This window comes from Oreochromis aureus, linkage group 22 (assembly GCF_013358895.1).
Source record: "Oreochromis aureus strain Israel breed Guangdong linkage group 22, ZZ_aureus, whole genome shotgun sequence".
Taxonomy (NCBI): domain Eukaryota; kingdom Metazoa; phylum Chordata; class Actinopteri; order Cichliformes; family Cichlidae; genus Oreochromis; species Oreochromis aureus.
Window position 1 is genome coordinate 14,972,923 of NC_052962.1, and position 119,946 is coordinate 15,092,868.

Consider the following 119,946-nt stretch of genomic DNA (forward strand, 5'->3'; position numbering starts at 1 on the left):
CTGCCAAGTCATTTACATTAAGCTTCTGCACACAACCACACAAAAAATATATTTCCTGAACTACTCTACATCCAACATCCACATGACAGGCCTACAGGGTGCATAGATACGCGCGCGTAATGTGTTGAGCGCTCGCCTAATGGCCTGCCGAGTTTATTGTTGGCCCTTGTGGTGCCTCCGCTTTCCATTCTTTATCCTTTTAAAAGAGCACTACCCCAGACAGGAGTAGGCAGATGCTTCAGACAATGCATAATAACGAGAAATCCCTCCCTAATACATCTTATAAAGTACAGAGTTGACTGCATGTTGTCAATGTTTCTCTCATCTCGAGCCAGATCAAAGCTATTGGCACCATCTGAAAAAAATAGAGCCTTATTATTTACGTTTTCTTGCAGATCCAGCCAGTACTCCCACAAGTAAGGGAATGTACACCCCCACACCACAATATATCCATCTTTGGCAGAAAAGAAAAATAGATGTACATCGTTTAAACCACATGCCCGCAGAGGAAAGCTAATGTACACAGCAACCTCTGGTGGCTGTTTGGAGAATTGACCTCAAGTCAACAGAATTTGTCATGGGTTCATGTAATAGCACTAGTAGCTATAAAATAAGAATGTGTAGGCCTCGAGGTTTCCAGCAGCTAATGGCTGACAGATTTCTCCAAAAGGAAATCCCTATCTGACAATCTCATTCTCTAAGTGCTTTCAGCAGACTCGTGAGTTTGGTACTCTTGCTGTTCTGCTACACAATAAAACAAAAAAAGATGAGGAATTAAGACGACATTGCTAATGTTCTTCTGGTATCCAGACCAGATATTTTTTTCCCCCTCCTTTCAAATGTGGAACCAGGGATGGATTGTGTGTGTGTGTGCATGTGCTACATCTCATGAATGGCCGCCTGTGTTTTAAGTTATTGATGAGGTGTGCGGCAGGTCTGACTGAGAGGTTCTGTTCATTACTTGTAAGGGAGCTATTCACAGGTGTGACAGCCCCAACTGGTGACTTTTCTGCACCCATGCAAATTGCTTCTATGGGCCCTGAACAAACATAAGAGAGAAATTAAGGTCGGTTATTGTTTGCCTTTGGAGAACAGCTCCAAAGAAATAACTTCCACAGTACACTGAAACATTTAGTGTGTTTGTGTAAGAAAGAGCTTGGTTTAAAGTGTTCAAGGTCCCCAAGCAGGCATGTTAGAAGGTTTCAAATCTCATAAATGGATGAGAAAAGCGTCACATCAAATGTCACTTTTACTGAACATCATCATAAATTAACATGCCAAATAATTGGCAGCAATAAAGTGTGATTTCATTAAAAAACAAAAAAACAAAGAAGAGAATAGACCAAAAAAAACAAACAAACAAACAAACAAAAACTTGGCATAAGACTTACTCGCCTCGTGCCGAACAAAAATAAACAAAACACTCTATTCATGAGAAAAAGATGTCAACAAGAGTCTTTAAACATGGGTTAGTAACAAATAAAGTCGATTCAGATCTTTTTAGTGAATCATCCATCAGCCTCTTATGTTCACATCGACTCATAGAGATGTTATGTTGCCAGAAAAGTAACCATCCTGTTAAAGTTGAGCACGCAGTCTGATGGTGTGAATCATGTTCGTCTTTTAAAGTGTGAAAGTGTTCTGTGTTTAAATCAGTCCTCCCTCTTTGGGATTCAGGTGATCTCTGCGTTTCCATCACTCGTCTCCCGCAGGCAGGTTTTCTTCAATCCTCTTAATGAACTTCATGCGGATTTCTGTCACACTGTCCCCTCTCAGAGTGTCCTGGGCAAATTTCACATCCACCGCCATCTGGACCTAAATCACATTCATAAAGAGTTTGTTTTAAAAACAAAAAGGAAGACAGACTTTTATCCTCAGTTGTTCATTTTCCACTATTAAAGTTGTGGTCAGAAGTTGCATACGCTCATCGTGGCCATGAATGTTCATCAGGGTTTATGTCCACAGCAAGTTTTACATTGTTATGGATTGACAAGGTGCTGACCAGGAAAGAAGCACCTGCTCCAAAATCAAGCAGCCTTCTGAAGAAAAGTTTAATGTGAGATAAGACAAAGTTTGAGGTTTGTGGCCACAATGACAAGAGACGTGTTAGGAGGAGTAAAGGTGAGGCTTTCAAATCTAAGAGCACGGTGCCAACTGTCAAGTATGGTGTTGGCAGCAAAAATAGCTCTTGGGCTTTTCCCCCCAGGAAGCATGATGCACGAGTGAAGGAGGACGCCTAACTCCAAATTCTTCAACTTCACCTAGAATCAAAAGCTGGACTGTTGAAGCTTGGACACAGTTGGGTGTTCAAAAAGACAATGATCCCAAACACACAACAAAACTGGTTTTGGAATGGATAAAGTTGGCTAACATTAACAGTCTGAAATGGCCTTCCCAAAACTCCGACCTCAACCCTATTGGAAATTTGTGGACTACACCTTAAAGCCAGGTCTGTGCCAGAAAACCAACCAATTTAAATAAACTCTACCAATTTTCCCAATAAGAGTGGTCAAATATCCAGCCAGAATTATGTCAGAATCTTGGTGATGGATAAAAAAAGCATCTTGCAAGTTGCTAAGAGACATTTAACCAAATATTGGTGGATGTATATGTTTGAGCCTATGTGGATTAGAGGAAATCCAAAATAGAATTGGCAGTATACGTCATTACAGGGAGTGCAGAATTATTAGGCAAATGAGTATTTTGTCCACATCATCCTCTTCATGCATGTTGTCTTACTCCAAGCTGTATAGGCTCGAAAGCCTACTACCAATTAAGGATATTAGGTGATGTGCATCTCTGTAATGAGAAGGGGTGTGGTCTAATGACATCAACACCCTATACCTATGTGCATAATTATTAGGCAACTTCCTTTCCTTTGGCAAAATGGGTCAAAAGAAGGACTTGACAGGCTCAGAAAAGTCCAAAATAGTGAGATATCTTGCAGAGGGATGCAGCAGTCTTAAAATTGCAAAGCTTCTGAAGCGTGATCATCGAACAATCAAGCGTTTCATTCAAAATAGTCAACAGGGTCGCAAGAAGCGTGTGGAAAAACCAAGGCGCAAAATAACTGCCCATGAACTGAGAAAAGTCAAGCGTGCAGCTGCCAAGATGCCACTTGCCACCAGTTTGGCCATATTTCAGAGCTGCAACATCACTGGAGTGCCCAAAAGCACAAGGTGTGCAATACTCAGAGACATGGCCAAGGTAAGAAAGGCTGAAAGGCGACCACCACCACTGAACAAGACACACAAGCTGAAACGTCAAGACTGGGCCAAGAAATATCTCAAGACTGATTTTTCTAAGGTTTTATGGACTGATGAAATGAGAGTGAGTCTTGATGGGCCAGATGGATGGGCCCGTGGCTGGATTGGTAAAGGGCAGAGAGCTCCAGTCCGACTCAGACGCCAGCAAGGTGGAGGTGGAGTACTGGTTTGGGCTGGTATCATCAAAGATGAGCTTGTGGGGCCTTTTCGGGTTGAGGATGGAGTCAAGCTCAACTCCCAGTCCTACTGCCAGTTTCTGGAAGACACCTTCTTCAAGCAGTGGTACAGGAAGTCTGCATCCTTCAAGAAAAACATGATTTTCATGCAGGACAATGCTCCATCACACGCGTCCAAGTACTCCACAGCGTGGCTGGCAAGAAAGGGTATAAAAGAAGAAAAACTAAATACATGGCCTCCTTGTTCACCTGATCTGAACCCCATTGAGAACCTGTGGTCCATCATCAAATGTGAGATTTACAAGGAGGAAAACAGTCCACCTCTCTGAACAGTGTCTGGGAGGCTGTGGTTGCTGCTGCACGCAATGTTGATGGTGAACAGATCAAAACACTGACAGAATCCATGGATGGCAGGCTTTTGAGTGTCCTTGCAAAGAAAGGTGGCTATATTGGTCGCTGATTTGTTTTTGTTTTGTTTCTGAATGTCAGAAATGTATATTTGTGAATGTGGAGATGTTCTATTGGTTTCACTGGTAAAAATAAATAATTGAAATGGGTATATATTTGTTTTTTGTTAAGTTGCCTAATAATTATGCACAGTAATAGTCACCTGCACACACAGATATCCCCCTAAAATAGCTAAAACTAAAAACTACTTCCAAAAACATTCAGCTTTGATATTAATGAGTTTTTTGGGTTCATTGAGAACATGGTTGTTGTTCAATAATAAAATTATTCCTCAAAAATACAACTTGCCTAATAATTCTGCACTCCCTGTAAAGATGTATGCCATCATTTCACGGCATAAACTAACTGTAACTGTGCACTGGAACCATATCACCATTGTTTCTTTATATTTTTCCATATATCCTATTCACGCTATAAACGTGGCACCTTATAACTTCTGAGGTTTATCTTACCATCTCCAGGGCTCCTCTGAGGACGCCGCACAGAAGGTTGGAGTAGATGAGTGTGCTGTGGTTATCTGGCAACTCCACAAAGTCTACCAGTGGATTATTCTCGAGAATAAGGGAAAACTCATCTCCTGCAGGGCTCCAGTTGGTCACGCTTGGGGTGATTCCTAGGTACATTTTAAAAGCAACCTAATGGAGACCCCCATGTTAACAACAGAGAGGAGAAAAAAGGAAAAAAAACACATCATTTATAAATATTTTCTGATAAAGTCATCAGTTTTTTTTGCCTTTTGTTCTTCTTTATCACTTTTTCATAGAGGGAACGACAGGCTTTCTCATTTTCTGACAAATAAAATTTCAATGGAGCAGACAAAATCCCAGTTGCACCGCTCCAAATAATTCCAACATTGGCCTGGGCAGATTTGCACTCATATGTAAAATGTTTGCTGTCCTTATTCCAGTTTTTTAACATCACTAGCCACAGAATAATAATGAAAATATGATCCACAGCTGTAGAAAATCTGTTGTGGCCACATAACAGACCTCTTCTGCGTCTATTTAACTGAAGAATTGCTGAGGTGATTTCAGAGTTTAGCTAGAGGTCACGAGATATCCTGAAGCAGTCATTCACTGCACCTTCCAAACCGCTGTCCCATAGTGGTCCTCCATTTACAGACCTGACCTCTCTCTTCATGACCACGAGCCAGGTCCCTGAGCTGGAGTGTTGTTACATCTGTGGAATGACTCCCTTTGCACGCAGATGTAACACCTCGAAAGCAACTGAAGGGCTCAATGTGCAGCCCGAGAGCCGCCTTCCTGGACTGTCTGTCTGTGTCCTTTTGTCATAAGGAAGTCATATGGAAAAACTGACAGCCAGGTGACTTAGTATAAAACCAGACTCAGTTATGCAGCCCTGTTGCCAAAGCTGAACAGAGACCCATTTTGTTAACTTCCAGCTATTTTAACAACTATGCATGATTCACATTTGAAAATAATTCTTATTTTTCTTATAATGGGCCTTGGTAAAGCACCTCACTACATCTACTACATGAAAAATAAATAAATAAATAAATAAACTGTTCCTTTTTAAGGCCTGTAATCTAATTGGCTGCCCCTCACTACCAGAAAGTTTGAATAGCAGGTGGGCGTGGTTTCTGTGCTCACAGCCAGTATTTAGAGCCTTTGGCTCATAGGGATTACTTGTAACTTGTTACTTTGGCCATGACAAATGTGAGCATCTATGATTGCAACAGCAAATATGTTAGAGAAAATAAGGAAAAGCTTAGCAGGTTCTCTTTCAAAATAAAAGTCCAAAGATGGCAAACCAGAGATGTATCACTCAATTTGCATCACATTTCACACCGGATCATCTCCACACACTCACAGGAATGTGATGTTAGCATAAAGTTAGAAATATGCTTCATTCTGTATTTTAAGCTTTTCTTGTCCACTTAGTCATATCGGTTTTACTTACCCCTTACCCTTATCCTGACACTCTTTCACCCATCCTGTGTTAGGGTGTTTTATTAGAAATGTTCCCTCTAATCTGTCCCTCCCTCTCCTATTTCCCTCTGTCTGTCTTGGGAGAAGTCCATGGTCATGCTCTGATTGGCCTGGAACCTTACAGTTACCTTAGCAATGACATCGGCTGTTTCTCGGAAATCCTGACACCTGCCAATGCTTGAGCGTGCCAGGAAGTCTTCGATCAGACGCACACCAATGTTATAACCCCTGTGGAAGTCAGAACATCAGAGAGAGAGAGAAGTGGGTAAGAGACAAAGTCATGTTTTCTTTTTATATTAAAGGAAAAGTAGTTGGGGGGAAATGACAGGCTAACCTGCAGCAAACTGTAAAGCCATGGCAGACAGCTTCAAATCCTTCAAAATATTTTTGGTTCATATACTTGCCAAATAATGACATTTCTGATTAAAGAGTCCAGACAACTTATCCTAACAGCAGAGTCTGAAGCCAATGGATGCATCCCAATCCTAACATGGTCTGTCTCTAACCAGCTGGATGGCATCTGGCAGATTGGGCAGTGCAGATTCACTGCCTTCTAAGGCCAGGTAAGACGAGCCTCGTCCTGACAGCTCAGGGTTACCGCACAGCCAGAGAAAAAAAGTACATCCAGTCCAAAGGTCTGTCAGCATGACAGGACAATTTAAATTTCTTAAGTTAGAAACCGATCATTTTGTCTTAATCTTATTCTGGGGGAGTACTGTCTCCCGCTTGGCATTCCTAAGATTCTTCTGTCTTAATATTAAATATTTGCTCCTTCAAAAGACCCCATCCAAAGAACTTACAAGAGGAGAAGCAGCAGTGTAAGAAATGAAATCCGATAAGACTGCGTCTCTGCTACATTTTGTGTCAAGTTATATTATGAACTGAAAATAGGAAAACGCTTAAAGAGTATAATGAAGCTGTCAGCTATAAAGAGTCACCCAAGAGGCTTCAAAAATCCCAAAGGATACATGATTGAGAGCATCCACTGAAAACCACAGGCTCAACATGTGTGAGACAGAAGCACTGAACTTTGTAACAGATAAATACGCATGTACAGAATACTCAGCAATACCTTGTCATCAGCATTGTACTTCCTGTGATACGTTCATGGCTGTTTCCATTCATAAAATTATGTATGATGTTATAAATTGTGTGTTTATTACATCATGGCTTTGTGACGCACACCTGCACATCATACCAGTTATGTAGTAAGTTTCAGCGGCTTGGAATTATCTACCAGAAAAGCCAGGTTTATGTTTCTTAATGTATCAAATAAACAGTCTGAATAATAGCACATATGTAATGGTACATACATGAACTTATTAACTATAAATTAAACAAAGGGTGCCTTTGTTTTAACCTCAGATCATCAGTTTGAGATGATCTGAGGTTTGGGACATGATACTTCATCCTGCTGGAAACAACCATCAGAAGATGGATACACTACACTTTATTACATCACCAGCTTGATGCAGGACTGATCCATGCCTTCATGTTATATAATAGCTTATCAAGCTATGACGAGCTTAAAAGTCAGTTTTCTGTGTCACAAAAGTGGCTCTCTTTTTACCTAGCTAAACCACCGTGGTAAGACCTGACCAGGTTATGTTCCAATTGTCAGTTTAAAATAAGCTGGATGCACCATGTTTGCACATGTTTTCTAATTTGGTGCCAAATCTCTTTTACATTGCTGGAATACAGCTACCAGAACAAAACACATTGATTTCACTTTCCTCTGCTGACAAAGTAAAATGATTTCCACATCTGCTTTGTTAGGCTACAGAACAGTAACCTTTAATGTTTAAATGGATCTAGTTCAAAGATTCAAAGCTCAAATGTGCCGCAGTCACCTTTAAAATAAATAGCAGCACAGGGAACGGTTTATTTACCGCTTTGTGAAATAAATCCCAAGATTAATGTTCTTCAGTAGCAATAATCGCTTATCTTTGTGACAATGCTGCATTTTACTGGTATATTTTTATATTTGATATAGATTTTTTTATCATTGATCATTATCTGAGAATCTGTCTCTTATTGGAGTAGGTGATTTTCATTTTGTGTGAAAGAAGAGTCACATGACCTGCAAAAACACTATTTCTATGTAATCATTCACATAGCAGAGCAGAAACCCAGCTTAACAGAAAGTTGGTAAAAAGCACTGTGGTGGCCATTTTCGGTGACTGGGGCTTTCGACTGTGTCAAGCCAGCTAACACTAGAAAAAGTGCTGCGGTTTTGAACTTCATTGGTGGTCTGGTGTGATCTTCTGCTGCTGTATCAGAGTGTTTGACACATTGTGTATTCACAGATGCTCTTGTACGTACCTTGGTAGGAACAAGTGCTTATTTGAGTTACTGTTATTTCCCTAACAGCTCGAGACAGGATAACCCAAATGAACTGAGGTGTTATGTGATTGGCTGATTAGGAATTTGTGTTGAAGGGGAGCAAATAGGTGTACCTCATAATGTGCCTAGTTACTATTTAAGTGATGGAAAAGTTTACCTCCTGTGTTTCTAATTAAGTAATGCTTTTTTTGTTTCACACAGCAAGTGCATTTAACAGTATTTTCACAATTTTCAAACAACAGCTGAGTGTGAGCCCCAAAAGAGGATTTGGCCAGCTTAATTCACAGTTTATTATTCAAATGGTCACAAATTTAAGCACAAATGTCTGTCTGTTGTGCTTAGAGAAATGCCTTTATTGTATGAGGAGCAAACGGTTCGTTCAAAGACAGGAAAAATCCTTGAAAGAGTACTCACATCTTATCCAGCTGTTTATTGACCTCCTCATCATTCTCATAGTCTTTACAAAGCTGAGTGACCAGGGCCCCATAAGTCAGTGTGAACAACTCCGAGTTCTAAAAAACAAACAAACAAAAAACACATAAACCACACAGATCACATGTTATGTTTGCCCCACACAAATCTGGACGAATGACAACTTTCTTACCAGCAAGCAAACTACATATATATATATAACATTTTAATTTAAATAATAATTTGGGGATAGGATATTTTTGAGCATCTAGAAGTTAAACAGACCATCCCATGGGCAGCTCCTAGAGCTGAAATAACGTTTGATGCCATCTTAGGATTGAATAACGTTTCATTAATATGCGGCACATTTTTCTATTACTGATCTTTCAGTTTTCACACCAAACTTTAAAAGCTATATAGATCTAATGTTATTATCATAAAATAACTGTTAAGATTAGAGCCACAGCTGACACGAATGACCTGTCACGGCACAGGAGCTACGATACCTGCTTGGAAAATAGTGTTTTAGCGTCGTTTTTTAGAAAGGTGTTTTACAGTTTTAGTCAGCTCACTGGTTAAATTGCAAATTTATATACGTTCAACTGAAAATTCATTTAAGAAATAGCTTCTAAATGTGTTTTTTGTGTTTTGTTGTCATTTGTTAAAAAAAAAAAAAACTACTTAGCTTGTAGCTCCACTTCCTGTCAAAGCCAAAGCCGGCATTATTCAACAGTGAAATACATGTAAAACAGGTACAAATGTATTTCTTGTACCTAGCCACATGTGCCAGATAAATATGCATAATTTGCCCGAGTAGCTCAGCTCAGAGACATGAGTGAGTTGTTAATTTAGCCTTACAGCCGCGGTTAGCATCCTGCTAGCTAAGCTTGCTATGTTGCCATTAATCCTGTGGGAGTCGCCTACCATCTTCTTGCTGTCTGTTGCCCGGTTGGCTTGTCTGGACATTGTGGCGGGTGTTACGGGCTTACACAGGTGGTGCACTCGATATTAATCCTTTATTTATTTGATTCAGGCTAAGCAGTTATTTCCGTAATCGCCTGTTTAAGTCGCTCTCGCTGTATCAAGCGTCATGAGATAGAAACATGAACTTCCGGTCTTACTTAAAAGTAAAAGCTTTATTGCGGAAAATTCGCGAGTAATCCATTGAAATTAAAGAAAACGGTGCAATGAGAAATAAAAAGCCTTTAGAATTACACCCTGTTGTTGCCGATATCCAGACAAATGTAGCCTCGTATGTATAACACCAGATAATACACTTTATTTTGAAAGGAAAAGCATTTTTTCCTACAGTTTTTAGGGGTGTGTTTGACGCAGTTTTTGTTCAGCTGCTTATCTTACCGCCCTCTTGCGTCTTGGAGGGGAACAGAGGACCGCAATTTCTTGGTCTCAACAAATTCTTCCCATAATTGACCACACGATGGCGATACGGGCAATATATTGATATATTGTGAGTTTTAAAAGCCTGCTTTATAAAATTGTAAGATTCCTTGACAAATAATTTAAACCTATAGTCGTTAAAAAGTTTTTTTTCTCAATAAGTGTAGTGATTACTCTTGCTCATAACATAACCTTTTGCACTCTACAGATATTGTCCGTGTGTTACAGAGAGAGAGAAAGTGAGGTAGAAGGAGAGAAGACAGAGGGAGAGAGAAAGACGGAGGGAGGGGGTTCACACTCAGAGAGGGAATATAGTAGTGATAGGTAACAGATGTGCTTCAAAGTCAGCATCACATTTTGAATCTCAGACATCACATGGCATCCTCTTCGTCCTGATTGGGGATATTTTCACCTCGAATTAGCCGCATGCTGGTTGGTTGAAAGGCAATCATCCCATCGTCGTGAAGCAAACTCTGCGCTCCACAGCGAGGAGGAGGAAGAAGAGGGACGGCGGAGCAGATCGCCCGTGCTCACACTTTCCTTTTTTGTGAAGGGCTCGTTTGGCAATAGCCGGCACAGACCACAGGAACTGTTGTGTTGGTGGTGGTGGTGGAGGAGGATGATGACGGGCAAATCTGTGAAAGACGTTGACAGATACCAGGCTGTCCTCAACTCTTTACTGGCGCTGGAGGAGAACAAATACTGCGCTGACTGTGAATCGAAAGGTAGGTGATTTCCATTAGGGTCATGTTTCCCCGGGTTTTGTGCCCGAGGCGCGCGGCCGGCGCATGAATCGACCCTCTTTGATCGTTTACTACGCTGGGAAAAAAAAATGCTGCACTGCATTCATCATCCCTCGACCAATTGCATTGTACTATGGTGCAAAGACGTGGAGCCACATCCTCACACGGCTGGAGCATGGCATGCAGTTACATCATGCCAAGCTACCTCTCAAGTAATAGGATCTAAAAAGGGTTTAAAGGGTGAGAACTGCGTGGCGGGATGAAGTGAGAAAATGCGCTCATTAGTGAAAATGACTCCAGCTATCGCCGCTCAGGCTGTCTGACAGCCGGTGTGGAAAGAGCAGGGAAGCAGGCACAGAGATGGAGTTGAAGACACCTGTGCTGACTTTGAGTCACCCTGAACACACTGTTCCTGCAGGCTGGGAGCAGGCAGTGAAACCCAACTCTTAACAAAGAGGCACTGCAATGTTCTTACAACACTGAGCTGCAATTCTCAGTGATTACCTATATAGCAAGGAGACTTATTGAGTTGCTTGATTGTAGTGGAGCCAGGCTGTCTTTTTATACACTGAATCACCATAATCAGACTGTCAGGTGTTCTATGTGTTCATTTGTGTGTAGCCTCAAGGAGGCCTTGAACCTTTATTTTTGCCATAGGGTGGGTAAACACTGGTGTTTTGGTCGCAAATACACCCAGTCAGAGTCTTGAGTCAACAAACAGACTATTCAAAGGTTGCTCTTTATTTGGTTTTCGGATGAGCCATCAACAAGTTGATGAGACCTTGGGGCTGTTTCCTTATGTTAGTTAAAGAGCTCTTGCGTGTTTTTCAGGAAAATGAATGTTTTTGTTTACATGCAGGTTGTGTGGGCCTGGTGGGTGGATTTCTGTAGAGCATACAGCCGGTGTTGGGCTTATCGAGATGAACATCACTCACTGTAAATGTTTGAAAGGAAGCGCTGTGTGTACGCAAATCACTGTCACGCAGGAGGACACCCTTGGTAAATACAAACTTTGAGAATGATATGTGTAGACAGACTCCAGTTTCAAATGGGAGTATTCACTATATATACGAAAGTTACTGACCACTAGGTAAACATTAAAGGCAACCATCAGAAGATGGGCACACTGGGGTCATAAAGGGATGGACATGGTCAGGAACAGCACTCTAGTAGGCTGTGGTGTTTAAACGATGCTTAGTTGCTATGAAAATATTCCCCATGCAGGATGGATCCATGCTTTCATGTTGTTTGTAGCAAACTCTGACCCTAACATCCAAATATTGCAGCAGAGATCTAGACTCATCAGACTGGGCAACGTTTTTACATCTTCTGTTGTCCGTGTGTGGTGAGCTTGTGTGAATTGTAGCCTCAGTGTCCTGTTCTCAGCTGACAGGATTTACACCCGATGTGGTCTTCTGGGGTTTGAAGTGCATCTGCTTCAAGGTGTGTTGTGCTTTCAGAGATGCTCTTCTGTATACCTCAGTTGTAACGAGTGGTTCTTTGTGTTTCTGTCAACATTAAATCTGTCTGGCCATTCTCCTCTAACCTTCAGCATCAACAAGGTATTTTCACCCAGAGAATTTTCGGTATCAGGATGTCCTTAATATGGTCAATCTTCTGTTTACAAGGGGCAACCAATCAGAATTGGCTTGTCTCAGACATAGGAAGATCTAAGGGAAGATAAATAAGGATTATTCTGAACTCTGATTCATGCAAAGCTACTTTAGCAGAGTCTAAGACTAGAAACACAGTCTTGGTAGTGAGCATATTAGTATCCTTTTATTATAACAATACCGAATTCTATGCAAAGTTTTGCCTTAATAACAAAAATCTAACATCCATAGGCTAAACTGTATAGTCAGCTAGGTCTATACAAGTTCAAAGTGTAATTAAAGCTTTAGAAAAAATAATTTCCAGCTGTCAAGTAAGTACAGCACATCATCTCTCCTGGGAGAATGTTCATATCTAATTTGTGAAAGACATTTTTTTTTTTTTCCTTTTAAAACACATTTGTACATTGCTTTAGTAAGATGACATGTGACCACAAGGTCTTAGCTGTATTTAAACTGATTAAGTCACCAGATCTATGAATACAACAACGCAGGGTTTTGTTAATGTTCCTATTGCCTTTGGCTCTTTTAAACAAGATATTTAGAAGTGATGCTGTTCGCCTTCAGGCAAACACACTCGTGACTGCTCAGTGGACAGTTTGAAAACAGCACAGTGTGATCGGGCTCCTGCAGCTTATTTACATACTGTTTGAAGGCTCGGATGCAGACTTCAGAAGCACAGAGAATAAATGATATCTTAGAAGATTATATTTGCATTTGTGATGCTAATTTTACGACCTTTTACGCCCAAATCAGGCACATGTGGAGAGAGAAAGGGTATTTAAGTTAGCTACGCAAGTTTGATTACTACTACTTTTCTCCTTTTTCTTGCATATTAAAACCATGGTCACAAAGGCTCTCTTGGTGTGAACTCTTTAGATTTTCAATTTAAGAGCTTGACATCCCTGCCAACCACACCTACACACACAAAAAACATGTTTTCTGTCAAGATTTCACACATTACAAAATCTTTGTACAATTTGCTAAAAGGGTGTCCACACAGGAAGGCTCTTGTAGCAATGTGACAAGCAGTGACTGTGGGATGGCAGTAAAAATTTAAATTGTGGCCACAACAGGAAAAATAACCACTGGCAAGTAAGGGAATTAACCACCAATGGGTTTAAAGAAAATGATTGACATGTGACTGTGTGATTCATGAGTACACCCTGGACAGGTTGCCAGATCTTATTATTTTTGATTTTTAAAATATATTGTTTTGTTCCAAAATACATTTTTTTTTTACAGTAAATATGAATAAAGTATTAAAGAACAGCAAATATTATTTTGTTATAAAAAGCTTTTATTTTGAAAGCTTACACAGTTCTCTCTCCTGCTGTTTTTTTTTTTTTTTTTTTCGTGAAACCGTTCAAATGATTAGGCTGACTCTGTGATCTGAGCTGATGCTCAGAGAGTGTTTTTTACCTCTTTGCTGAGTAGTGCATTTCTCAAAACTGTAAGTACACATTCCAGACTACACATTCAAGTCGTGCACAGACACACAAGTGCACACCTCAAGCACATTAGTGCCCTCCCCTGCCCTCTCTCTCTTATCAGGGTTTTTTCTTTTTTGGCCATATGGCTCGTGATGAGGTTTGGTCTAATCTTGTTTGCACCTGATTGCCGTTGCACGTTCATCACCTACCTCTCTCCCTCCCTCCCTCTCTCAGGATGATCAGAGAGGAAGTGGTGTGGTATATGGAGCCAAGAACGTGTTTATTCCAGCAAATGCAAACACACAACAGCAGCACTCTCAGACAATACCTCGTCTATTATATACTGTGCCGCTGGAGCAATATCTCTGTTTCTCCGACTGTAGCTTACTGCCTGTGCGCCGCAAACTTCCTTTCTCTGTCTGTGTCTCTGGGCTGCATGACTTTGTGTGCTATTTGTTTATTTCTACTACTTCCTCATAAAGTGACACCCCTCCAGTAAATCCTTAATACTGCCAGGAAATAATAAAGAGACAGGGGAAGAGGCAGAGGGTTAGGCAGGGTGCATAATGTAGTCAACACTTCAACCTCTGGCTTCAGTCTCAAGGGGCTGTGTGCATGTATGTGTGTGTGTGTGTGCATGTATGTGTGTGTGTGTGCGTGTGTGCGCGTGTGTGTGTATGAATGAGCATAAAAGCATGTCTCCCTTATTGTCTCCATTGTACTTGTGTTTACTCATGCTGGGCCCTGGTTGCTGTGGCGATATCACCTGACGATGCCAGGCTGTCTACCTCCACCATGAGCTCTCAGTCTCCTCCTCCCCTCGGACCCTTTTTAATCTCATCCAATGAGAAGTCAGCAGAGATTTCCATTCAGAGAAGAAGGTTATTGGACGTGTGTGTGTGTGTGTTTGTTTGCGCGTGTGTCCTTGGCTGGCACAAAGTACAGAGCCTCAGTACCAGAGAGAGGGTGGCACCGTGCTACATTACTGTGCGCACAACTCTCACAACCCTCTAATACACAGCGATGGCCAGATTAAGCTGCAAAGGGCTTCGGCACAAATAAGCTGCTGGGTCCCTTTTTAACAACCCTGATCCTGCCTTTACACCTGCAAATCGCATCACTGCGCAGGAGGACGCACGTGTCTACCCGTTTAAGAGTCTCGTGCTAGTGACAGCGTGACAGGATGTAAACATTAACGGAGTCCTTCCTCAGCTGAGCCTTTAATGTTGTCAGCTGCATGCTTCCTTACCAAGAAAAGAACTCATACCAGAAACTGCTCACCGCAGTGTTTTGGAGTAAATGGGTCACGATTTCTGACGTTACTGAGTTAGTGAGCAGTTTTTTAACCATGTATTTCTATTATAATGAAAAGAAGGCACAGCTAACATCACCAAAACCAGTTAACTTTATTAACTATTATTTATTAACTTTAATTAAAACCCATACATTTGCTTTTGGTGTGAACTATCCCTTTAAGAATGCTGAATATGTAAGCACCAGCTTAAATATTTAAAGGGGGATTATTATTGTTGTAATACTTGTTTCCAGCTTCATTTTGTTTGTCAATTCTACTAGAGTAGCTTTGCATGATTCACAGTCCAAAACGATCCTTATTTATCTTCAGGGCTTTGCAGCCTTTCTGCTCCTGCTCAGCTCCTTTTGCGTTAATGCCACCCCGCCTTTTAAGCTACTTCCCTCTAATTCGATGGCCCCTCACAAACAGAAGGTTTAAACAACAGGCGAGTGGAGCTGCTGTATTCACAGTCCTCACTGTGTGCCAGTGTGAAATTGCAAGAACCCCCCCCCCCCAAACTCTTTGACATCATACAGCACCAAAAGTAGAGGTGAGGTCACCCTCTCTTTAAGCTAACCTTCCTCTGATTGTTGGGTGAGGCTTTTGACCTTTATTTAGAGACAAGAGTGGAAAAAAACTGCAATGAATGGGTCATTTACATTCATTTCACTTTTGTTATATAGCACCAAATCACAACCACATTCTCCATTTGCTTTATACTATGAGATAAAGTCCCTACAATAATACAGGAAAAAAACAATAAGATGACCCCACCGCCACCTCCATCAGCAAGCAATAGTGGGAAGGAAAACCTCTCTTTTTAGCAGGAAGAAACCTCCGGCACAACCAGGCTCAGGGAGCGGCAGCCATCTGCCATGACTGGCTGGGGGTGAGGGGATGGAGACACGGGACAAAAGACACGCTGTGGAGGAGAGCCAGAGATTAATGATTAAATGCAAAGTGGTGTATAAACACAGAAAGAGTGAAAAGAAAATCAGTCTGAGGCTGAGCTTTTGGCTCTTAGAGAGTTCTTGTACATTGAAACTTTGGCCATTTTTAACATGAGCACTGACCACTGTAACAATCTATAGGATAAAACATAAACTTATTGCCCTTCCGTAAGACTATCCTAGACACGACTTTTCTCGTGGCCCTTGAGTTGCCCGTTTGAACTGATTGGTGATTCAGCCTTATACAACCATGTAGGAAAAACACACAAAAGTATAATAAGGTCACACGTCAGTCTGCTGGGGTTTTTATCTGTGAATTGGCCGCACAGGAAGCAGACAAAATGTCAGGAGCAGCTTAAAGAGAGCAGTTATTAAAAACCTATAGCTGTAAGCTCTTTAAAGGTAAGTTATGTCACATGAATTGTGCTGTTACTGTTTCACCAGGTGATAAATTGGTTCTAAGGATGCGTTTTTGGTTCTATAGATAGGGCAATCCCCTACACCAAGATAACCACTAACAGCTAAGCAAATAACACAGATGACTACTCAGCACAATAATCTTATAACATTTCAGGGGATAAAAACAATATGTGGGCAATAAGATTAAAAAAAGACATAAAAGCAGGACTGAAAATATGGACTGCCTTACTCATCTTTTTATATGTAACACTGTTTGACCTCAATTACTCACCTGCAGGATCACAGTCATGATGTTTGCATGGTAACACAGATGGTGGGTGTGCCTTTTGTAAATTATCAATAGGTTCCATCTGCTTTGCTCAGATTGGGTCACTGGGTGGCTGCAGGGTATCTGGATTGGTTTAGATTCTAAGGGGCTAGAGAGTAAGGGACAAAGGCGTGTATGCATGAGCGTGTGTTTTGTGTGGCGGCGGAGTATGGGCAGAAATCTGTGCCATCAGAAACTGAATTTGAATAAGTTAAATTTGAATTTGAATTACTCGGATTGAATCTGAATTGTAACTTGAATGAAAGCTTTTGAAAACTGAATTTGAATTAGTCTAATTTGAAATTGAATTTATGGTTTGAAAATGAATTGATTTGCTTTGAAACTGCATTTTATCCTTTAAAAATTCAGCTCTCGAATAATTTCAGATTCACTCTCACCATTCAGTTTCAGTTCTACAATTCAATTTCAGTTCCAAAATTCAGTTTTTGGGACTTACATCCGGTTCGGTTCAAGCGCAGATTAATAGAACTACAGACTGATAGCGTTACTGACGGGAATCTATAGCGTCTTGAGCTGAATTAAGACTTCAGAAGTCATTCGTCATGTCGAATGACCAGCGGATAAACTCTCAGGTTGGTAATAAATGTATTACATGTATAAGAACAAGCGTCATGTTAACAATTGATAGCCGTACAGTAACCTTTATGCTTATTGTAGCTGCTAGCTAAAAACGCTAATTTAGCGTAGTTTGCCCTAAATTCAGCTTTAACAAACAAATATGATCGACTGTTTCTAGTAGAATTCCAAAGTTGTCATCTTGTACCCCTGTCAGAGCCCTGTATGCTTGCAGAGACCCCTACAGTAGGGAAACATGCAAAACAGTGTCCAAACCTTTGTATTTGAGCTTTATTTATGTCTTACACAGCATCCCAACTCTTTAGCTAACTTAATAACTTTAGCTAAAGTGAATAGTTAGTCTAATTCATTAGTGCAGCATTACTGGATCACCTCTGTTTGAAGTGATATAATATGATATACAACTATCACTGTGTTTAACTACCATAATAATTCTTAGGGTACTGAGTGCATGCTTAATTAGTTTTTTTTTTTTAAACATACTGCTCCATTGCTATGTTTGACAGGCTGAAGTTGTCAGGTGACCTCCTAAATCGACCATCTTTTACAGGTGTTTTGTGCCAGAAATGGAGTGTCCACTGAAGACTGAAGATACTGAATCTCTACGCCGTGCCATTGATCCCTCCTGTGCCTTCATCTAGACAAGAGACATTAACTTAACCACTCTCACATGCTCTGTACCTACATCACCTTCCCTGACAGTCGTAGCTTGGCTCATCTGAGGGTGAAATTATAAGAATGTGTTATTTTGCAAAGTGCTCTCTAGGGTTCCTAAATAAAATATGGCATTGAGGTCATTTCTTTTGAATTAATCCCTTCTTCTGAAATATAAGAACCTCTCCTGGTTTAAATGGCACTTTCTGTTCCTTACTTCCTGTTCCACTCCCAACCCCAAATAGATGCTGACAAGCTGACACAGTAACATGGAAGAGGGAAAGAAGCTGGAAAGGACTACTACAAATAAACCCAATGCCTAACAATGAAAAATGTAAAATAAGAACAATAATAATAATAATAAAGATAAAAGATGAAGTAACAAGTTTTTTGTTTTTTTGTTTATTCCAAATGATCATCCAGATGTCTGTGACATGTGATGACAAACACCATAATGGAAGGCCTTAGTCATCACATGCTTAAACTCATCATATATTTTTGCATATGCTGAACAGGCAGTCAGACATGCTGTAACTGTGGGGTAGAAAACTGCATGAACACCATACGGCAGGGGTCTCAAACTCCAGTCCTCGAGGGCGCATGGAAAAGTTGCATGACACCGGCCTTCGAGGACTGGAGTTTGAGACCCCTGTCATATTCCATATGACAGGTGTGGTTGAACTTCATGAAGACTCTGAAGTTTCTCTTCTCTTCTGGCAGGACAGGAATGTCGCCTTGTCCTGTGAACCACCGTAAGGATGTACTTAGAGTAGAACTGGACTGTCACCGGCCTCAGGCTCTTCACCTTTTCAAAGACAAAGCAGTCATTTAGATAAAATATTAGATATTGTTTACCTGTAAATGCACAAAGAGAATTTAGAAATGTAATTATTGTCAAGAGTGAACAAGCACTGATAGTGTAATTTACATCTGTGGCCAAACGTTTAGAGAATGAGAAGTGTTGTTTATTTACAAAGTTTGCTGTTTCAGTGATAGTTGTATATCATATTATATCACTTCAAACAGAGGTGATCCAGTAAGTCTTATTCATTAGTGCAGCGTAACTATTCACTTTAGCTAAAGTTATTAAGTTCGCTAAAGAGTTGGGATGCTGTGTAAGACATAAATAAAGCTAAAATACAAAGGTTTGGACAGCGTTTTGCATGTTTCCTTACTGTAGGGGTCTCTGCAAGCATACAGGGCTCTGACAGGGTACAAGATGACAACTTTGGAATTCTACTAGAAACAGACGATCATATTTGTTTGTCAAAGCTGAATCCAGGGCAAACTAGGCTAAATTAGCGTTTTTAGCTAGCAGCTACAATAAGCATAAAGGTTGTACGGCTATCATTTGTTAACATGACGCTTGTTCTTATACATGTAATACATTTATTACCAACCTGAGAGTTTATCCGCTGGTCATTCGACATGACGAATGACTTCTGAAGTCTTAATTCAGCTCAAGACGCTGTAGATTCCGTCAGTAACGCTATCAGTCTGTAGTTCTATTAATCTGCGCTTGAACCGGAACCGGATGTAAGTCCCAAAAAACTGAATTTTGGAACTGAAATTGAATGGTGAGAAGTGAATGTGAAATTATTCGAGAGCTGAATTTTTAAAGGATAAAATGCAGTTTCAAACCATAAATTCAATTTCAAATTAGACTAATTCAAATTCAGTTTTCAAAAGCTTTCATTCAAGTTACAATTCAGATTCAATCCGAGTAATTCAAATTCAAATTTAACTTATTCAAATTCAGTTTCTGATGGCACAGATTTCTGCCCATAGCGGAGCAGGGCGTGGGATCCGCTGATGACTGAGATGCTCCGTGGGATTAACTGGGTTCATGCAGAGAGCACCATTTATCCTTGTGGGATGTAGGCTAATGGGCCATATGTACCTGCTCATGAACAAGTCTGTATGTGTGTGAGAGTTGGTGGACCAGTGTATTTAACAATAATAATAATAATAAACTTTATTTATAAAGCACACTTAAAAACCAAGGGTATGCCAAGGTGCTTAACAAGTAACATAGAGAATAGAAGGAAGATAATAGAAATAGGACCAAAGCAAGTACTAGGTATGCAAGCAGGTAGCTGTCACTGATACATAGGAAGGCAACAGGTACAGAGCAAACAAGAAATTAAATGAGCATAAAAGTGCATAATATAAAATCATAAAAGAAATATTAACTAGAGGGAAAGGCAAGATTGAATAAGTGGGTTTTTAGTCGTGATTTGAACAGTGCAATGGAATCAGATGCGCGGATGTCAAGAGGAAGGGTATTCCACAGTACTGGGGCAGCCAGAGCAAATGCGCGGTCACCCCGGGGCTTCAGCCGAGATCTAGGTTGCGTCAGAAGTAGTTGAGTGGCAGATCTAAGTGTTCTAGCAGGAGTATGTGGTTTGAGAAGTTCACTGAGATAACTTGGCGCTAATTTATTAATAGTTTTGAATGTGAGGAGTAATATTTTAAATTGAATACGGTACCTTATGGGCAGCCAATGCAAGCTAGCTAGAACAGGAGTAATAGGGCAAAATTTCCTGGTACCAGTCAAGAGGCAGGCTGCTGCATTTTGGACTGTTTGCAGTCTAAGAAGAAGAGAAGAGGGAAGACCATAGTACAAGGAGTTACAATAATCCAACCTGGAGGTCACAAAAGCGTGAATAAGCTTCTCCAGGTCCTCATGCGGAACATAATGCCTAGCCTTAGAGATAAGGCGCAGTTGGTAGAAGCTAGATCTCACTACAGCAGACACTTGTTTATCGAGTTTGAGCGAGCTATCCAGCAGTACACCCAGGTTACTGACATAGTCACAGGAAGAGCTAGCAAAGGAACCCAGGGCAGCACCGAGTTGGGTACGAGGGATTTTACTGTTGAACACCACAATCTCAGTCTTCTTATCATTTAAAACAAGAGAATTGCTCAGGAACCATTCTTTGACGTCCCGCATGCATTCTTGAAAGTAGTGTAGGGACACAGCAAGGTCGTCAGTAAGTTCAAAATAGATCTGTATGTCATCGGCGTAACAGTGGAAGGCGATATTGTATTTTTCAAAGATTGCGCCTAGAGGGAGCAAATACAATGAGAAGAGAATAGGGCCTAAAACTGATCCTTGAGGCACACCACAACAGACCGGAGCGGAGGAAGAGGAGAAGGTGCCCAAGTTAACTGAAAAGGATCTATCAGCGAGATATGATTTAAACCAGTCGAGGGCAGTGCCTCTAATACCCACAGTGTGCTCAAGTCTTAATAATAAAATGTTATGGTCCACCTTATCAAAGGCCGAAGAGCGGTCCAGTAAAACTAGGACCATAGAGCGTCCAGTATCAGTGACTACAAGAATATCATTAAGGTGCAATGTGTGCACCTGTGTGTTTGTAATTGTAAGGATTCAGACAGGGTTTTTAATAGAGATGTGTTTAAGATGAGAAGTTAATGACTAAGTCGCCAGAAATGGTATGTAAAAGCATTCAAATACGTGTGTAAATGACAGCGAAGTTCATTACAGATCTCTGTGCGCACTCTCTGCTCGTCATACCCCCCGTTACACCCCAGCAGGACGTCGGACAGCTAAAGTCCACCATTTGATGACTATAAAAATCCCCTCCTGCTTGTCTCTGTTTTTGGCTCTCGCTGTGGCTCTGCCTTCTCTACCCCTAATGTGCTTCAGCCTGCGTGTTTCACAACCATGACCACAGCCATTTTTTAATTTAATTATTTATTTAGTTTTGCCAGGGTGATTCATCAGTTGTCTCTGCTTTTGGATGCTTTTCCGTGTAAAAACTGAGAAAGGGACTTATTAGTCAGACCTGGAGAATTTAATTAGACCTTTAAATGGTGTTGGCATTCCCTCTTTTGATCACATCAAGAAAAGAGGACATGTATTCACCGCTGCTACTGAACGGTGGAGCAGTCTACACTCACTGTGATGCCAGCCACAAAGAAAAAGTGGTTCGTAGGGATCGTTGGATCAATCTTTTCTTCCCTTTTTAGACGTCTCCTCCACCTACTCTCTTCCTACTATATCTGTTCAAAGCACCTGGAGGTGTGCAGTGCTGCCGGACAGACGCACTGTATATGGGTTCTTACTCAAGCAAAGCATTGATTGGAACCATAGAAAGCTGCTTCTCTGTGGTGTGCAGGTGCAATTTGCCTTAAATGTAGCCTTCATCTGTGTGCTCTTTCTGCTCCCCCGGCTCACTGGATCAGCGCACTCCTGTGCACACCTGAGGACCATGACTCCAAACATTCATAATACCCAGCTGGAAGCAGATTAAACCTTCGCATGAGGGGAGAAAAATAAAAGGCAGTGTATGTAAAGAAGACTCTGAAGCCATGCTAGCAGCTCAGTTGAACTGTAACAGTGCTAAGCGCTAATGTCAAGATGCTAACAGTGACAGTGCTGATTTTTACTGGGTATGTTTATCGGTTTAGCATCTAAAGCAGGGGTGGGCAATCTCAGTCCACGAGGGCCGGTGTCCCTGCAGGTTTTAGATGTGTCCTCGAACCAACACAGCTGATTTAAATGGCTAAATTAGCTCCTCAACACGTCCTGAAGTTCTCCAGAGGCCTGGTAACGAACTAATCATGTGATTCAGGTGTGTTGACCCAAGGTGAGATCTAAAACCTGCAGGGACACCGGCCCTCGTGGACTGAGATTGCCCACCCCTGATCTAAAGGCTGATTTGGACTTTTGTGGTGAATCTTTGTAGACCCTATGACCTACATAATTGGCCAGCGCCGTTACTAGTATTCATGCTTGTGCATGGTGCATTATGTGTTATTAATTATCTTGCGTCCCGGTGTTTTGAATGCTGTACCAGCCATGTCCACTCCAGTAGTTTGTTACGGCGTTTGTTACATCTTAGGGTTTCAGAGGGGAGTGCGGTTTTGAGTTGTGTTACAGTGTAACACAGAAGTAAGCGAGGACAGGTGTTTCCTAATTGACAATAAATAGAAATTACAGCTGAATTTTAGCGTAATTCCATTAATCAAGAAAGAAAAGGTGTGAGGTTGTTAACTGTTAATTACTAGTGGACATGCATGCTCCAGTCACATAGGTGGCTGGCCACCCCCCTTATGCAGGGGTTGGGAATTAATTTTCCCAAGGGGCGACATGAGAAACTGGGACTGTTGTAAAGGGCCACACCAATAAACTTCTTCCTTTGGCTGCTCCCTTTAGTGGTCACCAACTTTTAAAGAGAAATATTACTATTGAGCAGAGTTGAGTTCAGTTGAACTCAATCAACAGTGTGGCCCTCCAGAACAGTCCCAGCTTCTCATAAGATCCCCTGGGAAAAATGTCCACCTCTGCTCTAAGATGTCCTGTAATTTATACATCTCTGCACTGCGTTCTTCTCTTGCAATGAAGCATCTCATAAAAACATTGATATTTATTTGGGGAGCAGTTTACAGCACAAATCTTTCTTATTTAAACTCCAGAAATATTACAAATAGTAATATTTGTAATATAGACAAATAGTTGTACTTGCTGTTCTCTTTGCACTATCATCACACACCGACATAGACTAACAAAATGCCAAAAATAAAATGTTCAGCCTTACAGCATGTCATCTTTGTGGAAAATTCAGGCAAGCAACTTTCACACGTTGAAGCTCGAGAGTTTTGAGGTCATCTTCTTGGTGGGGCCCTCCACAACAGTCCCAGTTTCTCATGTTGCCCCTTGGGAAAACGAAATGCCCACCTCTGCACTAATGTATATACCACCGTCATGTGAATGACATTGATGTTATCCTTTGCTCCAGCTGTTTCAGTTGCTTCCCTCAAAGTGGGTTCTGTTTACTAAGGACCCACCAACTTTGAGTTGCTTGAACAGAATATTGTCATTTTACACATTATGACTTCTTGATCAAACCTGACTAATTTATCAGTGTTTACATTGCATATGTCTTGATGAATGCTCAATCATCCAGATAAGGAACTCCCCAAAAGTTGATTCTGTTCATCTGGACGTAGCGTTTTCAGTGGGAGAAACGTTTCGTCACTCATCCAAGTGACTTCTTCAGTCTCAGCCGACTGCAGGTTGCCCCAATCTTATAAACAGTACATTTGCATAATGACTGAAACTAGCACCACCAGAACAATGGGCTGGAAGGTCAAAGTTTCATCAAGCTTCATCAAAGCTCATTGATCAAAGACCATGAGTGACCGTAGTTCAGGGGGTTGGGAAGCTCATCTTTTTGCCGGTTTGATCCCCAGCTCTGGGTACGTCCACACTAGCCCGGATAGATTTGAAAACGGCGTTTTCATCTGAAAACGCTCCGGGTCCACACTAGCGTTTTCAGTCGTTTTCACAGAGTTGTGCGTCCACATTGAAATGGATGAAAACGCTTACGTTCCAGTCCTGCGCATGCGCAAAAGCGAGTGAGAATTAAAGAATTTGAAGAAAAGCTATCTGGAGCATGTACAAACTGATATTCATCTTTTTTAGGGCTGTCAAAATTGAGAGCAATCAAAACAACCGCTGTATAATGCACTCCGCTATCTTTGTTTATTTGGTCACATGACTGTATCACATGACTAAAATACATCATCGTTTTAGAAAGTCTGCGTTTTCGTGTGTCCACAATGCGACGGGACAGCTGCATTTTGAAATGTATGCGTTTTCGAGAGCGTTTTCAAAATGCTGCATTTTTCCTTGAGGAAAGTGCCGTCTCAGTGTGGACGGGGGGCCAAAACGGAGAGAAAAAGATGCGTTTTCAAACGAAAACGCATTAGTGTGGACATAGCCTCTGTCTGTCTTGGTCGTTGTGTCCTTGGGCAAGACACTTCACCTACCGCCTACTGGTGTTTGCCAGAGGGGCCAATGGCGCGATATGGCAGCCTTGCTTCTGTCAGTCTGCCCCAGGGCCGGTGTGGCTACAACTGTAGCTTGCCTCCACCAGTGTGTGAATGTGAGAGTGAATGAATAGTGGAATTGTAAAGCACTTTGAGGGTCTCGAAAAGCGCTATATAAATGCAATCCATTGTTATTATTATTATTATGAGTACCATTCACATAGAGTTGGGGAATGGCTGCAATCACAGCATTGTAAGATGTACCCTTGGGCCCCCTCCGCGATTCAGAGATCGTCCCTTTTCACATAAATGACCTCCTTGACTCCCAAAAGAGCTCAAACCAGCGTTCCTCCCTGTGCAGGATGTGTACATCCTCATCATTGAAAGAGTGTCCACTGGCCTGTAGGTGTTTATAAGATTGGGGAAACCTGCATTCAGCTGAGACTGAAGAAGTCACTTGGATGAGTGATGAAACGTTTCTGAATACGTTACGTCCAGATGAACAGAATCAACTTTTGGGGATTTACATTGCATAGTTTGTCTACCAGACGGCACTCTACAGCTTCCCTGCTGGCAACATAACAACCAAACAACCATCCAAGGAGAGTCAAACAAACGAGGCCAAATGAGTAAATAAAGAGTTACACATAACAGATGTTAGGGAAATCTATGTTTCATGTGTCTAAATGGACAAAATACAAACTTATAGTGGTTGGGCTATGCCTGTTGAGGCAAAGTTAAGCTATTGTAACCCATGCCATAATTTCGAAGACATTTCAGCTAAAAGCACAAACATCAGCCTCATAGTGATGATTGAGAAGAGGTCAGGTCACCTATGATTCATCTTCTGAACATCAGGAGCACCTAAACTATGTTTCATGACAGCTGATCCAATTGTTATGACTCGCCTATATTTTGAAGAGACATCAGTCAAAACTGTACGTTGCTAAAAAAAAAAAAAAAAAGAGAGAAACTTTCCAGTATGCAAAGAATGGAAAAAGCATTCCCACAAATCCCAGAAAACATGAGGGCAGAAAATAAACAGAAAGGAAGAAACTGAACTGTTGTGAAAGAGATATAAGCAGACAAAGGAGAACATGAGGGAGGCAGCCATAGTGAGAAAGATAGGGAATGGCGGCCAGAGCACAGAGAGAGCATTAGAATAAGAGATGAGAAGGACAAACTAATTCCAGTGTTCAGGGACTTCAACACTATTGACAGCGTCTCTGTCTTTCTCTGTGTCTGTGCCGGCGTGTACAGTGGCTAAGCAGGCTTTGCAGAGTAATTCTACTATTATTAGCCAGCATGACAGCTAATGCTGCAGCTAGACAGTGAGGAAGAACAGTGCACATGGTGACCCTCTGTTTTTTGCATTTGTGATTCGCATTTTAAAAAGATGGAGGAAACTGAAAACTAACTCTTAATAGTCCAAACAGAATTCTAGTAGGATTCAAGAAGGAGCCTATTCATTGCAGTGTTTTTCTCAGAGGAAAAGAGGAAGGCGCTGCATGTTTTTCCCTTCTCAAACTCGACTTCCCCTTTCATTTGCATAGAATGGCCTTTTCTTAAGCTCTGCACAGTGACTTTATCTGCCGGATAAGGAAAAATCCAAATCGAAAAGCTGCTCTTCCCCCTAGTGGCGTGAAGGCCACAGTGCATGGACTTGTGGCAGCAGGGTTGCAAGGACTCACAGCAGAGATGGTTTGGAGAAGTGGAGGCAGAGAGTCGCAGGAAGGGATGGAGGCAAGGAAAGAGGAGGAGGGAGATATGGTAAAGATGTAAGAGCAGCACAAAAATTCTCTTTGAAGCTGAGTGCAGTCCCCAAAGAGGATGGTTGCATATCTTGAGCAAAAATAAATAAATAAATAAATAGCTCATCTATGGTGTTTTTATTTATTTTATGTTCTGAATATAGAAGGAAGATTTGCAAGCATGCTTTTAAGCTAAAACATATGCAGCATAAGCAATAAACAGGTCTCCACAAAATCTGAGTGGATCCATACGTTTGGCTCAGATCACAGTGCTCCCACACACACAGGCTCTTGACCAAATGAGTAATCATCCCTGCAGGTATCCAGGCCCTGAGTGTGTGTGATTGCTTGTGTGTGTGGTGCGTGTTTGTGGGACTTTGTACTCCTCTCGCCTCTCAGTTATGTAGGCTAACTCTCGTATTGGATCCTATTATGTGTTAGGCCACCGCATGACTTACACAGGATTAGATTTGTTCCCTGCTGAGTTCAGACTCATAATTGAGGTTTCAGACTCGTCTCTTTATAATTGGTCTAAAATTAATCGTTTTTTTCCCTCATGTTTCTTTAGTCTACTCACTTAGCCCTCTTTCTTGTTTAACCTAAATCTCTTTTATACCTTTAGCTTGACTTATCACCACCTCCTTGCATCGCTCCTCTGCGAAGACTCTCTCCTCTCCTCTAAATTTCATATCCCCCCCTCTGTCGCTCTTCCAGGTCCACGATGGGCATCCTGGAATTTGGGCATCTTCATCTGTATCCGCTGTGCTGGTATCCATCGAAACCTTGGGGTTCACATCTCCAAGGTCAAGTCTGTCAACCTGGATCAGTGGACGCAGGAGCAAGTCCAGGTCGGCGGTCTTCACTATGTCAATTTTATAACCCCTAAAAAACCCCAAAAGCTTATAAATATTGGGTTAAATATTTTGAACTGTCCCTGATTATTAAACGCTATAAATGTTTGCTTTCTTATTTGTTTTTTGATTGTCTGTTTGTTTTTCAAGTTTCTCTAATTAGCTTAACTGACACTAGCCTGGCTGAAATTTCCTTATATGGTCATTTCAGACTAGAAGGTGGCTTACAAGCATGTGTTCTGTTTGTGGAAGCCAAGTGAGGGGCATCCAATCAGAAGAAAGTTGGCTATTAAGGAGTGGCGCATTAAAGAGACAGCTTATTTCGGATAGAGGATGAACTAAGGGGATGCATTATGACCCAGTAAAACATATGTAATTGGGGGGGGGTTTAAACTGTGGATATAATCCAAATCACAATCAACCAATTAGCTTAGCATAAGATTGAGAAAATGCAGTATGCCTACCGTCCATCAAACCACTACTGTTCATTTTTAAACCGGTTACTTAAAAATTGAAATAAATAAGATTATTGTGTTAATCAGTGAGTTTGTTTTAAATGGTCGGACATGTTTGGCTGACTCTCTGTTTTGAGTCTTTATGCTAAAGTAACACAAATGAACCATGTGTTGGTTGTATCTTTAGATTTTTATGTTAAATTTTAAAATAGGTGGTATTGTTCATTGCATAAGACTGTTAACAAGAAAATGCCTGTTTTCCCAAAATTCTAAGCTGTTGCTTCTTTTGTGAAAATCTTTCAGAAAGTAAAACCTTTAAATAAAATAGATTTCCATGCAATATAGAGATGGATAGAAAATAAACAACATAATTTTTAGTAATAGTAATAATTTATTTAATTTGACTATATGTATATATGCTTATTTTATCTGGTAGTTGGTATTTTCACATTCAGTATAACTGACAATTTTCCACCTCCGAGTAGCCTCTTTCTCTTTAGTATGCAGCTCATCTCGTCTGGTCTGATAGACTAGACAGTCAGCGTGATGGGATTTCTTTGGTCAGCACTTTTTCTTTAGTTCGCCACAGCTCTAACTGTAAGAATCCTGTTTTTTCATATAACCACACTTTAACAAGGACACCTTGGATATTGCATTTGAACATTACTAGATTTCTTTGCAACGTGTCAGTTATTTCGTTCTCTCTTGGTGTCCCCAGTGTGTTCAAGAGATGGGAAATGCCAAGGCCAAACGGCTCTACGAGGCTTTTTTACCCGAGTGCTTCCAGCGTCCCGAGACAGACCAGGCTGCCGAGATCTTCATTAGGGACAAATACGAAAAGAAGAAATACATAGATAAAGTTATTGACATCCAGATGCTCAGGGTGAGTCCACACAAACGGATCCAAGTGTTTGTTCTTGTGTCTCCAGCAGAATCTGCAGAACAGGTTTGGAGAGTGAATTTCTCTTTCTTTCCTATCTGCTACCCTCGACCAACCTTAAGTGTCGTCAAACAAAACCACTTCTTTTCTCTGTGCAGAAAGAAAAGAGTTGTGACAACATCCCAAAGGAGCCAGTTGTATTTGAGAAGATGAAATTGGTAGGTGCACCATTCCATGTTCATATCATAGACCAGAGATTCCATTCTGGCCTTTGTTATCTTGTTTTTTTTTTATTATGTTGTTAAGTTTCTAAATTAATAAAAAAAATTTCAAGAGGCAACCAAAGTCTAATGCAGTAGTAGTCAATGGACACAACCACACTCCCTGACTTCAAGCCCGAACAACATTTAAAAAAGGGTCCAAAGCTAACCCCCAACCAGCTGCCAGAGATGGCTGCCCCTCCCTGAGCCTGGTTCTACCAGAGGTTTCTTCCTGTTAAAAGGGAGTTTTTCCTTCACACATGGCACCGATAGGAGGTTGTCTGATTGTTGGGGTTTTCTCTGTATTTTTGTAAACTCTGTACCTTACAAAACAAAGCAACTTGAGTCATCTGTTGTGATTTGATGCTATATAAATAAAATTGAATTGAACTGATATAAACATTTTAGCATCTGGACAGATGATGCATATTGTAGAACTTAACTTTGTCTCACTAGACAATATCATAGAATTTTTCAAATGAAACATTCTTGTTTTAAAAATTCTATGATATTGTCTAATGAGATGAAGTTAAGTGAAACATTGAAAATGAAACATTCTTGTTGAACTTAATTATAAACCTTGGTCATCCTTGTATTTGAAAAGGTGTCAACAAAAGGCAGAGAAAAGCTGGTAACCTTTCTTGTGGTGACTTGAATGGAACAGTCTTTTTATATCACTAGTGAGTAGGGATGGGTATTGATAAGATTTTCACGATTCCGATTCCATTTTCGATTCTGTTTAACGATTCGATTCTTTATCGATTCTCTTATCGATTCTTATTTTTTAAAAAGGAGAACACTAAGGTTGATTAGCTTAGAACTGTTTTATATCTTCTCTTTGAACAAGATAGAAATTTAGGAATAACATGGCCTTACAAACCCAACAGTGAGATCTTAAGAGATCCACAGCCTACGGCTCTTCAATGGGGTGTCACAGGGTCCCCAGGAAAAAAAATTGTAAATGTAAAATAATAAAATAAATATTCTTCTGTAGCAATAACAAAGTATAACATAAATTATTCTGTAGCAATTACACAAGAATATCCAGTAATGTCACTGCCTACAATTAAACACATTCAATTACCGAAAATCGGGGGCATCTGCTGTGGCAAATGGGTGCAAGCATTTGACCACAAACTTAGTCACTGCTCGGTGACATTCGTCTATCCTGGCCTGAAAGGAGACGCTAACGGTACACTGCAGCGAGAACTGCCAGCCAGACTCTGTCTCTCCCATCATGGTCACCTAAATGCAGCGCACAGTAATGGCAGGTTTTGTAATAAGGCAGATCGCGCTAACATAATATGCACTGTTAGTTGATTAATTACCTGCCGCATTAACGGGAGAGGACGTGCAAACGTTACCGCTGCTGCTGGGTTGAGATTCACGAGTCCGGAGCGGAATTAAAAACACGACATTCATTTAAGGTTATCGCGTGTTTTGTGAGCAAATGCTTTTGCATATTTGTAGTGTTTCCTCCTTTAAATGAAATATCTACTTTGCAAGTATTGCAAGTTGCCCTGTTGTCATCCGTTCTGTAAAGTATAACCAAACTTTTGAGTGTTTGAGCCGCTTAGGCGCCGTGTTTCCTGCCAGGTAAATGATGCTCCGCAATGTGGTGACGTCATTCGGGGCGACTGGAATCGATAAGGGAATCGTCTGCAAAAATTGCAAACAATTCCAAGGAATTGAAACAGTGGGAACCGGTTCTCAACAAGAACCGGGTTTCGATACCCATCCCTACTAGTGAGTGTGAAGAGTAAAAGAATCAGCAGACAGACTCATTCGCCGGTGCAGAATTGTTGCATTAATTATACTGATTTTCTCTGTTGTGACAGAAAAAAGACGTCAGCCCAAAGACAGATTCCCAGTCTGTCACAGACCTGCTCGGACTAGGTATTCTGCCTTATGCACCTGCACGCATGCGCTTACACTAACACCAAAAAATTAGCACACCAGGAAACTGCTGTCTTAATATAGAACTGCTTTTATGTTGCAAGTCTGCACCTAAAAAGCAAATAAACACGTCAGGCATCTATTTTAGGACGGAAAGCTGAATCTTAATTAGATGAACTGTTTTGAACGTGGATACCTGAAACGGTTGTTATCATCACTACCTCTATTAGATGCCCCAGCTCCAAGCCCTGCGGTGTCTAATGGTAGAGGATGTGTTCCAGACAGTAATGAGAGCCCAGTGATGTCTAACGCAGCCCTTGCACACTCTGCCCTGGATCTCTTCAGCTCCCTCGCAGCCCCCTCCCCTGCTTCCTCTACAAAAAGCACGGTAGTAGACAACACACTGTACATGCTATAAGCTGCTGTGTTTTTATTTGCGTATATTCAGACAGACTTTTATTATTTGCCTTGTGTCTGTCCAGTCTGTTTCCAGCACCATGCCTCAGAGCAGAGTGACTGCCTCAGTGCCTGAGAATCTGAGCTTGTTCTTAGGCCCAGCACCCAAAGCAGAGGAGGGCACAGTCAAGAAACTATCCAAGGACTCCATTCTTTCCCTGTACGCCTCCACTCCCTCGGTACATGCCAGCAGTATGGCCGCACATGGTGAGAGTTCAAAAGATTTCTGTCAGATCTGGTCTAGATCTGGATATTGACAGGGTGATAGTCTGCTCATTGTTATTGGTGTCTGTGATTTGTCTCAGCAGGCTTGTACATGAACCAAATGGGATATCCAACACACCCGTACGGTCCATACCATTCTTTAGCCCAGGCAGGGGGAATGGGAGGCACTATGATGACATCACAGATGGCCATGATGGGGCAGCAGCAGAGCGGGGTGATGGCGGTGCCACAAAACAGTATGATTGGAATTCAGCAGAACTGCATGATAGGGCAGCAGAATGGCTTAATGGGTGCTCAGGGTGTCACAGCTCAGCCTAGCAGCGTTGTGCCGTCGCCCTACATGACAGGAATGATGGGACAGCAGCAAACTGGAATGATGGTACAGCAGCAGAACAGCATTATAGGACAGCAACAAAGTGGGATGATAGGACAGCAGCAGCAAGTTGGGGGTTTGCCCGCATTACCCCAGCAGCAGGCTTACGGAGTCCAGCAAGCCCAGCAGCTACAGTGGAACATCAGCCAGGTGTGTGTTTGTTTTTTGGGGTTTTGAAAGTTGTAAGAGGAGTGGATGTGTTGCTAAAGTTCATTTTGTGCCCTTCAGATGACTCAGCACATGGCCGGCGTGAATCTTTACAACACCAGCGGTATGATGGGATACAGCGGTCAACAAATGGGAGGTTCAGCAGCTCCAAGTTCGGCACACATGACAGCGCACGTGTGGAAATGAGCTTGTCTATCTGAGATTCGATGGAGTGCCAACGACCCACAAAAGGAGAAGGGAAACGCCGTGGATCAGACTCTCCATTAAACATTTTCTGATGCAAGGGAGGAGGAGGAGGAGAAGAAGAAGAAGAAGGTTTGAGAAACCACTACTACCTCTCTCTCTCCTCTCTGGCCGCGCTTCCTCTTGCCGTCTCATGCATAGCCATGTTCTGCAGATTTCCATGTTTGCCTTCAGGACCTTTTCATATGATGACTAAGACAAGGGGGTTCTGAGGCCACTGGTTAGGACTCCAGAGCTTTCTTTCTGCCTAGCCTTTATGAGAGAGCGCTCGTGTGCAGAAACATTATGAGGGTATCAAGCAGCTGCAGAATTGCACTGTTTCATATTTAATCAGATGGCACTGGGGTTGGCATTGGGGTTAGCCTAGCTTTAAAAGCTCAAATAGACCGAGATATATAATCTGGTAACCTAAATAGGTGGCTCATACTTTAAATTCATTAGCCTTACATTACCAGTATTTACCCAACTGATGGAGCGACATTTAGTGATGATATATACAGTGGCCCTGAGAGGTCAAACACACTGCAGCCTAATAAAACACCAGCAAAAATGAAAAATGGTGCAAAAGCACACAAAACATAATGGAAGGTCAATAAAACCCAATGGAAATAGAAAGAAAAACACTGGAGAAGCTAACAGAAAAAAATCTCACAAAACACAACAGAAATGTTTTTGGCTAAAATGTGACGGCTAACAGCTAACAGTAAACGGCTAACAGCAACCATGTACCTACAGTGTCCATTGTATTTTAATCAACTTCTGTGGTGCTTTTGCAAAATTTTTCTGTTTTGCTGGTGTTTCCTACAGTTGCAGTGCATGTGACCTCTCAGGGCCACCGTAGACATAGCTACATTTTAACAGCAGCCATATTTGCAAAGTGTAGCAACTACAACTTTATTCAGCCAATTTCAAGGTAGCGATTTAGAGCTTTTCAAAAGTATATTTTCACATAAGTGAGATGAGCTGCTGCTAATTCACTTAATAATCATTAACAAATATAAAAGCTAGGCTAGCCTAATAGTCCCTTCATGCTGCATGCAGAAGACAAATACACATAACCATTTTTAGCAACATATATCTAGAAATTTCTACTCATTTAACAATATTTAATTCAAGCAACAAAACCTACCTACACAGCCCGTAATATTGATGTCTTCATCTCAATTTCTAGAGGGCTTCTTTTAGAATCTTTAATCTTGACTTTAAAGTGTCAAAAGTCCAAAACCATATTTTGGGAGACCAAAGATCAACACTAGCTTTACTGTAAGTGGACAGTATTCCTGTATGCTTATTCCTGTTCAACCACTTAACTAGTGATTAATAGAAAAAAAAAACAGCAATTCAGCAGTCCGGCATCACTGTCTTCACTGTGCTGTTCTTTCACCAAGGGTAGGACACTTAAAAAAAAGAAAAAGAAGAAAGAAATCATTTTGCATGCAGTGTCATCAGCGCCCGCACACCTCCAGTTAAGAATCTACCTGGTGCATTAGTGGCCTCAAATAACGTTGAATGTCTGTAAATAGGAGGTGAACAGAGAAGTGGGAGTAGAGACGGAAAACTTCAAGGTGAAGGTCAGCCGGGTCTCAGATGCTTCCACTGAATTGCATGAAAAGAATGTGTATCTAGCTCTGATTGTATGTACTGTACTGTATGTTTGTTAAGATTTGCGAATGTGTCTCTCTGAATGTTTCTCCCTCTGACTCGGTCTTTGACAAAGACTGACAAAAAAACTATAAAAAAAATAGGTAAAACATATGTTCTGAATGTGATCTCGGTTGACTCGTTTGATCGCGCGCAATTGTTCTTCGGTGTGTTTTTGTTTTTTATATATTCCTTGTCTAGAAACGTACACCTTGTGTCTCTGGAATGTCTGTTCTCAATGGCATCCTGTGGGTTTCCAGTTTTGCTGTAACGGCCTCACCTTTGCGTTGGGGGCAAACAGTGAGCTGTTTTTTGTTTTGTTTTTGTTTTTTGAGAGGGGATGGGAGTATTTAACAATCTGGCCAAACCACATCGTGAAGCATAAAGCGATTGTACAACCGCAATCTGTCACATCTGTTTAAGCTGATGCTTGTACGCTTCTCCCACACAAACCATCTCTGTGCCCCGATTTCTCTTAAAAGTGTTGCTAAATCTGCCTTTTCTGATAAATGCTTATGGAAATGCTGTGTTTCTCTTATTTTAATTTTATTTGACACTTGTGTTAAGCTGGTAAGATGCTGCTTTTAATGTGAGTGGCAGCAATATAGGAGGTGCCTATGTGCAGCATATAAGGTCTTATTTCACAACAGTGTGACAGCAGCAGTCACCTTCTCCACTGAGAGCAACATTTATATAAGAGAGAGCACATCCAGCACAGCAACAGCAAATCTGTCAGTCAACAAAAGTTTCTGGAAAGGCAGTGCAAGTCCACCTCTGTGGACGCTCAGGCCTCACCTGAGCTTTTCCATTTGTGATCAGGCTACTTTTTTTTTGGTCCGATATTTTTTTCAATGAAACAAAAACGAATAATGGAATGTAACTTTGTACGTACTTGTCGATCAAGATACTGTATATTTTAATTCTTTATCAGAATATCGCTGTATATTATGTTTCTTAAACAACATGTTCTGTATATTAGTTTTTCTTTTCCACATGCTTTGCCCCACTTTACACAATTTCAATAAAATTTAACAATGTATATGTGACATATGATAATTGTCCCTGTGAAAACATGCAAATAAATATTGTTTTGGTTAAATTTTATGTTGTTTTGTTTGTTGTGTTCATTGCTGGGCTTTGTCTCTAGTCCCTTTTCTTTATTTCTTACACTATTAAACCACACAAGTGCCTGTTCACACGATTCTTCTGCATGAATTGTTTGGATTCTGCAGAAAATTGCCGATTCTGCTTGATTGCTGTCAACAAAAAAGGAGTGGCTGCATAGATGTTTAATACTACTGTGGAAGTTTGTTAGTAATTTTTTTCTGGCCTCATGTACAGGTCATGAAGCTCAAGGTAGTTTGAGTATAGACAGATTAATGTTGCTCTGCATGTGCATGACTTAAACAGTAGTAAGTGGTTTCCTTGTAAGCTCTCAAAATCAACTAAAAGTGCAACTGTGTAATACTATAAAGCTTGTTTCTACTGCCCACTAGTGGCCATACATGTTGGCTGACTCATATGCTTTGTTGTGTGGCCTACTTCTTTGTCCATTTTAATCTAACTGAGATCATAATTTATAACATGAGCATCTTGCTGTATTAAAAATATGTGAAAGTAGCAACTGAGGCCATATATTCAGGAGAAAAGTGTTTGCTGAGGCCATTAATGGTGTTTTTTTCCTCATAGACTTTTATACATTTGACTTCTTTTTCCATAGGGAGGAGAGGCCCTCTGGTGGCCATTGAAAGAATGCAGCTCTTCTTTTACATGACTTGAACAAAGATTCATCAAAGATACACAAAGAATGCACGACTTGCATTAGAAAAGTGAAGACACGGAGAATGAATGTCTGTGATTCAAATAAACTTTATTGACTTTGCGTCCAGATGTCAAAGGGCATGCAAATACAGGCTTCTGAATCCCATTGTTTTTTTTCCTTTTCTCCTCAGTTTGGTTCTATTTTCTTACAAAACTACGTGCACCCTAAGTAATCAATTTTGCAGCGTACAAACCACAAAAATACCAGTTTTACATTATCAAATACTGCACATAGAAAACATTTACAAAGCACAGGTATAAAATTACAGCTCCCTTTGTTTTGTTTTTTCCTTCATCTTTGCCATAAACCACATCCTTTCATCAGCCAGGCAGCTACGCTATCCTTTGTTTTGCTTCTTGGTGGAACGTTTAAGGCCAGTTCAGAAAAGACAAACCCTCATTTACCAAAACCAGCTATTCCAATTGAACTGGGATGATGAATCCGTAATTTGCAGGGAAAAAGAGGCATTGAGTCTACTACATGTGCTTTGGGAATGTGATTGTGGTCCATTTAAATATTAGTTAAACCATTAGTTTGGGTTGTGTTCTGTGCTTTCCTAGGCTTGATAAGATGAGGTTTGCCTTGATAGCGGGGAGGGGAGCTACTATGGCCTTAATACAATCTGACAGACGGCGAAAAAGGACAGGTTACAAAGCAAAACTTGTGCTGTGATCGCTGACATAGACGTGGATGAAGACAAACGAACTGATTCTGTCAGGTCAACAGCAATGTCTGTTTTTGTTCTCATGGACAGCTGTAACGCTGGCAAATCAAACACCTGGAATGCATGCGTCTGGAATGCAACGTCGAAGAGAAAATTAAACTTGTTGATCACGAGCTCTACTGTCAAACAGCAGTAAATCACAATGCACTGCATGCTTTGTTAAATTTATCCCAGCGCTTAAAAATGTGGTTACACTTTTATCTTATTTATGGTAGCTCAACTGATACCAGCGTTGTGCAAAAAGCCAAAAAGTGATTTCTGATGTTTCTATGAGTTTCTTTGATGTCTAATATCTTTACTCATATTGGTAAACAGACTGTAGATGTATGAAGGGGTCATATATAAATAAAGAAATAACTGGTTTTTCATTCCCTTTTGGTCCCTTACAGTATGTTTCTAGAACTATGATGTTATATTTGACGCCCTCTTGACCAGATCTCTCTTGAAAAAGACATTTTTAATGTCAATGAGCCTTTTTACCTGAATAAGTAAGGGAAATATAACAGTCACTTTGCCAAAAACCCTGATTCAAGCTTCTACTTTGTGATGGGGAACTTCTTTCTGGCTCAAAATGACTTGATATCATTCATGAGAAATAAATCTGATATATTTTTCACACAAATTAGGCCAATCACTTTTTGGGCGAATACCGGAAATCACTTTTTGGCGCCACATGCTCAGCTCTGGGGTCACGAGAGAGAGAGAGAGAGAGAGAGTGAAGCCGTGGGTGAAGGCGCCCACGACAGCAAATGCTACAGCCAATGTTTATTGCCAGAAGAAAAACATCAGAAAATGTAAGGCTAGGCTCATGCTACTGTAAGATAACAGTGTTTTTACTCATAAAAGTTCTTTTGCATCTCTCTGGATGCTGTTCTGGGTCTGATCGCCCCCATCGCTGTCACTTGTTGGTCTCATCGTGATCAAACCATCATTAAAGGTTGAATACAAGGTCAGAAATGCAAAGATCAGAGTAACCATGCGGCAAATATTTCCTAGATCAAAATACAAATATAATAATTCCATCAGCTTGATAGACAAAGGGTTGGGGGCGGGGGGAGGGCAATCCCTTCTGCTCGAAACCCATCGTGGCGATTGAAATAAATAAAAGAACCGCATCTCGCCAGACGGAATTCATGCTTGTTTACAAACACAGAGCTGTTCCTTTAAAACACAAATCATAAGACATACAGTATTACAGTACAGTAAAAGGAGGGGCCGCCTGATTGGGTGCAGGCGGGGTCCCCGGAAAGTCTCCAATAGAGACGGTATAGCAAACAAGATGACGAAAAAGAGTTACACTCCTCCTCGGTGTAAGGGTTTAGAAATACATTCATAAAACTATACATATACACATAGAGAACTTCGGTACAATATCTCAAGCAAAATACATTTGTTCAAAACTTTCAGCTGTGTGCTACAAGAGTGAAGCAACGTCTCCTACGCAAAGTAAGGCCATTGTAAACTGAACAAGCCCTCGTTTTTGCAAAAAAAGCTAAAAGGCGGGTTTTGCCCACGCTGTCCTTCTCTGAATAATACCTCTGTCCTTAGAAAAATAAAATACACTTTCGATATAGTGCACAAACTGTGACTCAGGTGTACTGAAGATGTGTTATTAAGATGCGTTGCACACAATACATTTTTTGGGTTAAAAAGATGCTTTTTTATAGCAAGTTTTTGGGGTTTTACATTCTGAGCATTGGCAGCCTCTCCATTCAAATGTCACCTGAGCTGTGTCGACTTCATGCATCTGCACACCTTCACATTGACAAAAAGAAAACAGTCTACGCGTCCCTCAGCTCCACAAAAGCACGAAGACTGACAACCTGCTTGATCTCCATCCCGCCATCCCTGCTGCTAATGAGGCTTCGACCCCTCTTTTTTGTCAATTCTCTTAAAACTAGCAAAGTTAATAGACTGTGTCCAAATAAATCAAATGACCTTGTGTGAGACGATGCACAATGATCAGGTGACACTACAGTTTATATATAATAATTTTTTGTTCTTTAAATCTAAGGTAAAGAGAAAGTTCAAAGTTAATGTTGGCGTTCGTATGTGAAAACTCTGATCCACTCACACCTTGCTGCCCTGTCGCTCATTATGCATCACACTAACACACTAAATGCACATCTCTAAAAGACATACACCCGCACTACACTTTAAACAAAGGCAATACTTAAAACTTATCCTCTAGGTTGCAAGAATCAAAGGATTTGGGCAAATTTTGGCTAATCCTGCCTGCAATAAATACATTTCTTATAAGATATATAATACATTTCTTTGCATCTACTTTCAATCATTAATATGGGTAATGCTTTGGGGATGATTGATATATAGCGAAGGGACACTCATACACACACGCAGTCTCATAAAAGCTCCAAAACGTCTGGAAAAGCATTAACAGTATTTTGATAGTTTACCAAGGAGTGGAACAATCAGCAGGGAAGTTACACAGATCTATAAATTTCATTATCTTGTTTTTTCAGGATTCTTCTTCCTTTTTTTCCCCATATTTGTATAACATGCCAGCTGTCCACAAGAAAAAAAATCAATACATAAAATTACTTCATACGCGGGACCATACAAGTACAGATCCAGCAAGGAATAGCTCCGAACCATAAAACAAATGACAACACCTCTTTAACAAAGAAAACATTTTGTATACATATGATAGGAGGATTAAAAATAAACATCATAAATCATCCTCCCAAAAATTCAAGAATGCCAGAGATCCCTTTAGTTTATCCAAAGTTCAGAAAGCATTGAAACGTGAATCGTGTTGTTCTGAGGTGCTGCGAGACGAAAAAAAACTCGCATTTTCCCTTTTTTTTTTTTTGCAGAAAGATGAGGAGGGAGGAATAAATGAGACTGAAAAAAAAAACACGTGGTGGTGATAAAAGCAAATTCAGAGCTCATAAACACGCAGAAGCTTTTAAGAGAGGAACTCGAGACTGTGTCTTTGCACCGCTTCAAAATATGATCTCTGTTAGTGCCTTTGCCCGTGTTCATGTATCAGAAATATATACAAGGGTTGATGTTGATCAGATAAAAAAAACAAACCCTCCCCCCCAGACATCTGCACCTTAAATAAACCAGTAAGAAAGCAGTAGCTTAATTTGGCGTGCTAGTTCCTCTGCTGCCAGTGAAGACTCCATCATCATCACACCTTTAACTGTTTTGTTGATTTTTTCTGCAAACACCCTTATAGTTAGTGCAAAGCGGACTCAGAGGAAATGTAAATGGGAAAAGGTGGCTGAACAAGGTTAAAAGCCTTCAAGAAGTCTAAATCCGGCAGCAGAAGTCACCTGGATCAGCTGTTCTAGTGCACTCAACTTACATTTCCATGCTGCAATTCAAAACAATTGCGCAGCGCAGTGTGACTAAATAAAAACGCGAACGGAAAAACAAAAATGAAGCAGTCAACCGCTGCGAGCTCAGCGTGAATATTTTACAGTAAAGTGCTATTTAAAGAAAACGCAAACACGCCGCCTGACGGGAAATATAAAACGAGAGTGCTGAAGATGGGTCACTGCCACATTTGCACCTGAAACAAGTAAAACCACCATATGGCAGGTATGCTAGTAAGTGTAATGCTGACATAATAGTCGGCTATCGCAAAGAAATTCAATTCACGTTGACACGTTTACAAGAGGTTTAGTTAGCGTCAAAGGGAAAGTTAGGAGGGTTAAAGGTTTCACAAGCTGTGCGCATGTTCATGTTTCCGGTGTTGTCCCAAAAAGTCATTCCCGATGTTCCTGTGTATTTTTTATGTATAATCTCTTTGCTTATATTGGTAAACAGACTGCAGAGTCTATTGGATTTCTGAAGAGCTTATATACAAAATGAAGAAACTACCTGTTTTGAAAGCTTCTTATTATGATTGTGTATTATTTGCACCTACATTATAATCAATCCAGTCTCTTTTGGCCTTTCTACAACATTTATGTTATATTTGTTCCAATTTCTGTTGCCCTCTTGGCTGGATTTCTATTACAATAAGACATTTTTAATGTAAATTACACTTTTTAGCTGGATAACTAAAGGTTTATAAGAGTCACTTTGCCAAAAACTGAATGTAGCTTGTGACAGGAATGTTGTTTGTGGCTCAAAAGGACTTGATATCATTCATGAGAAACAGGTTTGACATATGTTTCACAGATTATAGGCCAGCAGGCCATTTACAACAGTTTATTTTTTGGCACAACACCGGCTACATCTGATCGGAAAAGGAGAGGTGCAGAGGCACGCCGGCCATCTCCCCACATCCCTCATCAAGTAGGACGGCAACAAAAATGGGGAAATCAACTGGAAGCTGGAACAAGTCCAGGTGCTGGTAGAAGCCCTTTCCCCAGAATACGCGAGGACAGGCTACAAAGCGGTCACATTTCTCCGAACGCCTAAGGTGAAGGCGGGGATCATAAATGCGTTTGTCCGCTAATGTGTGGCTGGCTGGCTTATTTTGTTCTCGTCTTCTGCAGATAGCGATGACAGCCAACCCCTTCGCTCCGCCATCACCACAGCCCCATCCTTCTCCCCAACTCAGTGCGGTGTGCTCCCTTCTCGGCACAAAATAAAGCAGCACTACACTGCTGTCACATTGGTCAAAGCAAGCTAAATGAAAAAGATTTAAGCACTTTAAAATGTCTCGCAAGCAAACATGCAGAATGCAGCCGACACATATATATAAACACAAGTAAGTTTTTAACTATATATCTATTTTGATATATATATATCTATATATATCTATATATAAACTCTGCCCTGTGAAAATTGTAGAATAGCAGTGTTGCTACCTCACATAATAGCCATTATGTGAATATCCGAGCCTGTTATCCAGGTATGTGTATGTGTTTGGCCTCCCGTCCCCAGCTTGTGTGTGTGCGTGCGTGCGTGTGTGTGTGTGTGTAAAGTGTATCGTCATTTTTTTATTTTATTTTTTTTGCATTACATCTAAGTCATTGACTCTGCTACATATCCATATTTTATATTGTATACTAGTTCACCTACTACTTATAATAGTAATAATAACAACAATAACAATTGCTTTGGTTTAAAAAATAAAGTTTTTTTTTCTTAGTTTGGCATAGAGAGTTTAGAAACTGGCATCAGGATGTGCCCTGGGATGAGCTGTGCCACGGAAAATCTTGGACTGCAGAACACGGCACCCGGTGAATCCTGGTTTTCGTGGTATGAGATGTTGGAAACAGGTGAGTGGAAAAATGCTACATGTTCAGGTAAATTACGCCTTCTCCCGTTTTGGATCTGCTAATCGTTTTGCCAGCAAACACTGAGCGGTGGGTGAGAGTGTGAACGGACAGTCGAGAGGATATTCCAGTAAAGACTATGGCAGCATGTTGAGAGTGCATGTGTGTCAATGTGGCTGGGATCAGGTATTTGTGTGTATGTCAAGTGTGTCTTCCTGCACGGATGCATCTCTTTGTGTATGTATGCCTACCTGGCTTTGCACTTACATAGTCGTCGTGTATATACAGTACGTGCGCCTGTGTCTGCGTGACTCTGCCTTGCGCGCGCGCGTGTGTGTGTGTATTCTGGGTGTCTAGGTGCATGAAGGGCTGGTGGCGCTCTCCAGGGAGGACTGAGAGAGGCGTCTGGTGAGGGGTCCGATGCTGGGGTCTGCCAGGGAGGAGGTAGGGAACAGCTTATACCAGCCGCTGACTGTGGCAGACAGGTCCAAGTCCTCCAGGAGGATTTGGGCCATTCCCATGAAGCACTTGTGGTCCATACGCCCGTAATCCCCCCACACTATTACCTGGAGGAGAAATGACAGTAAAAAAATTTTTACTGATTTCCACTGCTGTGGAGACTTCTCAGCTATTGGCAGACTCCAAATCTATTTGTCATACAACAAATTTACTATCTCAATAATTATAAGTCCTATGAAGTTTTTAATTGGTGCATAAGAACTTTCAGTGTCACCCAGTTTAAACCTGTGAGACCAGCAAAGACAGCGTAAAATCAATTATTTGGGGTGTTTGGGATCAAAAGAAAAACGCGCGAGACGTTTCATTTTTGGGTGATGAAGCTTAGAATGTTTGGCGGAAAATTGTAAAGGCTAGAAAAAGAGAATTACTTACCTGTAGGACTTTGCCCTGAGGACTCTCATCGAACAACAAAGCCTGCTGGTAGGTGGGGTCCAGAGTCTTCTTCACTACTTTGGTTTTCTTCTTAGCCAAGCACACGCCGTTCTCCAGAAGATACACCTTCACGTAGGTCGCTGCAGATGAAAAAAGAAAAAGTGAGCCTGATGCATGTGCTGCTAAGCCCACAGAATTGTAGCTTTCATCAAGAAGTAAGTACCTGGTATGTTCTTGGAGCCTGGTTTGGGGGTCAACCCTCTGGCCTGGTTGACCTCCACCTCTAGCTGCCCTCCTCTGTCTACCATGCCTACATGTACATCCCCTATAGATCAAAACAAACCAAAACTCAATAAAACACCATAATTTAAAAAAAAACACAGATCTCTGTGGTACTCAGCTAACAATCAAACGAGAGCCTGAACTGCAGCTGCAACAGACAATGTCCAGCAGCAGAGGGCCACATAGAGCTACAACACCATCTTCACCACCAGGTATAAAGGAGCGCGCCGCTCTGGTTAGTTATTTTTCAAAACCAGTGACCTTTGCATGAAAGATTTATAACTCACGCAGGAATAACTTCATTCCTGCTGAGCGAATACACGATTACTGTGCAGTATTTCACGATGCTGCTGTGCATTTAAGTGGATGCATGCTGCAAAAAGTTTTAAACAGAAACCGGAGTTTCTGATTGATAATGTATTAACTGAATGATCTGACTGTGCCGGTGTGCGATATACTGTCCCGCTTACATGCCTCACATTTCAATCAAACGCTATCAAGCAGAAACAATGCATGACCTCCACTAGTTTTGTATGATAAAAACAGATGAGAATGGAGTGGACTGCACTGGACTAGATGGTGATGCTGGCCGACTTCACGCTTACCCATTGGGGGAGTAGCTAATGTTTGCCGGCCTACGATCTGAGCGGGGCCTAGTCCGTCCAGGAAGTCACTGAACTGGCTCTCAGGCCCCATGCGTGTGGTAGGGAAGACAAACCTGCGAGAGAAGAAACAGACTCACGCTGGATGAACAGGTATTGTGTATATGGACAAGTGAACGGATAAACTGTCGGACGGGACACGCACGTTCCATCGGAGCTGTTTGAGTTAGTGCTGCCGTCGGTTGAGTCCTTGCTGCCCTGCCGTGTCACTCGGTTTCTCATCTCAACAGCGATTCCGGTCTCCGTGCTCCGCCGGATGGTGCTGCGGAGCTTCTTTGTCCCGCCATCTGAAAGCAGAACACAGAGGTCATGTTCCCATCTTTAAGTACCTTTATTTCAACAGGCTAATCCACTAAGTGTAATAATCTGAGGATTATTAGAGCTGCCTGTTAAGGGCGCCAGGGGTTGACGGTGAAATTATGTAATCTTTATGAGAATTTAAAATACTTCATAAAGCCAAGCAAAGTTTACACACATATACACCCAGTTGCACAAATTGCCTAAAAATGCCTTATGTTTCTCTTTAGTTATTTGTGAGTGTGTTTCTGTGTACAATGTTTGCTTTTTCAAAGCTACCCACCACAAATAACCAAGAATTTAGGTTTGCCTTGAAAGCTCAGATCCCTGCACTCTTTGTTATGAAGCGAGGCCACTCTAGCGAGAAGGCAATATCCACTGGGGTGTCCCTGCGCTACTGAAAAACAGCTCCACATCACAGGTATAACTACAGTCCATTTTAAACGCACAAAGCCCATTTTGCAATGGCTGTTGCAACTAGGGAGCAATAAGCCTTTAGGGGGAAGTCCTGAGCCTCGGCTTGTAAGGCAGAAACACAAATTGGCAGCATGGGGAAGAGTAGTGGGTGGCGGGGCAAGGGGAGAGGTGAGAGGCTGAGCTCAGAAAGATGAGGAGATGAGAGGAGGGGAGGGTTATTAAGGCTTTGCAAGTCCTGCTGACGTTAGGAGAATGAGAGCAAGCCAGAGAGTGCTAACCCCAGAAGAAGCTTTCAGGACATCATCCCCTGTAATGACACACTGTATCTCCGTGTGACTCGGCATGCTGAAAAAGCAGCAGCAGGACACAGATGAAGTGATTTGGGTTCAGGATGTGAAGTGTAAGGTTGTGCAGCTCTTTCCTTCGCTTTTATCACTCCACACCTCGGCCTCGATGTCATTTTTGTAGCATTATCCATAGAGTTTTAGGTCAGTTTTATCAAAGAGTTGGCATTTCCGCTAATTTTTCAAGCAAACACTCCAAAGATTCTCTGGTTTCTGCTTCAAAATGCAGAGCTCTTTCCTTTTATTTTTGTTTGGCCCTAATATTTGCATCTGTGAATCTGTCATTACTGTGTAATAAATTGTGCTTTTTACAAACTACAGTAAAAGAGATCGATGTCCACATCTGTAAATTCACACCTTTACACGGGAATGCAGCTTGCACACTCACACCTCTGTGCAACATGTGCACAAAGTGTCTGCACGTGAACAGCCCGGGCCACACGAAGACAGTTTAGTCACACGGGAGGATGAGAAAGCAGCTGTGAGCTGTCATGTCAGCAAAGCTCACTTTAGAAAAACCTCCATAATGGATCTGACTAATTTCTGGGTCAACCCTATGAAAGGAGATTTTCTGGCCAAAAATATTTTTCAAAAACTTTCCAGTGGGGATTAAAAGCTTTCCTCTTCTTTGAGCATGTTAATTATGAGGCAAATGGCTGCTTATCAAAGCAATAACAAAGAGAAGTAATACATCACAGAGCGCCTTTACGACTGCAGCCGTGGTTGCTGTAGAAACACGTGCATCTGCCCTGTATAGGAGCCTGGATATATAGCACAACAGCGCGGTGAAGGCAGCACCGCAGACTTAACAAGTGGTTTCTTATCGCTGCCAGTTAAGCGAACACCCAGCCGTCCCACTTCATTAGCCCGAGCATCTCCAGTCTCATTAAGCATCCTTACCATGCCAGGCTCATTACCATGACAACCACAGACTCCCTGCATCACCACCATCACTGTGGAGCTAAACAGACAGCAAAACAGAGGCCCTTGATGATAGTTTTGGGGGTTAACATGATGATAATGACAGAGGAGAACAGATCTATGTATCTCTCTATCGATCTATTGATCTATCCATCTGCTAGACCTTGTCTTGCTTTCACCTGAACAAATCTTAAAATGCTACAGGTTACTGAATGGAGCTCTTGTTCAAATGAAATCCAGCTGAAAATAAATCGTGGTGCATCCCATGTTAACAGAAACACTGTCGATGTCTGCAACAGGAGGAGAGAGGGCGAGTGCTGAGGATAGATAGGTGAAAAGGAAGATGAGAATGATAGGGTCCCATGGGCATTGAAGATGAGGAGAGGGGTGCTGCCTTCTGCTACCTTCTATTTATAATCCTGCAGTAAAGAATATTTCCAACAGCCTGTGTGTGTGTGTGTGTGTGTGTGTGTGTGTGTGTGTGTGTGTGTGTGTGTGTGTGTGTGTGTGTGTGTGTGCACGAGAGAAAGACACAGAGAGTGTTGTAGCATGACACCCAGACAAACTCCATGCACTCCTGCTGCCATGACAACCCCCGCCCTCAGATCTGGACCTCAAACAATGCCACCTGAGACAACTAGCGCCATAGCGACAGGCTCATCCGCTATTGCCTTTTATTTTATTTCATTTTTTTAAATAAGAATCATAATTTGTACAGGAAATGTTTGACTGTAACTTCTGCACTAACTTCCTCTCCAAAACTTTGTCCTCGCTCACAACCAAACCGCACAAGTCCGCTGAAGAGTGTGTTTAAATTTTAACACAATCTGGCCGCAAGTGCGACGACGCCTCTGTTACGATGATGAGTAGTTTCATGCACACAAGTGGGAGAACTCCAGTGTTAAACTATCGAGAAGCTATTCATTTAACTCCATTTCCACACTTGTTACTCGTTTGTCTACCGGCCCCTCCCCTCTCGTGAAAACAGCCCCCTCCGCAGTATGAGGCAGTGATCTCTTCCTTCCTATTTAATCCCCTCCTCCTCCTCCTCGTCTGCTCTTTCCCTCCATTCGTTTCCATGGCAATGCCTTCTGCATTGCACCAAGAGCCCCGGCCGGCATGTTCGCTCATAAGCCTTTCCCCCTTACTCTGTGTCTTTCTGTGCTCATATTGTCCCCTCCACAAGTCCCACTCTTTGAATTGAACCTCCACTTCTTTTCCACTGTCATATTCTCCTCTTATTGCTCCTCTTTCTCTCCAGCTTTCTGTCTGCTAGTTATCTTATGAACCCCTTGCTAACCAATTCCTTTTCTTCTTTTCTTATTGTATCTGCCTCATCTTATTTCCTGCTTCATAATCATTTTGGGTGTATTTTCTCCCAACCTGCTGGTGAATTCAGTCTGTTATACTGTTAACATCAAAACACACAAAGCACACATCCTGGAAGAAGTAATTAGAGGTTGTCTGACATATATGCCATTTGAGCAGCTAAAACAACAAGCTGTTGTGCTTTATTGTGCTACAGTAGAGGGTTTTCAGTTTCTGTGTTACAAAAACAGTTAAAGTGTCTCCTGTTCGCTTCACTATGATGAGTAATACCCCGCCCCTGTAAACAACCTCATGAATCTCGCGGAAATGCGAAGCACGGGAATAAAAAACACTCTAAACTTTTTTTCTTGGCTGCTTATGCACATGTTATGTATCATGGTAGAGGAAAACAAATATAAGGGTGGAACACAAAAGTGTTAGGGTGGAAAGAACTAATAGGTTCAACACTGAACATTATTAGGAAGGTGAGATTGCTTAAAAATGCCAACAATGCAGAAAAGAGCCACACACTGTGACTGCATGCACACGCACACATGACATATAGCTTCTTTGTGTGTGTGTGTGTGTGTGTGTGTGCTCAGTAGATCATTAAAACTGCTCTGACATTTGGAGAGCACACTGATGAAGCCATTCTCATTATATGCTGTAATATAGAATGCTGTTTTTAGACTCCCGGGCTACGCCGACATGCCTATTGGATGCACCGGTGACGGCAACGATCCACCATGCATAGCAACAGTAACCAAGCATGGGTGTTGGAGATGAAGGATATGTTGTGGTATATTTACTGCCAGACCCCAGCTAAATTTGGACTAAGGGAACATTCAAAGTGGAAGCTTAAGTAAGACCAAGAGGTTATAGTGTACATATGAATCAGAGATTCAGAGCCATATTTACAGTTTACACAATTCATGTGTCATATGACACATTTGGAGCTATTCCTGCAGCAGGTGTTATGGAGTTTATTCAAAATGAGTCAAGGCAGCTAACAAACAGCCAATAAAAAACTTTTATTGGCTGTTTAGATTAAGTTTAAATGTTTTATTGAACATCCCCCAATGTAACCCTCTAGGTTTTAGAAATCATCAACAATCATTAGCGACGTCCTTTGCTTAGGTCCAAACACCTTAGGAAGCTAAAATCCTGAAAATGAAAACTCCTAATTATCCTGGCATTTTTGCACTATTTGTGACCACAGACTGTATATAAAAGATGGACCACTCAAAAAAATCACCCATTGGTTTTTTGACTACTGCTTTAAAATCTCGAGACTGGTGTTTTGGTCATTGCTGTCGTGGTTTAATAATGTCAGAAGTGACGAGATCTGAATAAAACTGAAAACATTATCTGGTAATGCTGGTTATCAATGTGCGTCATATGAACCCAGATACCCGCTAATTACTCACAGCATAGAAAAAACACAATACTAGAATTTCAAGTAACAGAAAAAGATGGATGATTAATACAATAAGTTCACAGTAAAACATGTTATTAGTAACATCATTTTTTAAAATAACCCAAAGCAATTTAATTAGTTAAGGTGCAACTTGGTAGACAGCTAGCACCAATTATATTAGCCTCAGTGACACTATTAGCATGCTTGTAATAATGCATTAAGTCCTTACACAACACAAACTTCACAGCAGCCATTTTGATATGAAATAGTAGGTAAACACAGGTTTTTAGCATATAATTAATTTGTTCTTGTTACGAAGGCAAAGGTTTAATGATTGTGACGAAAGTATCATTGGATGTATCTATTATTTTATGTCAAATTGGCTTAAAAAAGCAATCTAGCTAAACCGGTATAATTCAGCCCCTGATGAATACATGGTGAAATTGGCTTAAAAGGCCCACACTGTCAAAAACAAATAAAAATAGGACAAACAAGCGTGGCAATCTTTAGAGAATGATTTCTGATGCTTTTAGGACCAATTTCAAACGGCTGTTGGAGGTTCAGCAGTTTTTACTCCAGTTAGGAAAAAAAAATAAATCTAATAGCAGTTGGTTGACTGGCCAGTTTCACTCTGTGAAATGTAACCAAACCACATCCACACAGATGTAACATTTTTTTAGTGCAGGGCATAGTTGTCTTTTGATAAATGTCTCAAATGTGCATTTGTAGTTTTTGCCAAGAAGTCTATAGGATAAATACAACTCTCATTTCAATACTAAAGACTGGATTGATTCAGAGATGAAGAGATATACAGATATTTGCAAAGCCAGTTATTTCTTTATTTATATAGAACCCCTTCATATATCCTCTTCACTACAGCCCATTTACCAATATCAGTAGCGATATTAGACATAGAAAAACTAAACGAAACATCAGAAATCACTTTTTGGCAATCCGTTGTGTCAGTTGAGCTACCACAAATAAGATAAAAGTGTAACCACATTTTCAAGCACTGGGAGCAACTTAAGAAATCATGCAGTGCATTGGGGTTTACTGCCAGTAGGATGACAGTAGAGCTTGTGACCAACAAATTTAATTTTCACTTCGATGTTGCATTTCTTTTAGAAAGACGCATGCATTCCACGTGTTTGTTTTGCCAGCATTACAGCTGTCCATGAGAACAAAAACAGTCGTTTGTCTTCATCCACGTCTATGTCAGCAATCACAGCACAGGTTTTGCTTTGTAACCTTTCTGTCCTTTTTCGCCGTCTGTCAGATTGTATTAAGGCCGTAGTATATCCTCTCCCCGCTATCAAGGCAAAGCTTATCAAGCCTAGGAAAGCACAGAACACAACCCACAACCCCAATGGTTTAACTTGGAGCCTCTAAATGAAGATAGCTGTGATAACATTTAAATAGACCACAATCACTACAGTCAAGTTAACTCAAACATGTCAACAGCAGAAATTTACCGTGCAAAAAAATAGTTATCAAGTTGGCTCGGCTGGCTTTTTTGTTTTATTGATTCCAATCAGCCCTCCACAGAGACCCCGGGCATCTGTCTATAGTCACAAAAAAATAAAAGTGCACCTCTTTCAGTTCTAAGGCTTTAAATATTAGTAAGTACACCCCATGATTCAGTAGCTTGTAGAACCAAATTTAGTCATGACTTTATTAATGTTTCATATCATCATGGAGGAAATCTGGGCAGCTCATGGGGCCAAAGAATTGCTTTAGTTCATTTTGCAGGCATTTGTTTATGCACAGTTGTTATCAGTTTGATGTTTGGACTCTGAGTGGACCAGCGCAACATTTTTATTTTCTTCTTTAGAAATTCTGTTGCAGATTCTTTGCTGTGCTTGGGATCATTGTCCTGTTTTAAAACCCAGAGTTGGTAACTTTTAGCTGTAAGGTAGACGTCCACACCTATTTTGTCCTGTGGCTGCAAAATAAGGCCAAATCATCACCCTCCACCACCGAGTGCGATTTGCACCAAATGTAACACTGTGGATTATGACCTCCACTTTGGTATCCTCTGAGATCTGCACAGTCTGAGATAGACTTGTGTTCTTTTTTGTTCTTTATTTTTTATTTTTGATCATTGAATATATATTGACATTGGACTACATTTGCTGAGATGGCCACTCCTGGAAATCTTAGTCACAAATATTTTCCACATGTGAATAACCTCTTACTGTAGAAAGCTGAACCTCAAATTGTTTGAAAATGGCCTTATAACCTTCCCCAGATTGATCAGTGTCTTCCCAAAGATCATTGCTGATCTTCCATCTTGGCATTGTGTTAACACACCTGGTTGTTTACTGATCTTCCTGATTCCTATGGAAGCAGGAAGGGTGTACTTAATTTTTTACACAATATTTTGCATTTTGGTTTGATTTTTGCTAAATGATCAAATGTTGTAATCATGTGTTGTTTGAATTTACCTCATTTTAAAACCAGCCAAGGATATGATTTTTATTTATTTTAATTTTTACTGTACAGTGAAAGCAGGACTTGATCAGCCACAATCATGGTTTGTTTCCCCATCTGTATGCTAAGCTAAGCTAACTGCAAGTATTTCTCACTTTGAACCATTTGTTTAAGGGCATATCAGCTTTTTGACAAACAACAGCCATAGAATGAATATAATGTAGGGGCAACAGTTTAGAAAGTAGCATAAAAACTATTTACAGTACAAGTAATTAGGTTAATGATCCTGACTTCTCAAAATTAGTTTATTATGTTGTATTAATGTGCAATCATAAGCTTTGTTTCCTTGTTTTTTCCCCATTTGCTGTGCTGCATCTGTATTTTTGTCCTTCCAAAAGAATCCTTTTCTCTATAATTTAACCATTAACCAGCATGTAAAAACAAATAAATGTGGTCGAGAGTTAAGTGTAGCCTAGTCTTACCCGTCTTTAATGATAATGCATGGGAATTAAACAAATCGAATTTCCCCATTGTGTGCACGTGTGTGCACTGTCGCTGTGTGTGAACTGCAATTCAACATTTCAGGCAAAGACCTAAGTTAGAGAGTGGTCAATGTGAAGTAAGTGATTAGCGCTTCTCAGCACCAGGTTACATAGGAAATTATTTCATGAAATCAAAAAAAACCCTTCATGTATGGCAGGATGTCTGTCAGCGAGTTAATATGCCGCACAGGCTCTTTTCTAACGGCAATTAATTACGATGAGGAAAAGAGTAATTTAATTTAGATGTAATTTCCTCTTGATTACTTGACTCTGTGGCTGATGACCAAAGGATTAGGGATGGCAGAGCATTTTATTTTTTTAGAGAAAAAGCACATAAGAAAAAAATAAGACAATATGGGCAAAATATGGCGAAAAAACAAACAAAATCACAAGACCTTCTGCTGCTTGTTAAACTATCACTAACACACTGAGCAAAACATGTAAAGAGCAAAACAAAACTGATCTCAAACCTGCTTTTACATAAATGCTTTGTAAAATTCTACTACTGGGATGGGATATTTTAATTTCCTTCTGATTTAATTTAGCTGTTTTCCAGGTTCCAGCCAGTGTATCTTCAATAAAAGCAGGATTATGAGAGCAATAACTTTGCATGAAGAAAATTTCATTTAGGTCAAGAAAATTCCCCAAACAACCTGATCAGAAGGGGAGCTCTATATCTAGCTTACAGATACTTTGTGCTCCGGTTTAACAGGAGATAACATTTCAGGGTAGAAATTAAATCGCTTGTTGAGCACTTCCTGCAGTGCAGCAGCAGCAGCCTCTCTGTGCCATGAAACAGAATTAGAAATCAATCTGCCTGTATGTTCCCATTGCCTGAGAAGGAAGCAGAACTGTGTGCAGCTCCTATGCACCAAAAGCTCTTCTCCCCATCCAGCTTCTCTCACAAAACACCACACGGCAGGCAGCAGTAGGCTTGCCTATGCTCTGTGTAAGCGCAGTGTTTACTTTGCTTTTTAATTTTACCTTAGACATAGATATGTTACATATAAACACGTTGACTCATGCCTCGCTTAGTGACATCAGCAGTTTGGGGACATTTATTGAGAAAAGACCACTCTGGCTGTCATGCTGTCAAGTACAAGTACGTGACTTTGATCAAGTATAGAAGTCTAACATTTTGCAAAATGTGTTTATTAAATGCACAGAACAGCAGACAAACAAGATAAAATACTGCACCACTGCCCCCCACGATCATCTCTATTCAGCTATTCATCTTACCACACATGCTGGACACAGCGCGTGTGAAACAGCTAGGATCGCTACAGCTCCCTTATTAATATGTTAGATAACCATTGACATCTTAGATAGGTACACTGACTAACAGCTGACAGAAAGGCAAAAGTAGGTCAAGTATCAATGTACCAAGGTATGCAGAAGAGCATCTCTGAGTGGACAACACGTTGAACCTTAAAGCAGATAGGCTACAAACGCAGAAGACCACACCAGGAGCTCCTCCTGTCAGCTAAGAAGAGGAAAGTTAGGCTGCAGTTCATACAGGCTCACTAGAACTGGACAAGAAAAGTGTCATACTTTTCCCAGTTTCATTACCACTCACTGGCTAGTTGTCAGTGTTCGAACAAATATACAAACCAATTTCATCTAGCGACAATCACCCATCTCTGGCAATCACCTGCAAACTGGTCAGGGAATAAACATTTTTCCCTTGCGACCTGTGGCTAGCGGGCGCTTGCTGACCTGTCTTTAAGCCTGTGTGAGTGAGGCATTTGGGGTTGTCAAAAGATTTATAGCCACTTGGACAGTGGGCAAGGCTTTTTGCAAAGTCTAAGTCTATTACGGTAACATAGGACACCAAAATATTGGCAAGTATGCTGCTGTAAACAGTTGCATCTTAAAGACGGTATATCAAATGTCAACGTTGAATCAGATTGCAGGCAGTGTGCTTTGAATCCACATGTGGTTTAGATGCAGTGTTTTATATGCAGAAGCTACACTTCCACAATTGCAAAGCCACAAAGAAAGAAAGAGTGAAATAGTTCACCAATCTGTCTCGCTAAGAACAGAGCATTGATGGGTTGGTGGGCGAGATTGAGAAAACGTGATAGATGCTGCGTGAAAGTGAGAGCCAAAGAGATTGAGATTAATCGCGGAGAGATAAAGGGGAGGGAAAATTACGATGTCGGCGAGCTGGGGGAAACAAAAGGAGGACAACGAGGGAGTGGAGACATGAGAGGCAGAAAGAGGACAGAAAGTGATCGTCGGTCAGTTTAGCTGTGGGTTTGGCGGCCTCCAGAAGGACCAGTAGGGAGGAGAAAGCTTTTAGAGACAGGAGTAAGGTTTCAGTTTCTACAGTATGTGTCGCTTTCAAAGCAAAAAGCGGTGGTGAGAGCCAGCGCTCGAAATTACAACAAAAAGAGCAGTTTCACCTGAAATAGCAGCTTGAAAGATGCAAGGACTTTTTCTTTGATTAGTCATAATGGATAAGAATAGCAATCAAGTGAGTCATCCACAGAAATAGCTTTCATTATCAAAAGGGCAGCGCGTGTGTTACTACAGTTCGGATGCTGCAGAGACTCAGCAACTTTCATTGTTATTATTCTAACAATTCATAGTCTTTGCTCTTGCTCTTTTTGTCCAGCTTTTCTGAGCTAAAGTGACATTTAAGAATCTCCCTTTGGAGGTGAGTTTTCCCTCGAAGGATCTAAATCACTGTAAGCTTTCCAAGATGCGCCTGCCAAAATTCCTAATGTGTGTTTCCTAGCTTTGACTCAGAAACTGAGCTGGAAGTAGGGCATGAGTCAGTCACCACAAAAATACCCTCAGAACTGAAACGCAAGGTCTCTTTAATCTACTGTAGTATAGTGTAGAGGACACGCTTTAACTTGTGGCCTTTAAGTGTGTTGTTGCTGGGCTTATTTCTCCTGTCAAAGCACCCAAAACAAAACATTTACAAGATTGTAAAGAGAGAGATCATTTCCTTTCAAAACATTTTCAGTTAAGAGTGAAGAGAGAACGAAAAAAATGAGAGAAAAAGACTGTTAACTAGATGGAAACGGCTCATCCGAAAAATGTATCCTTTGCTATCTTCCCTCTGCATCACATCATCCTGTCTAGCCTGAGCTTTTTCAGACTGGTGGAGCACAACCTTCATATTATCAGTATTTAGCAAACTAGGAGAACAGCTACTGGCCGCCTGACATTGTCCTGCAGATATACCGCTATCAGCTTATATAACGTCTTACCTTCTTTTTTTCTTTCTGAGAACCTGATGCTTGTAGCAATTTTAGAAAAGTTGTCACCAAATCTCTGGCTCCACTGTTTAAAATGCTCTGTCGGCCACACATGTAGCATCACAGCTTAGCAGATGTTGGTGCAGAGTCAAGCAGTCTTTTTGCAATAAATTGCTAAATATGGGTCAAACACTGGCTGAGTTTTCATCCACAGCTGGTTGCATCTTATTGTAGCTAACAGAGTCTACAGTCATATCTAAAAGAACGTTTGCATTGGACTCTGTGCAGTCATGTAAAAAACTAAGCACACCCTGATTCAGTGGCTTTAGAAGCAATAACTTGAAGTAATCTGTTTCTGCATCACTTTATCAGCCTCTCGCATCTTTCCCTCATGCCTTTACAGCGTTGCTTCAGTTCATTGAGGTTTATGGGCATTCGATCATCCACAGCTCTCTTAAATTCCCACAACAGCATTTCAATCAGGTTGAGATCTGAGCTTTTACTGACTGGGACCACTGCAACACTTCGATTCCTTTCGTTTTCAGATTTGATGCTGTGATTGAGATCATTGCCCTGCTGCATCACAAAATTTCAGCCGAGCTGTCAAACAGATGGCCTCACATTTGTATATTTCAGTATAGCGAGGAGTTTGTGGTCAAGCGCCCAAGTCCTGTGAAGGGTTGTCGAAAAAATTGGTACTCGGATACTAATCAATAATACAAAATTGCTACTAAATTAAATATTCATTTACAACAGTATCAATACCAACAGTGCCATCCTCGCCTCCTGCTGCTGACACACAACCTCACACAGCCTCTCTCCTCACTAGCAGCTGAAGTAGTTGACGTTTTTCTCACACCTTTTGAGAAATTTCAAGAGGTATAGCTCACATTTCAACAGCGTTGAACAGTTATCATAAATGTTAACCTGTCCAGTGCACCTCAGCCATTGAACTATTAGCAGTTACCCGAAAGCGACATTAGCTATCATCAAGTTAGCGGCTAGCAGCTATAGCTAAATAATGTGATAACATTAATGTGGAAGGTAGGCAGTTATCAGTCCCACCCAAATATAACAAGAATACAACTGTAAACATTTTCCTGGTATTGGTACTGAGTTTAAAATACTAGTCTTGTGACAACTAAAGCTTTGTCGCTTAAGTACAATTTGCCCTGCACTGAGAAACAAAAGGCTAATTTAACATAATTTAAGTATTTGCTCTATTTTTTTTCTCCTTTGGTATACAACAACAAAGTAAAATTCACAGCCTGGAGGAAGCACCTGTGTTATTTTCCTGAAAAACAAATATAAAAATGAGTCAGAAGCACTTAACATTACTGGCAATGGTGCAAGTCCCTCTGCATATTTTTCACAGCTTGGAGCTAGAGTTACAGACGGCCGACTCAAAAATATTTGTCTGACGACAGCATACTCAGAAATGTGGTTGCTATTGGTCACAGAGCGTAGCTGGAATCATTTTAATAAGCAAAGGAACAAGTATTCTCGTCACGTGTCAAACATATTTCCTTTTCTGTCTCTGTTTCTTTTCCGTGTCTCTGGCGTCCTTCCAGCAGGAGCTACAGCGCCATAGAAATAAACACACAGGAGTCAGATTTTAAAAAGGAGGTCAAGGAAACAAAAGCATGGATGCTGAGCTAAATAGAGCAGGAAAGAGTAAGGTGTTTTAGACATATATGAGCTGGGGTGTGTGTCGGCGGGGGCTTTCAGTGGGACACACAAACATGCATATCTATGCCTGGTTTCCTTTAATCTAACTCTCCTGGTGCACTGCATCACATCATTGGTGCTTGTTTCTCTGAAAACCACGTCCCTCTGTGCAGACAGACAGTGCACTGGGAGCGCTCTGCTGGCTCTGTTTTCGTAGTCATGGATAAACCTGCTCACAAGATAAGACCATGTTCAGCGGAAACCGTTTCTGTGTGTGTGTGTGTGTGCCTTCTCCTCACCGGTACTAATAATAGCAGGTAATAAATAGAACACAGACAGAACCAAAATGCCATCCCCAACACTGTTACAAAACCCAGAATAATGAGACAGTGGGAGTCGGGGCTTTGAATGGAATAACATGAGGAACACTGAGCTGCATTACGGAAGAAAAAAATACACCAAGTCGGTAGGAACGCGCGAAAATAGCCAAGATAGGGAGCTATACATGGCCGCAAATGTTACACAACAACAGTACACAAAGTGTACTGTACTTTATACAACATGCAGCCACTCACAGTGTATGTAACCTTATTTTCTATACTACTAGATAAACTGTTAATGTACATAAAGTGTCTTTACTCTGACCTGATGCTTTTATTCATGCAGTTCTCTTTAAAGAGACAGTTGCTGAAACATTCCCACTGAATGACAATTATCCATTTTGCTGCAAAATAGAGACCTGACCCCTAAAGTCTTTTTTTTCTTGGAAACACCTAAGGGCACAATTAAATTTCAGGCATTAAGACGACGAACTGGCAGAGGTCTCAGCTGTTGTCTGACAGTGCTGACAAGTCCTAGAAAACGTCCTTGCCCTACTTCAAATATGTAAAATCAGTTTATGTATGAATAATATACTTGGGTAGGTGGGTCAATTCCCAAAAGCAGAATACTAATTGAATAAATTAATAATCTTTTTGCATTCTTCACTCTGCACAGTTTGTTCTCATTTTCCACCTTGTTACGATGGAGATTTGAGCATGTGTCAGAGATCCTGAGTGCTTTGCCACTGGGAAATTTACCCCGAAGCAGGTTTAACCAAACGGACTGATCTCAAATGATTGGCCTGATAAAAGACACAACGCCAGCTCTCCAACTTAAGGGGTTGTGTGTGGCAACACTGATACTTAATCAGCAGTTCTGCCTGGAAATTTACAAATAGCTGATTAGGAAAGCAATTTTATCTCTGTTACACATATTGCATTGTTACAACCTTAATGACAACTCCTACAGAAACTTGATTCAATGTAATTAAGCCTACCTTGACAAAAGGTCAAGAACCCCACTAAGAGCCTCAGATGATGCTGAGGTTGTTATTTGGAAATCAGATAAAATAAATGTGCTTGAGCGCATCTATAGGGGGAAAAAAAACGCTTGCATTAGACCTTACCTTAAGTGATTCTGCAAATCGCCGTAAATTGACTGCATCCAATTCACAAAATAAGAACGTACCTGGTAGGAACTGTGACACAATAATACCATAAGTGCAGTGGGTTTTATCAGTAAGATGCTGACATATTCCTTCAATGTCTTTACATTTTGGTGTCTCTACCAGTTACCTTGCTGCTAAGTCACATTCTTCATCATCGTCCTTCACCGTGTTCGCGTTTCGCACGCAAACTGTATCGTTTGCAGCAGCAGAACCATCCCTTTTTTTCTACTCGATAACAAGAAGGCTGCTTGTGATCTAATATTAAAAGTTATGAAAAAATAGAGCACAACACATTCAGAACACTGAAGTTACTGTATATGCATTTAATAGATTTTGTGGAGTGCTGTGAGAGTCTGTGTTTCTCCTCAAGGTTCCCTTCCTCCACAACATCCAATCAAATCAATCAATAAGTCATTTAATGAAATAATCTATGTTGAGTTTTGGTTCTGTTTTCCCTTCCCATTCATTCATCCAGTCAAAGACCAAATCTGCATCAATATTGTGTGTTACTGGTTATTAGCTGGTCATCTTATCCCCACATACCTACCCCCCTCTAGCCAATCGATGCCGGTGTCATTCTAAACATGGAGCACCGAGAGCTGACCGGAGTGGGTCATTAATGACTGCCACAAAGAAAAGAAAGGACCCTAATCGAACGCGACCAAGCGAGAAGGAATGTAGTGTGTGGGTCACATGTCTAATTATCTGCATCTGATATGTTCTTCTAGCTGGTGTAAACTATGAGTTGATGGCATGTTAGTTTGGAGTAAACAACCTTGTTTTGTTTTTTCTTCTAGCAACAGGTTTTCAGTCTTTACCTGGTTAAGCTTTGAGAAACAGGCAAATTCCTAGTAGAGCAGTGACATAATCTTGTTGGGTGACTGTTACGTAAAAAGACCTGGACAGTGATTCAATTTACACCTAAATCAATTGGAATGTTGACTGTCTGAGTCTGAGCCTACCTCCACTTAATCAGTTTGGAGATGCAATGGCCAAACTGATTCTGATGCTGGGGATATCTATCAGTACTGAGTCACAAAGCACCATCAGTTCTCTCTTTTTCCCCCCAAAATTGAAATCGATATAACACTGATGCCGCTGTCACCGCGCTCTGTATCTACAAAGCTGCAGTTGAGTCTATGAGATTCTGTAAGATGGGCTGCACACAATTTACCTGTGTGTGTGTGAGACCCATCTCTCCTGCTTAAGTGACACTTTATAGCTCAGTTTATCAGATTGGCTGCTAGTAGCTTATTTTTAATAAGATATTATGTCCACGGTCATGATCTAAACCTCTCTACTTTAGAAGATCTTGTTATAGGACTGAGGACAGATTTGTTTATTCATATCTCGTACTGAATCTCAGCTCATCAGAGGTGTGCTTTAAAAAATCATTTCATAACCTGTTGCCAGCGCAGCACAGGGAGAAAACTAGCGAACCTCTAATGCGGTGAGATGTGGTATCGATAGAAGAAGAAGAAGACGAAGAAGAAGAAAGAGCCCTCTATGATACTGTGATTTTGTTCCAGGCACAATGTGCTGCTCCGGCAGCTGAGAACATCTAAATTTAGATGCACCCCTTGTCTCCCCTTCCTCTTCTCTACCTCGTCAGCCCCTCCTAGCCTCCCCATCCGCACTTTCCTTTTGTTGTGCTCTCTTCATCACCGCAAACACGACACGAAAGCCCCCGTGGTGAAAATATCGACAGTTCTCCCTGCGTCAGACAAGTGTCAGCTGTGATGAGTGAAGCAAGCTCTTTGTTTGTGTCACTGTGTGTGTGTGTGTGTGTGTCCACAGAGCCCTGGTTACAACAGCCATTTTAAGCTGATTTCAAAGGCAGGTAATGATAGGGGATAACAATGCAGAACTATGGTGAGTGGATGTGTATGCATTTATCTAATGGTTGCTTTCTTCTTACTTATCCTTCAGGATAAGCTGTCGCTGGAGACAGAAAGAAAAGCTAAACTGCCTGGCTTTGTTACATTTACGGTACAAATAAAAGCCAATTAATAAGTGAATCAAATGACAGGAATGACCTTGTTTGACAAACATGCAGTCCTACACATATCAATGCGCTATAGCCAGAAAATTTATATTTCGGCTGCTATACAGTATTTAAACACTGACCCAAATGTTTTACTTAAATAAATATAATGTCAAATTATAACTTATGGGACATGCCAAACGAGTTCAATAAAGAATCTGTACATAAAAGATGGATGTAGCTGCTGTGTCTGAAGAGTTGATACAGATGTGCCTCAAACCGGCATACTTTCTTTAAATGTTACAATTTCCCCCCTAAACTGGAGTCAGTTACAGAATTTGCTTCTCTCGTTTAAACAGCTCCAAAATAAAGTGCTCTGCTACTGGGAAGCAGCACAAATAATTACACACACAAACCTGACATTTTTCACTTTACCAAACAAAACCAGGCCCGACAGATTTATATAACAAAACAAATTTCAAGTACTTACATCATTTCCCGGTATGTTTATAAATTCACCAGACACTTGCACTTCGTAATTATCCCCATAACTGCTTTGATCCTCTTGTGCTTACTGGGGCAGCTGGCCTCTGGCTGGCTCTGAGCTCTGGACAGCCACTTTGCTTTTGTAAGACTCTTTAAAGTGTCCATGTTCAGGCTGAAGGTGATTTAAGTGTCTGATTAGTTCTGTTTTTCTGAACATTTTCATGGTGGTCCCCCCACAGTTTACTTTGTCAAACTTTGTGTTTTCACTCAGGGTGAAGAGCTACCACGCTAACTGCATGCTAGCGTATGAATGTGAGCATGCATACAGCTATGTGCCTGCGCCGCTGCGCATGTGTTGCCCATGCATGGAGCAGACCAGTTCATAATCAGACTTTCATTAGGCTAAAGAGCTGGTCTCTGGTTAGGGCACAAAACTGTCATACGCCAGCCGTTGGCCAATTACTCGCTGGAGTTCTAATAATAAATCACAATTCTATGAAAAATAATATGCTTTAAGGTCCAAACTTAGCATCCCACTGAATATCACAGTGTCAATTAATAGCCCATTTCTGCTACCCACTAGCTCAACTTGGCAGTCTACAATCAAGTATCACCTAATGTACATGGGGTCGTTGTAGCAAAGCAGCCAAAAATCCTGTGACATCATTTATATGCGACACCAACACCACAACAATGGAGGATGCTGAGGCGATGGTATACCTGCTGCTCGTTGTATGGCTTTTTGTCAGACTCGGGAACCACTGTGCTGCTTTTTGTGTAGACATTTCCCATATTGCTGGAATGTATTTTCGTGAAGGGAATGCTCATGACTCATTAACTGAAGGCATTGACTAGCCAATCAGTGGCATGCAGTCTGTTGATGTCACATTTTCACCTCAGATCGCTTGGAACCCTGGCCGAGTAGGTACTAAAAAAGTACCTGGTACCAGGTACTACAACCTAATTTTCCATTAGGTGGTAGCACCTGGTGCCAGGTACTTTTTAGTACCTAAAAACAGCGTTGACCCACGCTGGTACTAGTGGAAAAAGGCTATAAGATATCTAGGGCTAGAGTTAGGCCCCACTTGCATAGCCAAACATGTGCCATATGGCAATAACTAATTGCGAGGGAAAAATGTGCATTCCCCAACCGATTGCTCGAGCAGTCACTGTGAAATCGAATGCTCCACTCACAAAAGCCTTTAGACCGGTCGATAATGCCCACTTGTAAGCACCGTTACCCAGGGACAAGTGTGTATTCTGCAACCAGTTGGCAAGTGATTGCTGGAGGCTGCTGGGAGTCACTAGTGTTAAATTTGACACAAACTACATCTACTCTGAAGGTGAATGTTCTCCGGTTTGTGCTGCACCTAAGTGCAGCACCTTTTTAAGCTTACCTTTTTAAGCTGTTTTAGGTTTCAAAACAGCTTAAAAAAACAGCTTAAAAAATAAATGGCAAGTGTTTGCAGATGAGTCACCGTCGTCTATTTTGAAATCTTTCAGTTGCACTGTTTTGTTTGACTGACAAATATACAAAACTGAGCAGGTACAATAAATACATATTTGACATTTTTGTTTAAAATAAAGCACTTGTATAATTTAAAGTACCGGTAAAAACACGCTGCTGCACAAAGCAGCAGAGAGCCAGATCTTGTGATATATTTCAACACTTACACAGAATTAGACACAGACTGTGTACAGCCACCAAGTGAACAGGCAAGAAGAAAGAAAGAAACATGCAGACACGAACACACTGTTCTGTAAAAGTTACAGTTCGATGTGCTGAGACGAGAAACAGAATGTGTAAGAGGACGCGAGGAGATGAACAACTTCTTTCATACTGACAGATAGAGGAATGAAAAAGGAAAAATTTGGCTGCACTCAAATAAGATGCATCCCCTGCTCCCCTTGCCCCTCCTGCCCATGCCTCTCAGCCTTTACAAAGTCTCAGTGTATGACATGTTTTTCTTATTTTCCACCAGGAAAGAGTAGGTTTGTGTTTGCCACTGAGGCGCAAAGTGAGAAACGCTTTTCTTGAGGCTGCACAGGGTCTGTAATTATACGCCGCAGGAGACGTATTAGAACATAATGCCGCTACCAAACAGTCACCGTGCATACTTGCTGCTGCCGCTGCAAACCCGCTGCAGAGTTCAACACACGGCAACGCTCACAAATGTGCTGCAGCCTTTCAAAAAGGACTCGCTACAATACTAACACCTTAAACGATAAAGCTTGTTCAATCAAATATTGTAGCTGTCAAAATAACCCCAGATACACTCTAGAGTGGATTATGCTAATGTTAACTGTAATAATTATTATTCTGTTATAACAGTTTTAGTGTCATTTTAACAATTGCAGCAAGGTATTTAAATCAATTTAAAGGAACAAGGAAAATTTTCCCATGTTAAAGAAAATTCAGGAGGATAAAAATGATCCTCCTTCCTCTTCGAAATAAAAAACCCAAATTTTAAAAAGAATCTAAAATCTTCAAACTTTTTAAATCACAATAAAACAGATGGGGAGAGACCAAGGTTAGAACTAAGGAAAGGATACAGAAAGAAAAAACAGAAGCTATGAGGATGACGGCTGGGAAATGGGGAAAAACAGATGAATTTACCTTGGTGAAAGTGTCAGAAAGGTGGAAACAGAAAGTGAATATCCATAGAGAGAACGACTGACAGATTAAGTAGTTTAGACTGTAAACTGACCTTGCTGGTTGAGCTGCTGTGTGCTCTTGCTCCACTGTGACAACCCCACAATGGCCACCATCTTGGCACCCAAACTGGAGCGCCGCTTCTTAGTCCCAGTCAGCGATGTAGAGTCTGGGCCCCCGCTGCCAGGACTTTTCTCCAGGCTGTACATGGCCCCCGAGATGCTGGAGGAGCGCACCACGTTCCGGGCAGCCGTGCTCAGCCCACTCAAGCCACTCATCCCTCCCGGGCGGGGCACCTCCACGGAGCTGCTGAGCATCATGGTCCTGCTGGACTGGAGGGCCGATAGGCTGGGGGGGAGAAGGGGCCGGAAAATCGGAGCGGGGCTTGACAAAAGAGACGAGAGAGGACAGAGAGTCAGGTGATCGTGAAAGTACAAATAGGGGAGAAGAGCTCAAATAAAAGGACGTCTTGATGTGCAGTGTGTCTCATAAAACACAGTGGAAAAGCTTGTCTTACAGCCGCAGCAGCAGCTCCCCGGGGCTGAAGGACACCAAGTTTCAATTTCAAATACAGTTTGGTTTTACACACTTATTGCAGAAGCAGCAAAAATGAGTTCTTACACTATAAAAGACACAATGAAAAAGTGAAATGCTCTAAAAAGTCTTTTTCATCTCCAATAGTTTTGAAAACAGAGAAAACAAAGAAGACAAAGGTCAGCAGGCGAGGACAGAGCAGATGGCAGCACACTGTCCAAGTGAGGTAAACTATATCTCCGGCATCACACACACACACACACAAACGTCAGGACTGGCCTGCTGTTGAGGGGTGACCCTGTCAGCTGGTATTTGTCTCCGGTATTTTTTTTAATCTTATTTTTTTTTTGTCTGACCTTAAACAGCGACAGATGATAAACTCCAGAGCCAAGTCATCACTGGCTGGCTGAATCATGGCAGTGCGCGCGTGTACTCGCTCGCCAAACTCTGATCACCTTTGTATTCTCAAACTGATGGGTACGGCACCTTTTGTACTGGCAGAGGTACAATTCTACTAATAAAACTTTTTTCACTAGCTATTAAATGGGATTGAGCCATTGCTTACACCTGCGGTTGTGTTAAGCCAAACAAAACAAAAACATCTGTGACTTGGGACCTTCTTTAACTCTGCTCCTTTTCTCTCCCATCACAAGAGCGATCATACGGAGGCTAAACCGACAGCCTGGAGGCACATTAAATATGTAGTTGCGCTGTGGCCGACATTGTGCTTTTATACTCGTCCTAAATATTTCTTGTTCATCAGTACGCATTTTCTATAACACTTATCTCATTGCTTCATAAACTTTGCATCACATATCACACTCAGGTAGTTTAGATGCCTAAACTTAAAGTAACGCAGATGATTGTGGAATTAGGTTAAGACAGTCAGAATTACATCACTTCGACACATCTATTGAACCTTAAAAGATAGCTCTCTTTCAAATGACAATGGCACAAATAAATGTAAAACAAAAAGAAAAGAGAGGTTTGGCCACCCTTTCTTTTCCAAGTTGAAGACCTCACAGTATGATAATATACTGCATTAATTTAGAGCCTTAGAGCTTTCAGCCAAGTGCCCCCTTGTCTTTGGGTCTATCTCTCCCAGACCTAACTCACAATACTGATCCTCTCCCGATCTTTAAAGCCAGTCATAAAACACATATTTTATTTAAAAGTGGCCTATTCTGTTTGAATTAGCTTTTTGTTCTATGGTGTTTCTTAACTACTTTATGTATACTGTGACTTTGGTAAGTAAATACTTGTCAGGTGTTCTTATTTAAAGGTGAAAGTCACCTGTAAATGAAATGTATTATTATTATTAGTAGTAGTAGTATTATCCTATCACAGCACTTTGGTCTCAGACTGTAGGCTTACTTGTTTTTCCTAGAGTTTTGAAAAGTAAGAGCCTTCAGCTGTCAGGAGACAGACACCATCTCTACTTTCAAGATCAGGCTCCGAAGTTTTTCATATTTGATAAAGCAAATAGTTAGAGTTGGATCAGCTGCCACAGGCTTAGGCATGCCAGAAGATTTCCCATAATGCAATGAGCACCTCTTCTCCACTCTCCTCCTTTCAGTCCCTGCATGTTTAAATGCCATGATTGCATGCCACTGACTTTTGTCTTCTCTCTCCAATGGCTTCTGTTCGGTCCTTTCTTTCAGATATCTGCCCCTCACTGAGCCTGGTTGTGCCGAAGGTCTCTTCTTCTTCTTCTTCCTTCCCCCTGTCACCTAGTCCTCATAGGGCATCTATTATTCTAACATCTTTACAGTCTAAAGCACTTGGAGGCGATTGTTATTGTGAATTGCTGCTATATAAACAAAACTGAATTGAACTGAATTTGCCTCCCTGTGACTTTATTTACTTCCCAATGGTGAAACGCAGTGAGGTCCAGCACACATCAGAGGAATAAATACAAATGGGGTTTTAGTTTTTGTTTGTTTGTTTTTTTACAGAGTGATCCAAAAACTGCAACCACACTTATAACATTTCAGAGGTGCATGAGAAGATCATCTTAAGAGAAAGATCAGTCCAAGTGTATGTATATAGGTAAGGTTTGGGATTTTTATAGAGTGATGTCTGGGATTTTTGGTCTTCTCACATATGATGCTAAATGAAACAATTAACTCAGGACAACAATCCTTCATCTCAATTCAGCCAGACCTATTGGAGCAGCAGAATACAGTTAATCATTCCCTACAATTATACTACAACCACTGTGATGTCACAGTGATGCATAGTAATGTGTTTGACGCACTGCAGCTGAAGTTGCCCTGTTTTAATTGCTGGGAGCCAGAATTCTAACTGATGATAAAACTCAATTAACCGCCCTGCCCTGCCATGTTTACCATCCATGTTTAGCATGCTACAATGTGCTAATCAGCCTAATCTGATGGTATAGGAGAGCTATGGAGTTCCTCAATGTCAGTAGAATTCATCATTTTAGGATTTTAAATGTCAGTGGAAAACTTCATGGCAATCCTTCTATTCATTATTGCCAAAAAAGCAATGGAAATTTCCATCTCTAGAGCCGTCCCACATGTGTGGCTAAAAGACTCAGTCGGTGATCGCTGGGAATGGCACGAAATGAGTTTGCTATTAAAATATCCCCACTGCTGGAAATCATAAATAATATATACATACATGCAGTAAAATATGCCCTTTATGCATCTTTGGAAGAGAATACATGTAAAAGCACTGCGTTTCATTTGTCTGCATGAATCATCCTCCCAACCACTTTCTGCCACATCACCGTCACCATAATCCTTACAGCCCAAAGTAGCTGGCTGATTTTTAGAAGAAAACAAAACGAAAAAATTACCAGAATAGGCAAAGTGGATTATTATGAGGAACAATGAACTGATGTAGCAAAGGGCAGATTCTGGTATTTTGTAATGAAAGTCATAATAATAAGCTGAAGAGGAGGAGGAGGAGGAGGGTGAGGCAGCGGGTCTGCATGCTTTGACATTTGTTACTGAGAGGAAACAGAGGCAGCAGCAGGGGGAGGAGCAGGGGCTTGAAAACAGAAATCCAGGTGAACATGTACTCCCTGTATTTTCTTCTCATGTCTTTCTCCTTTTCCCCTCTCTTCTCTTCTCTCCCTCTTTTCTATTCCAGCCCACTCTTTTCTGGCTCTCTTTGAACATGCAGTGATAGAGCGGGAGAAAATGAGGATAGGCTAGAGATGGAGAGAAGGGTGAGAGAGATAAATAGAATAACTGTGGTTTTAGAGAGGACACACGAGAAAAGTGAAGGAAACGGAAGGATGGGGACTGAAACGTGGGAGGAGGAGAGATGCTTCATAATGAATGGACAGTGAAAAAAAACGGGGGGAAACTGCACAAAGCTGCAGTCTGATCTGTGTGAAATAATGGAGAGAAGGAAAGAGGAGAGGGAGAAGAATATGACACTGACAGTGACAGTAACTGAGACATCTATCCCAGCCTCCTTATTCTTTCTAATGAGATCTTCCACAGTATCAGTGAGTGTGGATCACAGGCTTAAATGTGACACAAGCTAAACTGTGTGTGCTTCATATATGTTAATTTACTACATCAATGTATTGCATTAGAAGCTAACAAAGGTAAGTATGTTTGTTTCTTTTTCACAAAGAAAGAGTTAGAAACAGGCTGTACATACAATCAGTTACAATTCATTATTAGTTATTTTCATTCATCAGTTATTAATAATCTCGGACTCTCTTCCACCATGTGTCTTTTGTCCTGTCTTCCTCCCCTCACCCCCAACCAGTCACAACAGATGACTGTGCCTCCATGAGTCTGGTTCTGCTGGAGGTTTCTTCCTGATAAAGGGGTATTTTTCCTTCCCACTGTCACCAAAGTGCTTACTCATAGGGGGTCTTCTGGTTGTTGGGGTTTTCGCTTTTTTTCCTCTGTATTTTTGCAGGGTCTTTACAATATAAAGCATCTTGAGGCAACTGTAGTTGTTATTTGGTGCTAACTAAAAATTTGAAAACACACTTGATATAGAAACCAGTTCTGCAAAGTGGAGCCAATTCAGAAGGGACTTTAATCTGTGTTCATTGTAGCAACCAGCAAGGGGAAAACTAATCTGCTTGTCGAAACGACCTCAGTTGAATTGGCAATCATGCTCCCAAGGAGAGTAAAACAGAAGATGAAACGGAGTATTATTTTGGGCTTGCTTACATCGTGATTAACAAGTCATGTGAGATTGACATTCATGTCATTCAGATTCACCCCTCTGGTTTAAAATAAAACAACAACAAAAACCCACAAGACAAAATACTGTCTCGTTTTAAGGCTTCAGAAATGGACTTCCAGTGGGTGGCGTCACTGTGGCTAAATCCATCTCTTATATACAGCTATGGTTCAAAATCAATGTCTTCTGCACTTTTTCCACTTCCTTACACTGTACCTTAAATATAGAGCCGTGAGACGTTATCTTAGCCCAGCGTTGCAAAAAGACTGCAGAAACAGCATACCTGTCTCAGTCCATATATAGTAAATCTGCCTACCAGCAGTTCTGGTTGTCTCCAGTGGTTTCCTGGCAACCAAGTCAAATGGTTTGGGATACCACGTAACTGCTACCCCCACAGTTTGTTTCAACTGTCAAATCTTTGTCGCATACCGCACATCCCTCATTCTTTGCTCATTTCCTACCTATCCAAAAAAAACCTTTAACCTCCTATACTGCCACACATTTTGGGTTTTTACATTTTGTTTTGTTAAACAAAGGAGACATAATGATGAGCTTTAAAGTCACTAACAGTCAAATCCAGGTTTTGGTCTAGAAAAGAGTGTTGAAGAGTGGTGCAATTTCTTAATCTTAAAAGGGTGTTTTGGGTTTTCCCTGCCTGTGCCTCCTTCTTTGTAACATAAATGCCTTGTCTGTTACAGTAACCTGTCTTGTGCTGTGTAAATAAAGCTTATAAATAAATATACATAAACTCTATGCATGAATTATGGTTCTGCAGGAAATCTACATCTAGACTTATGCTGTAACCAGACACTCATGGCGTACGCCTATGCCATAATCTTCTATAGTACGCAATCTGATGTGCACATCCCGAGCCCACAATGACTTGCATGGCGTAGAAGGTTGCAGTTTACTTAAAAAAGGAGTGTCCGATTTAGCAAGTCAGTATTTTGACTTCCTGTAGAAGTCTAAATTGATCTTCACTCAGTTTATAAACAACAAAAAAATGACAAATTTAATTCCAGTTTAACTAAACTTGAACCAAAGTCAAGTTAGACGGAAAGCATTATATGAGGACCCACAGCCTGTCTCAGGAGTGACTATAGATTTTATTAACCAGGAAGTAAAAACTTTTTTTGTGAGAGTGTCCAGGGCCTATAGACAGTAACGTTATCTCATTTTTCATGGTAAAAGAATCCAGATCTTACTGAGGTAATGTGTTCAAAAGAAAAACTTCCCAAAAATCATCTAGTCAGTGAGATCAGACAGTGACAGACACGTAGTCCATCCAATCAGTCAAGGACAACTTCAAGTTGGTTCAAGGAAAAAGCAATCCAGGGGCTCTCTTTCCCTTTACGAGTTTACACAAATGCAATTGAAATACAGTTTAGGTGCCAAAGTGCCAAGTTTGGCTCCAATCTGCCAGTAAAAAAGAAAAAAAAGAAAGAAAAAAAAATGTAACCAGCCAACCAAGTTGCTAATAAATTTAGCCTAGGCATACTAGTTACTAGCCTCAGAAACTATAATCAAACCAGTGGCCAGTCCAGTGGGTTACAAGGTTAGATGTATAACTCAGGTTATAAACGAGTTATGGATCTAGACGTCTGCTTCTCATTTTCTACTCACAGGCTCTCAGATACTAGCAGTGGGTTATATTATCAGCATGATTTTTTTCCCTTATGGTGTGCCATGATCTATCAAGCCAAACAAAATATAATACATTTAAAGTGGGTCAGATAATTTCAGTAATGAGTAATTCTTTTGTTCGTTTGTATACTGCAGTCACATGGCTACACCACCTAACATTCTCTCAGTCTTTCTACTTCTAAAATCTATAATGTCACCGCTCAACATGCCACTATGCACCTGTCCCCATACAGCGTTTTCCTCAACCTACAGGCAGACTCAGAGCCCATCCATCCTCATCTCTGTGCCAGACAGCTCCCTCGCCATATGTCTCTGTGCTCTCTAACTTCTCATCTCAAAGCTCATTTATTTCCCCTCCTGTCAGCAAACCGCCCTCTCCGCCCATTCTGGTGGCTCTGAGCTCACCCTCCACACCTCCACATAACCCGTCTCCAGCCCGCAGAACCCCTAGCTTTCGCTTATTAAAGTCCATCAGGTCGAGTCAAGTAAAAGTTTATATTTATAGTACATTTTAACAACCTCAGTTGATCAAAGTGCTGTACATGTTATACAAAACATACACCTGACATAACAGTTACTAAATTAACAATAAATATACCGTAAAACTCATCCGTTAAAATAAGTGAATAAGACTGTTTGCATAGTCAAAGCCAGAGTACCCTTCTCAACTGGAACTGAAAGCAAACAAGAATAAGTAGGTTTTCAACTGTATTTTTTTGAAGAAAAAAAACAAAAACTCTTCCACTCTCCTTAGGTTAAAAAAAAAGAATTAAAGTTACCATGTCAAAACCAATTCACTGTTTTGTTCTTTACCTTTTTTTAGGCTTATGTGCAAAGCCTCGTCTTTTTCTGCCCTGTGCCTTCACCTGTTTTTAACACAGATTAGAGAAGCATCCATTAAAATATGAATTTGATGGTCCTCTCATTTAGCTTTCAGTAACAACACAAAGCATGTTTACCAATGTTCACGTGTTTCACAGTTAACAGCTTATTTTGGTAGTTAAATGGTCAGAAAGGCCCATAAAAAAACAAGCAGAGCATTTAGACATTCAACTGAGTTCAATTCAATTCAGTTTTACTTATATAGATCACAACAACAGTCGCCTCAGGGCGCTTTATATTGTAAGTAAGAGATCCTATAATAATACAAAGGAAATCCCAACAATCAAATGACCCCCAATGAGCAAGTATTTGGTGACAGTGGGAAGGAAAAAACTCCTTTTTAACAGGAAGAAACCTCGGGCCGAACCAGGCACACGGAGGTGTAACCAGCTGGGGCTGAGAGGAGGAAAACAGGATCAAAGACACAACAGGAAAAATGACAGATACACTTCATGTTTTGAGTCTTCCAGGCTTAAACTAATACCAGCTTCCAGAAAACCATGAAAGAACCAAAAACAAAACTGGACTGTTTAGAGTCAGCATAATTCAACTGCTGAAAGAAAGCCCAGAGAAACAAAGGAGCGGGGAAAAAACTTCTCTTTTCTCTTCCTCTCGTAAAATGCCACAACCTTGTAATTAGATATGGCTGAGCAATCCATTAATGGTCTCTTAAAAGTTGCTCTCTAGTATGCAGACTACAATGGCCGTGCACTTAATTAATTGGCAATTCAGCAGCAGTGTAGATATTAAAGATTTACTGTACAGTAGGTGTGAGTGTGTCATCAGGTGACTCACCCCTCAACGTAAACTGACCCCGATAAACAATCTTATCTATTTTAACTTGTCTTTTCTCATCTGCTAATGCTGTTACTATTTACTCCCTCTGCTGATTGTTATTACTGTTTTTAGTTAGCTTATATTATTTTCTAAGAGACATATCTATTTTCATGCATCTTTGCCAAAAGCTTTTGGCTATAACAAGCTGAATTTTCCCACATGGGACAGTGAAGGCTAAAGTGAGCTAGATCACAACTAAATTAATATTTAGTGTTATTCATTTGATATCAGTCAGCTGACATCAGGCATTTAGAAGCACACAATATACATCTTACACTATGACAACCAGATGTTAACCATAAAGAGCTTGCGTATTACTGAAGTTGATAACAGCTGTCCTGGCTCACAACACTTTTTGGTTCATTTCATTATAAATTAAGGAACTGTGCAGATAAAATTCCACCCAGCACAGTAATTGATATCTGAATTCTGACTAAAGGAACAACATGCCAACTGATTAAAAAAAAACAGAATCTGAGTTTGTCATTGTTCCCTGTGTCTCCTCGGGCTCTTGCTCTTCTCTGCCAGGGTGGAACTCATTGTGGGTTCCCGCCTCTGGCCCAAGCACCAGCAAATAATCACGCACCTGCTGCTTGTTGTCCTGACACTCCAGCTACTACTTAAGGCGATGGCTCAGTGTTTCTGATCGCTGGATCGTTACGACACTTGTCAGTGTAGCCCCAGCTCTTTCTTGTGTATTCTCATTCCCAGTGTTTTTCCTGGCTTCCAATCGTGTTTTCTAGTCTATAGACCTTCCTGGACCCGTCCCCGTTTCCACCCCTGGAGTTGTGATTGTGAGCATGAATGTCTTTGTACAAGGACCATACAAGGACCATGTTAGGCAAGTTCTCCAGTGGCTACTTGAGAATAAACTGTTCATTAAGGGGGAGAAGTGCAAATTCCATGTTGAGACTGTTCCTTTCCTGGGGTATATCAGTGAGCAGGGGAACCTGACACCGGATTCCGTCAATGTTCAAGCTGTGGTGAATTGGCCCGAGCCCACAGATAACAGGCAGCTCCAACGTTTTCTCGGTTTCTTTAACTTTTATCGCAGATTCTATTTGTGACTTTAATAAAATTGCTTTTCCTCTAACCCACGTAACATCTCCAAAGATTTCTTTCCAGTGGGATCAGGATGCCCAAGCTGCCTTCACACTTCTCAAGGAGCACTTCACCTCAGCTCCCAACTGGATCTGGGTCTCCAATTCAAGGTGGAAGTAGACACTTTCAACTTGGGGGTGGGGGCCATGCTCTCCAAACAAAAGGACGGTAAGCTCCCTCCATGTGCCTTTTTCTTTCTCACCATTTGTCCCCTGCAGAACACAACTATGACGTGGGAGATCAGGAGTTGCTGGCAATAAAATTTGCCCTGGAGGAAGGACGACCCAGCTCGAGGGCACGGCCCAACCCTTTATCGCATGGACGGATCACAAAAACCTAGTGTACCTACAGTCCGCCAAACTTTTAAACCCCCGGCAAGCCAGGTGGACCCTGTTTTTCACCGGTTTCCATTTTTCTATTATCTATAGGCCAGGTTCTCATTACGTGAAACCGGACACTCTATCCCAGCTCATCTGGTTGGGTCCTTCTCTGAGGACCCAACTGACACTGCACCTATCCTGCAACCTACTTACACCATTGGAACCATTGCATGGGAAATCGAGTCATCGTTCCAAGAAGCACAGGAACCAGGCCACTGGCATGCCTCTGTCTTCTCTATAAAATGGACTATGGATTCCAGGCGCCGGGGGAAAGGATTTCAGTATCTGGCGGACTGGGAGGGCTACAGCCCTGAAGAACACTCCTGGATTTTGTGGTCGGTGGTTCTGGACAAAACCATGCTTCGATAGTTCCACCGCCCGCAACCTGATAAGCCTGATGGGTCACCGGGAGGCTCCCATTTAAGTTCAGGGGGTACTGTCAGTTTTAAACACATGCAAACTAAAATAGGTAGAAACCTATTCTTCTCATTTCCACCATCACATTTGTATTCTTAGACTCTAATAAGAGTGGCTTAGCATGAATCCCGGTTCAAAATAATCCTTATTTATCATAGATTGGGTGTTGGTGCAGCAATGCCATTCTTGCAATATCTGAAATAATCCATTTTAGATCCTCTCCCTTTAAGCCAGTTTTCTTCTGACTGGCTGCCCCAGGCAAACAGAAGGTCTGAACAGCAGGTTGATCATCCATCTGCGCTTGCAGCTAGAGCTGTGTGGCTGAGATGAGCATATTAAGGATGTTCCTCACCCTCCTTAACATCATGCAGAGCCAAGAGTAACAGGAAAAACTGTCTGAATTTGAGTCTTCACAGTAGTTGGAAGAATGAGCTTTTTACTCACAGGGATTAGTTACACATCCCTCATTTTCTCTTAACTGAACACCCACATAAAGAAGAGTATGTAGGCCTATATATGGTAGAAAATAATCAGAATAGAATAACAGGGTCGCTTTCAACGACTTAGTATATTAGTTTCTTCACCAGCTGAAACAGCATATCCTGATCATACCAGGATGTACAAAAGAAAGTGTAAGTAATGAAGAATGAAAAGAAATATGAAAGAAATTCAGTACACAAGGGCAAGGCAGCACCATTAAAGCACTTAGTCTTGGGGCCACTATGGAAACTTCCCAGGTTATGATACTGTACGTGTGAACCCCAGCGCCTGCTGCCATTGTATTATACTAGACCTTATGCCGTGTGTGTGTGGGTTAGGGGAGTACTGTATCTCTGTGATCATAAGGGGTCTGTGAAGGCGAGGAAACAGAAGGCCGGTTATACAGCTACACACAGAGGAGAGGGTAAGACTGCCAAGCTGTGGGAAGACTGGGAGCCAAATGGATCACACACGTAATCACACACAGAGAAACGCAGCATAGTGCAAACACACATATGCTGTGCTGAACGTATGTGCCAGAGTGGGGCAAAAGACAGAGCCAAAGTATTGAATGACAGAGGGTGTTGACACTGATGTCTTGGCTGCTGGACTTGAACTAATATCCAAATCTTCTGTAAACCACTCGCCTCACACACTCAGATCCGATTTCTTCAGTCTCACTTCAACTTGAAAAAGTACAGAGTATCAGAAGGCACGCTGACCAAATAAGTGAGAGCACCACTCAATATTCACAAATTTCCATTTCACACTTTGCAGAGCAATATTACGCCTGATGCACACAGACACAAATCTGAATCAAATGCTAACAGCCATGAAATGAACAGAAAAAGGGATTCATAAGGAGCTTTTCGCTTTCCCTCTCCCGTTGGCCCAATCAAATTTTTATCCAATAAAATCTTTAATGAGGTGAGTCACCGAGTCACTCCCTCTACATCACCTTGTGACAGCGGACATAAATTCGATTCGTCACACCACGTTTTCGCACAAACTGCTGAAATCGTGTTGAATCGGCTGCGGCAGGGAAGCAAAGGTTTGCATTTTCCCCTATCACAGCTACAATTACAGCTCAAATTAGCCTGTCAGAGGTTGTTAACAATGAAATGTGGCAATAAAATGTGCACATCTGTAACTTATGATGGTGCAGTAAGCAAACAGACGGATGACACTGAGTCTTACTACCATCAGGCAAATGTCAGCTAATGACCAACATCTCTTTAAATTTTGTTTTTAATTTTAAAAAGAAATATTTGTGATTAAAAACAAATTGATGATAATACCAAAAAAGCACAAAAAACAGCTAATGTTAGGTATTAAACGAAATGGAAATTTAGCTTTTTTTCTACCTCAAATAACCAAATTGCTTAATACAGATGGCAAATCTATATACAATGGCCAGCAGGGGGCGACTCAACTGGTTGACAAGAGAGGTTCAATTGCATGGAAGTTTGTGAGAAAATTATGCTACTTTATGAATCCAGGATTTCAGCAAACATTCTCCTGATGAGCTCTTAGATTAAAATCTTCTTTAATAAAGTCTAATGTTTGCTTTGTAGCAAAGTGACCCATTTAGAGCAAAAAACAGGCTCTAAATGGTATAGGATATACTTTAAGGTGTAGCCCACTTCCAATCGATAAGTTGCTTCCTCATGGACATCCAGTTCAGCAGTTAGTTTTGCTCGCAGATACGAAGGATCTACAAGCAAAACTAACTACGAAGGACTTGCCAATCAGTTTTTCTGTGAAGCGCGTTTTGGGTTTTTTGGTTTTTTGGGTTTTTTTACAGTGCGTAATGGATAGATCTCACTAATCAAACGAACAAGCAGCAGCTGCAGCTTATCAGCTCCACCCACCTTCAAAATGTTCAAAATATCAAAAAAACGGCACAGGCTGGTGTTAAAATATATTAAATATTCACTCACTCATCCCCACTTTTCCCCAGTTTTCCAAACCTATTTCTCTATAGTTGAGCTAGAAATTTTAGATTTTCACTGAATTAAACACCTTGTACTGGATTTGAGCCCAGAGCTTTGTGGATGACTCTCATATCATCATCGCATGCCACCCCACAGAAGCCTCACTAGCTCACAGGGTTTCTCTCTACGCACCACCATGGGAAATCTGGTGTGAAAACGAGACACACTTTATCACTACACTGTCTTCTTTATCTGCCTGTAGTGACACAAGCGAAATAAACTCCTTTTAATCATTATGTTTATCGTAAAAGCTGTTTGGTAGAAGGCAGTCCATTTTCTGGCTGTTTCCCTTGTTGCACTACAAAGGTTGACCCTAAATCACTTCCCGCTTTCATCTCTCACTGCAACCTGCAATCTGTCCAGCACTGGGCTATTCTCTTTGCACTCTCTTTCTCTTTTCATCACCATCAAAAGAAGGATGCAGAGTTACTCAGTCAGCAGCAGGGGGATGGAGAGCCAGCAGAAAATAGAAAAATAAAAGTCGGAACGGCTGGGCTGAAAGGAAAGTGGGTTAAGAGGGACGTGATGGATGAGACGAGGAGCTTTCCTGACTCATGGCCTGCTTTTGCCGGTGACTAATGTGGCCAGTGACATCTTTCTCACTATCCCTCAGCCCCCACGCCCCTCTGTCTCATCCCACCTGGGACACTGGTAGTCTGCCTAGGGCGGAGTATCACATAGGATCTCACCCAGCTCAACATGTCAAATCACCAAGTTCCAGCTTAGAATGCAAGGGCTTGTGTTGTGAGGTTTTCGGGGGATGCAGTAGGTCTGTAGAGAGATAGCTAAGTTTAACCAAAGCACAGCTTTCTGTCTTATTTACAGCTAAACATTTTAAAGGGATGGATAAGAGTTACATGTTTATCTTTCACCTGGCATATACTTACACACACATATATATATATATATATATATATATATATATATATATATATATATATATATATATATATACATATGTTTTGCTTGTTTTGCTGATATAGATGATTTCTTAATAATAATAATAATATTGACTATTATTATATTTCAGGGATTTATTTTTATCTGCAGCTGAATCCATACTGTGTTTTTACAACATAACATGCAATTATTATGTTTTAGTATTATTATTAAATTACAATCCTAGGTTTCTTCTAATGTTTATCACAGTTTGGGTTATTCTTCTTTTTCTTCTAAATGTGTGTCAAGCAGCAGTGCTGAAACTAGCTCGTGACATAGAACATCACCTCTTTGGTGGGGAAAGAACCTAAGTCAGTGTGAGGTTGAGAGATACTGGCTAGATACAGTCAAGCTCACCTCAATTCATGGCTTGGGCTCTGGAACTAGTCTCCTAAAGAGAGGCCGAACTCTAATAAGTGCACACGGCACCAGGGCACCCTAGGTTGCAGGTTGATGGTCGATTTTGTGAGGGTGAGAAGAGGACCTGAGCCATCAACTGATCACCACCTGATCAGGAAGAAGGATGCTGGACAGTTCTGCACACTCATAAGTATAAGGACCCAGTCTGTGAGACCTTCAATTCCCACATTCAGCTTTGACAGCATTCCGAGGGAGGCTGGGGACACTGAATCTGAATGGACCACATTCAATGGCTCAGGAAGCTACACAGCTGGCCATCAGAGGTGACGCCATCCATTAAACTGAATAAAGGGTCCTATCGAGGTTGGTTACCCTACAGGACTCCAAAGACAACTGACAGATGCCAGCAGGCCAAGCAAAGTGCAGCTCTGGTAGTAGCTAAAGGAAAAAGTCAGGTATGGGAGAAGTTTGGCCATAGAGCCAGACTGTCAGTTGGCCTTGAAGCGATTCTGTCAAATCATCACACAACTCAGGAGGCTGAAGCAATGCTCTGCCCACACAGTGTTAATAGTACAAGTGGGGTATTGCTGCTCACAGTAGAGCAGATACTTCGACACACTGAAAGAAGCTAATTGAGGTGGTTTGGGCACCTGACTAGGATGCTCCTGAGCACTTCCAGAGTGAGGTGTTTTAAGTATATACCACCAAAAGAAGGCCCTGGGTTAGACTCAGGAGATTATGTGGAGAGATTGCTGGAGAGATTATGTCTCTCAGCTGCTCCATTGGCTAACCTGAAGGAGTGTGACTGAGGAGAGAGAGATCTGGGCTTCACTGGGCTGCAGTTGCACAACCCAGTGATTGATAAATAGCAGATAGCAGGTAGTTGGATGCATGGATTGATGGATGGTTGGATGGATGGATGCATGGGTGGCTGGATGGATGGATGGATGGATAATTAGGCCAAAAAATTAATACACAGATACTCATGGATAGTAAAAGTTACTGTTGGATTAGATACTCATTTGCAGCAGTATTGCTACCAACACTGCCATCTTCGCTCCTCTAGCTGACACACAACTGCACATAACATCACTGCACATAGGCCAGAACACCCACACCCCACCCCCAACGTCACAAAAGCATGATCAGTAGTTTATTACACTGAACAGCATTTTATTAGGATTCATCGTGAAGTCAGCAAAGGTTATCATCATAGTTAACCCTGTCGTTGCACATGTTAATGATAGTCATTTAGAAATTAGGCAATTATCAGTCAGCCACATTAGCTTAGCTGTCTCTTAAGGTAGTGGCTAGTGGCTATGGCCAATTAATGAAACAACATTACAAATAACCTTAATGTGGGAGCTAGACACCAAACGTTATCTGGCTCATAATTGACAGTGTTAATTTAACAGGATAATAAAATTATTTGTGTCTAAAAAGCATTATGGTTCTCTTAAAATCCCCAATTGAAGACGAGGAAAATCTATCGACAACTAATTAGAAACAATGGCAGCCTACCTTAGCTTCTTTCAGTTGCTTCCTTTTTATAAACATTAGCCACACTAGATGGATCCCCATCTTTGATTTGGCAAGGGTTTTCAGAGGGGCACCATAAACACTATTTTGTTTTGTTTTTTCATTTTTTTTTATTACTGGTCTTTCCACCTGGACAATTCCCCCACTGTGTCATGAAAAATGTAAATTTCAAAAATATAGGTCAAAAACCCCTATCACATCCATATGGGCTGACCTCTTCTGGACAAGGTTCAGTCCAAGTATGCAAAATAATCTTATATAACACCTTAGTGTCTCAGTGGTAAGTCCAGTTTGGAGTGGGAGGTGAGGCGCGAATCGAGCCAAACAATAATCGTCAGCCAATCACAACCACCGCCATTGATGACACATACCAGTTGGCTAGTGAATTGTGCCCCACAGATGGCTGTCCACGAGTGCACGCAGCGACATACGGTGCAACAATAACACACATATAAATAAGCACCCAGACACGCACACCGGAGCCTGTTCATTACTATGATAAGTGTCTAGCTCTGCCTCTTGGTTGTTTTCATTTGATTTTCATTTCAAAGAGCACCAGAACCAGCAGCGGGCAGCTACAGATCTGAAGTGTGATCAGATGTGTCAGTGCATTTATGAGTGTGTGTGTTGCACTGCACTTTGCCTTTGCCCTTTCCAGCTATTGGTTTTTAGTATTGTGTGTGTGTGTGTGTGCAAGTGAGCAGAGGCTTTTTGATGGAAGATGATATAGAGCACAAAAGTCAGGCTGGCCTTTGGAGCAGCTCATCTGACAATATGTGATGCTACTCTCCCCACCACTCAGACTCAAGAGTATGCACAATCATACAATTGTGGTCACAACTTTACATATACTCATAAGTATTAATATGATGGTAATTGTATTCATTTTTATTCATTTCTTTCAACTTTTCTTTGTCCACAGTGAAATGATTGTACAGCAGACATGTTTACTGACTTACTGGCTTATTTTGGATTTTCTCAAATCCATACAGTATACAAACAGAAGTATTCAAACAGAAGTTTGCATACAGGCTCAAACATATACATAAACTTACTCTAAATCTTTCATTAAATTGTCCTGGATGTTCTACAAGAATTACTCCAAGATCATCAGTTTGAATAATGGTGTGTAAAAGTTATTCGGATGTGTCTCCACTTTGCCCAGGTCTGGAAAAAGACTCAAACTGTCACCCTCAGATGAGAGGAAATTGATTGGGATGTTAAGGAATAACCCAGAAACCACCAAGACTAGAGCCTGCCATGAACTGAAAACTGTTGGAACGCCAGCATCACTGTCCACAGTGAAGCATGTTTAACAACGCTGACTGAGAGGGTACTCTTCATTTTATGGTCAGAAAAGAGAAATATTGATGTTTTTGGCCACAATGACAAGAGATATGTTAGGAGGAATAAAGATGAGGCTGTACTAACTGTCAAGCATGGTAGCGGTAGCATCACGCTCTGATGGATTGGATTAAACTTCTGGGATGGTCTTCCTAAAGTCTTAACCTCAATCCTACAGACTATGCTTGAAATCCAGGTCCATGCCAGAAAACTCATGTTAAAAAGAGTGGTCAAATATCCAGAGAGAATTATGCCACATGCTTTGATAGCTACCATGAGAGTCTGTTCGATTTTTAACTTAAAAAATATTAAAAAATAAAAAATATTTTACAAAGTATTAAGTGGGGCTGTATGTATAAATTTCAGCCTGTATTTATAAATCTGACCGTGTGTGGATTAGAGAAAACTGAAAATAAAATCAAACTTGTCCATCCAATTCTTGTGTTTTTTTAAAGCCATTAAAGATGCATGCTGTACCATCATTCCACCCTGGAAAAAGAACAGTTCAAGGAAATCGCTGTGTATGTAAACTTCTGAGCACAGCTATATATTTCATCCAAGTAAATATTTTAAAATAAGAGGCTTTTGTTCCATCCCAGACTTGCAGCCCAAAAGCTGCTCGGAAAGCCACACCCAACCAAATCTGGGGTAAAACAGTGACACGAGGACATGAATACTTCATAAGCAGACATGTGAGCTAAATGGCAGCTTTTTGAGGATATAAAATGGGATGAGTGATCCTTGGTTTCTCTTAAAACGGTACTGAATAGCAAATTTATGAAAACTGACTTCTGTGAATGTGTGAGTTCAAGTTAAATGGAAGTGCAGGACCACAGCTTTCCACAGCACAAGTTTCAGTCTTTTTAAGATTTTATTTACTCAGTTGCGTTTCACTGGATTATTCAAAGGATCAAGTCTGAGTCATGGTAGCATTTTAAGAGTTAAGCATGTGGATAATTATTCTCTTTCTCCTTGAAACAGGCCGAGAAGATACAGTCCTTTAGTGCCAGTTAATGCACTTACTCGCTCTCGCTTACTCATGCTTAATACTAACAATTACAAGTGTCACAAATATCAAACTGCCTTCATACTATTCCCTTCACACAATTGAGAGAAAGTCAAAGTACAGCTACTTTGAAACCAAAGACTCTTTATTTTAAAAGGCCTTAGAAGTGTTAGACAGAAAACCTTTTTCCATCCATCACCGTCTCATGCTTCAGAAATATAATATCTTCAGTTTTAAAAATTTTTAAATATTTACTTTTGCTTGTTCTATTTATAAGATCCTACATGGACTTGCTCCACCCTCATTGGGTGAGTTCATCATGTTTAAATCCAATATCAGTGGAAGAGTAACCAGATCCTCTACTAGAAGGGATTGTACAGCACCTTTGGTATCTCACTACCTCTGGCAAAGGTATTGAGATGTGGAATGGTATTCCAGCTGTATTAAGAGAATGGACTTCCTTCAACACATTGCAAACTAATCTCTAACGATGGCTAAACAGGAATCAGATTTGCAATCTCTAGTTTTATATTAATATGTGTTATTTTTAATGTTGCATATTTTGCATTTCATTGTAATATAAGATTTTGTGCTGTAATTTCATATATTTGTTGTCTGGACTAGATTGTTGTACACTGTCTGAGGGTGTGCTAAATTCCGTATTTATTGTTCCTGTCTGACCTGCCAGGTGCTACAGATGTAAATTTAGCCTGCTGGCTAACTCTGGCATATTTACATTGATATATGTTCATTAATATTCACTGTCCCTTTTTATTCAAAAGAAGATCCCGAGTCACATGTTTCAGTTTCCTTCCACAGGTGGGGAGCACAGTCTGCGCTGCCATTCTGGTGTTTGCATCTCCCTTCATTTGTGTGCATACACGTGCATGCAGCCATCTGATACAACCTCACACCTCAGCGTGCACTTGGCACAGGCAAGGGGCAGGCATCTTAAAATATGCTCAGTTTCACTCACGCTCCCTCCTTCCTCTCCATTCACTGTCACGTGCAGCATAAACAAACACCATAAGAAAGGGGTAGCAGTGCATGAACTGAATTATAGCGAGGCACCTTTATGCCTTTGACCTCATGCAGCCATCCACAGATCACCAGAAGAAGTGCACAGCTGACCTATGACATGCCTGAACTTTCTCCCTACATGTCTAAATCAGCAGAGACCACTGGTTCCACATCTCGTAAGCAAACATCAGTGTAGACTAAGAATCATCAGAATCAGAATACTTTATTAGCAAAAATGAAAGCAGGAAAATTGTGTCTACAAGTATTTAGGCCACAATGCTATCTCCACCACAGCATCACTGTGCATCATATATAGTCTCTTATGACCGTATTAATCCCTTTAAACACTTAACGAGATTAAAGTAAGAGAAGACATGAACCTGTAAGCTGTATCTTCGCAATTGCTTACTAACAAAGATGAGAGCATAACAGAGGAAACCAAGTATTCCCAGCTGATGTGCTGCAAATAATCTAATCCAGTCCATTACCTCCAAAATGCCTATAGCCTGTACACTGCGAGATTAAACACAGTTTAAGATATTTGCGTCATGCTCCTCTCATCTGCTCAGATATCAGTTGCATTATTACGATCATCAGTCCATTGGTGCTATCATTGTCCTGCACGGACACTGAGCACCGCGAGCCGTGCAATTAAGAAGGAATCAGTGCACTTACCACTTACAGCAAGGAGCGGCGAAGGCAAGGTGCGGGGAGTCGGAAGTTGTCAAATTAATGTTTGATTCTGTCGTTTTTGTAAGTATGTCATCGTTTGGGTTTTATTTTCGCTGTGCTGGTGTGAGGACGGCGGTTCGCAAGACGGCTTGTCGGCTCTGTGATGCTGGTCACACGGCATGCAAGGCGCGGCGAGAGACGCGCTGCTGTGGCGAAAGGGATAGGAGGGTGGGAAGGAGGGAGAGGAGAGATGGATTACAAGCAGGCCCGGCCGCTTGGAGAAGACAGGCGAACAGCGACTACGCGTGGACATGTGTGGGGAAAGCGTGAAGGAGACTGTAAATGTTGTTTACCTGTACAAAAGCGTCCACCTGTCCTCACATTTATCATTGTTGTTCACCTTTGCCATTCTTCGCTTCGGCCACAGGAGGAAACTGTTTTCAGGCTGGAGAAAGTTACATTTTACGTTTTATTAACTGCTTTGCACAAACTTTTAGCCCAATGGTTTTCAAAAAAAACATTTTCTGGCATGACCCAGCTGTGAAATAAATTTTTTTATAATTATAATTTTAGTGAAATAATAAAGTAAACACAGCAAATTTTATTAAATAATAATAATACTAATAATAATAATACAGCTGCATTTAAAAAATATGTTACAGGAATTGCCTTTTTAATAACCTTTATTAGGCACTCTAAAGTTTATAAACAGCTAGCAGTAGTTGATATGCAGTTAGCATATAAGCTAGCTTACCAAGCTAGACAGCAAAGAAAACACCAAGAATAGAATCGCCAATTTATAACGTTAATCACATACAGTAACAGCTGTATGTGTAAATAAGCAAACAGCTTTTTTGTTTATGAGCTAAAAAGGTTATGTTGATGTTCTTGTCATAGTACTTTTTTTATTCCCCCAAAGTGAAATATTAATCATAGCTGGTGTTTTAAATTCATAAATTAGGAGTTTTCATGTCGCAAATTCACAGTGGGGATGAGACTCACTCCAACAAGTCACAGTCTATGGCTGTGAAATAGTTAACACACATTATAATGTGTTAATTGGTGAATTTTAGATGTGTTGTTATTCTTGCAGAGAGCGGCAATAACTTTGCCACTCTTTCTGTTTTGTTAAGCTAATGGTCTCCTGGCTGCACATCCTCATATTTAATGGACAAAAAAGAGAGTAAAAGAAATCTTCTAATGTTAATTTCAACAAAACAACTACAGGGTGCATGTGGCAAAATGTCAATCTCGTTTACTCTGAAGCATTGTAATGAGTTGTATATTTACATGTGTCCTATCTTCTAAAGTTATTTCATCCAACAAGTGTGAAGAAAACAGTTGCTTTTCTTTTGCAGCCACGCTTGATGAACTTTAAGAATTGTTGAACTCTTTAGCGGTCGCTGCCCTTTGCAAGACTGAAATTATTTTCTGATCTAACTCAAACAGCTGCAAGCAATTGCAGGCTGGAGTACGTACAGTAGGCCTATGCAAGTTCAGACTCTTGGCTTGGGCACAGCATTTAAAATTTTTCCATTTCTGTAATGTATAAAACTCAACAAGTATACTGGACGTTTGCTAGAGATGACGCATAACACATCACATTGTTACTGTCTGAGTTACCCAGTCTGCACAGCACCAGTACACTAGATTAATGTGAAATGAAATTTAAAAAAAAAAAGCAGACATGATCTTTACTGGAAAGTATTTTGAATTTATATGAGATCTAATGAAATTGAAATGGCTATGCTTCCGTTTCCACTTAGTGAGTATGCAGCAGTGTCTGCACAGTTAAAATTGATGCTTTGAATGTATTTTCTATCCAGCCTTTTTGGATCTCCAATTCAATATTTGTGACTAGCCCAGCCTTAAATGCAGCATGTGCATGTGCAGTATATTCTCTAAGCCAACATTTGTTACTCTCAGTGTGTTAAGCGGAAGACACTAATCCTACTATGAAACCATAAACATCCTCAGCATGGAAACACAGGGCCAGACATGGACCTATAAAAATATATTTGCAGGTGAAATATGTGCCACCAAGGCCTCTTGCAATAAGCCAGTCAGATAGGCATAAATCAGAGGCCTTGGATCAATGCCTTGTTTCCCATAGGCAAACTGCTGTGGCACAACACAATCAATTCTACCTCTGGATTCATAGCTCCAATTACTAAGCCTTGTTCTCTGCTACAACTATAAAAGGGGTGGTGTGTGTGTGTTGGAGGGGGGTGGGGGGGTCACCTGGAATCATACCCTATTTATAGTAGTTTTGGATTCAACTCAGTTCCTCTGAAATGTGCAGAGGGGCAACCAAAGCGTTTCTTTCTTTCTGAGCGTCCAGTGCTGACATCAGCTGATGCAGACACCACAGTGGCAATGGAAACAGGGTGCATTTAGTCACCCTATAATAAAGACAAAAATTGCTGATCTGGAAAAGTTAGCAGCAGGCAGAAGTCATAATTCAAAGGATCCACTTGGAGCTGCTACGCAGCCGGAGCATGCAGTCTAAAGAGGGCATTAACCAGACAGACAGCTCCTGTTTCCCTCTTATCGATAGGTGTGTTAAATATATTAAAGCACCATATACTGTGTACATCTGGTCCGTGTTGCTGAAGTCAGGGCACAGTCAATTGGATTACAGTGCATGCTGTGTTGTTTAAGCAGTGATTTCACAGGAGGGTTGGGGAGGGAGGACTGAAGGAACATATGGACTCGAGTCTTGATGCTGTATTTGATTAGGCTCCATCATTTTAAATGTAGGGTCCCTCTTGGGGAATATTTAATAATCCATGGGAGGAAAGGAGGGTGCGGGTGTGTGTTAAGATTACGCACAACTGGTCAGACGAGCAATCCAACATCACTGAGGTGATGTATTTGAGAGTAAATGCTACCAATGAAACCCCGTGCGTTTCTGTGTGTATTCAGGTATCCACAGACTCATCCCCTCACTCATGCATTATATGCATACCTTACATAAACACAAGCAATGCTATTGATTTGATGCCGTAGCAAATCTGCTTATTTGGTGTGGGGCGGGGTAACAAACACTCACAAGCGCCCTTATTTATCAGTTAGATTGCTTTAAAAGTCACAGGACAGCAATATAAACACGTTCCAGTGGCACGAGGGAGCAAGTGCCTTTTCATAAGAGCGTGTCTTTTTCAATCGTTCATTAATCAGCTGAATTATTTATCATCTTCTAGCAGGGGGTGGGTGGGAGGTTACTGCTGAGGGACAGAGGAGCAGGAGAGAAAATGACTGTTGCACACTTTTGCTCGCAGTTAATGTTCTGTTACTATTTATAAGAACACAAAATTTTTATTAATTATATCTACAAGGCCTTTTTGACCTGGCTATAAAGCACGGACACACAAACGCAGGCAAACACGAAACCCAGCTTCACCTCCGACTGAAGCTACGCACTCCCCGTCAGCTGAAAATATGCTCGAGTCAGCAGAGGTAGAGCACCCTCAGCAGAATGGTTTATTGCTGTCACATGGATCACTCTTACTGTCCCACCATTTGCTCGGCACCTAATAAATACATTCTGAACAGCTTATTAATTCTCTGTCATTTGGAAGCTGCCTCACTTTGCTCTCTTTTAGCAGAAATCTAGTGTGAATACATATTTTTTTTGGTTTCCAGACTTTGGTTTTATCACATTACGTTGCAAGGGAAAAAGTAGCCTGAAGTTAAAAGGTACTTCTAGGTTAAAACACAAGTGCAGTTAATTGCAGAAATAATTAAAAAAAACCTCATGGACATTTGAGCTTGTGTTGTGACACCACCTTCTGACTGACACATGTAATTACAGCAAGAATTCCTATTCCATGAAACCTTAAATGAAATACATTTATTTACCTTTAGCCAAACACACAGATAACCTCTTTAACAATAGAAACCTGGTTGAGGAATCAGCCATTCCATAAAATAACATAATATCTGTACATATGCTGGAACTGTTTCCCAAACTCTGTTGGCAAATTTACTCTTTATAAAGTTCAAGAAGCTGATTTGTTGAATTTTGCATGTTTGATCATTAAAAATTAAAATAAACCTTTAAAAGATTTTTTTTGTCCATCAACTTTTCTTGCTGTACCCTTAGGTACTTAATAAAAAGGGAAAAGATGAACAAATTAAAATCCATGCAACCCAAAATCGTTCAAAAAAAGAACTTTTTATGACAAAAGACAGCTCGAAAGTACACAGCACACTTCCAAACTGAGTTTTCGCCACCTAAACCGAGGAGAAGTGTGTGGATGTCAGCCACATCTTCAAAATTACTTGCACGGAAAAGGTTTAAAGCAGAAAATCTTCACACAAAATTATATTTTTTAGTTTAATAATCTACCCATATTCTCCACAGTATCACACCACTAGCAGGTTAGAAGGGGGGGGCTTCAGTGGAATCTGTCCCAGAGTGAATTTCTTAGCCTTGAACTGACTCAGTTCCTCTTCGGTCAGTTTACTCTCAGGGGAAAACAGACTGTCCGACGTTCCTTCGGCAGACCCAGTTCCTGAAGTGGGTTGAGCGGCTGCTGCCCCAAATCCTCCACTCGTCTGCCCAAAAGGACCGCTGCTTCCTGTTGTCGCAGGGGCTCCAACCCCGAAACCGCTGCCTGCTGTAGAGGAGAAACTAAATCCAGAGGCAGATCCAAATCCTGAAGCAGGTGCTGATTTGTCCGTGGTGCTAGAGGCGAAGGAGAAACTTGAAGCTGAAGGTGCAGAGGAGGACGCAGCGCTGAACCCAGAGGGAGGCTGTGTGGGGGCTGCTAAGATGTTACCAAAACCTGTTGAAGATGACTGTGTGGCTGCAGAGCCAAATCCACTATTTGAAGCAGAAAAGCTGAAACCGCTGGCCTGGGCTGGTGCTGGGGCACCAAAACCTGCAGGAACAGAAGGATTTAGAGTTATCATGGAGTGATGGATAATTTCATAAAATACATTTTATTATCAAATTCTGAAAACCTACACTTTGATTAATTTAGTGCTAAACTACATGCAGTCTCTGTAAAATCTGCTCAAGCATCATAACTCATTAGAAATGGGAAAGACAGTTTATGATTTAACTAAAGGTTATTCCGCTGGCTATTTTATGTCAGAAACACTTTTGTGTTTTGGGTTAATATAGCACGATGAACTATTAACTGCTACAATAAAGAAATCGTTGAGCTTTACCTTTGCTTCCAAAGCTGGAGATGGAGGCTCCAAATCCAGTTGCTGTTGTCGAACCAAACCCACCTGAAGATCCCTGAGGTGCAGCACCATTTAATTCTGCAAGCTGCAATGAAAACAAATGAAGTAAAAAAAAAAATAAAACACTGAATTAAAAGCCCCAAAACAGACAGGAGCAATGCTAGTGTGAAATCAGAACCTCAGCATTAAATGTAAACCAGGTGTTCGATACGTTCAAAGAGTAGAAGGAAACTTTATTAAACGAAAATGTATTCTAACATTTCCACTGCTGCACACTGCTGACGTGCAAACCTAATGCTAAAAATCTAAACACATCTTCTCAGTGCTGTTTGGTTTTCACGTCTCATTAGGGACCAGTTATGGACTCTGGAATTGTAACAAATGATCTAAAGTTGGGAAGCGGTGTTTGTAAGCATCTGAGTGTCTTACCAGTGCCGCACGAGTGGCTGGATTCATAATCTTCAATTCCTGGATTCTGGTTTTCCACTGACTGAGCAGCTGATTGATGGCATTCATCTAAGCACAGACAAGAGGAATTTCTTATACTCTTAGAAATACTTAAACACATTTAACGTTTTGCCTTCCGATATTAAATTAGAGCTTGATTATAATAATCAAGCCCATGCAACAAAAAGACTTGGCGCCATGCTTCTATCCACGAAGAAGATGACTACTGACCCAAAGCCAAACAGACATGACATTACTAAGGAACACTGCACTTACGTAGCCCTGCAGATCTCCTGAAGCTCTTGTGGAGTAGTATTCCAGCCGGAGCTCTTCAGGGGAGAGGTCAGTGAAACCTGTAGACAGAACACAGGAAACATGTTCAGGTCCAGTGTTTCAGTTTTTAAAAATATACATTTAAAATGAAAAATTTCATACACACCAGATACAAGTGTCTGGAAGCTATAATAACAAGAGAATCCCCACTGGCCAGACTTCTCCCAAACATCCATGTCCATCTGAATGACTTCCCTAGATAACAAATATGACAATGATTTTCTTATGACTGATTAAAAATAAATAAATAAATAAAAAATTTAAAAAAAAAAGAAAAAAAAAAAGAACGTTTTGTTTTTTCATAAAGACTCACAGTTTTTTGTCGTCGTCTTCATCACCAACTGTTCCTCCCGCTGCCCTTCCTCCTCCTCCTCCCCCCCTGCCTCCCCTGTCAAAGGTGCTGGGAGTATTAAGAGCTGAAAATCTGTTTTGACTTGAGAAACTAAAGTCGGAGCTCTTCACATTTTCTCTTCGCCCTCCACCACCACCTCCTCCTCCTCCTCCATGACCCCAGTCGTCACTTCCGTGAGAAGAGAAGGATGAAGGCTGGATGTAGTTTCCTTTTTGCTGGGAAGGATTCACCCAGACTCTGTTTCCAAACCCTGGAATCAAAATACAAACCAGTGTCACAAAGCATTAAAAATTGTGTAAAATACACTCCATAGTGCATCATTATTATTAACCCATTTTAATCCTTGTTTAAATCACTTTATTAGCTCTCTGGTTAGCTTTATCCTCGACTTTCTTCTTTACTGCAAGCTGGTTGTCTGCTTTACACTCATTCATTTGATAACCACCACGAGGTCTCATGAAGTGGTAACATGAAATTAAATTGCTGTTGCTTAGCACACACCTGACCTTTGTAAAATATGTATTTGTTTCCAGCGTATTGTATAACTGCATTGGAAAAGAAACAACGACACAGTAACATTACCCATACCTCCTATACTAAATGTGCATTCATGTGGCGTCTGAATAACAGGAAAACCTCTTTTGTGATGCCCATTCAAGTTTGAAGAAAAAAAAAACACCATTTGCCAAGTTGTTGACATACTTAAAACTTAACAGAGTTGATATGTTTGACTGGGCCCCGTGCTATGAAGTGAGTTCAACATACCCAGGCTACCCTTCCATTTCTACATAAGTTAGCATGACGATGACACACCCCAGTAAGAAATGAACCACAGTTGAAAATCCAGAGTTAACACCATGGTTAAGTTACGTAGATAAGCACAAATCCTGCTTCGGCCTCGGGATGTGTTTGTATCTCAGCCCACTGTTCAAATACCTTACCCACGAAACAAACTTAATTTGCCTACAATTCAGTGGGACAGAAAAGGAAGGCTAACAACAGCTAGCTAAGAGAGCGAAAACATCACAAGAAGAATGCTAAAGAAACTGAAAGTAGGTTTAGATGAATATTAATTTATCGAAGACGTTACCTCCACCTCCACTTCTGGGCTGTTGCTGACCAGAGGAGCGGTTGCTGTAGTTGTTATATCCTCCACCACCTCCTCCTCCTCCTCCTCTGTTCCCTCCTCTTGGGTGCTCATTCCAACATTTTTCGCCGTAACGACAGCGGCCCTGAAGAAAGAAGTTGCACACTGGCATTTCCAAAAGGTGCTAAAGGCGTCTTTTAGAGCCCAAAAACACCACTTCCACTTGACAATGGGCGTTTATCAATATGCGTACTGTGCGTACTTGCGTTCTCGTGTACTCGTGATACGTCATCAGTCGGAGACCAAGTATTGTTCCAATTCGAAGTACGCATCAAGCCGAGAACGCGAAAAAGTCCCGGATGTGTTCTCGATCCGCCCGTTTTATCGAGCATGCATCGGTGTGGACTTGGGACAGCTATATATCCCAGAATGCATTTCGTCCAAAACTCAACAGCGGACTCCCGGCACATCGTTTTCAACCCCGCTCGCGGACTTCTCACTACTCACGTTAAAGAAACTCCAGCAGCTGTCTATAGTATTGAGTGTCCACTAGAATAGAAATAAAAGCGTTCTAACATCTCACCTGCTTGTTTTTATTAAAGTATGTACACGTATGTACATGTACACTATTTTTATTAATAGAGGTTTCACTACTGAGGTTAAAAATGATATATAAGTCACTTAGATCACTTCTAAATGTTAATGTTTGGTTTATTTCAGTGTTAACACTGAAATTCAGGTTGTGTGTCACATAAGAAAGAAGCATCAATATCTGATGAGAAGACTTATTAATTTGGCCTTTCACATGGTCTTACTGAGGTGATGCAAAGTGAAATATGCATCCTTTTTTTGGTAATGTGCTGGAAAAGTTTGAAAATGGACATTGAACGTGCTTACAAAGTGCTTGAATTTGACCCTGAAAAAGGTGTATGAACCCAGAAAAAGTTACACGTGCAAAGTTAATCATATTAAATTGATTGGATGCTTTCAGCACAAAATTTAGTCACACAGTAAGGACAGCATCTGATTTACCTTCATCGGTAAACATGTTTATGCAGTACATCGTAACACTGTGGGTAAGTCCTCTGGTTCATATCAGTTCCAGTCAATTTGGAGATGTAAGTCTTAACCTTTCACATGCATCAGGAAGGAAAATACAACCAACATTTAAATGTCTTAATTAGATTTATTTTAAGTGTCTTAATGAGCTGCTGAATGTGAAAGTTAGCAACTGTTGATTTTACTGGCCAACAGTTACTCAGTGTTAGCTAATTACTCTTTACTCTGAGTTGTTGAAACAAATCTTGGCTGTTGTCTGTTGTTGGTTAATCTGATTCCTGAGCGCTTGTGTTTGCTCCGCTCTCTATAGTATTTATTTGTTGAGAGGAATGCGTTTTGATCATCCTCATGTTCATTTCAACATGATATTCTTATTCTTGGACTCTACTAGAGTAGCTTTGCACGATTCACAGTTCAAAAAAATGCTTCTTTATCTTACACCAAGTCCCTCTTTTTCTCCTCAGCCTGAAAAACAGGGGTTTTGGCTTTTTTGCCTTTCAACTAACTTTACTCATATTGGTTGATATTAAAATAGACTTGCTACTAATGATCAAGGCTTTTTTAATATCATGGATTGGGTGTTCTTTTTATTCATGCTTTTTTCTGGGGTCTGTGATGGATATTTTGGAATTAAAATTGCATAAATTAAGATCTGATTACAAATATTAGTCTCACACATTACATTAATTTAATTCAAAAATGAGTCAGGTAGGTAGAAATACACCAGAATAGTGAAATTAATCTTGTATTTATCATCTAATCTTGATCACATGTTCAGCGCTCATAAATAATATATTTGGAAAACAAAAATATTTGTGCTTATTATTTTGTTTATTTATTACAGAGGAAAAAAACATGACACTCTTCCTCACCACTTCCATCCAAACATGTCCCTCAGGACTCATTTTAAGCTGCGTACAGAAGGATTCAATCAGTCTGCAGAAGACACACCTGCATCTGCTCCAGTGGCAATGAATGAAAACATCTGGCTGTGTTATTATGCATACTGAAATAGGAAAATAAAATAAGATGAATGAGTTCAGCGCTCTGAGCTGGATGTCTTTCTGAAATACAACTCTCCTGCCTCTGGTCTTCATGTGAAATGTCTTTACTTGCTCAAATTTAATCTCGTAAAAGTCGATCATAAAACTTATGGAAGCGTGTCTAATTTTATTGTGATCTAGATCAAACTCATTTTAGATATTTGTTTCTATGTGCTGTGTGTGTTATTTGTTATTCAGATGTGAAGTTTAAAAAAGTTTAGCTAAGTCTTCATTTAACAAATGTTATTTCTGGGGTTTTGTTTTGCTTGCTTGCTGCATCAGGTACTTCCCTGTGTATCTGGAGAGGATCAGAAGTCCCAGATATACTGGTATTGGGGGTTGCAGCTGTAGGGATGACTCTTTCTGAAGCCTCCAGCTGGCTGTTTCCTCTCAGCTGTAAAAGGTTGATGATTTACAAAACAGACGCCACGTCGTTTAAATAGATGAGGCTTAAAATAAGAGATACTTTACTCTCTGAACATTGTTCCTAGTTTCCATTCATCCATTTAGTTTACTCTGGTCTTAATAAAGATCTTAAGAAGAGATATTGTTAGAACCTAGAAAGAGGAGGAGCAATTCAGACTTTAAGTTTGGAATATGCATTGCTGGACAGAAGAAAGTTAAAAGCTGAAATGTTACATACTGTGTGTGTGTGTGTGTGTGTGTGTGTGTGTGTGTGTGTGTGTGTGTGTGTGTGAGTGAGAGAGAGAGAGAGAGAGAGAGAGAGCTTGAGAGAAGCTGAGCTTTATTCAAAGTGATTTGAAACAAACTGCAGCAATAAGGGCAAACTAGTGCACAGTTATGTTTACGTGAGCGTTAGTGAGCGTTATTTTGTATGCATTTGTACAGTTCGATAACTGTGAGAATACATTGATAGCATTTAGCTCTAGTAACAGGCATTTGTACCAGTGAGCATGAAAAAGTAGGGGAAAGAACTAGTATGTAAGCACTGACTGGTACTGTACAGTATATGTGTGTGTGTGTCTGTGTGTGTGTGTGTGTGTTTATGCTCGAGTGTATGAATAAATGAGTCAGTTATTTGATGCTCAAAGCAGGTTTCTTTAGTTAATATCCAGTTTATTTCCAATTAGTTCCGAATTCATCTTCAATTCAATTCAATTCAATTTTATTGATATAGCAGCAAATCACACCACCAGTCACTTCAAGGCTGTATGTATTATTGTAAGGTAGACCCTACAATAATACATACAGAGAACCCAACAATCATATGACCCCCTATGAGCAAGCACTTTGGCGACAGTGGGGAGGAAAAACTCCCTTTTAGTAGGAAGAAACCTCCAGCAGAACCAGGCTCAGGGAGGGGCGGCCATCTGCTGCGACCGGTTGGGGTGAGAGAAGGAAGACAGTTGTTGTAGGTCTGATTGAAGGACTGATGTGATGGTAAGTTGACTGCTGCTCTGCAGATTAATCAATGGAATTTAAGCCAAATTGTGCCTAATTTTAAGACCATATTCATTGGTTGTTTTTGTTGTTGTTATTATTTTGGGCTTTTTTTCAAAAGAATTGCTAGCTTCCCTAGAGTTTTGGCAACCCCAACAATCAGATGATTGCTGAGAAAGCACAAGGTTTCATACCCCTGTGCTATTCACGTCAGTGCAGGGTGGTCTCCTAGAGAGGCCAGGGTTGAAAAAAGGGATGCTTCAGAACCTCCAAAGGTGTTATGCGCTGATTTGCATCCAAGGCCAACATCTGTTTGATTAGCCTGACAAATAATGGTTGGCCATTTTCAGGTCCTCGCCTTACCTTCAGTAGTTGTTCGAGGTCATCGAGACGCTTAAGTTTTATATATCGAGTTTCCTGGGATTGATAATTTGTCTCGTATTGAAATTGTTCTTTGGTCTTAAATGTCCAGCGCTGTTCGTAGTAGTTATCTTCGATGAAATAGTAATGAGTGTACAAGCCAGACTCTAGAAGATGATCTGGTAGCTGACCCTGAGTTTCAATTATGAATTTCAAAACATCATAATCGTCTCTCCCAGGATAGAGAGGCACCCTGTAGCAAGCTCCACAGCTACCAGCCCCAGAGCCCACATGTCAATTGCTTCATCATATGGAATGCCAAGCATAACCTCGGGTGCACAATAACCAACCGTCCCCCACACGGTAACCAGGAATCAGTGCAGAAGCGGGACATGCGAGGCCAAAGTCTATAAGTTTGACTTTGATGGGAGACTCATGGCGATTCACAACCATTATGTTGGCAGGTTTGAGGTCAGCATGCACTATTCCCACAGAACCCAGGTGGAACAGAGCATTTGCGATCTGATGCAAAATTGGCCTGAGTTCTCTTATTGGGAGACCCTGGTTATTCCAGCCCCCTATGTAGTCCCACAGGCTTTGATCGAGGAGTTCAAAATTTAAACAAATACGCGCTCCATCGAGGAAATAGCCGTTCCATTCAACAATGTTGCACCTGTCTGGATCCAAGCGTCGCAGCTGCTCCAGGATGAAAATTTCCTGTTTTGCCTGTTGCAGAATTTCAGGGTCGCTCTTGTTGACTTTAATAGCCACAATTTGGTTGTTTTTGTATTGCGACACCTGGTTACAACACGAAGCCTCCTTCTCCAAGGAAAGACTCTACCATGTGGTGATCTCCCAAAATGGTCCCTTCAGATATTTCAAGATCATCTTCAGAGGAAGATGGGTTGGCTGAGGTGTTGACGTGTCCTTTTTGAGGAAATTCAACTGAGTTTTGGAAACTGCAGTTGAATTTTTGCGATCCTTGACTTTTCCAGCTTGAAGGCTGCTGAGAAAGCACAAGGTTTTCTCCCCTGTGCTATTCATGTCAGTACAGGGGCACTCCTCGAGAGGCCAGTGTTGAAAAGGGATGCTTCAGAACCTCCAAGGGTGTTATGCGCTGATTTGCATCCAAGGCCAACATCTGTTTGATTAGCCTGACAAATAATTGTTGGCCATTTTCAGGTCCTCGCCTTACCTTCAGTAGTTGTTCGAGGTCATCGAGACGCTTAAGTTTTATATATCGAGTTTCCTTGGATTGATAATTTGTCTCGTATTGAAATTGTTCTTTGGTCTTAAATGTCCAGCGCTGTTCGTAGTAGTTATCTTCGATGAAATAACAATCAGTGTACAAGCCAGACTCTAGAAGATGATCTGGTAGCTGACCCTGAGTTTCAATTATGAATTTCAAAACATCATAATCATCTTCCCCAGGATAGAGAGGCACCCCTGTAGCAAGCTCCACAGCTACCAGCCCCAGAGCCCACATGTCAATTGCTTCATCATATGGAATGCCAAGCATAACCTCGGGTGCACAATAACCAACCGTCCCCACACGGTCACCAGGAATCAGTGCAGAAGCGGGACATGCGAGGCCAAAGTCTATAAGTTTGACTTTGATGGGAGACTCATGGCGATTCACAACCATTATGTTGGCAGGTTTGAGGTCAGCATGCACTATTCCCACAGAACCCAGGTGGAACAGAGCATTTGCGATCTGATGCAAAATTGGCCTGAGTTCTCTTATTGGGAGACCCTGGTTATTCCAGCCCCCTATGTAGTCCCACAGGCTTTGATCGAGGAGTTCAAAATTTAAGCAAATACGCTCTCCATCGAGGAAATAGCCGTTCCATTCAACAATGTTGCACCTGTCTGGATCCAAGCGTCGCAGCTGCTCCAGGATGAAAATTTCCTGTTTTGCCTGTTGCAGAATTTCAGGGTCACTCTTGTTGACTTTAATAGCCACAGTTTGGTTGTTTTTGTATTGCGACACCTGGTTACAACACGAAGCCTCCTTCTCCAAGGAAAGCCTCTACCACGTGGTGATCTCCCAAAATGGTCCCTTCAGATATTTCAAGATCATCTTCAGAGGAAGATGGGTTGGCTGAGGTGTTGACGTGTTCTTTTTGAGGATATTCAACTGAGTTTTGGAAACTGCAGTTGAATTTTTGCGATCCATGACTTTCCCAGCTTGAAGGCTGCTGAGAAAGCACAAGGTTTTCTCCCCTGTGCTATTCATGTCAGTGCAGGGGCACTCCTTGAGAGGCCAGTGTTGAAAAGGGATGCTTCAGAACCTCCAAGGGTGTTATGCGCTGATTTGCATCCAAGGCCAACATCTGTTTGATTAGCCTGACAAATAATGGTTGGCCATTTTCAGGTCCTCGCCTTACCTTCAGTAGTTGTTCGAGGTCATCGAGACGCTTAAGTTTTATATATCGAGTTTCCTTGGATTGATAATCTGTCTCGTATTGAAATTGTTCTTTGGTCTTAAATGTCCAGCGCTGTTCGTTGTAGTTATCTTCGATGAAGTAGCAATTAGTGTACAAGCCAGACTCTAGAAGATGATCTGGTAGCTGACCCTGGGTTTCAATTATGAATTTCAAAACATCATAATCGTCTTCCCCAGGATAGAGAGGCACCCCTGTAGCAAGCTCCACAGCTACCAGCCCCAGAGACCACATGTCAATTGCTTCATCATATGGAGTGCCAAGCATAATCTCAGGTGCACAATAACCAATCGTCCCCACAGTACCACCAGTAATCACTGCAGAAGTGTTACATGCGATGCCAAAGTCTATAAGTTTGACTTTGACAGGAGACTCATGGCGATTCACAACCATTATGTTGGCAGGTTTGAGGTCAGCATGCACTATTCCCACAGAACCCAGGTAGAACAGAGCATTTGCGATCTGATGCAAAATTGGCCTGAGTTCTCTTATTGGGAGACCCTGGTTATTCCGGTCCCCTATGTAGTCCCACAGGCTTTGATCGAGGAGTTCAAAATTTAAGCAAATACGCTCTCCATCGAGGAAATAGCCGTTCCATTCAACAATGTTGCACCTGTCTGGATCCAAGCGTCGCAGCTGCTCCAGGATGAAAATTTCCTGTTTTGCCTGTTGCAGAATTTCAGGGTCGCTCTTGTTGACTTTAATAGCCACAGTCTGGTTGTTTTTTGTATTGCGACATTTGGTTACAACACCGAAGCCTCCTTCTCCAAGGAAAGCCTCTACCACGTGGTGATCTCCCAAAATGGTCCCTTCAAATATTTTACGCTCATCTGAGCCGAAGGATGGGTTGGCTGACATGGTGTAATGTGTCTGCTTGTTTTCTGAATTGGTTTAGAAACAAAACTGAACTTGTTTTGGTTTCTGTCAGAAAATGCTCTCAAAACCTCTCGAAAGGGTTTTAGTCGCTGTCAGGTCAATGTCAAGCCATAAAGTATAATGGGTGAGCGCTCCTATTTATGGGTTTTGGGATCAAAGCAAAGTTGCCACGTCAGGAAGGATCAAAGCAAAGTTACCGCATCACAAGGGATCGAGGCGTTCACGTGGTTGTTTGTGTAATGTTGTTCACACTAAGAATTTTAAAAGGAAACTGACAGTTACAAAACTTTTTGTTCGTTTATTTGTATTTGGGGGGTTTTGTTGTTGTTTTCAGCATACCATGTCAAGCTTTTCTGTATAAAGTAATGAAGAATCTTGGATTTTAACATTGTAGTTCGTGGATTTCGGATTTGGTGCTTAAAACTTCGTGAAACTGTAACCGTATTTCATTCACCACAAATAACTATCTGATTGAATAGTTTTCTTATCAGATAAAGCAACATTTCTCTGCCTGGGCTGCCTTGTACCTCTGCACGTCAGTCTGTTTCAATGTGTGACTAACGTGCCTGGAAGCATAGCTGGACTGGCCACATAGCTGGACTGGCCATCGGGCATCACCATCCCGATGGTGATTTTTCGTTTTTATGGGCTGATGGTTTTTTTTCTTTCTTTTTTTCTTTTTTTTCCGTAACGGTATAAACACTGAAAGGTGGTGGATTGGCCAGATGCTGGGAGATGTGTAAAAATAACTCAATTGTTTGGTGGTGGCTATTGCGGAGCTTCCACAGATTCAGTAACATTAGCAAGTGGTGGAGGCCAGCAGATGCAACACGCTGGCAGGTGGATGACGGAAAGGCAGGAGGAGCAGAGACACGAGGCAGTGAACTGAACTTCAGGTAAGAAGTTATGACCTGCAGTCTATCTGGGTCAGATATAAACCAAGTTTAGGTGGAGTTTATTTTCGTTATGCTGACTTTTTACAGTCAGTCACAATAACTCGTACTGCGTGCTAGCTAGCATGACGGAGTTTATATACTGCTGTTCGGGTACTATGATTTTATTGATGCTGAACTTGTTTTATCTTATTTATAAGGTTAGTTATTAGAGTTTCCAACCGGAATCTAAATCCAATCGAGAATCTGTGGCAAGATCTGAAAACTGCTGTTCATAAACACTGTCCATCTAATCTGACTGAGCTGGAGCTGTTTTGCAAAGAAGAATGGGCAAGGATTTCACTCTCTAGATGTGCAAAGCTGGTAGAGACATACCCTAACAGACTGGCAGCTGTAATTGCAGCAAAAGGTGGTTCTACAAAGTATTGACTCAGGGGGCTGAATAATTATGCACACCCCACTTTGCAGTTATTTATTTGTAAAAAATGTTTGGAATCATGTATGATTTTCGTTCCACTTCTCACGTGTACACCACTTTGTATCGGTCTTTCACGTGGAATTCCAATAAAATTGATTCATGTTTGTGGCTGTAATGTGACAAAATGTGGAAAAGTTCAAGGGGGCCGAATACTTTTGCAAGCCACTGTACCAACAAGACAGTGTACATCACTGTCACAACAGCATTTGTTTTCATTCAAAGGCTTTATGGATTTTCCTATAATACCTGGTGGGCGTTCTCTAGTCAAAATGCCGGGCTGATTTTTGTCTCAGTCCAGTCCTGCCAATTGGCCAATCCACCACCTTTCATTGTTTATACTGTTACAAAAAAAAACTAACAAACAAAAAACCGTCGGCCCATAAAAACGAAAAATCACCCCGGTATGCCCGATGGCCAGTCCAGCTATGGTCTAAGGTCTCTGCAAACAAGTGTGCTTCAGTGAAACTTTGATAGAAATGTGCTCTGAAGAGACTTCCTACCACAGAAAGTAACAAAGGATGTTTGTGAGCTTGGAGTGCTGTGGGGATTAACAATCAGATTTTTGCTGGGGAAGGTGTTATTTCACAGGGGTGTGTACTGAGCCCTCTCCTGTACTCACTCTACATCTATGACTGCACAGCCACTAACAACTCCAACATCATTGTGAAGTTCACGGACGACACTACAGTGGTGGGTCTTATCACCAGCGGTGATGAGACGACCTACAGGAGGAGGTCAGCGCCCTGACCCACTGGTGTCAAGACAACCATCTCACCCTCAACGTCACAAAGACAAAGGAGTTGATAGTGGACTTCCGGAGGTGCAGGGAAGTACACACCCCCATCACCATCAACGGCGCTGCTGTGGAGAGAGTGAGCAGCTTCCGCTTCCTTGGTGTACATCTGGCTGAGGATCTCACATGGTCAGTACACATAAACAAAACAGTGAAGAAGGCGCAGCAGCGCCTCTTCTTTCTCAGGAGACTGAAAAGATTTGGCATGAGCCCCGCATCCTCAGGACCTTCTATCGCTGTGCCATTGAGAGCATCCTCACTGGATGCATCACCACCTGGTATGGCAACAGCACCGCTTACAACCGCAAAGCTCTCCAGAGAGTGGTGCGGTGCTCTGAACGGATAATTGGAGGTGAGCTTCCCTCCTCCAAGACATCTACAGGAAGCGGTGCCTGAGGAAGCGCGGGAGGATCATCAAGGACTCCAGTCACCCCAGCCATAAACTGTTCAGACTACTTCCATCGGGAAGGAGGTTCTGCAGCATCCGGTCCCGTACCAGCAGACTGAGAGGCAGCTTTTTCCACTAGGCCATCAGACTGCTGAACACGTCATAGACACCTCACCTTCACTACTTGAACTTCAACATTATGCACTCCACACTGTACATTAATGCCACTGTTTTGCACATGTCCAACTACCAACCTCTGTATATTTTATATATTCTGTTTACTCTATTTAATTTGTAAAATATGTATACATACACACACACACACACACACACACACACGTAGAAAAACATATTTAGTATACACATCCAGTAATGCATATACTCTTATATTGTACATATATTTATTACTTTCAGATTTAGCCATTCTTATATTTTGCTTGTTTTATGTTATTGTATTTTTGCACAACTCTGTTGCTTGTGAAGCTCGCACACAAGAATTCCACTCGCATGTACTGTACCAGTGTACCTGCACATGTGACGTGACAATAAAAGTGATTTGATTTGATTTGATTTGATTTGATTTTATATTTAGAAATCCTTTGCATGATATTTGCAAACTTAAATCCTCTACATGTGAATGAAGTTACTCTAACATGCTATTAAATAAAGGTAAATAGTCAATAAATGTTTGTTTCTTCTCTTACTACTCATTAGTCTGATTTCAGTCTGGTAAATCTGAAATATTATTTGCTGTAACCTTGTAGAGGCTTCCTGTATTACATCATATCATACGTCAGACTCATATCACGTAATGCAATGACTGTTCCTCATGCTCTCCTTCATAAACACTTTGTCACAGTAAGTGAGTTTATCTGATAGATCAAAACCATCATTGTTGAAATTCTTCAGCCAGATTTGTGTTTCCTGCATAAAAACCTTCATTCACAAATTTTTCTCTATGATTGTCTGACCTCAGTCTGATACCCATCTATGATCGAGGCTCACAGGCTTCTGAAGGTGTAGCAGGATTCTCTTGACCTTGTTCTGGATATAGGTCGCCATCTAGTGGCATTACTGGGTTCATAGGCTTCATCCAGTGCGTCACTCGAGAGAGGAGGTGTTACTAAGTTTTACGCTGAGCACACATCTTTTTCTTTGAATATTTAAATATTGATGAAATTGTAATGGCCAGAGTAAATCTCTTTTACATTAGATATTTCGACCAGCCAAACACAGGCTTCACTGTTCACCTTTATACTGGGAAAAGCATGAAAAACACCAGCAGTACAGAAGCAGATGTGCAGTGATGAATGCTCAGATTCAGGTTATAACGAGGCAGTCTTCCTCGCTGAAGATTTATTATTCATTCACACAACAGGATCTTGTGGAGAACACACAGATGTGTTGTTTCAATAAGATCCAGATGGGTTTGTTTTGTTGCTACTTTGTCCTCACCTGCAATGGGCAGGAGATGTGTTCACTTAGTTTAATACAGGCTCTTGAAAAAGGCGAGCATGCAGGTTAGGGTGGGTGACAAACCCATGTGATTGCTGATGAATTACAGTCACTGCAATTCAATGATTACTCGAATACTCAGAGTTTAGGTTAGAGCTGAGTTCAATGAATATTGATGTAGTATTGCTGATTTACACAACAGCAGCAACATTAGAGCCACTTCACCTTGCAGGTCGCCAGTTTTCCAACAAAACTGGTCCAAACTGTCGGGTTATGAGCACAGGGCCACTCTGGGTTTGCTGGGGATTGGGGCCTCAGATTAGGGTCTGGGGAGGTGGGAGTCTGGGTCACTCCTGAGCAGGTGTTTTGCACTGTATGTATGAAGGTCGCTGCCATCTGGGAGTGTGTGTGTGTGTGTGTGTGTGTGTGTGTGTGTGTGTGTGTCCTAGACAATGCTACATGATATTGACTGTATTATGATGAGATGATCAGCGTCAGTGGTTTTAATGTTGTGACTGCAGGATCAGGGCGCCGTCAGCTACACTGCCTCCTGTGGTGAACACTCATAATTCATTATTATTACAAAGGGCAGTTTGCTGCCATAGTCCAGACTTAAACAATTACAGAGTATAAAAACTGCTTTTGTAATTGATGTCAGTAAAAGACAAAGGGTTTTATAGAGTCATTTAAAGTGTGATCTATTAAAGGTTTTATTAAAAGGGAGCACTGCTCTCATTCAATAAAAATCACCTTCAAAATTCTTTGGAAAGCAAAACAATGAATGAAAGTGGAGATCTCCACAACACTGCAGCATAAATATGTTGAAATATGTTTTTCTTTAACCACATATGCCATTGTTCTACACATACACACATGAAGGATGGCCTCACGGTGACAGAACAGACTTTGTTTAATCCCACACTTGGGAAATTCACTTGTTACAGCAGCACAAGGGACACAAATGAAGAAAAGGTGAATTAGAGGATAAGCGTGGATGTTTAAAATACTCAGCTCTGTGACTGCTGTGAAATGACAAAATTAAAGAACAATAAAGTGAAATAAGGGTGAAGTTTCAATTCAAATACATTCTTCATTTTTAATTTCATTTTATAATTGCCTTTCTAACTGATTATTGCTTTGTGCTCTTTTCTTCTTCTTCTTCTTTGTGAATGTGTTTGTCCTTGTCTTTGCTTTGCATTGTTCTTATTTGTGTACCTTTTTCCTATACTACTCTGTTGGCCTTTCTTTAGGAATAAATATGTTGCATGACCTCTTTTGATAAGCGCTCATCCCCTTTTCTGTCATGACCCTGCCCGCAGTAAAGGTATTGCATTTACCACGACACACCTCTGCAGGACATGTGGAGAAAAGACGGGCCTGGTCCTGCAGAGACCTCAAGAAACTGATTATTATTATTATTATTATTATTATTATTATTATTATTATTAATATCGTCAATGTTCAGAGAAGTTAGCTGACTAATAGAAACACACTCACCTGGACCGATATAAAACCAAAAGTTCATAGATGCATTTTCTCCCTGGACAACAGTGTGTGTTTGTGCATTTAATTTTATTTGTTAGTTTTGGTATGAAAAGCCACAAACACTGAAGGAGAGACTGAGCACCAGTGTGTGCGCACACTGAACTAGTGTTCCATGCACGAGCCACTAGAGGGGGTGCTGGCCAGATTATGTAGGCGCTCACGCTGCTCTCGTGTGGCTGACTTTAAATGTAATCAAGTTAGAAAGGACTGTCCCGGCTCTTTATTGTCCACTTGTCCTTTCCACGGACTGTTTAGACACGGTGCTTTTAAAGGCAACAGAACAGAAGATACGAGCGTGCTCATTAGCTTCTAACATTAGGGATTTTATTAAGTAATATTTTTTAAAGAAAATATTTAGTTATTTATTTATTTATTTGTTCAGACTTTTGAATATTATGTACTTGGGACTGCATGCACGTGTTTGGATGTTTAAAGCACAGAGAGACAGAGAAGGCACCGGTGACTGCGCGGATCCACAGCCTCCAACAAGCGTCTTTGTGCCCCAGCATCTGCTCCCTGTCACTGCTCTGTCACTTCCCATTTGTGTCGAGGCTACGCTCAGATAAGATTATCTTTACGCTGTTTATTAGCCCGTTTCCCTTCCACGCTGGGACAAAGGCCTGCGGCAAACTACGCGCCATCAGCGGGCCAACGACCCGTTACTGAAAAACACAGGAATGTAGTCAGGCTTATGTTCATGTGCACCGAGCAACAGGTCCACATTTGACTCCAAAGCATTTATAATAACAATAATAATAATAATAATAATAATAATGTGCAGGTGTAGTCGGCTCTCAGTCCAGATTTTTTTTATTCTTCATTGGTTTAGTGAGGACAGAGTCTGTAACAAATCTGAGTTTAAGAGTTTCAACTTTAAATTACCTGTAAATTTAGGAGATAAAAATTCAAATAATTCATTATGTTAAATTGCCATTATGGTTTTACGGTGACTGGCTGTTTGGCAGCTGCCGCCTTTGGCTGCAGATGAACTGGACAAAGTGCCAATCTTTCCGTCATTGATCTCCCCCCGGGTCAGCCGCTAACTGCTTCATTTTAACTTACTGGGGTTTTAGTAAAACTAAGAAGGCCCCAGCCTCCCTCTGTCGGCTTCTTAGAACCTATATACAGGATCTGATTAGATTTTTTAATCCTAATATTTCACAGTCATCCTGTGACCCGAAAATAACCAGAGGAAAATACATCTATATATATATATATATATATATATATATATATATATATATATATATATATATATATATATATATATATAGAAGAGCTCGAGAGGATGTGGAGGGTGAAGGTGACGGTGGTCCCCGTGGTAATCGGAGCACTAGGTGCGGTGACTCCCAAGCTAGGCGAGTGGCTCCAGCAGATCCCAGGAACAACATCGGAGATCTCTGTCCAGAAGAGCGCAGTCCTGGGAACAGCTAAGATACTGCGCAGGACCCTCAAGCTCCCAGGCCTCTGGTAGAGGACCCGAGCTTGAAGGATAAACCGCCCGCAGGGGCGTGCTGGGTGTTTTTATATGTATATATAAATATATATATATATATATATATATATATATATATATATATATATATATATATATATATATATATATATATATATATATATATATATATATATATATATATGCAGATTTAATCTAGAAATAGAGACGCCATTTATAGAATTAGACGTTCATGCACTGCATCCAGCTTGAAGAAATACAGCCAAAATTGTGAATCACCTCGAGCTTCAACAAAAAATACAGAGAAGAAGAGAAAAAGAAAAAGCTTTTAAAATCCTCAGTCCTTCCCCCGGTGAGCAAATGGGCAGCAGTGTGCATTTGCTGAGGCCTTTCAAATGCTAACGTGGCCATATTTCACTCTTACAACCTTCTCACATCTCCATAAAATATTACAGCACTCAGAGTGATGACTGGAGCCCGGCGCGTTTTTCTCGCACACTTTCACCTAATAACGCAGTTTGTGTTGAAAAACACCAAAATTTGTTCCTGAGTAAACCGGTTTGGCTGTGATTAAAGTTAAGCTTCTTAACATGTTACTCACAGTTAAATTAGGAGGGGACGGCAGTAAAAACTCCGGACCTGTGACATCATCACGTACGCAGGTGTTCCAATTGTACATATCGCGAGTCCGTGCTCGCGTTCTCGGCGGGTACGTACTCCCGTGCGTTCTCGGCGAGTACGTACTCACCGAGAACGCGAGTACGTACTCGCGTACTTGGGCATTGATAAACGGCCAATATTTTGTGGCCGCGTCTGAACTGCGGTCGCACGAGATTTACGTCACCGCTTGTCCCACGTGGTCTTTTTTTTCGGGTGGGATTCTTTTTTAAAATTTCTTTACTAGATATTTTTTAATTTTAACAAAAGTAATATGATAATAATAATAATAATAATAATAAGAATAAGAAGAAGAAGAAGAAGAAGAAGAAGAAGAAGAAGAAATTAAATAATTAATAATAAATTAAAAACACATTTTATTTCAATTTTTTCAAATTTAACCTTTACCAAAGAAAAAAAAATCAGTATTTTTATTTTATTTTATTTGACAAAATGTAAGGAGTAGAAACTACAGATATCTGTTCAAAAATGTAGAAAAAGAACTACTCAAGTGAAGTACAGATACCTGAAAATTGTAGTAGTATAAGTATTTGTACTTGGTAAAGTATGGTAAAGTCTTTGGTAAATGTTGTTAAATGATGTCACAACTACTAATAACTCACTCAGCTACTAACTCATAAGATCTTATCAAACATGACTCAGCTAAAATGATCACTTTTTTTAAAAATTGTAAATTACAGCTACAACATGATGTGTAATAATGTTAAAGTTAAAAGTGATTTAATGTTTGTAAGACCTTAGAATATTTAATAATTATTAAACATTTGCACAAACTCTGACTAAAATCCAAAATACACAGCAAATATCACACCTTTGTGGTTTGGAATCTCAGAGTTGGAGAAACTTTTTAAACCTATGAAAAAAAGCACACTGAAGATGTCAAACACTTTCTTACCTACAGTTTGTAGCTGTCAGTAAATAGTAACCTTAAAAGCTATGGTGGAACTATAAGAAAGTTACAGTGCTTACTGTAATGTAAAAAAAATAAATAAATAAGTAAACACTAATTTAAGATAATTAGAAATGGTGTGAATAATCTGTATCCATACCCCACTGATACACAGCTACTACACCACACTCGTTCTTAATTTCCAAAAATGTAAATGTAAAAGATGATCGTTTATTGTTTTCAACACAGGAATCCCACAATGCACTACTTTCTCTAAACATGTACAATAAAATGTAGTTTGCATCACATTTATTTTTCTATGGAGGACACAATTCACGGAAAATATAAAAGTTTTATTTTTGCTTTCTGTGTTATCAAAATGACATACTTTGATACAGACAACTACATGCAAAACACTTTCTTTGCAAGCCTAGTAATATAGTCTTTCTTAACAATAAATTAGAAAGTAAGTACCAGTAAGGTCATGGGAAAAGGAATGTCATAAAAATGTATAGGTCATATATGAAAACACATGATCTTCTTAAGAAAAGCACTACTTTTAAAAATGTCACTACTGTATTTTATAGTGTAGCTTGTTTTAACAAAGTCTGGTCTTCAAGAGAGTATTAAAAATAAAGCTTTCTTTAAGTAAAAAAAAAAAAGTATAAATCTATTTTGATTATTAAGATGAGCAGTAATACAATGCCGTACCATTTAAAATTAAAAATCCTAGCATGAATTGGCATGTAGCATGTTTTTCACAACATAGATTTGGAAAGGCTAGTTATTTTACATACCATAGGCATGGAACAAACTTCAATTTTTTATGTTAACTGAAAAGCTTAAAATTACAGAAGTGTAGAACTGTCACCCAGGCAAAAGAAAAATAGAGCTATATTACATTATAACATGAAAAGTTTGTTGTTTTAACAATATACTTTTCTTGTTTGTTATATATACTTTCATGTTAGTACAATATAATTTTTAAGTTTGAACAACATAATATCAGGTTATTACAATATACATAATTATCACGTTCGTACAAACGTTTTTTTGTTATAACGTGATAATTATGTTTATTGTAATAACGTGATATTATGTTGTTCAAATGTGAAAGGTATATTGTACTAACATGATAGTATATTGTACAAACATGTAAAGTATATTGTTAGATCAATAAACTTGTCACGTTATAATGTGATATAGCTCTATTTTTCTTTTCCCTGGGTGGCAGCTCTACGCTTCCGTATAAAATCATCAACATGTAAACATTTCTTGAGCTGAGAAATCTGAACTGCCTTTAGCTTAATCGCCTTTCAAGTGATCCCTGGTTAGTAAATTTTCTAAAAGATGAGATTCACTAAAAAATAAAAAAAATTGTGTACCAAAAACTAGCAGATAAGAACGTCTGGATTGAACTTGTGGGACAGATTACTGTAAGGCACGGGTCTCGAACTCCAGTCCTCGAGGGCCGTTGTCCTGAAATGTTTCCATGTGTCCCTGTTGCAACACACCTGAATACAATTAGTAGGTCATTAGCAAGACCATTTGATTCATGTTACAGCAGCTCATGAGTGAATGAACCTGGTGCAATAAAAGTACTTTTAGAAGTACATTTTTCCAAACACTTGAGTAGGGTTATGGGTTGCCACGTCAGCATGCAATCAAGTACTATACTCTTGCTAATGACCTACTAATTTTATTCAGGTGTGTTGCAACAGGGACACATGGAAAAGTTTCAGGACACCCTCGAGGACTGGAGTTCAAGAACCCTGCTAAGGTGTCTAATCAAACTCTGTGAAAAGTAAGAAAATGAAACAATATATCATATCAGAGCTGCCCCACATTATATCAAATCCTCCTTCAATTAATCACTATCTATCAATATATATTTCTTTTTTTCAAAATACATGTTATACAATGTTTGTTGTAAATAATAAAAACATATTTAGGAAAAAAAATTTCCCCTGCTCTGTAACAAATCTAAAGCAATATTTTAAAAGCAATAATGATGATAATATGAAAAAGTCTTGTAACAAACTATAGCAAGCTTACATGTAATAAGATTTTACAATAAAAAAAGAAATGGTGCAAATACAATCAATAAAAAAGAAGAGGGAGTGCACACTCAGGCACTACAACTATTAAAGTGCATTGCAGAGCAAACACAATCCATGGATGCTGAGGAAGAGGACCACTGGGAGGACTCCTGCATTATCTCTGGTTTCCATCCACAGGCGGTCAGCGTCTCTCCTTAGCATCACACTGGTGGAGGAAAGTAGCTGCTCTGCCAGCTGAAAGGCCTGGTTATCCTGCAGCAGGGCAGGAAGAGACTGAATGTTGAGAACATCGCTGGTCTTTAGCTTGCACACCTGGGGAGATAGGTAGGTGGATCAGTGGACAAGCTCTTTGTTGCAAAATGCTGGTTTACAGATTCTAATTCTACTTTCCTCAAAGAACTAACATAAAGAAAGATGAAATGGCTTAATAAATACTATGAATTCATGTCATAACATTAGATATAGAGCTAAAACCCCATAATTGGTTATAGTTAGCTTAGCATAGCTAGCCTGGTTAAAGAAGCCTCCAGAAAGCCACAAGGAATTTTGGGGGGTAAAAAATATATACAGTAGAAATAACATTATTAAGTGAACTTTAGAAGGTCAGATAGATGTGTATTTTGACACCTCTGGAACAGAGATAGGCTAGCTAGTTCCCCGTTTATACTAAGCTAAACAGGTGCGTGTCATGTTTAGAGATGTAAAATTTATTTTTAATACATAGTTTTCTTTTGTGTGTGAGTGTGTTCTGCGTACATATTGAATTATTGAATTAACTCAACCACCAATGTACTAATCATGGTACCAATCATTACCAACAATGTGTACTAAACTGAAACAAGTTAGCTAACCAGCATGTTGAAGGCCTGCAGAAAATCAGGAGCGCTCTTGCTCAGAAGTTCCAGAGTTTCATCGGGCAACTCTATAAAAACATTAAACAAAGCACATGATGAGGTTAAACCCACTAAAAAGCAAAAAATTCTGCAGCACTGCTTTGTATGCTGATCTTTTTTTGTCTGTAACTTCTTACCTTCCATGGCACTGACCAACAGGTATGCTGCATTTAGGGTGCTTTCAGTGGGACTCTCTGCACTGGGTTGCTCTTCTTTTGGGGTCCCATTGTGTATTTCATTGCTACACAAATCTTCAAGCTGACACAGAAAAAGGGCTTAATATTAGAAGGAAAAATAAAAAATTTTGGGATGCTGTGGTTACACATTTATTCACACAACCGCGAGACAGATTATTTTAGCCGACTGGCTAGTGGTCACCACGAACATCTGGTCTACAGGGCAATACCAGTTTCACTCACCACAAGCTGCAGATATGACAGAGCAGCTCTGTCACTCAGAGTTTCTTGGAGCTTCTTGAATAAAGCCCATCGGGTCGGCTGGGGAAGCTTTGCCAGAGGAGAAAGGACTTTTTCCTGCGATTCTGCAACAAACCAGAAGATACTATTTGTTTATTATCGATTATTATAAACATGTGACTGCTGTTCTTTCATATTGTCATAATCATTTTTTTAGGTATTACAGCTAGTTTTAGTGCCAGTGTTTGCTACTGAGGAAAGTCAGCTCAGCTATAATGTTTGAGATTAAACCACAAAATGCAACGACATAGGCAACATTTCATTGAGACAGACAAAATAACAGTTGTATTTGGGACAAAAAGGAACCTTCCTCAGTTTGTCATAAGTCTACTGTGTTTCATTTGTTATATTTTTTCCATCAACAAGTAATAGACTATGTGCACGTTAGCATATGCTACTTCCGGTGCGGAAACTCCTGTGGGGAGCTTTGTTTCCGGTGTCCTATTCGCGCCTTGTTTACGGTCCAAAACAAGTTAAGCAAATGAATGAATCAAGCGGCGATTTACATTTCTATAGATGTTTTGGGCATTTACCCAATATATCTGTAAATGATGTTCATCGAGTTGTCGATATTTTTTCCCCCGCGCCTCAGATCAAAGAGAAAAGGGATTCAAATTTTATATTTCTCAGTATCTGTAAACAGCGGTCCCTCGTTTATCGCGGGTGTTATGTTCTAAAAATAACCAGCGATAGTTGAATCAAGTAGCCAATTTTAGTTTTTGACGGTGCAAAACGTTTCGTCGACATCGCCAACATACAGTACTGCACTTCAGAGTCACACTGCTAGCGATCGATGCAGCGATTCTGTACTGTACAGGAGAGACGTCACGGAGGAGATCATCTGCAGCGATCAGGACGCAGGACACAATGTGATGTAAAAAAAAAAAGCATGCAAACTTGCACTAAAAAAATCTGCGAAACAGCGAGGTGAAAGGTGAACCACGTTATAGCGAGGGACCACTGTAATTTTGAAGGTAAGTCACAACGTACCCTTCGTAAATACTAATGTATAGAAACCCTTACCAGCAATCATTCATTTTTTGTGTGGCTTTTTTTCACGGTTTGTTAACATGCTGTGTAGGTGTGTACTTGACTAGCTGATATCAACATAACGGGGGAAACATCTGGTTTGACTATTCTTCACCTGTAGTTTGAATGCTGAACATTTGCCTGTTTAAATCATAAGACCAGTCACTATACAGAGATGTGCTTCTGAATGTGGACGATGTGTCTTCTGATTTTGTAATGCAGTTCTGCTTGTGTTGAGTGATGTAAATAACTGATCGATCTAAACTCTTTAAACGTCAAAATTGATCATTAGATTTTTTATGACACAACAGTGGTGAGTGTTCCCACCTTCTGCTCTTTGTAACTTAACGTGATCTTTCCGTTTTCGAGTTTTGGACATGATTTTGGAGTATATCTTCGCAGTAGCGATTGACTGCAAAGTAAAGCTACCAGAAATGTACAACCCCACATCCGGTCTCAAACCAGGAAGTTAACATTTTCTCGTGCACAGGGTCTATTGTGTGAATGTATGAATGAAGGGACAAACCATTATGAAGTGCAATAAGGGGTGCTTTCTGTGGAACCTTCTGCTCGTTGCACTTTCCATCCACTGTGTCGAAGGAATCATCAGAAGGCCAGGACCTCGAGATTGAGTCTGACTCAAAGCCTCCTATTGCACCAGGTTGTAGACATATGTCTGAAAAATACAGAAAACATCATAAACACATGGGCAAACACATATCACACACGAATGTTATCTGATTATTGAGTGTGTAAACAGAAGAACTTACTGTTGCTATTGTATCCTCTAAACATGTTTGCCTGTCTATCACTAACACTTCTCTATTCCTAACATTTTATTTTCCCTTTCAAAGCATCTAAGTCGAGAAGAGTCGAGAATAATTGCTCTTTATAGTGCGGCTGCCATGTATGGGTGTAATATAGTGTGTCCTGTCTGATACACACACACACACACACACACATAGCAGCAGCAAAATGGCTGGACATGAGATGGTAAACTGAGATAAAATAAAAGATTACCCTCTTCATGAGTAGGTGGCAGCTACATGTGTTACTATAATTATAACAACACCTGATGAGCATGTACACCCTCATTAACCTCTCCTGTCTCTAGCAGCAGTACAGTACCTGTAGGTGGGCATTTCATCTGTGGCAGGGGAAATGGCCAGAGGACAAAAAGACTGATAAGACTGTTGATTGAATACAACCTGCATCATTGTATCATTGTTGTAAATACTACCGCTGCTATCTTGGAGGCTGCTGTAGGATAGTTGTAGGATAGTTGTCGGAAGCTCACCTGGGCATTCCAGGCAATATAAGCTAGCCCCAAGAGGAAACTAAAAAAATGAAGCCAACATGGTTGTTGCAGTTTCTGAAGTTGCACTTGGGGCTAGTTCCAAACATGAGTCAATTCCTATAGACTGCCATGTTTAAAATGCTTAATTTTACACTATTAAAAAGCATGGTATGAAGATCTTTTTTTTTCTCTCCGGATAACAAGTGGATACTGAAGTGGAGGCTTCATCTCTGCCAGTTCCATTAATCGAACTAGACGCCTTGACAACAACCAGACAAATAATATGTCTTGTTGTGTGGTATAGTTTGTCAGAGCAGTTTCTGTTACGGTTCTGCTGAGGAAGATTCCAGTTTTTTTAGTGTACTGCAGGGATGTCAAACTTATTTTATATCACAAGCCACATCCAGCCCATTTTGATCTTATGTGGCCTGGATCAAGGAAACTGCCCTTTTCACCAGTGCACAGGAGTTTAACTACACATTTAATCCCTGAGATAGCTTATATACACATGAGGTGCTAGGTTAACACCAAGAAATGAATCACACAACTCTTTAGGCTGAAATGTGAGAAGTAAATATATAAAATTACAGAAATCTATAACTTCATTAATTTGGTGTAGCATGGATAACCATGGAGGAGGACTTTACCAGTAGGAAAAGCTGTAAAACCTATGAAAATGCAATTAAATACAATTCTGCCCCCCAGACCTTATGTTTTAAACCCCTGAAGTACAACTTAGCACTGATTAGCAAGTTATCAAGTTGTCCATGTCGGTGCAATGCACCTGCACAGTCTGTTAATGCTTACTAACCAAGCTTGCTAGCATTAGTGCTTCACTCTATCTTCCAAATATAGTCACTTCTGGCTCCAAAAAAACCTCCCAAAACAAAACCTAAGCGAACAAGTAAAAAAAAATTTGAAAAAAAAATTAAATGGACAAAAATAGGAACTTTGTAGCTCCAAAGTACAGAATCCAAAATTCAGCTCTTTTATATACAGTCTATGGCTTTCCCATATGTTCTCCTCATATTTTAGGTTTTGCACCTTCAACAAATCCAATGCATACAGGAGACATATCCACTCTCTGAAGGAACTGCTGATAATACTAAGTTTGTAATGCAAAACAAGCATTATTTCATTCATTATCATCTACAATATCGCCAAAACTGGACTATTAAGTACTAAAAATAGTTGCTTCACTCTGACTGCTCACATTCACTTTAAGCCTAGTTCTACTGTGATGCACAGTATAATCACACAAATATCAGCAGGATTACTTCAGGCCATTGAAGCAAACACCTCTGTGTGTTTAATCAAAGCAGAGACCGTAGAAAAGCTATGATATCAGTTTAAAACCTTTGCCACACACAGCAGCACTTTTTCAGTGATTTGGTTGTATGTGTGGTCAGTGAGGTCACACCAGAATGTTAAAGTGATATTGTCATTCTCACATTCATAACTACACATGTGGTTTACCACAAACACTCTCACTCACACACACTCACAGTATTGTCCGTCTTTTTTAACCTCCAGTTCCAGGATGCTGTACGCGATGACTGTACCAGAAGGGATCTCCACGGAAACATCGCTGTCTATCTCAATGCTGTTGCTGTCCTTCACACACACCTGGGAGCACACATATACACACACATATAGGATTGGATTAGAGGAAGGCTGACAGATTTCTTTTTTTTAATATATTTTTGGGGGGCATAACCAGAATTTCACAAATTTATGGTGATCAAACTACAAAATAAGATATATGCTGATAATAATATACCTGATAAAACTTTTGAAAACTCTCATGGCATCATGATTATAAAAAACCGTCTAAGAGACCTACCTTAACTGAGCTCCCCAGCATGCCAACCAGCCCGAGCACCCCTTGAAAGGTGCACTCTTCCACTTTTGTCTGGGTGATGGAGCAGGGGCTGGTGGTGAGGATCCTCTCCTTCACTAGCCCCACCACCTCAGCCCGCTTCTCTATCTGCCTCACCAGCACGTGCTGCATGTCCACCAACCTGATGTGAAGAGAAGCTGGTGTTAATGGTTTGAGACAGACTGATCATTGTCAAGTGGAAAACAACACCACGCCGCTGTGGTCTGAGGTGTTTAGCATGTGATGCCTGAAGTCCACATTTATAAGGAGTTCATTACATCACCAGTGAAGACCTCATCTCCTTAATCTTCTATGACAAAGCAGTTTTTAAAAATAAAATAAAGTGTTTTTAAAATATTACATCATACCTGTTGTCAGAGTCAAGTAGTAGCTTCTTCACATTCACCTCCTCTTTCTTCAGCTGGCCAAAACATGACTGGAGCTTGGTAGTGCCACGTCCCTCCAGTCTGATACTGGCAGAGGCGGCTTCGGGACCCAGCTCACTAGCAAGTTTAGCTCCATATGTCCCCTTGTAGGTCAAGAATTCTGACTCTGACACTCCTGAAAAAACACAAGGTGTTACCCCGATATCTGCTTTGTTGAAATGTGTCTGGGAACTCACATGCACTACATTTTTCCTGTAACAACTTAAGTTTGAATCTGCACACCTACCCGGCATGAGCTCCTTGTCACCCAGCAACAAGTCGCCGAGACTGAAATCTGTTGGTTGGTACCTGGATCTCTGCCAAAACCAGCGCTTGCGTTTGACCACGAGCGCCATGGGAACCAGTTTGTGTGAGTCATTTACTCGAGAGACGTGGATGAGAAGTCCTTCGGGGTCAATCTCACGGACGAAGTTGGCAGTGGCCTTGGAAAACATGACTCCAGAATACGAGCACCGCAGACAGCTGGAAGAGAAAGAAATTAAAGGTTTCAGCTTGAGCTTAATTTCTCTCTGACAGCAACCCTAATGTGTTTTATTTAAAAATCTAAACAACTGTAGGTGATTTCCAGTTGATATTCTCCCCACCTCTCTACTCTTGATTGTTTATGAGTGACTGAGAGGCCTGTGTCGGGGCGGGGGTTAACCCCCAAATAGCAAGAAATCAGTGACTCATCCGACATAGAGGAAGTCCCCTGGATGTTAGGATACAACTTTAACAACAAAAACATGAGTACACACAGACACCAAGGTCCACTAATACTGCAGTCTCAGCTTTCATTGTTTAAATATTCACAATATTTGGATGTACAATAAAGAGGGGTGGGGAGTTTGGAGGAGAAGGCTGCGCAGCATTAGATGGTAGAGGAATGTTAAATAAAAGAAGATGGTGGAGCTCAGGCTTTTGAAAACTATCCTCATGAATAAAATGTAAGAATGTTCAACTTCGCCGTTGAACATTAAGGCAAACTAACCATGACTTGACATAGATTCGCTGTGTTGAGTCACTTGGGTTAAATTATTAAGCAGTCACCTGGGACTGTCCTTTAACCCCAAACTCGCACTACAAAAGCTCACATTCTGAATATTTCATGTTTCCTTTGTTTAGTGTGTTCTGAACCAAGGAAACAAGGGGCATAAAAGGAATAACTGTCAAAGTGTCACATGCAATAACAATGTAGCAATAGATAGATAGATAGATAGATAGATAGATAGATAGATAGATAGATAGATAGATAGATAGATAGATAGATAGATTTTCTATAGTAATGTAATGTGTCGATGAGCATAATCAGACGCTTCAGGTTGCTAAACTGCAGTTGGACTCTGACAGTCCTGTTTTCAGCTCAGGCTCCACGACCACCCCCATACACACGTGTGCCAGGCCATTTCCCGGCAAGCTACAGTAGCTGGGGCCGCGCGCGAGCTGGCGTGGTGAGTGAGGTCAGTTGCGCACGAGCCTCAGACGCATGACTTGGATGAATTTAAAGGGAGCCGGAGACTCAAAAATACTTTGACCGCAAAATAACAACACAGGTTGGGACAGTGGAGCCATTCTTAGTCTCCCCATCGCACAGGAACACAGACTGACACGCAGTAACCAATAAATAAAGTTTTTACCTTTCTCAGAGTTGATAGTCAGTAATGGAATGTGAGCGATGATGACGTAAAGAATAAAATCCAAAAGTAGTCCTTTGGCTTTCTAAGTGAAAGTTCACACACAGCTATTTGAGCAGCACGCAAAATGACGAAACTGTGAAGCAAATCCCCGAAAGACAGCACTGTCCGGCAGAAGCTACAGGCGAGTGCTGAGAGGACTGTACAGCTCTATTTCAGAGAAGACGATGAAGACCGCCTCCTCCTCCCACTGGAGTTAATTCTGATCATATGAGCAGACTGGGATGTGTATCTGTCCCGTTTCGAGAAATGAGCAGACTTGCCTGTTTGAAGTTTCAGGTTTTTTTTCGTGAATTTTGGAGTGGAAAAAACTCTTACTATTCATTCTTATGTAATGAGTAATCTTTAAAACGGATGTCGTTTACAGCAAAAGTTCATTCTGCACCCAAACCACATCTTGCCTCACAACATCACCTCTGCAGTTGAGGTGGGCAAGCAATTTTAAGTCTTTATTTTTTATTTTTTTATTTAAAATGAGCCAGAACATTAGGCTCAAAAAGAGTTATATGTCAAAAAGATAATTAAAAAAAATAACAAATGAACTATTGTGTTTAAAGGAAGTTTCCACTTAAGTATGCACGCCCACACATCCACATTTACACTATGGTTATCAGGTTCAGGGTCTGTGAGCCAGCATTTTGACTTTATTTTGTATTTTTGATTTTCTTATATTATATTAGAAATATGTTAAGTTCTTGTGCTGTAGGTACTATTAGTTAGGATTTAGTTGAGTTTAATTCTAGTTTTTGTTTCATCAATTTCTCCTGATTTCTGAGTCTTTTTCTTGTCCTCGGTATTTTACTTTTAGTTATGCCCGTGATCTCATCTCCCTTATCTGTTCTCATGTGTCTCTCCTTGTGTTCCATGTCTCCCCACGTGTTTTAGGTCTGTGTGTTCCATATTATCAAGCTTTTGTTGTCATGTCTACATTTCTCAATGTTTCCTGTTTTATTTAAGAGTTGGGAGTCCAGTCAGCTGTTTCCCCCTGTGTTTCCACTTCCCCAGATCACCTGCTGTGTGTATTTAGTCTCTGTGTTTTCATTCAGTCTTTCTCAGGTCGTCTGTTTTCCTCCCTCTAAGTAACTTCAGGTTTAAAGTCTTTAATGATTCTGTTCAGGGCATGTTCATGTTTCGTGTTTCCTCTTCATAGTTCCTCACATGCACCTGTTCAGAATCATGTCCACGTCACTTTTGTCATAGTCGTCACAGTTTAGGTTTTCCCAGTTTAGGTTTTAGTTTTAGTTCTCACCCCCTGTTCACCTTGCTTTGTTTTTGTATTCATGTTTTTCAGCCTAATAAACAGCTCGCCTTTTGTTTAAACTCAGTTCTGTCTCCTTTCAGGTCTGCATTTGGGCCCTCCATCTCACTCCCACACAATCTACTTCCACGGACCATGACATATGGTACTATAACAGGCTCTGTGATTAGGAGGTTTAAAGTTCATAAAAGTAATTTTCATGTTTATTAGTAAAAATGTAGATGCATTTTGTGTCTAAAACAATGTCTCCAAGTCATTATGAATAAAGTGCATTTAAAAAGTATATTTAAAATATTGTAGGTGGTAACAATTTAATTTCACCCAGGAATAGCTAATTCTGAAAACCTACTGTGGGATCATGCAATAATCATGTGTTTGGAAGATGGGCGAAATGAACAAAGTATATTGATAAGATTTCACACATAAAGGTTAAAACTGTACTAAACTGAAAAAGGCAAAGTTGGCACCAGCATAATACGGTCACACGGTTTCTCTGAAAATGATAAGAAACTTTGTTTTTCATTTATATTTAATATATCTATGAGTTACTTTTAGTTTTAAAACTTAAGTTATCTTATCTTACTTATGTTTTCTTATTCTCATTATCTGAATTATCTGACTATTTCAAATTTTCCACTTTGATCATTCTTCAGTGTTTTATGATCCATATTTTCAGTGTAGAAAACAGGTCACCTAACATAACATGTTGTTACTATGTTATTACTGCTTTTTAATGTGTAATTTCCTGATGTATAAAATGACTTTAAATGTAGAATTAAAACTACAGCCATGAAATAACTGGAATTCTGATCGCATGAAAGTAGTTTAACCTTTAGTGCCTCTACAATATCTTAATAATATTGGGGGAAAATGATTTTTTTTTTTAAAGAAGAAGAAACCACAGGGAGGAAAAACAGCTTAGTGAAAAACAGGAGGTGAAACACAAATATACCTGTTCACAAAAAGATGATGGTGATTGTTTTTGATTTACATTTAAAAATCATCAAAGGTGATTTTTTAAAATTTTGGATATTTGTTTATAAACAGAACATTTAAAAAAGAGTAAAGAAAAAGAAAAATTGTTTTGGCTCTGAATTTATGATACCAAACTCATCTGCGAAATCTTCCTTTAATTATAGATGTTATGAAATTCCATACTTTACAGTGTAAAGTTTTAAACAACAGACATCATTGTAATATTACATGCATTATTTTTGTATTGCAAATGTTCTGAAATTATCTATTCGATTATGGAGTGATGATGTAATTGGATTTTCGCCAAGGTTTGCCACCGACTTTGATTACAAATATTACTAAATGTAAGTTCGGTCCTCACTTTTTCACATCTCACATTTTCAAATGGTAAACGGCACAACAGTCTGGTGTGCCATTTTTACTGTTTAAATTCTGTCTTTTACATCTTAAGTTTCCACTTCCTTTAAGAGTACAGGGTTGAGTCATTCTGACCTCCAGCTATCCCTTTAGTTGGTATAGGAGTGTAATAAAGATCCTCTTTTCTCTATGTCAGAATAACTGATGATTGAGGCAACAGGAGGCCTGTTTGTCACCACGTCCCCCTTCTTTTTTCACACATTTTCATTTTTCTTCCAAGTGTCCAAGAAAGTAAGATTAATAACCTGACTTTGCCTCCATTAACAGTACTCGGGTCTCTGTGTCTTTCGTGAGGCTGCCAAAGAGTTGATGAAGGTGGTGAGGCAAATGCTGTGAACCTAGTCATCTCACTGCTCCTGAATGTATGACCTCTATTTTTCCTCACATTCAAAGTTTTTTTGTTTTGTTTTTTTCCAAAGTAGGATATGAAGGCTCATCTTTCCAGACCAATACTTCCATGTGTTAAATCCAGGCAGCCCTCCTAGCCCTCTCCACTTCCCCTCACCTAAACAGATTGCTGAAGCCACTGTATCAACCATGTCTCCAAGGTGGCTGTGGGATAATTTGGTTAAACTGTTAAAGGAAGTCAAAATTATTGCACACTTTCTGCAAATCCAATAAACTTCATTTCACTTCTCAAATATCACTGTGTGTGTCTCCTATATGATATATTTAACTGACATTTTTTATTGTAACAACCAAAGATTTATACAGGAAAATAATGACTATTAACAAGGTTGCCCAAACTTTTGCATCCCACTGTATGTTATAGTACTACATTAACCCAACTATACTGCACAGAAATAAGAATATATTTGATCAGTCTGAGACTATTTAAGCAAACTCCAATGACGCACAAATGGACACACTATTTTTTATTAGGTACACCTGCTAGTACCAGGTTGGACCCCATTTAGCCTTAAGAGCTGCTTTCATTCTTTGGTAGTACGGATTCAACAAGGTACTGGAAACATTCCTCAGAGATTTTGGCCCATATTGACATTACAGCATAACACAGTTGCTGCACAGGTGCTCTGTTGGATTGAGATCTGATGACTGTGGAGGTCATTTGAGTAGAGTGAACTCCTTCCCGTGTTTAAAGAACCAGTTTGAGATCATTTGAGCTTTGTGACATAGAGCGTTATCCTGCTGAAAGCAGCCATGAGAAGATGGGTATACTGGGGTCATAAAGGGATGGACATGGTCTGCAACAACACTCAAGTAGGCTGTGGTGTTTAAACGATGCTCAGTTGGTACACTAAGACCAGCCTGAATCATTCATATTGGCAGGACTGAACCATGCTTTTCTGTTGTTTAGTCTGACCCTACCATCTGCATGCCAAACCAGGCTCATCAGACCAGGCAATGTTGTTCCAATCTTCTGTTATTCAATTTTAATGAGCCTTTGCGAATCGTAGCTTCAGTTTCCTGTTCTTAGTTGACATGAGTGTGAGCTGGTGTGGTCTTCTGCTGACATTTTGTGCATTCAGAGACGCTCTTCTGCATGCCTTGGTTGTAACAACTGGTTATTTGAGGTACTGTTGCCTTTAATCTGCTGGAAGCAACCAGGCTCAGACCTCTCTGATGTCTGGCATCAACAAGGCATTTTCACCCAGAGCTGCTTCTAAGTGGATATTTGAATGGAATGAGTTGCTGGCATGTGATTGGCTGATTAGATATTTGCATTAAGGAGCAGTTGAATAGGTGAACCTTCTAATGTGGCTGAGAGTGTAGTTTTTAATTTGTTAGTACGTCTATTTGTTTCATGCTACCGGTCCAGATTCCCACTGCGATAATTAATATTATGCATCAATGTGAATGTGTTCTTTGAGCATACCTTTATAATCTGAGCCAATATGACCCAGAAAGGAAGAAATTTATAAAGTGGCCATATGCTTCCTCACTGGGTTTAAAGTTTTCACAACAGAGTCATGCGGTGGCTGAGGGAGACCAAACTACAGAGAACGCTCACCTGAATCTGCAGCCCCCCACCCGTCTTACAAAGCTTTGTAGATAGTTTGATCTCATCCTGCTGTCACCCTGCAACTCCCCTGACTCTGTGGGGGGCACACAGTCCGCACCAAATGGCAAAAAGACACACGTAGCAACTAGCTGGTGAATATACTGGAGCATTTAGCAGCTAAAGCCCTACATTTTCTCCTCAGAGTTCTTGAAGACCACAAATTAAATTAAAGGTAACAACAGTGATTTTGCTTATGATGTCTGGGTGTTTCAAAAAGTTTACCACATGCTAATTTTAAGGTTAGATGTCAGTT

The 119,946-nt window shown here is 40.7% G+C and overlaps 5 protein-coding genes across 13 annotated transcripts; 1 reads left to right on the forward strand and 4 right to left on the reverse strand.

Moving 5' to 3' along the window:
• Positions 1–1,231: 1,231 nt before the first annotated feature.
• trappc3 (trafficking protein particle complex 3) lies at positions 1,232–9,721 on the reverse strand. The gene is made up of 5 exons (XM_031756080.2): positions 9,538–9,721; positions 8,617–8,714; positions 5,988–6,087; positions 4,363–4,545; positions 1,232–1,815 (listed from the first exon to the last, which is right to left on the reverse strand). Exons 1-5 carry the CDS (start codon positions 9,577–9,579, stop codon positions 1,696–1,698), a joined length of 543 nt encoding a protein of 180 aa, XP_031611940.1. The 5' UTR covers positions 9,580–9,721; the 3' UTR covers positions 1,232–1,695.
• A 546-nt stretch (positions 9,722–10,267) lies between these two features.
• On the forward strand, positions 10,268–35,093 carry smap2 (small ArfGAP2). Of its 3 annotated transcripts, none has more exons than XM_031756081.2 (9): positions 10,268–10,736; positions 27,286–27,419; positions 28,596–28,760; positions 28,916–28,975; positions 30,856–30,913; positions 31,144–31,301; positions 31,396–31,576; positions 31,675–32,117; positions 32,196–35,093. In XM_031756081.2, exons 1-9 carry the CDS (start codon positions 10,631–10,633, stop codon positions 32,319–32,321), a joined length of 1,431 nt encoding a protein of 476 aa, XP_031611941.2. In that variant the 5' UTR covers positions 10,268–10,630; the 3' UTR covers positions 32,322–35,093. The 3 variants fall into 3 exon arrangements, with proteins under 3 accessions (XP_031611941.2, XP_031611943.2, XP_039462056.1); XM_031756083.2 differs by having other exon boundaries at positions 10,271–10,736; positions 31,678–32,117; XM_039606122.1 differs by lacking the exons at positions 10,268–10,736; positions 27,286–27,419 and adding an exon at positions 27,614–28,474.
• Positions 35,094–35,868: 775 nt separating this feature from the next.
• Positions 35,869–82,490, reverse strand: rims3 (regulating synaptic membrane exocytosis 3). Of its 5 annotated transcripts, none has more exons than XM_039605187.1 (8): positions 82,448–82,490; positions 82,098–82,297; positions 62,822–63,150; positions 43,747–43,888; positions 43,545–43,657; positions 42,881–42,982; positions 42,658–42,797; positions 35,869–42,332 (listed from the first exon to the last, which is right to left on the reverse strand). In XM_039605187.1, the coding sequence occupies exons 3-8, from the start codon at positions 63,084–63,086 to the stop codon at positions 42,120–42,122; spliced, it is 975 nt and encodes a 324-aa protein (XP_039461121.1). In that variant the 5' UTR covers positions 63,087–63,150; positions 82,098–82,297; positions 82,448–82,490; the 3' UTR covers positions 35,869–42,119. The 5 variants fall into 5 exon arrangements, with proteins under 5 accessions (XP_039461121.1, XP_039461123.1, XP_039461120.1 ...); XM_039605189.1 differs by having other exon boundaries at positions 82,105–82,300; XM_039605186.1 differs by having other exon boundaries at positions 82,098–82,300.
• A 3,064-nt stretch (positions 82,491–85,554) lies between these two features.
• nup42 (nucleoporin 42) lies at positions 85,555–104,517 on the reverse strand. 3 transcript variants are annotated; one of them, XM_039606190.1, is made up of 8 exons: positions 104,499–104,517; positions 89,513–89,740; positions 88,384–88,672; positions 88,177–88,265; positions 88,014–88,090; positions 87,720–87,806; positions 87,273–87,375; positions 85,555–86,980 (listed from the first exon to the last, which is right to left on the reverse strand). In XM_039606190.1, the coding sequence occupies exons 2-8, from the start codon at positions 89,679–89,681 to the stop codon at positions 86,463–86,465; spliced, it is 1,332 nt and encodes a 443-aa protein (XP_039462124.1). In that variant the 5' UTR covers positions 89,682–89,740; positions 104,499–104,517; the 3' UTR covers positions 85,555–86,462. The 3 variants fall into 3 exon arrangements, with proteins under 3 accessions (XP_039462124.1, XP_031611950.2, XP_031611949.2); XM_031756090.2 differs by lacking the exon at positions 104,499–104,517 and having other exon boundaries at positions 89,519–89,792; XM_031756089.2 differs by lacking the exon at positions 104,499–104,517 and having other exon boundaries at positions 89,513–89,792.
• Positions 104,518–105,605: 1,088 nt separating this feature from the next.
• Positions 105,606–115,151, reverse strand: LOC116332987 (gasdermin-E-like). The gene is made up of 10 exons (XM_031756098.2): positions 114,964–115,151; positions 113,574–113,809; positions 113,270–113,462; positions 112,866–113,043; positions 112,528–112,648; positions 110,252–110,401; positions 108,640–108,761; positions 108,358–108,478; positions 108,179–108,249; positions 105,606–107,639 (listed from the first exon to the last, which is right to left on the reverse strand). Exons 2-10 carry the CDS (start codon positions 113,779–113,781, stop codon positions 107,412–107,414), a joined length of 1,392 nt encoding a protein of 463 aa, XP_031611958.2. The 5' UTR covers positions 113,782–113,809; positions 114,964–115,151; the 3' UTR covers positions 105,606–107,411.
• Positions 115,152–119,946: the final 4,795 nt, after the last annotated feature.

Coding starts and splice junctions, on each gene's coding strand:
- trappc3 (XM_031756080.2), bottom strand. CDS start 9,579: ATGTCCAGACAAGCCAACCGGGCAACAGACAGCAAGAAGATG. Junction 8,715..9,537: donor CAACAGACAGCAAGAAGATG/GTAGGCGACTCC, acceptor TTTGTTTTTTAG/AACTCGGAGTTGTTCACACT. Junction 4,546..5,987: donor CAGCCGATGTCATTGCTAAG/GTAACTGTAAGG, acceptor GGTCTCCATTAG/GTTGCTTTTAAAATGTACCT.
- smap2 (XM_031756081.2), top strand. CDS start 10,631: ATGATGACGGGCAAATCTGTGAAAGACGTTGACAGATACCAGGCTGTC. Junction 27,420..28,595: donor GGACGCAGGAGCAAGTCCAG/GTCGGCGGTCTT, acceptor TGGTGTCCCCAG/TGTGTTCAAGAGATGGGAAA. Junction 30,914..31,143: donor CACAGACCTGCTCGGACTAG/GTATTCTGCCTT, acceptor TACCTCTATTAG/ATGCCCCAGCTCCAAGCCCT.
- rims3 (XM_039605187.1), bottom strand. CDS start 63,086: ATGATGCTCAGCAGCTCCGTGGAGGTGCCCCGCCCGGGAGGGATGAGT. Junction 43,658..43,746: donor TCAAACAGCTCCGATGGAAC/GTGCGTGTCCCG, acceptor CTTCTCTCGCAG/GTTTGTCTTCCCTACCACAC. Junction 42,333..42,657: donor CTCAGGGCAAAGTCCTACAG/GTAAGTAATTCT, acceptor TTTCTCCTCCAG/GTAATAGTGTGGGGGGATTA.
- nup42 (XM_039606190.1), bottom strand. CDS start 89,681: ATGCCAGTGTGCAACTTCTTTCTTCAGGGCCGCTGTCGTTACGGCGAA. Junction 87,807..88,013: donor CAGGAGATCTGCAGGGCTAC/GTAAGTGCAGTG, acceptor GTCTGTGCTTAG/ATGAATGCCATCAATCAGCT. Junction 86,981..87,272: donor CTCCAGCTTTGGAAGCAAAG/GTAAAGCTCAAC, acceptor CTGTTCCTGCAG/GTTTTGGTGCCCCAGCACCA.
- LOC116332987 (XM_031756098.2), bottom strand. CDS start 113,781: ATGTTTTCCAAGGCCACTGCCAACTTCGTCCGTGAGATTGACCCCGAA. Junction 113,463..113,573: donor TGACAAGGAGCTCATGCCGG/GTAGGTGTGCAG, acceptor GTGTTTTTTCAG/GAGTGTCAGAGTCAGAATTC. Junction 112,649..112,865: donor TGCTGGGGAGCTCAGTTAAG/GTAGGTCTCTTA, acceptor GTGTGCTCCCAG/GTGTGTGTGAAGGACAGCAA.